Source organism: Miniopterus natalensis, chromosome 10 (genome assembly GCF_054644295.1).
Source record: "Miniopterus natalensis isolate mMinNat1 chromosome 10, mMinNat1.hap1, whole genome shotgun sequence".
Classification (NCBI taxonomy): Eukaryota; Metazoa; Chordata; class Mammalia; order Chiroptera; family Miniopteridae; genus Miniopterus; species Miniopterus natalensis.
The window spans coordinates 84,404,367-84,524,937 of NC_142090.1; the positions used below are offsets into that span (position 1 = coordinate 84,404,367).

General features: G+C 55.7%; 5 protein-coding genes and 1 long non-coding RNA gene across 8 annotated transcripts; 4 read left to right on the forward strand and 2 right to left on the reverse strand.

Annotated features, from left to right (window-relative positions):
* Positions 1-7,849: 7,849 nt before the first annotated feature.
* Positions 7,850-41,758, reverse strand: OGDH (oxoglutarate dehydrogenase). Of its 3 annotated transcripts, none has more exons than XM_087821286.1 (23): positions 41,694-41,758; positions 33,627-33,872; positions 27,961-28,152; positions 26,352-26,454; positions 16,814-16,929; positions 16,147-16,301; positions 15,905-16,051; positions 15,494-15,584; positions 15,015-15,194; positions 14,480-14,608; positions 14,171-14,350; positions 13,687-13,839; positions 12,927-13,029; positions 12,649-12,777; positions 12,189-12,339; positions 11,873-12,000; positions 11,603-11,781; positions 11,395-11,466; positions 10,923-11,051; positions 10,317-10,389; positions 9,180-9,343; positions 8,903-9,057; positions 7,850-8,819 (listed from the first exon to the last, which is right to left on the reverse strand). In XM_087821286.1, exons 2-23 carry the CDS (start codon positions 33,846-33,848, stop codon positions 8,699-8,701), a joined length of 3,072 nt encoding a protein of 1,023 aa, XP_087677412.1. In that variant the 5' UTR covers positions 33,849-33,872; positions 41,694-41,758; the 3' UTR covers positions 7,850-8,698. The 3 variants fall into 3 exon arrangements, with proteins under 3 accessions (XP_087677412.1, XP_087677413.1, XP_016074751.2); XM_087821287.1 differs by lacking the exon at positions 26,352-26,454 and adding an exon at positions 26,577-26,667; XM_016219265.2 differs by lacking the exon at positions 41,694-41,758 and adding an exon at positions 40,622-41,151.
* A 5,733-nt stretch (positions 41,759-47,491) lies between these two features.
* On the forward strand, positions 47,492-50,643 carry TMED4 (transmembrane p24 trafficking protein 4). Its single transcript, XM_016219284.2, has 5 exons — positions 47,492-47,666; positions 47,784-47,884; positions 48,014-48,139; positions 48,383-48,529; positions 49,640-50,643. The coding sequence occupies exons 1-5, from the start codon at positions 47,507-47,509 to the stop codon at positions 49,787-49,789; spliced, it is 684 nt and encodes a 227-aa protein (XP_016074770.1). The 5' UTR covers positions 47,492-47,506; the 3' UTR covers positions 49,790-50,643.
* On the reverse strand, positions 49,232-50,093 carry LOC148092319 (uncharacterized). Its single transcript, XR_015715202.1, has 3 exons — positions 49,604-50,093; positions 49,433-49,520; positions 49,232-49,283 (listed from the first exon to the last, which is right to left on the reverse strand). It is a non-coding gene; the product is annotated as an uncharacterized LOC148092319 (long non-coding RNA).
* Positions 50,644-53,217: 2,574 nt separating the features above from the next.
* Positions 53,218-59,657, forward strand: DDX56 (DEAD-box helicase 56). Its single transcript, XM_016219262.2, has 14 exons — positions 53,218-53,292; positions 53,459-53,620; positions 54,160-54,320; positions 54,478-54,648; positions 54,772-54,862; positions 55,357-55,601; positions 55,910-56,029; positions 56,552-56,665; positions 56,758-56,852; positions 57,515-57,588; positions 57,673-57,762; positions 58,247-58,352; positions 59,031-59,101; positions 59,488-59,657. Exons 1-14 carry the CDS (start codon positions 53,233-53,235, stop codon positions 59,563-59,565), a joined length of 1,638 nt encoding a protein of 545 aa, XP_016074748.2. The 5' UTR covers positions 53,218-53,232; the 3' UTR covers positions 59,566-59,657.
* Positions 59,658-69,474: 9,817 nt separating this feature from the next.
* Positions 69,475-88,585, forward strand: NPC1L1 (NPC1 like intracellular cholesterol transporter 1). Its single transcript, XM_087820886.1, has 19 exons — positions 69,475-69,528; positions 70,376-71,898; positions 73,240-73,340; positions 73,627-73,799; positions 73,972-74,100; positions 74,351-74,533; positions 75,016-75,130; positions 75,261-75,388; positions 75,759-75,896; positions 76,149-76,238; positions 84,700-84,890; positions 85,083-85,207; positions 85,704-85,830; positions 85,952-86,007; positions 86,413-86,563; positions 86,696-86,927; positions 87,054-87,167; positions 87,244-87,406; positions 87,528-88,585. Exons 1-19 carry the CDS (start codon positions 69,475-69,477, stop codon positions 87,722-87,724), a joined length of 3,990 nt encoding a protein of 1,329 aa, XP_087677012.1. The 3' UTR covers positions 87,725-88,585.
* A 3,193-nt stretch (positions 88,586-91,778) lies between these two features.
* On the forward strand, positions 91,779-119,570 carry NUDCD3 (NudC domain containing 3). The gene is made up of 6 exons (XM_087821288.1): positions 91,779-92,024; positions 96,420-96,724; positions 105,942-106,074; positions 111,261-111,404; positions 115,801-115,989; positions 118,064-119,570. The coding sequence occupies exons 1-6, from the start codon at positions 91,833-91,835 to the stop codon at positions 118,172-118,174; spliced, it is 1,074 nt and encodes a 357-aa protein (XP_087677414.1). The 5' UTR covers positions 91,779-91,832; the 3' UTR covers positions 118,175-119,570.
* Positions 119,571-120,571: the final 1,001 nt, after the last annotated feature.

A 120,571-nucleotide genomic window follows, 5' to 3' on the forward strand; every position in this document is an offset into this window, starting at 1 on the left:
ATACGCAGGAGAAAATCTTTGCACTAAAGAGCACCAAGGAAAAGCATTCTTAAATGTGACACCAAAAGCATGATCCATAAAAGGAAAAACTGAAAACTTCTGCTCTGTGAAAGAGGCGGCTCAGAGGACGGGACAGCAAGCTACAGGCTGGGAGACGTCTGCAAACCACACATCCAACAAGACTGGTATGTGGAATACACACTAAAAACAAGTCCAATTAGAAAAAGGGCAAAAGAGCCTGGTTGGTGTGGCTCGGGGCTTGAGCGTTGACCTATGAACCAGGAGGTCATAGTTTAATTCTGGGTCAGGGCACAGGCCGGGGTTGCTAGCTCGATCCCCAGTAGGGGGTGTGAGGGAGGCAGCTGATCAGCGACTCTTTCATCATTGAGGCTTCTCTCTCTCTCTCCCTTCCTCTCTCTGAAATAATAAAAACATATTAAAAATAAACTGAAAAACAAACAAAAACAATGGGCAAAAGACATGAGACATGTCACCCACGAGGATGTACAGATGGCAAATGAGCTCAGCATCACCGGCCATTGGGAAATGCAAATTAAAACCACACTGAGATGTCACCGCACCCCTACCAGGCTGACCGGAGTAAAAACAGTGACACGGGATCTCTCCCACACTGCTGGTGAGTGTGGGACATGCACCCCCTCTGGAAAACAGCCGGTGCTTTCTTATAAAACTAAGCCTGCAGCTACCACCTGACCCAGCAACTCACTCCTGATCGTTTATCTCAGAGAAACATAAACGGATGTTCACATAAAAATCTGTACGTGAATGTTTATAGCGGCTTCACTCCTAATCCCCAAAGAATGGAAACCCAGACGTCCTCCAGGGGTGAAGATTAACCAAGGGCTGAGCATCCACAGCCCGAGGCATAAAAAGGGCCAGTGGATCCAGGAGCCAGCCTGCAGGAATCTCAGGGATTCTGCTGCGTGGAAAAAGCCAGTCCCCAAAGGTTACACACTGTACGATTCCCTTTATATAACCTTCCTGAAATGACGAAATTACAGAAATGGAGAACAGCAGAGTGGTTGCCAGGCGTTAACCGTGAGGAGGAGGGCTGCAGGAAAGCAGGGACGGAAATATCTGTATCTTGAGTGTATCCGCGTAGTTTCCTGCTGGGGGAAGCCAGGTAAAGGATACACCGGCTGCATTATTTCTTACAACTGCATATGAATCTAGAAATCTCACAAAATAAAAGCTTAGTTAAATAACCACCAGCAGCCCTCTCACAGGAGAGGCCCATGGCAATCCTTCCGCACCTCTAAGCCGGTGGGGTTGGCTAGGCCTGCTCTGCTGTCCCAGAAGCAAGAGGTGGAGGAGGCCAAGTCCCAAGGCAGGACAGACGAGGTGTCCCATTCAGAGCTGCCTACACCAGGACAACTGGGAGGGCCGAGGAGGGGGACGGGGCGGGTGCAGGGCAGCCTCCCACACCACGTGGGTCTGGGGAATTCCACCCCCCAGGCTTCTCTGCTGTGGACAGACCACAGGCCTTTCCAGTTCCCGCAGAGCTTGCTTCGCGGGGGCGGTGACTTCCTGCCTGCCCAGCTCCTGAGCTAAGTGTGCTCTCCTCTCCAGACACCTCTGCAGGTACCCGGCCGCTCCGCTCGGCTCCTCCGAGGAGAGGTGTGCTGAGTGCAGACCCTCCTCCCTCCTCCTGGCCTGGAGAGCGGAGCTGGGAAGGAGCCCGGAGTGTGCAGGGCCGGTGCCCGCCTGTATACCAATTCCAGCTGGAAGCCAGGACCCCTTGGCAGAACTGCCCTGGTACGAGGTCAGTCTAGAAGGCCACACAGCTTTCTGAGGATCAGATCACATCTTCCTCCAGAAAAAGAGCTACAGACAACTCACTACCCAGACCCCTCTTCCCCGGAACCTCACAGTAGCTGCACCCCAGTCTCCTGAGTACGAACCAAAGGCAGAGGCTAACGTTGGCCAACCCTCTACCGCCTCCCACTCATCTCTCTGCCTGGTCACCCCGGAGCAGCCCGACCTGATCCCAGCCCGGAGCCCCTCCCTGTCGCGGGGCAGGTGCTCTGCCCCCTGCGGCTCCAGGCTGCTCCCGAGGGGCTCTGAGGTCAAACAGGCTGAGAGCCAGTGGGGCAGGAGGGCAGCAAGGTGCGGGCGCTCACATGCTCAGGTGGCTGGAAGTCCTGCCCTCTCTACCTGCCAGGCCACACCACCACTAGAGTCCATCCAGAATGCCCAGGAACGGGGGTTTACCAACGGCTGGAGTGTGGGGTATTTCAAAGACCGGGCCGCAGGGTTTACTGCTTTGAGCCTCAGTTTATGTGTAAAATGGGTATGTGGCGGCCAGCCTAGGACTGAGGAGAGGACAGGACACGTGACCACATGTGTGTCCTCAGCCCTGGCTCCTGTCCTGGACACAGGTGCGAGTGGACACTCCATGGGAGGTCTGGCTGCCTCTGCAATCAAGCCAGCGATGAGTCGTCCTCCCCGGCACCTGCCCCGATTCCTACGCCGGCCCGTGGCCATTCCCCGGGTGTGACAAGTCCCCAGGACCCACTGGCTGAGGTCGATGCCCTCGCTTCTTCCAGGGAGGCCCTCTGGTCTGCAAGGCCGGAGCTGGGCGAGGGAGCCTGTGTTCACCCCACCTGGCCCACCCGGGCTTCTGTGTCGCGTCGGGCGCGCTGTGTGTCCCTGTAAAACCTAAGACAGCAGCCGACTTGCAGGCATCACACGGAGGTTGGGCAACTCTCAGGACAGGGCACGGGCAGCAGGTGGGGGCAGGACCGTGGGCAGAGGCCAGGGGGGCAGCAGGTCAGCTGGGAGGGGGCCCGGGGAGGGAAGGGGAGCAGGTGGGGGGCAGCAGGTCGGACGGGGAGGAAGTCAGGGGTGGAAAGGGGAGCGCGACGGGCAGAGCAAGGCCCAGGGGCAGGTCGCAGGGGGCAGGCGCCTCCCGTCTGCGCCGCCATGCGTCCCGTTCGGAGAGCGGTGAACCCACGGGCCCCGGCTGCGGCTGAAAGGTCAGGGTCGCCGGGCCGGGGGCGCGCACCGCCCGAGGGGAGCCCGCAGCCCCCAGCGGAGCGGGGCTGCGAGCGGGCGGCCTCCCGCACACCCCGCGGGCGCCGGGCCGGCTTCCGGCCCCGCAACAAAGGCCCCGGGGAGGGTCGCGGGCGCGCACCGGGCGGCCGCCGGGACCTCGACGCAGGGCCGCAGGCCGGCTCCGACCCGGGCCCCGCGGCCGCGCACCTGCCGCACCTGCCGCCCGCCGCCCGCGCCTGCTCGCGGCCCGCTCACCTCCGCGCGGGGCCCGGCCCCTCGCCGCCGCCCCCGGCCCGCGCCGCTCCATGCGCTCAGCCCGCCCTGCGCGCCGCCCGCCGCCCCGGGACCGGGGCCGCCCGCGCCATCGCGCCGCCGCCGCTCCCAGGGCACAATGGAGCCGCGGCGCCGCTCATGCATATGCATGACGTCGGCCCCGCCCCCAGGCCAGAGCAGCGGAGCCCCGAGCCCGCGCGACGGCGGCGCGGCGCGGGCCCGGGCGGCGGGCGGACGGGGGACGGCCCGCGACCCCGCCCCTGCGCACCTTTCCCAGCGCGGCGTCGGCGGAGCCTCCGCGCTTCCCGCTCGCTCTCCGCCGGGGCGGGGGAGGGGAGCGGGGCGGGGCCAGGCGAGGGGGCGGGGCCTGCCGGGCGGCGGGGCCGGGGAGGGGCGGGGCCTGCGCGGAGGAGGCGGGGCGGGGCGGCGGGGCGGGGCGGCGGGGCGGGCGGCCGCGGGCCCCTCCCGGCCGCGGGCTGGTTTAGGAGGAAACCCGCGCCCCGCGGCCTCCGGGCTCGCGCTCGCCTCTCCCCGGAGCCGCCCCGTCCGAGGCCCCGAGGCCCAGCCGCCGCCGCCGCCGGCCCCTCGCACGCGCTCCTCCCGCCCGCCCCTCTGCGCCCCTGCCCTCGGCGGGGAGACCGCACCGTCGCGATTTCCCGCAACTTTTTATTGTGCTCACGGACACACCACAAAATTTACCGCCGGGACCGCTTCGGGGCTGCGGTGTCCCCACGTCCGTGCACGGAGCCCGTCCCCGCGACGCTGAAGTGTCCCCACCACTCGCTCCCCCCCCCCCCCGCGCCACCGTCTGCGCTGCCCCGACGACCCGAGGACTCCAGGGACCCCCTGTAGGGGCACCGCTCAGGATTCGCCCCGTGTGACCGCTCGCGTCCTCGCGGCGCATCCATGTGGTAGCAGGTTCAGATTCCCTTCCTCTTGAGGGCTGACTAATACTCCATCGTGCCTACACCGCATTCATCCACTCATGGGGCCGTCCTCGCTTTCCCGGACCGAACCTGGCGGGTCCGCTCCTCGTTCTGACACCAGTCAATGTCCACGTGTCCAGAATGTGCTCTGGCCCCTTGCCTCCGCCGGCAGCGATGGCAGCCCCTGCAGATTCTCACACTGGGTCCTGCCATGCTGGGCACAGCCCTGCGGCTCACTCTTTTTGCTCTTAATAACATTTTTTTTTCTTTTAAATATATCTTTATTGATTTCAGAGACAGGAAGGGAGAGGGAGAGAGAGACAGAAACATCAATGATGAGAAAGTCGCATTCCTCACAATTCACCCATATAAAAAGTGTCCAATTCAATGGTGTGTTTACTCAGAGCTGTGTAGCCACCAGCACAATCAACTTGAGAACATTTCATTACCCCCAAGAGAAACCTCATACCTGTTAGCAGTCACCCCCTCCCCAACCCTCCCCCAGCCCCTGGCAACTTTCTGTCCCTATGGATTTGCCTACTCTGGGCATTTCATACATATGAAATCACTATGTTGTAGCATGTATCAGTACTTCCTTTTTTATGGCTGAAAATATTCCATTATATGGGTAGACCACTTGTTTTTAAATAGTAGAGAATGGAAAGCTCTTTTTTAAAATAATTGATTTACTTATTAATCTTAAAGGAATGGAGAGACATCAATTTGTTGTTCCACTTATTCATGCATCATTGGTTAATTCTTGTATGTGCCCTGAGGATAGAACCCACAACCTTGGTGTATCGGGATGATGCTCTAACCAGCTGAGCTTACCCTGCCAGGGCTAGACCACATTTTTTAAATCATTTATCAGTTGATGGACATTTGAGTTGTTTCCACTTTTGGGCTGTTATGATGTTTCTGTGAACCTTCATGTACAAATTTCTGTGCGAGCCCAGCCAGCATGGCTCAGTAGTTGAGCATCCACCTAGGATCCAGGAGATCACAGTTTGATTCCCGGTCAGGGCACATGCCCGGGTTGCAGGCTCCATCCCCAGGGGGGAATGCAGGAGGCAGCTGATCAATGACTCTCATCATTGATGTTTTTCTCTTTCCCTCTCCCTTCCTCTCTCTGAAATCAATAAAGACATATTAAAAAATTTTTTTGTGTAAACATGTTTTCCTTTTTCTGGGTATACACCTAAAAGTGGAATAGCTGGATCATAACTCTACATTAAACCTTTGAGGAGCCTCCACCCTGTTTTCCACAGCAGCTGCACCATGTTACAGCCCCAACAGTGCCCCAGAGTTCGTCTCCCCACACCCTTTTTTACTATAGTCATGCTAGTGAGTGTGGAGTGGTGTCTCATTGTGGTTTTGACTTGCATTTTCTTCCCTGATGCTAATGATGTTGAGCATCTTTTCATGAGCCTGCTAGTCACATGTAACTTTCCTCACTGAATTGATTGGGGGGACATTGGTTAATAAAAGTATACATACGTAATTTTTCAGCCATATGTAATTTTTAACTGAGTTGCCTTTTTATTACTGAGTTGTAGAAATTCTTTATATATTCTAGATACAAGTCCCTTATCAGATAGATATCTGATTTGTAAATATTTTCTGTGGGCTGTCTTTTCACTCCCTTGATGGTGTCTTTTGACTTACAATTTTAACCCTCACAAAGTCCAATTTGTCTATATTTCCATTTGTTACTTATGCATTTGGTGGCATATAGAAGAAACTTGCCTAATCCAGGGTCCCAAGGGTTTATGCCTGTTTTCTAAGTTCTGTGAATTTACCTTTTATGGTTATGTCTTTCATCCAACGTATCTTCAGTGTGAGCTCTGGGCCCAGGTTTAACCCTTTACATGATATTCAGTTGTCCCAAGACCATTTGTTGAAAAGACTGCTTTCCCCTATTGAATGGTTTAATGCCCTTGTTTAAAATCACTTACTTATACAGTGAAGGTGATCTCTGGACTCAGTTTTACTCCCCTGATCTATAGCCTGTCCTTGTGCCAGTGACTCACCCAGTTGACTCCTGTCACCTTGCAGTAAGCTCTGAAGCCTGTAAGGTGAGACCTCTTCCTTAATTCTCCTTGTTCAGGGTTGTTTTGGGTAGTTGGGGTTCCTTGAATTTCCATGTGAATTTCCTTGTCAATTTCTACAAAAAATCAAAGATTTTGATGGGGATTGTGCTGAAACTGTGGATGGATTTGGACAGTGATGCCACCTCACTGATACGAGTCTTCTGATCCATGAACATGGGACACCTTCCCATTTACTTGAGTGTTCTCTAGCTTTTCTCAGCACCTGGAAGTTTTCAGCATGTAAGTTTTACACTTTTTTGTTAACCCGATTCCTATTTTTTAGAGCCAAACACTCAAATTATTAAAAATTATTAAAAGCCAGTTAAGATCTTCATAAATGCTATTCTGAAACGTTTTTTAAAATGTTACTAGCAATGTACACATTCTTATGCTGCTCCTCTCCCTCCCTCCCTCCCTCTTAAATTTGAACACCCAGTGTAGCTGACACTTTAGGGAGACCCCGAAGTCAACCCCTTGGAAAGGTGAGGAGGGGAGCAGAGGCTGGTCCTATCCAAGGGGCTGTTGATGCAGCTTTGGTGGCATTAAATCCCCTAGGAAGGCATCAGGTGTCGGGACTCTTGCTTATGAACGTCTGGAACTGTGCCATCAGGCGTCAGCAGGGCAAGAGGAAACCCAAGCCCTCACAGGCCGGTGCTCTGGCCCAGCCACCTCCCTCCCTTGGCTTCCTAGTCCCCAGCCTGCTCACTGCCCCAGCCAGACACCAGCCTCTCCAGCTCCTTGTCCTTGCACTTCCTGTGTCTCTTCCTGATTCTCCTTTTCCCTTGTTTCCTTTGGGTTAATGGTTCCCATAGTTTCTGGGCTCAGCACAAGTTTGTATTCTTAGAAATTACTGAGGAGACTTCTGCTTCCAGGAGGGGGAGGTGTACTTTCCCAGTCCCTAACTCAGGCAGGGTGCAGGTCCTGGCAGCTGCCCAGGACACACAGGGAGAGTGCTGGTCCTGGGCACACAGGAGGTCCCACCTGCATGTGGCCACCCTCACACCAGGACTGCAGGACTGTCGGGCGAGCTGCAGGGAGCACGGGGGACGAAACAAAGATTCTGAAGAGGCTTCAAGGACAAGGGACCCCGAGCGACGAGCAGGGGGCCTGCCACTGGAGGGCACCAACGTCCACACCCCGGCCCTTCCCTGAGCTCTCCCTCAGTGCTGCCCTCACCCCCAGGAGGCTCAGGCTGGCCAGCTGTGGGTTTAAGATGGGACTCTTGTCAAGAGGGGACAGTGGAGCCCCTGCCCGTGTGACCCCCTCCAAAGAACTGCTTGGGCTTCTGGGCGGGGGTTGCTAACCAACTGCAGGTGACCTGGGGGACCCCCTAGGCTTACCTGGTCAAGCACAGACCCAAGAGTACTTTTTTGGTGGAATGGGAGGGGGACCCGGGAGAGGGGAGGCTCAGAACGGGGCACCTGACCTGATGTGCAAGGACTACAAGGAGGATTCTGGGCCTGCGGGATGTGGGCTCAGACACAGGCAGCCATGCACTTAAGGGGTAGGGTGGAGGTCTCTGCCTCAGGGGAGAAAACAGGCAGAAAGAATGGCTCACAGACAAGTCCACCGATAACTTAGTTTATGAGTCAAGCCAAATGCAATGCAAAGTTGTTGTTGTTTTTTTTAAACCAAAATAAATAAATCAGATCTGTCCTTGTGACAGATGAGGGAGGTTCCCACCCTGCCCCCTGCCCCTCCTGACTGGCTTTGGCACAGCAGGGAGAGAACACTCCAGGGTCTCCAGTGTGAGAGGGACACAGGAGAGAAGTCTGGGATGTGTAAGGGGCAAAGGTGGAGGTGATCAGGGGGCAGGACCCAGACCAGTAGATGCGCCCTGGCTGTGGGGCCGAGTGGAGCTTTTTGACTACCCACCCTCTGGCCTCATGCACGCCCAGGACCCTCTGAGAGGTGGAGTGGACACCATGGAGAGTGGACCCGCTCTCTTGCCAGGTCAGGTCCAGGCCATCCTGTCAGCTGCCCTGCCTACTCCACAGGGCCTCTGATGACAAAGGCTCCTGCCAGGTGTCTGGGGCTCCACCCAGGAAGAGGAATCCACCTCCAGCGGATGCAGGACCCCTTGCTGGGTGGTAAGCCCCACGAGGCAGTCCTTGGGGTGAAGCTGGGGATGGGGATGACCAATCCTCCCAGGACACCTGCAGGGCTCCCTCTCCTCCAGTTCCCACAGCCTCTGGGAAGGCTGCTCAGCAGACAGAAGTCATGGAGCCTGGGGAGCACCTGCCTTGCGAGGGGCAACCTAGTTGCTAAGTGCGCGAGAGGAGTGTGGGGTCACGGGCGGAGGCGTGGGCAGCACTGAGGCACTATGTATTCTTTAGTTGAAAAGCAAGGGCAGTGGTGGACGTGGAGGCCAGCGGCCCAGTGGCTGGGCAGCATCTATGAGAAATTCTTGAAGGCGTCCAGGTCAAAGGCTGTGTCCAGCAGGCGCTGCAGCTCCGTGAGGTGCGTCTTCTTGTTGCCGGTGGCGGGAGCTGCCGCTGGGTCGCGGCCAGCATACCTGGGGGTGGGGGACAGAACAGTGAGGGCAAGGCCACCAGGGCCTGGCCTCCTTCCCTTGGCCCTGTGCGGGCTGTGCCCTACCACACGGGTTTGGCGCGGTTGATGGTGGTCCGCAGCCGGGGCTTCACGTAGTCGTAGTAGCCCTGGTTCTTGTGCTCCTCCTGGCACCAGGCCAGCTCGGCCCCGGGGTACTTCTGCACCTCCTGTAGCAGCAGGTCGAAGGGGAACGGCGACAGCTAGGAGAGAGGGGCTCCCGTCAGAAGAGGACGCTTGGAGCAGCGGGCAAGCTGGGGCCAGAGGGACGGTACCCCGGGGAGCTCCGGAGCCCCGGCACCCAAGGACAGCTGCCTGCCCTCACCTGCTCAATCCTTGTGATGGCCACCTGCTCCACCATGTCCCGCGCTTTGCGCTCTCGGGTGAGGTCATAGTACACTTTGCCGGTGCAGAACAGAAGTCTCTTGACGTTTTCTGGGTTCTGGGCTGCAGGGCCATCTTCTGGGATCACCCGCTGGAAATGAGTCCCTAGGAGCGAATCAACAATAGCTTTGCTATCGATCGGTTTACTTTTTTTCAATAAAGGTGGACAAACAAACCAACAAACACACAAGGATAAAGGATAAACACATGTGGCCCATCCACACGTGAACTGTCAGCCTTAAAAAGGAAGGAGATTCTGACATTAGCTACAACGTGGCTGGACCTTGACGACATGATGCTGAGTGAAATAAGCCAGGTTGAGAAAGACAGACACTGTGATCCCACTTATAGGAGGTCCTCAGAGGAGTCAGGTTCAGAGACAGAGAGTAGACAATGGTGCAGGGGCTGGGGGAGGGGAGGGTGTTAGTATTTGATGGGGACAGACTGTCAGTTTGGAAGATGGGAAGTTCTGGACATGATGATGGTGTCAGCTGCACAACAATAGGACTGCATTTAATACCACTGAGCTATACACTTAACAGCAGCTAGATGGTAGATTAATACTATGTATATTTCGCCATAATAAAAAATTGAACACCCAACCACAAGCAAGAGGTTCACCTTGACTGGAGCCTAAAGGGGGCCCCACGGCTGGGAGGAGGTGGGTTTCCCTGGCCCCATGAGCCGAGGATGTGAGGGGCCTCACCCCACACCAGTGAGCTGGCAAGTTCCTCGGCAGGCCCTACCCACTTGGTGCCTCTCCTATCCCTGGGGGGGTGACCTGAGCCAGCCTCCAGGAACAGAGCCCAGGCGGTGGAGTGAGCTCTAAGCTCATACTCATTTCACTGCCTCTAAGGGGTCCTGGGGATGCTCCAGGCAAAGGCCATAGACCTGGGCAGCAGTGAGATATGCCTTCTGACCAACTCGTGTGCAAGCTCTGAGGTTGAAGCTGTCGTGTCCAGTAGACTTTACCCAATGACCAAGAATGTAGCAAGGGCCACAGTGCAGACACAGTATGAGCCCCAAAACCCCATAGAGCAGTGGCCAAGAACCCTGAAATGCTGGTCCCTGTACCCACCTGGAAGCATCTCGTCGAAGCTGGTCCTGGCCTCGGGATGCCGCAGCAGGGACTTGGGGGTGAAGATGATTAACTGAAACATAGAACCACAGGCTCATGATGGACCAGGTTCTAAAAGTTCCAGGAGGGGCAACAGCAAGGGGCTGCCCTCCCAGTGCTGTGATCAGGATGAGCCACAGGTCAGAGGCATGAAGAGGAGGAAATGGACAATACTGTTTCCCCCTGTCCAGCTCTCCTCTACTCTGAGAGGCTGAGCCCTGGTTGGCCAGGCATCCATTCCTCCAGGGATCCCAGCATGCTCTGAGTCCTAGACGCCTCCTACCCTACACCCAGGAAAAGAGCCCCCTCCTCTCTTGGCACCCCTGCCTGTGGCCAGGGTTGTCCCGTGTTGTGGGCCTGATTGGCCTTGCACTCCAACCTGAAGCAGCAGAGGGTGCTCTCTCCCTGGACCATCCACACACACTCCTACTCATCCTTCAATACCGCACCCAGGTGGCCCCTGCAGGGGTTCACCTGTCTTCCAAGCTCAGTGCACCACTACGACCACCTGTTGACTTGTCCTTCCTCCCACCAGCCAGGTCTTTGAGCAGGGGGAGCCCAACTGACCGGCTTCCGGAAGGGCAGGAGGATCTGGCGGCGCAGCACATGGAAGAAGTTGCCGGGTGTGGAGCAGTTGACAACCACCCAGTTGCAGTCGTACAGCTGACTTATGTCAAAGTTGGCTTCCTGGAGGTCCTGCAGCAAGAAGCGGGGAGCTCGAGGACACATAGGAGCTGCTGCCTGGGCTTCCGCTCTCAGTCCTCCCTCCTCGCTGACTGCCCCAGGATGACCCAGGTTCTACCTGCACCAACCCTCTTCTTGACAGACTGACTCCCAGCCATTAAAGTCATTATGATCACCAATCTTTCTCTTCTAAAACATCAGACAATGTTGCTCCCATGTGTGGCTGCACTTTCCTCTGTGCCCTCAGGGCGACTGGTGTTGAGGGCCCAGTCCGTACCCACCCCTGGCAACTGTCACAGGGGAAGAGCAATGGTGCCCTCAGACATCGCAGACACCCAGGTGGCACCCAACTCACTGGTAGGACGTCAGGGTCATCGTTGCACATCTGTAGGAACCGCTCGGGCCTGGCAGAGGAATGTTCTGGGCCCTGGAAACAGACAGTGGCTACAGCTCACTCACTTCTCTAAAAATGCTGCATGGGCTGCTCTCCTACTGGCAGGCAGTCCAGCCCCTCGCCCCAGCATAAGGCATGTCCACCCTAGGAGGGGGCCGTGGGGGCTCACCATGCCCTCCATGCCATGGGGCAGCAGGAGCACGATGCCATTCTGCCGCACCCACTTGGCCTGCCCAGGGCAGATGAACTGGTCGATGATGCATTGGGCTGTGTTGTGGAAGTCGCCAAACTGGGCCTCCCAGAGCACCAGGGCATTGGGACTGGCCATGGCAAAGCCCAGCTCAAAGCCTGCAGACAGGAAGGATGTCAGGAGGGAAGGGGTGTCAGGGAGGGAGGGCTGGAGGGGAGAAAAGGGGGAGGGGAAGGGGGCCTCGCTCACCCAGGACCCCGTACTCAGACAGCGAGCTGTTGCACACAGTGTAGGGGGCCTGGTTGGGCCACAGGTGGTTCATGGGGATGCAGGTCTTCTTGTCCACGTTCTGGTCGTGGAGCACATGGTGGCGGTGGCTGTGGCAGGACACACAGGTAAGCAGGCAGGACCCCTGCCCCTGCTCAACCAGCAGATCCCACACATCCTACTCCTAACAGAACCTCTGGGCCTAGGATGGTGAACCGAACAACTGTGCCCAGGGTTTCCTTCAGGATAAGAGGCACCCAACCCCCTCTGCCCCTCTGCTTCGAGGGCCCAGCCTCACCTAAAAGTGCCCCGCTCCACATCCTGGCCACTCAGCCGGATGTGGATGCCTTCCTTCAGCAGGGAGCCGAAAGCCATGTACTCCGCCAGGGCCCAGTCCACCGTCCTGTTCTTTACCAGCTCCCCGCGCGTCTTCAAGATCCGGCTCAGCCCTGCGACACAGAGTGCTCACCAGCCACCCCCAGCCTCCCTGGACATGAGCAAGCCTTGCAGGGAGAGTGGGGAAAGGAGCACGTGGAGACCAGGCCAGGGAGAGACTGTGATGGCCCAGCCTTTCCTCCACAGCTGCTAGTGAGGACCACGCTGGGTAGGGGTCAGGAAAGGAGAGGGCTTCCCACATTTAAGAGCCCTCTGCCCTGGACGAGGTAGGGACCACGGTGGATGGGAACAGAGTCCTAAGCTGGTGAGAGCCCATCCCTGGACTTGGGCCAACGCTCCCAAAAGCCAGCTCAGGCCCTCACCCCCATGGATGGTGAAGTTCTCCACGGGCACGGAGCTGGCCACATTCCCGATATGCGTCAGGATGTCCTCCGTCAGGCCCGTGGAGGGGCAGGTCATGCTTCTGGGCTGCCCATCCAGTGTGAAGAAGCCTAGAATAGAGTGACAAGCTGTTGCTGGCCGCACTGTGGCCCCAGGAGATGCCGTGGAGAAGCCTGGGCCGTGCACCTGTGAGAGGGAAGTTGGGGTCTGACCCTAGGGCCTGTGGGTGCTGGGGGTCCATCACTGACGCCTTGCTCACCAGGCCAGGGGGAGTCCAGCCAGTGCTTGATGTGCAGAATTTTCTCATCCTTGGACCGGGCGAAGGCCTCCTCACAGATCTTGTCGTACTTAGAGATCTCCTCCTGGAGGCAGGCACGGCACAGTGGTCAGGGGGGCTCTGCACAGCGCTCGGCACAGGGCCCTGGCCTCCGAGCTGTCCTCATGTGCACAGCCTCAGATCCGTGTTGCCCCCATGGTTCCTTCTCCACACTTAGGGGAAATGCTGCTCAGGGCAAAGCCCCAGCCTGGCCCATTTTCTTAGCCTGGTCCAGCTCTCAGGGCTCCTGCAGCTCCCACAGAACTGAGCCCTGCAGCCCCCTCGTCCTCTCCAGCATTCACTGTTCCCACACCTGCCATGAAGCTGCTCTGTGCCAGCCCCCCTCACCTCTCCCTCTGAGCACCCTGCACAGGCTACCCACGACTGCCAGCCAGGTCCCACCACGCACACAGTGCCACCGCCCTCCCCAAGCTGGACCTGCATCTGTCGTCTCTCATCCCGACATGCACGTCGCCAGCTAGAAAGCGTAGGCTGCCACCCAGCCGAAGTGCTGAGGTCCCACCTCCCCCTGGGAAGTCCTCAGGTGACCAACCCCCACCCCGGAGAGGCCACACAGTGAGATGCAGTAGCTGTCAGTCTTTCATGTGCCCTCACTTGGACTAGTCACTTGGCCAGCAAGCACTGATCCTGGGCTGGCCTCCTCGCTCCTCCTACCCCGTCCCCTTGGTCCCCAGGGACACACCTCGTACTCGGGCTGGTTGACCACGCCCTGCGACACCAGCAGCTCCGCGTACTTCTGCAGCACCGGCTTCTGCTTGCGGATCTGCTTGTACATCAGCGGCTGCGTGAACATGGGCTCATCCATCTCGTTATGGCCATTGCGCCGGTAACACACCTAGGGACAGCGGGGACAGCCCAGTAGCCACTGTCAGGGACCACGTGGAGAGCTTGGGGGACCTGTGAGGACCAGCCCTCCCCCAATATGATGCCTCCACCCAACTCCTCTAGAATTAGGGTCTTGTCTAGCTTCCCCTTACACGCTACAGTTGCTTTGACTGTCACATGACATAAAAGGAGAGAAACCCGAGAACATCCCAGGATGACCCCAACTCCCTTCCTCCTCAGGTGACTCATCCAGAGGGACACTCAGAGGCTCTCCAGTGGGGCAGCAGGTGACCCGCGCCCCGGGGCTGGGTCAGGACAGGGCCAGGGCTAGGGCCACTCACCAGGTCCACCACCACGTCCTTATGGAAAGTGTTCCTCCACTCAGCAGCCACCTTGCACACATACATGACGGCCTCTGGGTCATCAGAGTTTACATGGAAAATGGGGGCATTCACGACTCGGGCCACGTCAGTGGGGTAGGGCGAGGAGCGGGCCATGCGGGGATCTGTGGTGAAGCCGATCTGCAAAGAACACAGGCTGCTGGGAGGGACTGGGGGCCAGAGGGTGGGGCAAGACCAAGGGAGGGGCCAAGGGCAGAGGGCATGGCTAAGTGGATCAGAAACCAGACCCTTGACCTTCCCTGGGGTTACCTGGTTGTTGACCACCACATGGACGGTGCCGTGGGTCGTGTAGGATGGCAGATCGCTCAGGTGGAAGGTCTCGTACACAATGCCCTGGCCGGCAAACGCGGCATCCCCGTGCAGAAGGATGGCCATGACCTACAGGCATGTGAGACCACAAACCCAGCTCGACCCTAACCACCAGGCCCACAAGGCACACTGGAGGCTCAGCCACAATCCGCTTTTCAAAACACATTTTCTGAGATCACTTTAAAGTTAGAAAGAAAGAGGCAGGAGGGCAGAGACCCCCAGGCCTCCCCCAGTCCCTGCCTGCGAGCAGCCGAAGCCTAGGTCTGAACACCTCACAGGACCCTGCACCAGGAGGGCACTGCTGGCCCAGACATGGAGGCCATGCAAGCAGACCAGCCCCGCCAAGTGCAGGCGGAAAGGTACAATGGCCACCCCCCCTGCCCCCCCCGAGGTCCGCTCACAGGACTTCTCAGAGTTCCAGACAGAAGGTAACGTGCACAGAAGGTAATGAGCCCCCCCGGCCCTGCGGCCTCACCTTCTTCCCCTCGGTGTCCCCACAGTAAAACTGTTCGGCTTTGGTCTTGCCCATCACCACCGGGTCGGCGGCCTCAAGGTGGGAGGGGTTGGCCACCAGTGACAAGGTGATGTTCCTGTCTGTCACGCGGTTGATCCTCCGGTGGTACATGCCCAGGTGGTACTTCACATCCCCAGAGCCCTGTGGACAAACAGTGAGGCTCGGTCCTAGGCAGCACAGGACAGCCCTGCCCTGTCACTTCTGCTCCCAGAACCCCACTCCTGGAAGCGTGGGCAGGCTCCTCCCAAGACAACTCCTGCCCAGGGCACAGGGTGGGTGTGGGGGCTGCCAGACCACTGCCAGGTGCCCACCCTCTATTCTCCCAGAGGTCGGCCTGGCCGCCTGCTTCATGATCAGTACGGAAGGTCCCAGTTCCTGGCAAGTCTCTCCTGACAAACAGTAGAGCCAGGGCTGCTCCCGACAGGAAACCAGCATCTCACCTCGTCTGCGGCCTCCAGCTTTGAGTCAAACTGACAGAAGATCTGCTCCAGCTCCTTCCTGATGACGTTTGCCAGCACGTTCAGTCGCCCCCTGGGACACATAGGGTCAGCAGGGTCAAGTGCACCCAGGTACCCCTTCCTCTCCCAAGGGACAGGCAGCACTTTGGTTTGCTGCCTGAGGTGCTGAGACCAGAGCTGGGGGGGACCCAGATTCCGCCCGCCAGCACCTGAGGCCACCATGAGGGGGAAGAAGGTGTAACATCTCAGCTGTGGGCAGTGGGCAGCCACCCTCTTTTGCTGTGACCCGCACTGAATCCATCAGTGGCCTCAGGTGTGAGAGTGATCACAGAGTGAGGGGCGACGCTACACTGCAGCAGGGGTGCTGGGGAGGGCGAGGGCTGGGGAGGGTACCTGTGCGGCATCCCCATAATCACTTGGTCCACGCCATTCTCACTGGACTTGTCGATGATGGTCTTGAGGGCCGGGATCAGCACCTCACAGCCCTCCAGGCCAAAGCGCTTCTCAGATGACCACTTCCTCTGTAGGAACTCCTCGAACCTGGTGGGAACCAGCCCTGTGAGCAGTTGCAGGGCCGCCTACTCCCCAGGGGGTGGGACCCTGCCCAGTCGACACCTGCCAGAGCGCAGCCCCACCTGGTGGACCGCACCAGCCGGGCCAGCAGTGTGCGCTTCTCCTCATTGGTGAACTGCATGACCCCGGGTGTCTCGAACTTCTGCCGGATCCACTGGCACTGCTCCAGGTCATTGATGAACATGAACTCTACCCCGATGTGCTGGCAGTAGGCCATCTGTCCACACAGTCAGTTCACACAGAGGGTCAGTGCCCACTCAGCCACATGCAGGAGGGACAGGGCCTCCCTTCCAAAAGCACCAGAGCTGCTGTGCCGGCAAAGGTCCACCGTTCGTGTGTACGCGTATGTGTGCACACGCGTGGGTGCGGAGGGTGCCCTGCAGGATCGGTACCCACCAAGGCCACAGAGGAGGAGGGAAAATGTAACTGGGAGGATGAGCGAGCAGACAGCTGAGTCTGGACAGTGCACTGCTGGGCAGTCTGGGCTTGCCCACAGGCACGGGGACCTTTCACATCTGAAATAAACTCCCACTGGGACTGGAACCCACAGACATTTTTTCTCCTTTCTGTGGCTGATTATAAAAATAAAAACAATAGATTTTTATCTACAAAATAGATAAAAAATTCCATTTCTATTATATTTAAAAAAAATACAGGACCAAGAAAAACCCAAGTAGTTGGGAGGCCTCCGGCCATCACAGGCTTTTCCGGAAAGTGGGTGGCCCTCACCTCTAGCCGCCGGATGATCTCCCGCAGAGGCAGCGCCGACTCCTGCCCCCCAATGAACGTGGTGGTCGGCAGGTGGAAGACCTTGTCCAGGTCAGACTCGTCCAGGCCATAGAACCCTGCGGGGTGAGGAGAGACGGGCACAGCCACACGGGGACCACAGTTTATGGAATGGGGAGGGGACTCCCCCGGGGAGAGAAGAGAGAAGAGAAAAACCGTAAGAACCTCTGATACGTTAAAGTAAATAACATTATATAGTTAGAAACACACATTTAGTAACAAATGGAAGCCGAGAATATTACTGGGTGTCATAGGCAAGTGAGAATAAAATTCATAGATGCATGTATTAGTCCAGTGCACCAATTAGTCATAATTTAGAGGAAAATGTATTTAAAGGTCCCAAAGATACTAATGAATTCTGGTTTGGAAAGGCACTGGAGAGTCATCAGAAAGCAAATGGGAACAGTCAGGGAGGGGCTTCAGGCGGAGAATGAGCTGGCACAGGAGAGGCCTGTGTCTCATGAGGGGTAACATTCGGATGCTGAGTGACAGGAAGCTGGGGGGCTGAGGAGTGAGGGACAGTCACCGGGAAGCCGAGTGGTCTGCGGGAGAGCAGTGGACAGCACAGCAAGGGTAACACAGCTGTCCCTTCTCCTGGGAGTGCCCAGCCTGCACATCCTGGACCTGCCCCTGTCCAGCACAGGCAGCTCAGAGCCAACAGTCCCTAAGTGCTCACTCACTGACTGGTCACCGCTGCTTCCTGAGCACCTGCTCCCTGCAGGGCCCCTACTCTGGCTGACAGACGTGAGGGGAAGGCTTTTTCTTGGGCACCGCGTGTAATTTCCAGGGGGCAGAGGCTTGGAGAACCATCTGGGGCCACAGACCCTGACAGGGCCTGTTTCCTGGCCTGGCTGCCAGCGGTCACTTGTAAACACAGCTGTACCTGAACCCCCAGGAGACAGATAAAAATACACCTTTCCAGGCTCCAACTCCAAACTGGCTCACTGGTCACGGTCACTGGGAATCTCCCCAGTGCCCCCTCAAGCTGCAGCCCCATTTTTCTAATGCTGAAAAGCAAAGCCTACAGCTCCCACACCCTAGTTGTTGGCTCCTTTTCTGCAGTGGTTGGGAAGGTGGTCCAGTGCACTGAGCGGCTGCTCTGTCATAGTGAGGACAGCCCACCATAGGCGCCTGGTGGCCCACAGGGCTCTGGTCACTCACAGCTCCACTCATGGTGTCCACAGAGAACTGGAGTCATCTGGGGTGTTTCTGCTTGCTGAGTGCTTTCACAGAACGCTCAGCAGGGCAGCGTACTGTGCACTCTGTGGGGACACTGGCTGAGTGACCGTCAGCACGAGGACTCGTGGCCTCGCCCTGCCTGTGGCTCTGCACTTCCACCCCGAGCTGATCGTTCTGTGAACCTCAAAACTGCTGGCCCCACTCCTGAGTTCTTGAGTCTTTTGAGAAATCAAATCAACAGGGTTGGCTCCGGGAAGGTGGCAAATACTTTCCCCTCCCTACTGCCCACCAAGTGCAACTGAAACCTCAGACGTCAAATGTCAGACAACGCTGGAAAGTGGGGAAAGAGGCTGACCAGCTGGGGGTCCTGGGTTTCCTCTTGGGTTCCCATGTCCTTGACTTGGAGCCAAGGACCTGCAGCCTGGAACTCCTTCAGGTGCAGCAAGCCACCAGTCCCCCAAAAGCTGCTCTCACTAAGGGGCCAGGAGAGGAAAACCTCGCTGCACAGACACCATAACACGTTGCAGCCCAGCATGGCAATGCACTTTGACCTGCGACCTCTGAGGTTTCAGAGGAGACCCAATTTTCATCCCCTCTGGTAGGTAATGTGCCTCCCACTTCCCCACCTGGGAATAATGCCCCCCCCACACACACACACAGCGGTGTTCAGAGGAGGCCACTGTAGCAGAGAAGTAAGAGTCCAAGTCTCCTAATCCCCAGATGTCCTGGTTTTAAAAAACACTCACTCAACCAAGAGCCAGGAATATCTCAGGTTGAACAGGATGATCAGCAGACACCAGAGGGACCCAGATGCTAGACTACCCCACTGGAGTCTCAAGGAGCCATGGTCCCGTGGCTGCAGTGGCAATTAGAACATGACAGACAAGTGAGAAAGAGATCGAGACTCAGCAAAAAGCAGACAGTCTGCAAAAGGCTAAAGACACAAAGAAGGACCAAGAGGGAAATTCTGAAATGTCAAAACACAACCCAACGTAAGCTCAGTGGGCAGGCCCTGGCTGAGCGGCTCAGCCGGTCGCAGCACCATCCCTGCACCAAAAGGCTGTGGGTTCAGTTCCCGGTCAGGGCACATGCCCAGGTTGATGGTTCGATCCCTGATCAAGGTGCGTACAGGGAGCAACTGATCAACATTCCTCTCTTACATCGATGTTTCTCTCCCTCTCTCTATACAAAAGCAAAAACAAAACAAAACACATCCTCAGGCGAGGAGTAAAAACAAAACAAAAGGCCCTCGGTGGATAGGCTCAGGCAGAACCAGGGATAGGATCGGTGACAGCGAAGACAGAACAGAGAAATGAACCATCCAAAGAGGAGGGAGAATGGCCGGGAAGCGGTGAAGGAAGTGGGGACAGGTGACACCCTCACAGGAGAGCCCACCTGCTGTGACAAATCCCACAAGCCTGAGAGCAGGAGGGCAGCTTGGAAAACGATACCGAGGACTTCCCACACACGGCAAACCTAACAAGCATGGCCCTGTACGCTGAGAACTACCAGAGATGTAAGTGGAGACGCACAATGGTTGTGGTCTGGAAGGCAACACGCGAACACGCCATTTCTTCCTAAACTGGCCAATAGGCTCAACGCACTTCCTACCAAAATGTCAGCAAGGATTTCCATAAACACACCAAGTATGTTCTAAAATTTATTGGGGAAGACAAAGGCCCTAAAAACCCCCAGGCAATTCCGCGGAAGGGGACGGCGTGCAGCAGTAACAGCATCAACACCAGGTGGCGCTGGTGGGGCACAGACCAGAGAACAGAACAGAACCCCCCCCCACCCGCCAACAAGCCCAGCTGATTTCTGACAAAGTACAGAAGCGACTCAAGGAAGGAGAGATACCCTCCAACCAATGGTGCTGGAGCCATCAGACACCTGCAGGCAAACCTCCTCCCCCAATAAACAAGCAAAACCCTTCACCTACCTTCCTGTCTTATGCAGAAATTAACTCAAAACGGACCATAGATTTAACTGTAAAATGCAAAACTATAAAACCTTTGGAAAAATACACAGGAGAGCAGCTTTGGAATCAAGCCCTAAGGGAAGTGTGCTTAGACGAGACACCAAAGGCACAATCCCCCAAAGGAAAATCTGACAAACTGGATTATTCAGGATTTAAAACTCCAGGTCTGCAAAGACCCCGTCAGTCCAAGGAAGAAGTAACCCAAGGTCTATCAACAAGTGGCTGTGGCCACTCGGGCCAGGAAGGCTACCCGGCAATCCAAGGAGCAGTGTCAGAAACAGACAAGGTGAAACCAGACAATCAGGCTGATGGGAAACCGTCAACCCCAAATATTACATATAGTGACTCCATTAGCACAACCTTCTGGAAATGACATTACAGAAACAGGAGGACAGACAGTGGTTGCCAGGGCTACACACGGGTGGGGGGGAAATGGTGTCATCAGAGGGCAGCAGGAGGGACCCCGTGGGGCAGACAAGCAGCGGCAGCACCTGGCTGGGACGTGCTGTGGTCAACAGGGTGTGATCCCTGGGGAGCTAACTGGCTGGGAGGCACAAGCTCTCTTATTTCTAACAAGTGCCTATTGAATCTCAAAATAAGTTTAATCAAAACTAGTCTCACGCCCTAACTGGTGTGACTCAGTGGTTAGAGCACTGGCCCGTAGACTGAAGGGTCTCGAGTTTGATTCCAGTCAAGGGCATGTACCTCGTTTGCAGGTTTAATCCCTGGCCCTGGTCTGGGCCTTTGCAGGAGGCAATCAATCGATGTATCTCTCTCACATCAATGTTTCTCTCTCTCTCCTCTCTCTCTCTCTCTCCCCCCCCCTTCCACTCTCTCTGAAAGGCAATAGAAAAATATCCTCAAGTGAGGATTAAAAAACACACCAAAAAAAAGCAACCAGATTCTGACAAATACGATGAGCAAATGGAGGAAGAGAGAACTGAGAGGCACCTGGTATGGAAGGAAGACTGGCCGTGGGAAAGTGGCAACAGGCAGAGGACCCCAGCACCCACTCTGGAGTCCTCGAAGGTGCTGGGCCAAGAGCCTGGGGTCATTAGGGTTCCTCACTCCATGACGTTTTTATCAATACACTAAACGGGAAATCTTGTTACAAATGCCCAGGACAGAATCGGAGAGAATGCAGAGTCTGGCTAGGGCCTAGAGTGAGGGAGGGGAGGGGGTGCACATGCAAGCCACAACGTGGCCTGGGCCCGTGGGTGCCAGCGGGAGCCCCTGAGCACGAGGGACCAGCGCAGCGAGGGTGCCACACGGGGGGTGGGGGGGTGGGGGGGTGGAGATGTCCCAGGACACAGCTGGATGGAACAGAAATGACGTGAGAAGCAGCTCTACCTGCTGGGTCACAACTGAGTGACGGGAAAACACATTTCCAATAAGTAACAACCTCCAGAAGAGGGACAGCATGTCAACTTCCCCCAAGGGCATGCTGGGAGAAGTCGCACGTTGTCCCAGGCAGCCCAGCTCCCAGAAGAAGGCTGGTTTCCATACCTCCCACTGTTAGCACTCGGAGTCGCTCCTGGAAAACGGCAAGGTCTGAGAGCGGGGAGCGTGGGGAGCGCAGGAGGAAAAAGACAGGTGAGAGTTAGTTCAGAACCCCCACCCGCCACAGCAGACGGACGCACAGACACCATCACAGACACAGACACTGAAGGACGGCAGGGTGGGGGACAAGGGCGGGGGACAAGGGCGGGACTTCTGGGGTCAACAGCTGGCCTGAGGGGAGGCGTCTGGCCCCCTCCCTTCCCCTCCTACAGACATGGCCGACACACGGCTCCTGGGAAGGAGTCCACCCAATATGGACACTTTGGGAAAAGCAAAGAAAAAGATGAAAGGTTCTCATTCCTCAGACAGGAGACTAGATCTGAACCCTCAAGATTCGGGGGGGTTCTAGACGGGGAGGTGGGTCTGTCGCCCCTCAGGCAGTACTAGAACCAAGGTGCTCAGCCTGGAGAACACAACCCACAGCCACGTGCTCAGCAGGCAGCTCTCCTGGTCACAGTGAAAATCAACAAATACCTTTTCCTGACCTGGTCACTTGGGTGCGTGGGCCTGGGGGTCGGGGAGGCTCCTGATAACAGGATCGCAAGGCTGACGGCTGAGTGGTCAGAGCATGGTCACCATCCCTGCCACCACCCCCTGCCCTGGGAGTTAGGGCACGAGAAAGCCAGCAACACTCCCTGAGATGTGGATGGCGAGACCTGACTCAGAGGGTACGTGGGGACTCTGCTCAGGTGGAAACAACAGCACCCAGCACAGACCTGGGAGCCTGGCTCAAAGACACACACGCAGGCTCTGCAGAGGAAGCTCAGCTCCCTTTTCCTCCTCAGTCCTCACAGTCCAGACACAGGGCGGTGCTGGGGGCACCTGCACACGCACCGTCTGATACGATGTCACACGTGCTCACTCTGGGCAGGGCAGGGAGTGCATTTATTTTCGCCTGTAGAGCAGCCCCCCATTTGTGGGTTAGTTATCCTTGGTCAACCACACCCAGAAACATTAAATGGAAAATTCCAGAGATAAACAATTCACAAGTTTCCAAGTGCACGCTGTTTTCAGCAGCGTGACGGAATCTTGAGCCGTCCCGCTCTGTCCTGCCTGGGATGTGAATCTGGGATGGGAATCATTCCTTTATCCAGCAGTTCACTGGTCGCTCAGCAGCCGCCTGTTATCAGAGGGAGAGGGACCACCTTGTCGTGACCTCTGTTACAGCATGTTGTTAATTATCTCATCGGTAGCCACTGAGGTTACTTTCTTACTGTGCCTAATTTATAAGGTATACCCGTCACAGGTGTGTGTCGGAGAAAACAGTACAGAACCCCCGCAGAGAGGGGACTGAAGAGTAAGTGACATTCTGGTTGTCCTTGACGAGCGCACACAGGGTCCCAGCACCTGAGCACCTGAACACGCTGGAGGGAGTTACTTCTTGCCGATTATGGGAGGCTCTGTGGAGACACAGGCTGGGGCTGGACCACTGTGCTCCCAGCTGGCAGGCAAGAGGGGGGACCAACACCAGGCCCGGGTGTCCAGGAGGGAGGACAGCCTGCAGGGACATCCCACATGGGCCTTAGCTCAGCCGCCCTCCTGAGTCACTCAGGGAGCCTGACCCCAGCTCACAGAGCCAGTAAACCTCCAACAAACTGCTCTCCACTCTTTCATGCTATGAAAGCAAATTAAAAGTCAACTGTGCTTAGCGCATTCTCCCAGCCATCAAGAGAAGGAAGGTCTGGGGGTGAGCAAACTCAGTGAAGCAGCTAAAACGTTTCAATTTTGGACTTTTAAGTTGGGTTTTTAAGTGTTTAACTCAAATTCACTGCCCAAGACAGCAACATGCAGACCCTGGCGCTTCCTCTCGCTGATACAATGTTTCCAGTTCTGCTTTACCGGAGCCTCACTTTGAAGTCTCCATCACCCTCTCACTGTGAGCACGCAGACTGCGGCACTTACACAGAAACCACCCGGCGGCCTTTTAAACCTGGAATCTAATGCCAGCATTGCACCTGAAAGAGGAGGAGCGCAGGAATTGAAGGGAACTTCCTCCAGGTCCCCAGACCCGTTAAGGACAGATTGGTTCGGCCAGAAGCCCGACAGTCTACACCAAGCCTGGGGGGCCACAGTGACCGACTGACCCCTCTGCAATCGGTTTCCAGCTAGAAGGCAACAGGGTGAGGCACACAGGGGGCTCACTTTTGAGCTCCCAACCCTCCTCTGGGAGGTGGGTGGATGGACAGCCTGGCACCTAGGACCTGCCCCAAACACACATCCTGAGGAAAGGCGCCCATTCTTACCCATCAGCTGCACAATGAAAACACAGCCCCCACCTCAGGGAGAAGCTGTGTGGACACCAATTACATTCCAATTAGAACTACCAGCAAGCCCACCACCTCCACACTATGCTGCGTCCTGATGTCCCTCCTAGGAGCACCCAAGACAGGCCGCCGCCCAGCCAGTTAGGGACCCACCTCTCTACCTGACTTGGGCCGGGAGGGTTTCTGGGCCAGCATCTCCCAGCCTTCTCAAGATTGGTCAGAAAAGGTCAAGGACTCCACAGGAAGAATTTACACGTTCCACCTGAAGAGTCTTCGTGGACTCTTGCCCTGCTCGCACAGTACACGGCTTGCTGTCCTCGCCTACCGCGTGCTTCTCCAATTGCAGACTGTGTTCTGGAACGTGTGGGTGTGCACGCTGCCCAAGCCTCAGTTTCCCCACAGAGAAGAAGCTCTGAGGAGGCATGGCAGCGAAGGGGACACCAGCAGCAACTGCTCAGCCTGGATCTACTCATGAACCACATCCCTGCATGGAGCAACACTGCGTCCCTGCCACTCGGGCAAGCCAGGGCCTGACCCCGCCCTACGGGACCTGGGCCCCATTGCTAAGCTTCTGAATCCGTCTCCATCTCACCAGCAGCTCCTGCCTAGACTGTGCCAACTCCAGGCCTTGTGAGCTGAGGGCCCCAGGCTCCGTTCTGAGCTCAGTGAACTTTGAAACCTGATGGAGAAGGAGACAGGTACTGGCAGAGCCAGGCCTGAGGTTCAGGTATCACAGGGCACAAAGCGCCTGAGGAGCTGTCTAGGCCACAGACGGAGTGGTCGTGCTCGACCACTGTTTTCTTGATCTGAACACATCAAGGGTGAGACAACTCAAGACTGATTTCCCTACAGACTCAAATAAATATGGGGTGCACACTATTTCCTACTTTTGTACCTAAAGAAAAAACTTATCACAACTTCTATGTCCAATTATTTCAAATTTTCAGGAGAAAAATACACTTTTCTTCTGCAAAGGGGGGGTGGCTCCCCAACTTAGTCCAAGTGGTTCTGGGGGCTCCTGGCATCTCTTCCTCCAATGAGCTAAGGACACTGAAGCCTGCGGTATCCTGGCTTATGACAGTCACCATGAGATACACCATCAGGGGCGCCATTCCAGGGTGGATGGAAGGCAAGGCCGCAGCCTCACAAGAGGAATGGCCCTGCCTTGGCCTCAACTCAGGTTGTGGGCAGAGGAGCAGGGTCCAAGGCCTGGCTCCTCACCTGTGCCAGCAACTGTGACTCTCTGTTATCTGCCCAGTGACTAGTGGGACAAAGAGCCCAGGCCCCCAGGCAGTTCTAATGAGCTGAGAACCACTGAAAAAGGCCCATTTTGATGCCAAGAAACTGGCACCCAAGGAAGCCCTAGGAGAGGAGAGCCCACCTCCCACGTGCCCTTCCTGATCTGCTGGAGGCTCTGCCGCAGGACACTCAGGCCCTCTCCTGGGAAGACTCGCGGGGCGAGGAGGTGTGAGGTCTGGGTGCTGCAGGGCTACATGCTGAAGGGGAGGAGGGAGACTCTGTGTCCTGGGGACACCCAGAGAGAGCTCACTTCTGGGAGCACAAAGTTGTCACCACCGAAAAAAGGAGCAGACTCCACACGTGCTGTCTAAGCCCTGAACTGACCCTGTCCCGTCACATTCAGGAGGCTTCCCCCTCTTTCCGGAGCACAGGTACAGTACAGAGGGAACCCTGTTACCTGGACGGTTCTGAAACGAAGCCTCTGACACCAAGGCCAGAGCCCCCATGGTCTGCGTCCAGCCTTACCTGACCAGTGCCTGACCTCCCAGGGAGCACTGGCCACCCTGCCTCAGAGGAGGCGTTAGTCCCCTCGTGGGAGCAAGTTAGGCAGAGAGGTAATCATCAGTCTCGTTAGCATGCACAGTGTTCCCAGGAGACCCGCCCGGGTCAGAATTAGTCTCGCCTTCATTTCTTTAGTGTGGTTAGCAGCTCGGTGCCTTAGAGCAGATTGATTAACTCAAGGAAGCGGCTGCAAGTGTGAGCCCAGCCACGCCCTGCACAGCAGTGAGGGTGAGGGGTGAGCCTCCCTGCACACCAGGCGCCTTCCCAAGTTTCCTCAGTGTGATCACTGGCAGGTGAGAATCGAGACCCCTGGCTGCACCCCCTGCTCTGGAACTCGCCCTGTCGGAGGTGGCCGTGCCGTGCTGAGGGCACCGCGTGGGGCAGTGCGATGCAGGGCTGAGGGGGCCTCACCCTCACGGGCCCCTGCACCAGGGTCTGGGCCCAAAGCCAGAGGACTGAGTCTCTGATCACCTGATCCACCTGCACCAATTTCACTTCCCAATTCGAGACTCAACAATTGAGCCCATACAATCTGCCCGAGGAGCTGGGATAAAACACACTGAGGCTGCATGACTGACAAATTTCAAGTGATCAGAACGAAGGAAACTTAAGAGTCTCCCCTCCGTCAGGGGCGCCTGGCTGTCACAGGCTGGGACGCAGGAGCTAAGCAGCGCAGCGCTGGCCGCTCTCAGACCCTCACCAAGTTTGTCTGTGGATGAGATAATGTCAGCGGGCACGGAGGAGTCCAGATCGGCATCCAAAATTCCCAGGGGGTCCAGCTGTGCTACATGATGCCCTCGTATCTACGGAAGGGCCAGCGATGGGGAGGGCGGGACACACACAAAAGGACAGAAGAAAAAAAAGAGGGAAGGGGTAAAAAAAAGTAAAATTACATTAAAATTAGCATTTACAGATTAATCCTCACCCACGTTTGAAGAAACAGTTACTGGAGCATCATCAAAATTTACACAACTAATTCCGAGAGGATCAAGTTTTGCAATGTGGTGACCCCTGACCTGGAAGCAATAACACAAGCAGTGGTTAAGCAGGTCCCGGGCTGTGGGGTGAAAGTCACACGTGGTCACACCTTTCCCACGAGCCGTGAGCCCAGGGAGCGGGATTAACTTTAAGGCCTTAGGACGCTGGCTTTCCTGCTCTCCTGTGCACAACGCACCTTCACAGCAAGGTGAACTCCCAGGTTGCAAGGAATCCGGGGGCCTAAAGGGACCTACTTACTCCCTGGGACCCTTCCTTTCCCTGGATGAGTAGAAATGGGCTCTGTTGGGGCAGTTACCCCAGTGGACACTGACTGGGCTTAGAGCAGGAAAAGGTCCCGCAGAAAGGAGGGAGGTCAGCGGTGGGCAGAGGCAGTGTGAGCTCGGCCCTGGGGTCCCACACGTCCCTGCTGGGGATCGGCAAGGGGTCAGACACAGGACGGCTATGACAGGGACTTCCGCCTCTGACCTGAACTGACTAAAACAGGAGAGAAAGAGAATGCCTCCAGTCCTGTTCCCTGAAGCACGGGGAATGTTCCCAGGCTCCTGGGCTGGCTCTGGCAGGACCGATGACATCCCCTGGGCAGCAGCAGTTGCTGGGGTTGAGTGCATGGCTGCCCTTCCACAGAAACGTCCACAGGGAGCAGACCTGTAGGGCACGGCCTGTGGCCCACAGGTCACTGCTGCTTTCACTTCCTTGGGGAGAGAAAACCTACTCGCCACCTTCCCCTGTGCACCTGTCCTGACACCTGAGTGAGGTGCCACAGGTGTCAGGACAGGTGCACAGGGGGAGAACCCCCAACGCCCCTGCTGCGTTGCAGTGACGAGAGAGGCAGCAGGGGAGCCTGGGTCCCAGGGGTTCCCCAAGATTTCTGCTCCCCAGGACTGCTCCCAGCCTGGTACCAGTTCTCCAGTGGGCTGACCGAGAACTGCAGTGCCCTCACCTGCCTGCCCCTGCTCCTGTGGGCGTGTTCTGTCCCCAACCCCTACAGGTTCATTTCCTCCTCTCCCACTTGGGTACTAGCAGCTGACACAGCTCAGTCCTCCTGGTCACTGGCACTTCCTGCTGCCTGACACTGTTTCCCTGCCCACAAATCTTTCTTGCCAACCTATGGAAACAAACAAGGAACTATTTCCAGGGCAGGCGCTAAAGGTGGTAGAGGATCTGCTCCAAGGGTGAGATGGTCCTGGCTCCTTTTCTCATCTTTTTCATTTTTTGCGTCCCTAGACCCCAGGGCAGGGAAACAGCCCCCAGTGTTTGCAGGAGTGGAGGGCAATGACACAGCCTCAGGAGGCCAGCTGGTGCCACCTTACCTGGTAGGCCCTGATGAGAGACTGCACCGCCAGGTGGTCCTCCACCAGCTTGTCCACGTTGGGCTGTGCAGCCACCAGGGGCTGTGCTCGGGCCACAGCTGACAGGGTGCCCAGGCTCAGGGGGAGTGGACTCTGGTAGGCAGTGCCTGGGGGCGCCCCGGCATTGGTGTTGCGGAAAAAAATGTCCCATGACTAAAGAGAGAAGGAACACACGTGTCACTCGCTGGGGGCCTTGCCCTCATTTCCAGCCAAAAAAAGAACTGATCTTGGCAGGCGGGTCTTGTCCTGGGAGGGAGGAGTCCTCTTGCTCTGGTCAGCTGCTTCCACCCCCAGGGGCAGGTGTCGGAGGCTGGGCCAGCCCCCCTCAACCCTCAGGACACCCATTATCAATGATGCAGGTGCCTTCTGGCTGCCCTTCCATTGCCATCCCAAAGGCCAAGGCAGCCCAGAGGCAGGACAGACCCCTTCCTGCCTGTCTGTCCCCTGACCTCCTGCACCCTCATCACAGCCTCTGGGGCCCAGGCCTTGCTTGTGCCCTTACCCCCAAGACAAAGCGGGCCCTTGTGTGAGAGGCAGCCCAGGGCTGGGGAAGGCCACTTAGGAGCTGGGGCTGAGGGAATGTGGTCAGAGGGAGAACTCAACCTGAGCCCTGAAATCTCGAGGAGGCACCTAACGTCTGGGCTGTTTTCTCAGCTGTAGGAGGAAGAGAAAAATCTGTGGTTGTCACAGGTCTGTGGTCAAGACCGAATCGTGTGGAACAGCAGTGAGCACAGTCCGTAGGCAGTAAGAGCCCAGCGTGTTCCTGTCAGTCTCAGTTTCCTTTGTGCTCAGAGAACTGGCTCGTTCCTTCTTCCCTGCTCTCAGCTATTTCAGTTGAATGATTGTCCTCCTAATCCACTTGGACACTATGAATTCTAAGTTTATTCACCTCATGCAAAGGTAGGAGTTTAAAAAAAATATTTCAGAGGTCAGAGAGATGAAGATTTAATAAACTTCCACTGCAAAAAAAAAGCCCCAACTATTAAACACCGGAGAGGCTGGAAACATGAAAACACTGTCTTCCTTCTCGGCCATTCATGCTCCAGTGTCGAAGGCTCTCCCGTCAATAAGCTATGGTCAGACTTCCTAAAGAACCTGCAGAATCGTCACTGGGTCTGTGTTCACCTCCCTAGGGAGCGCCGCCAGGTGTCAGCCAGGTATGGAGTGGTCTCCTGTCTTTCACAGGCAGGCTTCCCCGTGCTGTCCAGGGCAGATAATAGCTGACCCCACGGTCCCCAACGACCACTGCCTGCTGCCACCAATCACAACCAACCTGCTGGGGCAGGTGGAGGCCTGGGACATCCTCCTCGCACAGGGCAGCCCGCCGCCTGCCAAACTGTTTCCAGGGGAGCTTTGTAGAATGTCCAAATCTTCTGTAGTAAGAACATATCCCTCTTGTATTCAGAAGTTATTAAAAATCAAACTTCTGGGTGATGACCATACAACATGGTGAATATACTAAAAAACAGCTTTTATCTTCATGAAAACTGTAAGTAATACCTTCTTAAAATTAAAAAAATATATGTCTTTATTGATTTCAGAGAGAGGAAGGGAGAGGGGGAGAGAAACATCAATGATGAGTCATTGATCGCCTGCCTCCTGCAGGTGCCCGACTGTGGATCGAGCCCACAACCCAGGCATGTGCCCTGACCGGGAATCACCGAGATCTCCTGGGTCAGAGGTCGATGCTCAACCGCTGAGCCACGCCTGCTGGGCGTGAATTATATCTTAATGATAATTTTAAAGTGTTTTAACAAATCTCACTCTTCAAGGCCTTCCTGCTTTTCCTGTGCTGTCTGACTCTTTGCTGCTTGACTGGAACTGTTGGCTGACGGGTAGGACAGCTCTGAGGTTATCGTCCAGCATCAGTCACTAGGCACCTGCACCATGTACCTGACCCGGCCTCCCTCTGCCTCCTGGGTGGGACTCGGAACCCCAGGACACCCTTCCAACTTGCCCATCAGGCTACTCCCACCAACACTCACTGACCCTGCTCTACTGCGGTGAGAGGCCCTGTGTCCACCAGAGACAGAAACCCACTTACTTCTGGGAGAAAGGAGAGGCCACCTCCGTGTCCTCTCCCCAGTGCAAGGGAAAGCCCTGCTTGGCCCCTGCCTGGTTCATTTCAGGGAAATACAAAGCTGACACACCAACACCCAAACATTTCCAACTTCCTGGAGCTTTGACGGCAGGCTCAAGCCAGCTCCTAGCATCCTGGGAGGGGCTCTGGCCCAGGGCTCCCCCTGGCCTCCATCCAAGACTCCGTCACTGAGGGCCTGGCCTACAAAGAGCCCCTCCAACATGGAGATAATGGGGCAGGAGCTGCCCAGCCTCCCATGGCAAGAACCAATAGCAAGCTGCACCTGCTGCAGAAAACCTAATCAACTATCTCCTTTACCCCAAACCTGCTCCCACGCTGGCATCCCCACTCCTCTGTGTCCACAAAAAGTCCTGCTCTGGCCCTGGCCAGTGTGGTCAGTGGATCAGTGCATCGTCCCGTGCACTGAAAGGTTGCGAGTTTGATTCATATCTAGGTTGCAGGTTCAATCCCCGGTGGGGGTGCGTATGAGAGCAACCCTGTGTTTCTCTCTTACATCAATGCTTCTTCCCTCTCCCTTTCTCTCTCAAATCAGGAAGACGTATCCTAGCTGAGGATAAAAGAAAGTCCTGCTCTGGACGCCCTGGGGGCTGCAAGAAAGCTGGGTGCGGTGTCAGCTGGATGAACCTGAACTGTACAGAGTCCAGAGGCTCCACCCCACCTCAGAGAGGTGCTGACCTCGGCAGGCAAGGGATTGCTACCAGGGAATGCAGGTGTGAGCGGCTCAGTGAGACAACGGACTTTGCCTCTTTACTGTCAGCAGATCGCAAGCATCTCAGCACCAAGCTCCCAGCAGTGAGTTCACACCAGAGACCATTCACAGAGGCTTCAGGGTTGGAGGGACAGCAAGCGCTCCCATGGTGTCCCTCACTGTCTCAAAGGCCCCACTGTGTGTTGAACACATCAGCTGGCAAAAGTGCACGACTTAACGGGGCCTGCGCATGAAGGAACCCACCATGATGGGCCTGCCTGCCACAGCTCTGAGTCTGGGAGTCCCTGTTCCCTCCCACAGGCTGGGAGAAGCCGGGGAGGGGAGGTCGCCTGGGCTCTGGGCCTGGTTCCTCACCTATGAAAGCAGGAGCCCAGGCTGCATAGGGGGACACCCCATGCCTGCACAGCTCCTTATACTTCAAATAGCACCTACAGGGACAAGAGGTTGATCAGAACTTAATCCTGGGTTACTAATGCTTATTCCAGCTGCCAAACTCTAGGACTCTGGGTTCTGGGCTGACTAAGCCACTTCCCCTTGTCCAACGCCACTTCTGTGTTAGTCCTGCTGTCTCTATCTTAGATGGGAGTCCACCCTACCCACCCGCAAACACTCCCCAATCACCTGATGGCCACCCCAGGATGGACCAAGCCCCAGGTTCAAAGGCCATCATAGTGATAAATCAGGGACTGCCGATCCACCCCAGACGCCAGCACCATGCCAACCATGTTAAGTTCTGATGCTACCAAAACCTTTTAACTACAAACAGGAAACCAAGGGCCACAGTCACCAAGGAAAACATGCATGGCATCTTAAAACAAGGGTTTCGCTAGTTCAGTTGGACAAACGGACAGTGACTCCTCAAGCAAGGACGGTCACCAGTGACCTGCTGGCCACCAGGTGCCTGTCTTCCCACCACCTCTCACAGGGGCTCTTTCAGGTTAGAAAGTATGGCAAATTCTGCCCAATGTCCCAGCACCAGCTCCTGTGCACATGGTCACTCATGTCACTACTGCAGGAAAAGGCTGTGCTGGGCAGTCTCTACAACCTCCCAACATGCCTCTCCTCTCTAAGCCAACCACAGGGCCCATGCCCTTGCTGAAAAGATGGTGTGTGACTGCCATCTGTCTGTACAGGACGCCCAGGTGCAGAGGCTGGTGGCAGACTGCCCACCCCACAGACCCTGCACAAAAGTTTCCTGCTTTGGGGCTCAGTGTCTTGAAGGACAGCACTGGCCTTCAGACCCCATCCACCGCAGGGCCTTGCTCAGACCATACCCAGCTGAGGACAGAAGGAGCTAAAATTGGGGGTTCTACTAGGGTATTCCTCAGTTACGGAAACCAAGTGGATTTATGCTTGAGTAGAGCAATGCCGTTGCTTTTAAACCACAGGTAGCTCAGGGAGAGCATCTCCAAACTACTTCACTCTCTTCTCTTCATGGTGTGCAAGCAAAGCACCACAAACTCCAAGGTCAGCAAAGGAAAAGCTGCCTCAGCTCTGCCCTATCGACCTGAGAGTGCACAACACACCCTGGTCTCTGCCCGAGACTAAAGGCAGGGCCCCATCAGGCTGTCAGAGAAAGGACTGGCAGGCTGTTCAGCAGCCAGGTGTCCCCCATGCCCCTCCAACACCCCTGGGTAACAGGTGAGCCTCATGCACATTCAGGTGCTATTCTCTAAATCCAACTATAATTTAAGAAGTCCTTGTAAGAGGTCATACTTGGGAAAAGGAGGGCAAGGGGCAGGCCTGAGCACGAGAGGACAGTCTGGTTACGTAACCCCTGGGCTAAGTTTACTCTAGAGATAAGTTTGCAGCAACTGTCCTCGGAGACCTCTGGCTCCCCACACCCCAGCAAGGTCATACTCACAGCACTTCCTTCCAGGTGCCCACTGTCTACAGCCTGGGGAAGGCTCTAGAGCACCTCAGGGGAAGCCAGGCCCCACCGGGCTCAGGCGGCCATGGAAACGGGAAGGACCCAGCTAATGCCATGAGGTTCAGATAGAAAGGTGGCATTTCTGGTGAGACAGAGCCGGTGGCTCCCATAGTCATACGAATGCACCCAATCTTAAATGTCACTAACATGGCCCTTGTTCTCAGGGCCAGTGGAAGCTGGCTGTCCTCCGATGATGAGACCCAGATTCACAAGGAAGGAGACAACCGAGTGATGACATCAGCCTGAGCAACTTGGGGCCCTGCCTCCAGCTCCCGCACTGAGCTACTGCCTGACTTGAAAACCAAGAAATGATCAGTGAAACCCACAAATTTCCACTGGTCAAATGCTGTTAAGAAATTCTGCCACTAGGTGTACCTTGTACCAAGCAAATCAAGAGGAGAGACGCTAAGAAGGACATGCCTTACAGGTGACTCAGAGGAATCAGAAGAAAGCCTTCACAGAATTTACTTCCAGATACTGGAGAAATCCATGAGCATGGTGATCTAAATGTGAAGGACAGCGACGTCACATGAGTTGGCTTTAAGGGTTCTCAGGACACTAGGACAAAGGAGAGTCCGCAGCTCGTCCAGCTGCCAGCTTCTTTTCTCTAGCAGCCTCGCCAGGAGCCTGGAGGTGGTCCACTTGTGTCTTCAGGTCCTTGCCGGTTGACCACTATCTGTTCCAGAGAGCGAGGCACGCAGGGAGTGGGGCACCTCTCCAGAGGAGGTGGTTCCTGTTGGGCCTGGGTGGCCGCAGAGCACCTGGGTCACCGGGGCTCCCAGCCTCGGCCTGCCTGCCTGCCTGCAGGCTCCTCAGGACACTTACCTGGATGTCTGGCCAAGGTCAGCCACTCCAAATACACAAGGACCCGCTCCTGCGAGCCTTACCTTGTGAACACTCTTGGGGTTCTCCAGCCAGGCATAGTACATCTCCTCCACATAGTTGGAGCTAGTCCCGCTCAGGAAGGGCTCCGCAGCCACGGGGGCAGTATAGCACCGGATCTGCCCAAACGTCCTGGAGGCTGCTGGTCTGTTTTGGGAAAATGTCTTAACAGTCTGTGAGGCCGTCAACGGCCTCAACTTAGTAGCACAAGTCCTTAAGTGAAACATCCTTGTCCTGTTTCTCACAGCCGCCTGCACGAAAAAAGAAAGAAATGTCAGAAAGAGCATCTCAGCAGATAAAGCTGTGGGGGCAATTCGCAGGCTCTGGCTGAGGACAATGTGTGGAAGTGCAGGCGGCAGGGCCTCTGCTCCAGTTCAGGGGGCACTTGGAGGAGCAGGAGAGTCAACTCACACCCTCCTGGCATCTCTAAGTGTCCCAGGTTTACAGCCTAGAAAAGGCGTTGAGAACTGATGATTACAGGTTAGATCTGGATTAACTGCAGAATGAGAAAGATGTTTCCTTCCTATGGGGAAACTACGGAGCACCTGCTGGACTCACTATATTCCGTAGAACAGAGAGATCTCAGGAAAAATACTTCTCAGATAATTTATATTTGAGCAGAAGAAAAAAATATTTAAAAAACATCACTGAGAAAGCACTGAGTGCCTGAGAGGCACAGAAGATGCCACCTCCACGAAGGACGCCTCCGTCCAGACGGGACTGTGGTTTTCAGGCACCGGACATGGAAAAGTCGGGAGGAGGGAAGGCAGAGTGGGAAAGCTGAGGACACAGGGCGAGCAGGAGCCTCTGGTGCGGTGTGGGAACCAGGACCCAGAGGGTCAGAGGAAAGCGCTTATACAAAGGTCTATGCCCTGCACACCCTGGTCGGCAATCTGACATGTCAGGACTCCTCACAATCCCCACAAACTTCCCTTCCGTTTACAGATCAGCTTTCTGAGTTTCAGTTTCCCCAAGGTCACGGGGCCATTACAAGCAGAGCCAGGCTCCAAGCCCACTGCAAAGTCCCTGCTCTGCCTGACCCCTCCGTGATAATATGAACCTGGGCTTGAGGGAGGGAGATGGGATGGATATATTTATTTGCTTCTGACCCAAATGGACCTTGCACTTGATGGTCATATACCTACTAAATCTAGTTTATAACTCATCAAAAGTAGCCATTTTATAAAAGCTGATTGCCCACCAGACCCTGACAGTTTAGACTATTCCCAGAGGGCCTTGAACCACTTCCAAAAGCCCAGCATACCTCCAGGTGGGGACTGTCAGGAAGGCACAAGGATACTTCCAGGGAGCAGAAGGGGCCCTGGGAGGGGAGGGACACCTGGGGCAGGGCTCGGGCTCTTCAAAGCTCCTGCTTGGGATTAGTGCCCATGGCTTAGGCGAGGTGCTCAGGAATTTGCCTCAAAGCAAGCACCTGGCTGTGAAGGTGGAATCGTTCCACCTCCACACCTACCTGATCAGAATACAAGTAAGGGACACTGACAAGCGTCTTGCTGCTTAGAAAAGACCAGTCAGCAAAAGGGAAAGAGCACGATAGGTACTTTAAAAACAAACCAGCAACAAACAAAAACCTGCTCCTTAAACATTAAAGATGAGCAAGCAGCATGTTTTGAATACCGCTACAGAACGCAACCTTAAGTAACCCGTGTTTGTTTTTTAAACTGAAAAGTTAGAAGTTTTAAGTCACTTCAGTAGTCCTCCCTATACCCCACTCGCTCCAATGTCTCCCACAAATAAGTTTAAGGCAGACAAAGGACCATTACAGACATCAAAGGCAACAATAAATACCACTACTGCTGCCATCAATGCTATTTTTTATTTTTATTACTTGGGTCCAGGGGAAGATATCAGTGTGCTCCCTCCAGTGTCCTTCCCATCTGGGCAACTTGAAGCACGGCTGAGTTTTCCTCTACAACACAGCAGCTCACCTCTGCGGTTACCCAGCTGCTGTGACGACCCCATGAGCAGGTGCTATGCCGACCACCACCAACATGCTCTTTCCAGAGGGGTCCCTCCAGTGAGGCTGCAGGTTAATCATGTTTTCAGCTGTTCATAGCCTGAGTCTGACAAGCAGCTTGGTGCTGCCCAGCACAGCTACCAGAGAGCTGACAAGTTTCAAACTACCTTTAGGATGACTCCGTGGTCGGGAGCAGCTGCTCTCTGTCCAGACCTGAGGGACGACGGAGCAGACTCTAGGCTTACATTCTGGATTTCAGTTGATCAGATGCTGTCCTTCCAATCCCAGAGTCAGTGTCAGGAACAGCTAGCTCATCACTTGGTGGAGACACTCACCCGTTCAAACATGCTCATGAAACCTCTGGGTTGTCCAAAAAGTCTACGCATTCTGATCTGGTTTAGAGAAATATTCCTATTGGACAAGGGTGCCAAGAAGATTCCATGGGGGGAACATGGTCTTTTTAGCAGATGACGCTGGGACCACTGAATATTCACCTGCAAAGGGTGAAGCTGGACAGCACCTACCAAGTTAACTAAAAATGGCTCTAAGACCCAAATGTACAAGCTGAAACTGGGTGACTCTTAGAAGTCCCATATCTTCGAAGTTAAAATGCAGTAATTCTTGTGGCTTTCAATGGCATCTTAGGAAACCAAAATACAACGAAACAAAAAGATAAACTGGACTTCATCCAAATAAAAACTTCAGTGCCTCAAACGATACCACCAGGAAAGAGAAGACACAGAATAGGGGACAATACCTGCAAGTTATGTAACTGAGGAACTATTTACAGGACACATGAAGAACAAAGCCCGTAGCTCAACAGGAAGAAAAACACCCCAATTGAAAAACAGGCAAAGGAGCTAAACATTTTCCCCAAGAAAGATACACAAATGGCCAATGAGCACATTAACATAGTCCCAATGTCATTAGGAAAATGCTAATTGAAACAATATGATACCACTTCACACAGACTAGACCCAATCAGAAGCAAAATGCCAAGCGTGGGTGAGGACATGGACAAACCGGGAGCGCAGGCACTGCTGGTTGGAGTGCAAGCTGGTGTGGCCGCTGAGGAAAACAGCCTGGCAGTTACTCAAAAAGTTAAACATAGAGTTACCCTAACACTCAGCAACTCTGCTCCCAGGAACATGACCAAGAGAAATGAAAACATACGTCCAATAGAAACTTGTACACAAATATTCACAGCAACATTATTCATACCGGCCAAAAACTGGAAAACCCCCAAAAATGTCCTTCAACTGAGGAATGGGTGTACAGAATGTGGGCCAGCCACACCATGGAATAGTACAGTGGGCAACACAGATGAACCCTGAAAATGCCACGTAAGGTAGAATAAGTCACAAAAAATGCATGATTTCATTTATAGGAAATGTTCAGAATACACAAATCTATACAAAGCCCACTGATGGCTGGTTGCCTAGGGCTGGGGACAGGAGTGGGAGAGGGATGAGATGTAATCACAAATGGGTAAGGGTTTTTTTTAAGGGCCACAAAAATGCTCTAAAACTAGATTATGGTGATGGCTGCACAACCTTCTAATATACTGGAAAACAGTCAACTGCACCATTTAAATGGCTGAATCGTATGGCATGTAAATTATACCTCAATAAAGTTGTTTATGTTCAGGAAAAACGCAAGCGAACCTATCAGTGCCAATAAAGTACAAAAAAAGACACTCTTTGTAACCCATTAGTCTTAAGATGCAAGTATAAGTCTATCCATTGGACAAAAATAAGGTTTAAAAAGTAAAAACCAAAGCAAAAATTTGTTTTTAAGGGTTTGGAGCCCTGCCCATAGGAAACTATATGCTGAACTAAAGGAGAGCTTTACCTGTGCCTGTACCTCCCCCAGCCAGGCAGCACACACCCTGGTCACCTCCCCCCGCACAGAATGGGGACACACAGGGACTCCTGATGCCTGTCGGCGTCACACTGCCCAGGCAGAGGGTGATTAAAGAGCCAACGTCAGCAGGAACAGCCTGTGTACAGCGTCTCAGGAAATGAATCTTGGAGGGGAAAGAGCACACGCATCACTAGGTGACTGTTACCCGTGTGTTGCCTGACAACCATTTTAAAAGAACAGCTCATCTTGAAAATATTTTTTCTTTTTTTTTGGTTTTGGACTTATTAAGACAATGCTTGCTACATACCAACGGCTGTTACTCCATGCCCACAATTATTTTAGTTCTAGTGGAGATGCAAAAAACACATGCATGGAGAGAGCACAGTATCAACCCTCCTCTGAACTAAGAACCTCACATTCAGTGTCTTTCCCTTGTAGCTCCGTCAAACATGAACTAGAGACAAGGAGGTGGACGATCACTTTTTAAATGGTGGAGGCCCTTACTAGCGGGAAAGGATTGAGCCCCGGGGCGGGGGGGTAAGGGGGGACAAACAGGCAGTGACTCTAACTTGCTCCGGGTCCTTAATCGCCTCCTTCATCTGTCTTCAGTTTCCTTCGCTTTCCTGCCCCTCCATGTTTTCCTGTAATTATCATGTAAACATGACAGAACACTCTAAAAGTGTTTCTATGACTGGAGTTATAACTTACCAAGAAAAAAGACCAACCAAAGACACCTCTTAAAAGGCTGAAGTTCCCAAGATAAACCTAAATGCAAGTTAATCTGAGTGGGTAGCCGGTCAGATCTCTGGGAGGGATAACATGTCCACAGTCAGAATCCCAAACAAGCAAGCTTCAGACTGGGGGGCCTGCAGACTGACCTGTCCTCGCCCAGACTGTACCCTTGATGAGAGGTGTCCTGACTGCAGTGCTCCAGGGTGCAGGTAAACAGGCACTTTCAACGGTGTCATTTACTGTACAAATAATTAAATCTTTATGGAAAGCAAGGCCATTTATCCATACTTATTAAAACATTTAAAAACATAAACAGGACTTCCATTTCCCACTAAATGCAGCTAAAGACATGAAATATTACATTTAAAACAAAACAAGACTCTGAAAGGTGGACAGGAGATAGACTGGGAAGGGTCTTTGGGGTCCAAAGAAAGATGCAGCATTGAGTTCTTGGTTTTCTTTTTGCTTTATATATCCCAGATCAGATGCTGGAAAAGCAGGCAACTAACGAAGACAAAAAACCCACAACAAAAGCCAACTTCCACTGTCAGAAGACAAGAAATAGGACAGCTTAACAGGACATAACATTTTTAGACAATAACAGCCCTACTGTAGTCACGCCCACAGAAAACACTGTAGCCCAGCCCCACCTTACCTGGTAATGTCAGAGGAGATTAGGGAAGTCCATCCCCATTAGGTGACAATGAGCCCCCATCAACTGTGTCAGTGGAGGCCAGGAAGGAAACCTGGATTCTACCCCCACCCAGCAGGAACAGGGCAGCACCCCTCCCTTCCCAGGCAGGGTGAAATCACAAAGGCCTAATAGGGAACTTACACCCACACAGCAGATACCAAGGAAGCTGGGTGGGGAACCTGGGTTGCACCCCTGCCCAACAGTGATGAGGCAGCACTGCCCCCTATCCCCCCATGAGCGTCAGAGGAAGCTTGTTCTACTCAGAGATTTAAATAAGATCCTGTCTCATACCATAACACCCAAATGTCCAGGCTGCAATCAAAGATCACTTACCACATTGAAAACAAAGACGATCTCAACTAAAAAAGAAAAAGACAACCCACAGAAACCAACACCAAGATGCCAAAGATGCCAGAATCTTCTGACAGATTTAAGGAGTAAGCATCAAAATGCCTCCATGAGCAACTACTAACAGGCTTGAAACAAAAGAAAACTAAAAGAAACCACTCAATCTGAACAACAGAGCAAACAGACTGAAAAAATGAACAGGGCCTCAAGGACACGTGGGACTACAACATGAGACCTTGTGATGACATGAATGTGTCATCTGAATCCCAGGAGGTGCTGCAGAAGTATTAAGAGAAATAATGGCTGAAAACTTTCCAAATTGGGCAAAAGGCATAAACCTACAGATCTAAGAAGCTGAGTAAACCCCAAATAGAATAAACCCCAAGAAGGCCACTCCAAGACACAAGATAAACAAACTTCTGAAAACTATAGACCGACAACTTGAATAGCGTATTTATCAGAAACCATGGAGGCCAGGAGAAAGTGGCACTTTTCAAGTGCTGAAAGAAAATAACTGTCAACTCAGAATCCTCTATCCAGCGAAAATAACCTTCAGAAGTGAAATAAGAAACATTCTCAGACCTACCCTCAATGAACGGCCAAAGAAATTTCTCTAAACAGAAAGGAAATGAAAAAGGAAGGAATCCTGCAACACCACGAAGAACAAATATTGAGTAAATATAATTTCCTTTTCCTCTTGAGTCTTCTAAACTATGTGTAATGTTAAAGCAAAAATTACATGTCTGATGTGGTTCTGAATGCAGAGAAAACAGTTAAGACAATTTTTAACGAGAAAGGTAAAGGGACATAAATGGAGGTTGGGTTTCTACACTTCACCCAAACTGATAAAATCTTGACAGGCGTGGACTATGATAAGTTGTGTACGTATAATCTAATACCCAGACAACCACTAAAAAGCTTTACCAAGAGATAATCTAAAAAAATATGTAGTGTTCAGAGAGAGGAAAGTTCAAATAACCTACAAGAAGTCGGGTAGAGAAGAAAGCAGGGAAACAGAAACTAGCCCTTGCGGAAGTGTCTCAGCTGCTGGAGCATCTTCCACACACCGAAAGGGCCCAGGTCCGGGTCAGGGCACATGCCCAGGTTCTGGGTTTGACCCTGATGGGGTGGGTGTGGGTGTGGGTGTGGGTGTGTGTGTGTGTGTGTGTGTGTGTGTGTGTGTGTGTGTGTCAGGGCACATGCCCAGGTTCTGGGTTTGACCCTGATGGGGTGGGTGTGGGTGTGGGTGTGGGTGTGTGTGTGTGTGTGTGTGTGTGTGTGTGTCAGGACACATGCCCAGGTTCCGGGTTTGACCCTGATGGTGGGTGTGTGCGCGCGGGTCAGGGCACATGAGTGTGGGCAGTGTCTCAAAAAGACAGTTGGCATACTCGAGATCTTTCCCCAGCCTCCCGAGTCAGTCCTCAGCTACTCTGCGAGCACGGGTCCTACTGCAGTTTTCGCCCTGGGGGGGGGTTCTGCACGAGAATCCTCGCGTGTCTGCTGCAAACCCCTTCGCCTGGGGCACGTCCTCAGGCTGCGGGGCGCGAGGTGCTCGCAGCGGTGGCGTCCGGTCCCGCGGCAAAGTGCGGGGCCGCCAAAAGGGCACCTCGGCCCCGGGGTCATGGCTCCTCTGTTCCGGGCCAAGGCGGACGGCGGGTGCCCGTCCGCTCAGCCGCCAGTTTCACGCCGTCAGTCCCGACGTACACAAGCCCGGGGGCCCCGGAGAGGGCCGGCCCGCGACAGGCTCTTCCTCCGGTCGGCCGTCGGACCTCGCGGAGGGCGAGGACGTGGGGGCTGCGGGGTGACCGCTCGGCAAGGGCGTCGCCCCGAGGAGCTCAGAAGAGGGACGGGTGCCGTGGGGTACCGAGCACGGGGCGGTGAGCGCGGAGGGGCTCCGCGCACGTGGGGCGCTGCAGAGTGAGGAGCGCAGGGGCGACCCGGGCGGGAACCGACCCCGCACCGCGCCCGGGGAGGCGGGGCTCTGGGCCCACGGCCCACGGCCCGCAGCCGCTTCAAGGACGCGCGGTCCCTCGGTCCCTCAGTCCCTCCGGGCGCGCAGAGGACGCGGCGGGGCGGTTCCGCGTGACGCCTCCCAGACCTTGGAGGTCACCCCGGAGGCTGGGCCGTTCCCTCACATCCGCCGCGCGGCCCGCCCCCCGCCCGCCTCAGCCAATGGGGCGCCGCTCCGCGCCCCGCGCGACCCCCGCGCGCGCCCGCTCCCGCCAATCTTCGCTCGCCAGGGGGCGCCCGCAACGCCATTGGCTGCCGCGTCCGCCCGTCAGACCCCCGTCCCGCCCCGCCGCCCCCGTCAGCCCCGCTCCATCCAGCTTCACTCGCTGTCACCGCGGCGCCGGCGACAACAAGGGCGCGGCGGCCTCGTCTTCCACCGAGACTCCCGCGCCCTGCCCGACGGGCGCAGAGCCTCCGCCCCGGCCGGGCCCGGCGGCGGCGCGCACTCACCTCTCTCCAGCCCAGCTCCACCCGACTGAGGCGCCGACACCCCACTCCGGGGCACCAAACTCTCGACCCCGCCCAGGCGTGTGGCGTCAGCACGCAACCCCGCCTCCGGAGCAGCCCCCCGCCGCGGGGCGGGGCAGTGACGTCACAGAGCCGCGCCGCCGCCTCCCGCGGCGCGCCCTTTGGGCGGTAGGGCGGCGCGGAGGCTGCGGCGGGGGGCGGCCCTGGGTGCGCGGGGCCGCCCTGCGAGCCGCGTCTAGAAAGGGGTCCGCGCGGGACGGGCCGCGGGTGTCGGAGGCCTGCGAGGGGAGCCGAGGAGGGCGGGCGGCGAGGAGCCTGGGCCCGCGGGGGTGGGAGGGGGCCGGAGGCCCGGGCGCACCGGCGCGTCGTGGACACGGGGGTCCCCCGAATGGGCCGCGGTGGGCGCCGGTGCACCCCGTGCAAGCGGGCGTCGGCTTCGAGACGTTGCTTCCTGGCCGCTGAGAGAGAAGCGGCGCTGCCGCCGGACACCGCGCTGACCGGCTGACCGCGAGGTGCGGCCCCACTTCAGGCTCAGCGAGAAAAGCGGTGTTCGCCTCGAAGTACGGGGAGTGGCGGGCCGGCCTTCGGAGGCGGCGAGGCCCTCGCTGCGCGGAGGAAACCGCGCCCGCTTTATCTCGTTAATCCTCACCGGGGCATCTCCCACTGGCTCTTAGCAGTGGGGCAGCGCCCGCCCGCTGACCGCCGCTCGCCGCGCCCGCCCCGCGGACGGGGAGCCCGCGGACCCACGGCTCAGGGCGGCGGGCGGCAGGAGGGAGCTGGAGCTTAGAGCGCTTTGTCTCCCCGAGTTGTGAGTTTATCTTCGGCGTTTGCGGCGGGCGATGCTGGGTTTCCTCCTCCCAGGGAGGACAGTCGTCTTTGTAATAAACGGCCCCATTGAAAGACTGTGTTAAGTAGGTGGCAGCGTCGGAAGGCGGCATCCAAGTGGCCGGCGTCGGGGAAGCCGCGTGCTCGCTGCAACCTCGAGACCAGGCCGCGCCCGGCGCTGCAGCAGCGGCCCCGGGGCGACGGGGGCAGGGATGTGACCCGAGACCTGCCCGGGCAGCTGCGTAGAGGGCACACGGCTGAGTCGGCCCGAATCCAGGCTGGGGACCGTGTCACTCACTCGGGCTGCGATTCGGACTGAGCAGTTTCTAAACGGGAAGGGCAAAGCGGGGGGGGGGGGGGGGGGGGGGGTTCTGTCTTGCCCTTAAGAAGGGAGCGCTGTATAAATGCTTGAAAGAACCACGTTGGGCCGATGGGCGGGATAAGGACCTGGAGACTGGGAGAAAGCAAAGGAACCAAGGGACAACCTCAGTGTGTTTTCTTTCCCTTTTTTAAAAATTGTGGTAAAGTATATAAATGAATATACTTGCCATTTAAAGTGTACAACTTAGTGGCATAATTACATTCACAATGTTGTACAGCCGTCACCATTATTTCCAGAACTTTTCACCACTCCAAACAGAAACTCTTAACCATTATGTAGTAACTTCCCATCCAGTCCCCTCTCCCTTCTCCCCTATGCTTTCTATCTCTATAAATTGACAACTCTGAGTACCTCATGTAAGTGAATGCATACAGTACTTGTCCTGTGTCACTTATTTTTACTTAACATGTTGCAGGGTTCATCCATGTTGTAGCATGTGTCAGAAATTTTTATGGCTGAATATATTCCGTTGTATGAACATGCTGCACCTTTGTCTACCTATCAGTTGATGGACATTGATTATCCCAGTACCGTCTGCTGAAGAGATGATTCTTTCCCCATTGAATGGACTTGGCATCCTTTTTGAAAATCAATGGGCTCTCTATATATTGGATTTATTTCTGCACTCTAAATTCTGTTCCATTAGTCTATATGCTATCTTTATACCAGCATCATACTGTTTTGATTATCATAGCTTGGTAGTCAGTTTTGAAATCCAGAAGTGAGTTCTCCAACTTCTTTTTTAAGATTGTTTTGGTCATGTGGCTCCCCTTGCAAATTCATATGAATTTATTTTTTCAAACGCTGCATTAAATTTATTGGGGTGACAGTGGTCAATATGAACATACAGGTTTCAGGTGTGGGCTTCGATGCTACAAGATCTATACATTGCTCTGTGTGCCCACCACCCAAAGTCACACCCTGTCCCATCACTGTACATCAAGAACCCCTTCACCCTCTCACCCCCTTTCCTCTGGCAGCCATCACACTGCTGTTTGTGTCCACGAGTTCCACTTTTATATCCCACATCATATACATTTAATGTTTGTCTTTTCACCTGCAAAAAAGGTTGTAGAAATTTTGATACGGATTGTGTTGAGTCTGTAGACTGCTTTGGGTAGTATTTACATCTTAACAATATTAAGTCTTCCAGACTATGAACATGGGATGACTTTTCCACTTATTTGTGTCGTCTTTAATTTCTTTCTGCATTGTATTGTAGTTTTTGGTGTACAAGTCTTTTACCTTTGTTAAATTATTCCTAGGTATTTTACATTTTTGGATGCATTTGTAGTGGAATTGCTCTCAACTTTCTTTTCCATTTACTAGTGTATTGATTGTTGTGCATTGACTTGTGTCCTGCAACTTGACTGAATTTATTAGCTCTAGTAGTTTTCCTTTGGATTCTTTGGGATTTTCCATATATGAGATTATGTCATCTATGAATAAAGGTAGCTTTTCTTCCTTCCCAGTTTGGATATCCTCTGTTTCATTTTCTTGCCAAATTGCTCTGGCTAGAACTTCTAGTACTTTGTTGAGTAGAAACAGTGAGTGAGGGTAAGCACTCTTGCCTTGTTCAGTCTTTCACCGTTAGGGTTACTGTGGGATTTTCGTAGATACCCTTTATCATGTTGAAGTTTTCTATTCCTAGTTTTTGGAGTGGTTTTGAGATGAAAGGGTGTGGGATGTGAAGTGCCTTTTCTCGATCAATTGAGGTAATCATGTGTTTTTCCCCCCTTTCATTCTATCATTGTGGTGTATTACATTGATTGATTTTCTTATGTTGGATTGTCCTTGCATTCATGGGGCAGATCCCACTTGGTCATGACATATAATTGTCTAAATAGGCTGTTGGATTTGGATTACTAATATTTTGTTGAGGTTGTTTGTTTGTTTTTAGTTTTGTTGTTGAGTGTTGCATCTATATTTATAATGGATTTCGTCTAATTTTCTTGTGATGTTTTTGGCCTTAGTATTAGTGTAGTGCTGGCCTTACCCAGTGAGTTAGGAAGTGTTCCCTCCTCTTCAATTTGTCGGTAGAGCTTAGGTAGGATTGGTGTTAATTCTTTCAGTGTTTAATAGACTTCCCCAGGGAGGCCATCAGTTCCCTACCAGTTCCTGTTGCTGTTATGCTACTTCAGGTAATGTGTGTGTGCAATTGTTCATAATATTCTCTCAGCCTTTTTATTTCTCTAAGATCAGTAGTAATGTCTCTCATTTCTTTCCTGATTTATGTCTTTTTTTTGTCAGTGTAGCTAAAAGTTTGTCAGGTTTGTTGGTCTTTTCAGAGAACCAACTTTTACTTTCATTGACTTTTTTTTTTTTAATCGTCACCAGAGGTTATTTTTTCCTTTGCTTTTCAGAGAGAGTGGATGGGGGAGACATCAATGTGAGAGGGACACATTGGTTGGTTGCCTCCATGGGCACCCACACGGGCGCCCCGGAATTGAGCCTGCAACCAAGCCTGGCACCCTTCCGTGTGCGGGCTGACACTCTAGCCACTGAGCCAAGCCGGCCAGAGCTCATCGACTTTTTAAATTTTTTTATTTATCTCTAATTTTTTAAATAATTTTTTTAAATCCTCACTTGAGGCTTTTTTTGTTTTTGGTTTTTTGTTTTTTAGACAGAGAACATCAATGTGAGAGAGAAACATCGATCAGTTGCCTTCCACGTGTGCCCTGGCAGGGATTTGCAGGCACCACCTTTTGGTGTGGGGGATGATGCTCTAGTCAACGGAGCCACGCCGGCCAGGCTACTTACCTGTGATTTTTATTTGTTCCTTTCTTCTACCTTTGGGTTTAGCTTGCCTTTTTTTTTTCGTGTTTTTTTTCCTTCAAAATGTAAAGTTAGGTTACAGGTTTAATACCTTTTTTAAGTGTAGACATTTATGGCTATAAATTCTCCTCTGAACACTGCCTTCACTGCTTCCCATGGCTTTTGCTCAATATGCTTCTTCATCAAACTGTACATTCTTCGTTCATTGAATAAATATTTATTTATACCAGCCTGGTTCTCGGTGCTGGGGATACCGAGGTGAATGCGCCAGGCAGGCAGCATCTATATTGTGATGGGGCTGCCATTTAGGGTGAACCAACAAGACAGTAACGGATGGTTTCAAACCCATGACACCGGGCACTGCTTTAACTTTTAAATTTCATTTTAAGTAGGTAACATATACACATGGATCAAAAAGAGATTCAAAGGCCCTGGCTGTAGGCTCGGCTGGAGCACCAGCGGTGCCCGGGAGGGGCCTTCAGCTCCTGGCAGGGCGAGGGCCCGAGTCCGGGTTCCATCCCTAGTCGGGGTGGGTGCTGGAAGCAGCAGGTGGATGTCCCTCCCTCCCTCCCTCCCTCTCTCAAAAAAAAAAGCAACCTGTTGAATGGAAAAAATATTTTTTAAGAAGGTCTAATTTGCAAACTCTGTCGCCTCTGGCTCCCTTTCCTCGTCGTCTGTTCGCGGCGTTGGGGGCGCCCTCGCCCCTTCCCGGGCGCCTCGTGGCGCGGGGTGGTTTGGGGGTTGGCCTCTCCCCGGACGGCCCAACAGGGCTTCGTTCCAGCGACGGGCGGCTCGGGAGGTGGGGTGTCAGCTGGGGTCCAAGTGGAAATGGGGGCGCGAAGGCCCGGGCCTCGGCCCCGCGCGGCGGGTCCCTCGGCGGGAGGAGCGCGGCAGCGGGAGGGCGGCGCTGCTGCACCGCGCCGGGGTCGCGGCTTCCCGGGACCGCGCGCCTTCCCCTCGCCGTGCGCGTGGCCCCCCGCGAGTTCCGCAGGGCCGGCCGGCGGTCACGTCCTGGGTGTGCCGCGTTAGCTCGAGCTCCCGTGCCCTGCGAGGGGAGCCCCCCGGGCTAGAAGCGCCGGCCGCCTTCGCCAGGGCGGCCATTACGTAGATAAACACGTTTATGTTGACTCCCGGGAGGAAGAGAGGCGTCCGCGGGGAGGGTCCGGGACGGGCCGCCTCCTGCGCGCCCCCTGCCGGGGATGGGCCCAGGCCCCCACCTGGAGCTGACCCTGGTTCCCCCGTCGGTGCCCAGCCAGAGCCGCACCGGGGCAGGACGGCCACCTTTAAAATCTAAGACCGGGTCGTTCCTCAAACAAAACCCCCTAAGGGGCCCTCACTTGCCAAAGCCCGTAAGAGGCCCACCGGGCTACGAGCCCCGCCCGCCCGGCCGGGACGGCTCTCCTCCCGCGGCCCCGCCCGCCGTCCCGGCTCCCTCCCAGCTCTCGCGGGATGACAGGCGCACGCCCACCGCGCGGGCCGACCCGACGCTGGGCCGGGGCCAGAGGGGAGTTTCGGCGCAGGCGCGCTCCCCACGCCGTCCCGTTACGTGTACTCGAGCGGGGCGCAGGCGCACGCACGCGCGCTGGGCTGAAGGCGAGCCTCGCCGGTACTGGACACGTCACTAGGGGGCGCCAGAGCCCCTCTCCCAGCCCCGGGGTCCCGCGCATGCGCACTCTCCGCTCGCCTGTGCTCCAGTTGGGAAGACGCAGGGCGAGCGTCAGTGCGCGCGCGCGCTCTGCGCCGGCCGAGCTGAGCTGCGTCGCCGGGAAGCGGGGCGCAGGCGTGCGCAGGCGCGTTGGCCGAAGGGCGCGCGATGACAGGTGTCGCGTCCCTACGGCGACCTGCGATGGGGCGGCCGGCCTTGCTGCTGCTCGCGCTGTGCGCGGTGGGCGTCCGGGGGCTCTACTTCCACATCGGCGAGACCGAGAAGCGCTGCTTCATCGAGGAAATCCCCGACGAGACCATGGTCATCGGTTAGGCCGGGCGGGGGTGGACAGGGCCCCGCGCGGCCCCAGACGCGGACGCGGCCCCCTTCCGAGCGTGGGAGCCGGGTAGACGGGCCGCGTTGTGACAGCTCTGTCGCTCCGCAGGGAACTACCGCACCCAGATGTGGGATAAGCAGAAGGAGGTCTTCCTGCCCTCCACCCCCGGCCTGGGCATGCACGTGGAGGTGAAGGACCCCGAAGGCAAGGTAGGCCCTCGCGGGCTGCATCAGGCCGGCCTCCTCTGGAGCCCTCTGGGGTGCGCGGAGTCTGGAGAACATCAGCTGCCCCTGGAGAGGTCAGTGCGGGTGGGGCTTTCACTGACTGTCGTGTTGCAGGTGGTGCTGTCCCGGCAGTACGGCTCCGAGGGACGCTTCACCTTCACTTCCCACACCCCTGGTGACCATCAGATCTGCCTGCACTCCAACTCCACCAAGATGGTGCTCTTCGCTGGCGGCAGGCTGGTAAGAGAATGTTCTTTGGCTACAGCTTGGAACCTCTCACTTGGTTCCAAAGTTCTGATTTATTGCCATTATAATTTATGACACTGTGGCATAGTCACAGCTGGGGAAACAGATGTTGACTTTCTGTCCCACAGTCAAGTGTAAGAGTGGGTTGCATAGTCTGGAACAGGCCATCTGAGGCTCCCCCACTCCTGTTTCTTACTCTGTGGCTTTGGGGCTCTGACCGACCCTGTGTCCTTGTAGCGTGTGCATCTAGACATCCAGGTCGGGGAGCATGCCAACAACTACCCTGAGATTGCGGCCAAGGACAAACTGACAGAGCTGCAGCTCCGAGCCCGCCAGCTGCTTGATCAGGTGGAACAGATCCAGAAGGAGCAGGACTACCAAAGGGTAAGGGCATGTCGCTGTACTGGGACCTGGCAGTTGACCTTTATAACCACCACACCCACTGAAGTTTCTGCTTGGGGCCTGCCCCATGCACTGTTCAGAGTGTGGAATGGAGGGTATCAGAGCAGTGATTTTCAACCTTTTTCATCTCATGGCACACATGAACTAATTACTAAAACTGCAGCACACCAAAAACATATTTTTTGCTGATGTGAAAAAAAAAAGGTATAGTTTTTTTGTTTGTGAATCCTCACCTGAGGACGTTTTTTCCATTGATTCTTGGAGAGAGTGGAAGAGAAACATCGATGTGAGAGAGACACATTTATTGGTTGCCTCCCAACTGGGGCCGGGAATCGAACCTGCAACCTAGGTACGTGGTCTTGACTGGAAATTGAGCCTGAGAACCATAGGACCCTTCTGTTTGCAGGTCGACACTCTAACGACCCAGCTGCATAAGCCAGGGCTAGGTATAATTTCAATTCATTCACACTGGACGGCTATTGTTGTGCTGGCCATTGTCATTTAAATATATATATATGTCTATTGATTTCAGAGACAGGAAGGGAGAGAGAGAGATAGAAACATCCTTGATGAGAGAGTCATTGATTGGCTGCCTCCTGCACGCCCCCTGCTGGGGATTGAGCCCACAACAGGGGCATATGTCCCAACTGGGAATCGAACCACGATCTCCTGGATCATAGGCTGATGCTCAACCGCTGAGCCATGCTGGCTGGGCCTCATTTCTTTATTTGACAATCTAAGGGAAAAGAGGTCAGTGCCCCTGCCTAGTCAGTCAGGAATTACATGTTTTAAAAATTGTTGCGGCACAACGGTTGAAAATCACTGGTTTAGAGGGCTCTTTAAGTTCTGAAGAATAAAGTGAAAATCTAGGCATCGCCTGTTTACCTTGGGATCTTGCTTGAAGTGGTAGGAGTATGATGTCTCAGCAGAGATGCTTGTGGAGAGGCCACAGATCAGTTCTGTGGGGCACTCCCTGTGGAGTAAGGCAGTACAGAAGGTGTTTACACAGTTGAGTGGTCCTATACGGGGGAAGGGGGGAGGGTGGGGTAGTTTTACCTGCACATTTAATCCTGGGTCCGTTGTCCCACACAGTATCGTGAAGAGCGCTTTCGTCTGACCAGTGAGAGCACCAACCAGAGGGTCCTGTGGTGGTCCATCACTCAGACTGTCATTCTCATCCTCACTGGCATCTGGCAGATGCGTCACCTCAAGAGCTTCTTTGAGGCCAAGAAGCTAGTGTAGTGTCCTCTCTGTATGAAATTCCCTCTCACCTCAGTTATTTGGTACTTTCCCCACAGAATACCTTATCCACCTAGCTTGTGAGGGGAAAAAAAATGAAAAAAAGAGTATAAACCACATTGGTTCCCTGGCAATAGAGCATCCCGATCAGCCACTTGTAAACACTGGTTCTCAAGGACACAGGACATTGGTCCAAGCTTTCAAAGATGTCTTGGGGTTTGTGCAGTCAGAACTGACCCAGGACTAAGTCTTGCTTCTTTCACCTCCAGTGAGTCCCCTCCATCCTCTCACAAAATGAGCAAATGACGTCTTTCCTGTAACTTCTGTCTACTGGTGCCGTAGGAGAAGGAAATGCCCTGCCAAGGAGGTCCCGCCTCCCTGCTCCCATCAGTCCTGGGTTCACTCAGTGGCTTCGTGAATGTAAATAAGGGACGGAGGCCCTAGGGGATTGAAATGTTTTTCTATATATTAGAACTATTTTTTGATAAATTATATATTTTCTTTGCTAGTTGAAGTGTTAACTGCCTGTGTGTGACTAGCTGACAATGCCAATGCAGCCCTCTATGCATTCTGTTTACCCACACATTTTTGATAACTACTGTGGCAGCTCTCAGGTTTTCAGCCGTCTGTGGGCCAGAAAGCAGATGTCCCAGCTGCTATCGAGGCTGTATCAATAGAGGGCCAAGCAGAGAGTCCTCTGGGACACTTGAGATTTCATCAAACAACTCCCCAAGGCAGGATACTCTTCCCCTCCCTCTTCCCCTGATCTTTATTTAAGCTATAGTAAATGTTTTCATGGACCAGGTTTGGTTCTTTATACAGATTTTTTCCAGTGAAATAAAATGTGTTGTACTAGCTGTGTTTGAAATGAAATCAGAGGTTGTGGGGAGTCGAGGCACATGGACATGAAGGAAAGACGACCTCTGCAGCTGACCTGCAGTATGTGGGCTTATGGTGCTAGGGTGTGGCCTGACCACAGTCTTAGGATGTGGGTGACGAGTAGTTGCTCAGCCATTCAGAGGTCAACCAAGTAGACGCATCAGCAAGGGATCATGGGAGGGGGCTAAGGCCCCGGATCATAAGTTTAAGCAGATCTCACTACACTTCCCTCATGCTGTCTGCTGTAGGAAACAGTGCCATTAGTTGCCCTTTCTTGACATTTTACTTCATGGTTTTATCTGATCTACAGAACTAAATTCTCCCCTTCATATTTCTCTCTTTATGTCTGATACTATTCCATATATGTAGCTATTTTTACTTGTAAAAATATATGCAATTTAGATTTATGGGCATTGTCATTTAATATTTTTGTAATTATTTTTGAAATTCTACATATTCCTCATATTTTTAATTCTGGATGGCCGTGTTAGCCCAGTGAGGGGAAATGCCATAATTGATATATCCAAAATTCTTTGGAAATTTAGAATAGTTGTCTTCATGTTAATGTTAACAGAAAATCAGATGGAACTAGCTGGCTATGTGGGCCACTGGCCTGAGGCTCTGGGGGAGTATGAGACATGTCAGGAAGGAACATGTGTCTGCCCTGTGGCTGCTACTAGGAATCCAGCCAGTAAAAGAGACGAGTCTGGGCTGTGGGAGGACAGGGAACTACAGGTGAGAGCTGAGGCTGGCTTCAAAAGTCTGCCAGTGGTAGACACCATTGCATCTTAATTATGTCGATAGGTCAGTAAGTCCTGGATTTCTCCTGTCAGTTTTTGACAGGAAGGGGAGCAGAGTAAGGACAGATGTGGGACTGCATTACACTACCCTGATGGGGCAGGTGGGAGAAAAATTTCCATACCGCTATGTGGTATTCACATATATTACAGCCTAAAATTTTTTTAAAAGTTTGGCTACATCCACAGAATCCTGGTGACACCCTCACCCCCATCGTACCCTGATTTCCTTTCTGAAATTCTTAGAGCATATTAACGTCATTACCAAACAGCCTTCCACCTCCTTACCTCAAAAAAGGAAGAAAGAGGGTTGAGGGAGCCATTCTATTCATGCCGTCTGCCATCCTGGCTTGGTCCCTAGCTCTAACGGACTGGCAGGCCCCATCTCCATCTTCTGGTCCCAGCCTCACTTGACCTGTGGTGCATGAACTGCTCTGTTCTCACCCTCACCTCTGGCAATCATGCTGGGCCAAAGTCAGAGCAGATGCAAAGGGCCACCAGGGAAACTCATCAACACAGATTCCTGATAACACCCAGAAAGATGGCCCTCCAATGATGTTCGTGTCCTAATCCCTGGAACCTGTGAATATGTTACCTAACATGGCAAAGGGAAATTAAGGGTGCTAACAGCTGATTTTAAAAGGGAGATTGTCCTGGGTTACCTGGGTTCCAGTGTGATCACAAGTTTCCTTAAAAGTGGAGGAGGGAGGCAAAGGAAGGTCACACCAAAGCTGAGAAGGCAAGACAGGAATTGTCCCTCTAGTCTCCAGAAGGGAATGCAGCCCTGCCAACAGCTTGATTTCAGTCCCAGGACCTTTTCAGACTTCTGACCTACGGAACCATAAGTAATAAATTCGAGCTGTTTTAAGCCACTAAGCTTATGGTAACTGTTATAGCAGCAATACCAAACTAATACAGGTAGGAACCAAGAAGCTGCCCCATTTTTTCCCCAAACTATAAAATAAGTTTATTTGGAAAGTCACAGAGGTAGAAGTGAGCCATAGGGGAAATGGGCTCAGGAAACAAGTTACAGAGGCAAAAGAAGGGCCTTGGAGCTTAGGAAAAACGAGCAAGGAAAACGTGCCTGGGGGCAAGAATCTTTTTTTTTAAAAATGTTTTTGTTGACTCCAGAGAGGGGAGAGAGATCAATGATGTGTCATTGGTCAGCTGCCTCCTGCTCGCCCCCTGCCGGGGATCAAGCCCTCAACCCGGGCACGTGCCCTGACCGACTCCCGCCATCTCCTGGTTCACCGGTCCACGCTCAAGCCCCGACAGCCAGGTTTGGGGACCCCAGACAGGCCTCCCTTCCTCCGTGTCCCCGGCTACCCATTCCAACCCTCGTCCGGGCACAGTCCAATGGCTGCGGCCGGGAACCTCAGCCGGCCTCTGGCCTCTACCACACGCCTGCACCCGCTGTCACCCGCGTTTACTCAGAAAGCTGTAGTCCCCGCTCCCGTTCCCGCGTCCCCACCACTGCCACGGGCGGCCCGGGCCTGGCCCCCGCAGGGGCCCACGTCCTGAGCGCAGCAGGCGGGCAGCCGGGCTCTCACGGGCCCCGCGGCGACCCCGGCCCACGTTCGCCAGCCGCCTCTGCCCCGAGACCCGGGCCCCACGCGCCGCCGCAGCCGTAGGGCTCCGCCGGAACACCGGAAGCCTAGCCTCGAGCACTTCCGGAAGTGATGGCTCCTCCGACGCTGATTGGTTTTGCTTTGACCCGCCCACGGGAAGCACTCCTGCCGCGCGTGCGCGCTGTCGCTGCAGAGCCCCAGGATGGCGGACGCCGAGGCTTTGGGATTCGAACACATGGGCTTGGACCCCCGGCTCTTGCAGGTACCCGGAGGGCGAGGGAGCCGGGCCGGCCTGGCGGGGGGCGGGGGACGGGGCGCTGAGAAGCCGGGTCGGCCTGGCGGGGGGCGGGGGACGGGGATTCGGGCCGGCCTGGCGGGGGGTGGCGACAGGACTGCCCGCCGCCTGAGCTGCTCCTCGTCTCTCCTAGGCCGTCACCGACCTGGGCTGGTCGCGGCCCACGCTGATCCAGGAAAAGGCCATCCCGCTGGCCCTGGAGGGGAAGGACCTCCTGGCTCGGGCCCGCACTGGCTCGGGGAAGACGGCCGCCTATGCCATTCCTCTGCTGCAGCTGCTGCTCCACAGGAAGGCGGTGGGTCGCAGGGAGGAGCCCCAAGGCGGGGGTGGGAGATGCAGGCGCTGAGTGTCCGTCATGCTCTTTTGGAAAGTCGTGTCGTTGTCCTGAGTCTTTTTTAAGAACCAGCCTTTCTTTTGGCTCTTTACCTGTGAGGGATGGCCCCAGAGAACCTAGTGCTGTGGTGGCAAACGTTCGGGGCTGGAATTCAGGTCACCTGGGTCCTGCTCCAGGCCCTTCTTGAGTAAATCATTTTATTTTCTTTCTGCTGTAAAAACTGGGCGTGTTTCCTTTTTCTACTTATAGGCTTTTGTGAAACTCCAGCCCCCTGGTTGGTGCATTTTAAGCAACTTGATAACCATAAAGTAATTTACCCTTTTTGAGGATCAGCACCTAGGAAAAGAGCCGTCTGTTTCACTCTGAGGTGGGGAGAAGTAAGCACTGCATTGTGTTCAAGTCACAGCAGTTGGGTCAGGTTGCTGGAAGGGTTAGAGAACACCAGACGGCCACGATGACATGAACTAATTGCCCGAAGTCTTTAATTCGTGCTCTTGCAGACCGGCCCCGCCATGGAGCAGGCTGTGCGCGGTCTTGTCCTTGTGCCCACCAAGGAATTGGCTCGGCAGGCCCAGTCCATGATTCAGCAGCTGGCTGCCTACTGTGCCCGAGACATCCGGGTGGCCAATGTCTCAGCTGCTGAGGACTCAGCCTCTCAGAGGTGGGTGAAAAGCCCCTGGGCTATAAGGGAATGAAGCTGCACTGAGATGTGGTGTTGGGTTTGTGTGCAGCAAGAAAGGGAGCTGGTCCCGGGTGAGCTCCCAGCTGTGGTCCCAGCTGTACCTTTTCTCTGACACTGAGGCGTTGCGCACCTGCAGAGCTGTGCTGATGGAGAAGCCAGACGTAGTGGTGGGAACCCCATCTCGCATATTAAACCACTTGCAGCAAGACAGCCTGAAGCTTCGGGAGTCCCTGGAGCTGCTGGTGATGGATGAGGCTGATCTTCTGTTCTCTTTTGGCTTCGAGGAAGAGCTCAAGAGTCTTCTGTGGTAAGGAAGAGGTGTGTGGGGGCTGCGAGTGGAGGCCTGGGCCTGGGGCAGGTGGTCAGAAGTCCAGCCGCCACAATAGAAGCCCTTAGAGCTCGAGTCTGATGGGGCTCTGTTTTATTTTAGTCACTTGCCCCGGATCTATCAGGCTTTTCTGATGTCAGCTACTTTTAATGAGGATGTGCAAACACTCAAGGAGCTGGTACTGCATAACCCGGTGAGTGCCCTGGGCAAGTGTCTAGAGTCACTGGCATGTGACGTTCTAAGGACTTGACCCTCCCTGCTCAAAGGAGCCTTTTGATGTTTAGGGAGGACAGTTTTGGTATAGTTCCAGGTGTCCCCTAGGGGTTCAAACAATACTTCGCCTAGAGCCCTGATCAGGGACCCCCAAAGGGCAAAAAGGATGCCTTTAGCAGCAGGGCCAAAGTTCTCTACTTATGTGACCTCTGCACTTCAGAAAGGTTGTGGCTGTAGGGCGTCTGGTCTTACTGCAGTCATTTGTCTTCATTTCTCTTTGTAGTGTGCCCCGAACACTTTGCATGTAGTTTTATGTCTTTTGTACCGCACAGTAGTTAGGGCCTTTTGGATCTTTATACCAGCTGGAGGGGACCCTTGGTGCCCTGCATTAACACGTTTGCACTGTGGTTGGCAAGCTGGTGGCTTGTGGTAGTGTTTCTGTCTTCTTTCCTGACCACAGGCCTGTCCCCCCAGGTTACCCTCAAGTTGCAAGAGTCCCAGCTGCCAGGACCAGAGCAACTACAGCAATTTCAGGTGGTCTGCAACACGGAGGAGGACAAGTTTCTGTTGCTGTATGCCCTGCTCAAGCTGTCGTTGATTCGGGGCAAGTCCCTGCTCTTTGTCAACACTCTAGAGCGCAGCTACCGTCTGCGCCTGTTCCTGGAGCAGTTCAGCATCCCTGCTTGCGTGCTCAACGGGGAGCTCCCCCTGCGCTCCAGGTGTGCCGCAGCTGATATCTCGGTTGAAATACTTTGAAGATGGGATTGGAAAGGGGAGACTCAGTTGATATTCCTGTTTTTTAAGTGCTTAAAGGCCAGACTCTGGCTTTGACTTATATTCAGTTATTGTGTCACAAACTCTGAGATGCCCGCTGTTCCTCTACAGCCGAGGGGGATGAGTCACAGATAAAGTAGGGGGGAGTTTCAGAAGAGGGAAAAGTCAGAAGGATGATGGTCATAGCAGTGCTGGGGCTGATGAGCTGCCTCCAGCTTGCTTTTGGGGCTGACCCTCCCCTCTTGGTCCACAGGTGCCACATCATCTCACAGTTCAACCAAGGCTTCTATGACTGTGTCATAGCTACTGATGCCGAAGTCCTTGGGGCCCCAGTCAAAGGCAAGCGTCGGGGCAAAGGGCTCAAGGGGGACAAGTGAGTATGTTTCTGTCCTTCCAGCCATCCCCAGGGAAATTGAAACCAGAGTGCCAGAGTGGGGAGCCAGGCCTGGCTGCTAGCATAGCCCACAGAGCCCAGGCTTGGCTGCTGGGCCTGGAGAAAGGGAGTGAAGGGTTCACATGGTCCCTGGCAGCACGAGGGGCCAGGCTGCTGGGTTGGCACACTAGCAAGGGAGACATCCCGGCCTGCATTGGGTGCAGCTGTGACATGGAGAGGGTAGTTCTGAGGGGGAAGGGATCCTGCAGTCTGCCTGCCTGATGGTGTTCTTGGATCACCCTGTCGGGCAGTGAATTCCCTTGTTGCCCTAGACCTTGAGGTCAGCCAAGGGTGTCGCTACCCCCTCTGCCTAGCTCCTGGAACAGTTCTGAACTTAGAGACTTACACTGCTAGGGTCCTGGGGCTCCACACAGCTTTGTTTGGAGATTCTGCTGATTAAATAAGCTTGAGAACACTAGCTGGGAGAGCAGGGGTGAATCTGCTATGGGGTGTTTCCTGCAGGGCCTCTGATCCAGAGGCAGGTGTGGCCCGTGGCATAGACTTCCACCACGTGTGTGCCGTGCTCAACTTTGACCTCCCCCCCAACCCCGAGGCCTACATCCATCGAGCCGGCAGGTAGGAGAGCTGATCATGGCAGGCCGGGCACCTGGACTGTGGGCAGTCCCAGGACTCAGGCCAAAGACATGGGCTGGGCCATCTCTTTGCAGGACGGCGCGCGCCAACAACCCAGGCGTAGTCTTGACCTTTGTGCTGCCCACAGAGCAGTCCCACCTGGGCAAGATCGAGGAGCTTCTCAGTGGAGGTGAGAGCCAGGGCCAGGCTTCTCCCAGGATGCCTTAGACCCAGTGATGGTGACAGAGCAAGGACAGGAGTGTAGCTAGCCACCACCTACCTGCTTGGCCCTGCTTGCCCCACGTCCCTCGCTCCACCCTCTCCCTGCCCCTGGTGCAGGCACTGCCCCTTCACAGATGAGTGAGCCCAGAATCACATTTGCTGCCTGCCCAAGGGGCAGAAGGGCCAAGGGTGCAGAAGGGGGTTTTGGGAAATGGGGAAGAGGCTGTTCGTGTCTCAGGAGGCGGCCGTAGGAGAGAGCACTGTCGTGGAGCAGCCATGTGGTTTTCTAGGCTGTGAGAAGAGAATGGTGGAGGAGGGGTAGGCGGGCTGCCGACCACCAGGACATTAAGGGCACAGGGTCCAAAGTGGCCTTGGGGGAGGAGAGGGTGGCTGGGCTGGTCCTGAGGATGAGGGATGTGACCAGCACTCAGGACACGTGGACGTTGAGCTGCCAGGCTGTAGCGTCCTGGAGAACTGTTGTGCCTGTGGGCAAGACCCAGGTTTCTTGCCGTGTATGCACATCACCTCTTGGGGAATGAGCCGCGGGGTGCCAGCTGCCTCACCCTAGGGAGGGGTGCAGGAGGCTGTGGGTCTGCAGCCTGGGGGCCACTCACTGCTGCTGCTCCACAGAGAACGGGGCCCCCACCCTGCTTCCCTACCAGTTCCGCATGGAGGAGATTGAGGGCTTCCGCTACCGCTGCAGGGTGAGTGGGCCAGGGCAGAGCGGTGGGTTCCTGTGGGAGGGGGACCGGGCAGCCCCAGTGCTCTGACCCTCCGCGTCCACCCAGGACGCCATGCGCTCAGTGACGAAGCAGGCCATCCGAGAGGCGAGGCTGAAGGAGATCAAGGAGGAGCTCCTGCACTCGGAGAAGCTGAGGGTGAGGAGGCGCCGGGCAGGGGTCACTGAGCTCAGTGCTGAGGCCTCAGCAGGTGGGGGCTTTTCAGCTGGGTGGTGACTGGAGGACGGTTGCCCTGTCAGTGACGACGTCTGTGGATGTGCATGGTTAAACATGTGTCCAAGGTCGTCACAGCGTTGTGAGTTCAGAGGTGGGACATCTGAGCATCTCTGGCAGGGACGTGCTGAACAAAGCGGGAAGCACTGCAGACGGGGAGTGCTGTTTATTGTTGGTGTGGGAACAGTCCTGGATGGCGCCAAGTGACAAGAGTGCGCTGTGCTACTGGGCAGTGTCTCTCAGGAACGGGACCGAGTGTGATGGGGGAAGGGAGATCCTATTGGCCACCGCCTCTGGGAGAGGATGGGGTGACTAGGACAGGTGGATCCTAAACACAAGCGATCCATTCAGAATCCCCACACAGTCACACACAGAGACACCCTGCAACTCACTCTCTCTCCCTTGACAGACTTACTTTGAAGACAACCCCAGGGACCTCCAGCTACTGCGCCATGACCTGCCCTTGCACCCCGCTGTGGTGAAGCCTCACCTGGGCCACGTCCCTGACTACCTGGGTGAGCACGGCCTGGGCAGGGCCTGGGCAGACCCTGAGCTGGTGTGGGGTGCAGTCAGTCCTTGGTGCTGTGGGCTGGGCTGACAGGACTATGGAGACTGGGCACACCTGCAGACACACATGGTCCCCAGTACATGCTGCTCTCTGCTGTGGAGACAGTTGGCACAGAGGAGCAAGGAGGGAGCCCCATCCTTGTCACATAGAAGCAGAGTCTTTTGCCAGCAGTGTGTGGCTGGCTGGCTAGGGCATCAGGGTATTGCTCAGAGGTCTTCTGATTGTGTGTCCTGGCTGGATGGGGCAGGTAGAGATGAGGGCAGAGGCCAAGGGTCCTGCAGTAGGTTGAGGGAAGCGATGTGCCTGACAGGTGATGGAAGGATGAATGGTAAAGGCTACCAGTTTGGGATGAATTTGTAGTAATAGGGCCACATGTGGAAGAGTCACGCATAGGTGTTTTTTTTCCTATTTTAGCAGCGTTCTCTTCAAGAATGTATCTTTATTTTTTTTCTTACACAATTATTGCAGCAGACTCTATGATGGCAATAGCTGTGTGGTCGCAGGCACTTTAACGTGGGACTGGAGTGGGGCCCTGGTCAGAATGGGGGAGAGCCTGCTGGAGAGCCCAGATGGTATGTGGGTGAGGAGGGGTCGGGTGGCAACTGCCAAGTCCTATTTCTTCCAGTTCCTCCTGCTCTTCGTGGCCTGGTTCACCCTCACAAGAAACGAAAGAAGCCATTCCCTAAGAAAGTCAAGGTATGTCCCTCAGGCCTGGATGACAGCTGTGGTCTCTCCCCCACCTTGTTCATTGTCACCAGGGTGTGCACACACCTTGGAGGAGACTGGCCCTAACAACTGGTCAAGACTCCTGGCAACCAGGTCAAAGCCATGGGGGCTGGGACTCCCTCAGCCACCCATATGTGCCTTCAAGAGCAAAGGAGTACCAGCTCTTCTGTCCCCACTGCCCTCCCTGTCCCCAGGCTGCAGGAGGAAGGTGGGGCTTGGCTGCCATCTACAGTGACCACAGCAGCTTCTGTCCTGGGCTCCTGGGCTGTAGGCCCTGTAGGGGCAATACCACCCACTTCCCAGAGTCTGTTTCAGTTTGGGCATTTTCCAGCTGACCTGTGACCTTGCCCTCACAGAAGGTGAAGGCCCAGAACCCACTGCGCAGCTTCAAGCACAGAAGAGAGAGGTGCAGACCCACGGCGGTGCCCTCCTGAGGTTGTCCATGCAGCCTCAGCTGTCTTCCTGGCCTCCTGAGCTGAGCACAGCGGGGAAGCAGGCTTCCCCCTCATGGACAGACGGACTGGATTTCCCTCCCTGGACAGACTGAATTCCACCTTGGACTGATGCACTAGGTTCCGGGGCAGGCAGACTGTGGCCTCCACATCTGTGGTGCTTCCAGGCTGGCATTTTGTGCCTTAAAGACAGAATAAAGGGTCTGGCTGCCTCGTTTTGGGCCTCCTGCAGGTAGTAAGTAACCACCCCCTGACACTGTTTCTGGGAGGCAGTGCCTGGCTCCCTGCCTGCTGCATGCAGGCCTCTATGGGATCAACAGTGTAGCATTGCAGCCTGGGAGACTCCTGCCTGTCCAGGTCTCTTTCTACCCCACACCTGCTCCTGTGGCCTCCTGTTTGGGTTCACACTGACCAGCCTCATGCTGACCAGCCTCTGTCCCCTGAAGCTTGGGAACGACAGTTCACCCACAGGGGAGATGAGCCTCCCTCACCTGGAGCCTGCTGCCTCACCCTCCAGTGGTGCCTAGGTAGATCCAGCCTTCTTTCCTTTGGCTGCTGGGGACACAGTGTCCTGAGCTCCTGGCACTGCTCTGCGCCTATTAGCACTGTTCTGCTGTTTCCAAGCACATGGGTTGGGATGTGATGGGCTCATGTTCGTTCTTTCAGCTGTCTACCCCAAACACCGTTCACACGCTCCACCAGGGGGCCAGGGCCATCCCAGGCCCTTTGGGAGCTGGGCGGCACCTAGTTACCTGATTTGAGCTAGAGTGGGCCCTGCCACTTGGTGGGGTTTAAATTAGCCAGGGCTGTGGAGAGAGTCCCTGTGCCCTGAGTGTGCAGAGGGAGGGTGTCCAGGGGCTCAGGCATCTCATTCAGGCCCCACACAGGCCTGTTTACACATGAGACTGAGGCCCTCAGAGGACTTGTGTATCTGATGCTGAAGCCTCTGTCCATAAGGAGCACATGAAGGGTCCCTGTGCCTGGAAAGCAAGGGGTGGGGCCAGCCTCCAGTTACTCAGCCAGCTGAGCAGTAGATAAGCTTGGTGGTTTCTAGGCCAACGAACTGGGACTGACGGCAGGGAGGTAAGAGGAGCTCTATGAGCATCTCCACCCGACTGGTAGTCATGCCCACACCTGAATGGACTCTGTATGCCAGGTGGGTGGGCACAGCCCTTGCATGCAAGCAGTTTTTTGGGAATCAAGAATCAGGCCATTGATGAGTCCCATCTCCTGGAGTCCACAAAGCATCCATCTGTCCTACAACACCTATTGGGGTCGTCCAGGTGCAGGCACTGGGCTGAGGACCAGAGGGAGTGTGGGCAGTGCTAGATGGCCACCACTGTCTGGGATGTCAGGGTACCAACAGGGTTATACAGGGCGCCACCCAGCTGGAGGAGCCAGGGGAAGCAGGCTGTCCAAGCAAGTGAGCCTGGGAAGGTGGGTGGGAACAGCAGACCTGACAGGGTACAGCATGTGGAAATACTGTGGGTGGGAGGGAGCCCCCCACATCTGAGCATGAAAAGAAAAAGTGGTCACAAAAATGAGCGAAGGCTGAGAAACTAACTTGACTTGCTTTTGAAAAGATAACAGTACATGTTCAAAGATACACATAGGTGCAGGTGGTATTTAAGCAGAGGAGTTCCCTGACCAGGTGGCCTGGGGCTGTGATGATAGATGCATGACAGAGTTCCTAGAAACCTCTGGACCCAGAGCATGAGCAGGCTCAGGTGCATTTCCCAGTCAAGCTGATCTCCATCTGCAGAGGATGTGACTCAAGATCAGTGACTCAGCTTTCCGGCTGTGGTTGGTTTGGGACTTTGGTCCCCAGGGGCATTTCCTCCCAAGGAGGACATGCAGAGGGCTCAAATTTTGAGGGAAGTGCCTCTGCCAAACGTCACCCTCTTTTTTTTCCAGAAAGGTGTTTGGACGTCCTGCCTCCTGGCAGGGGCGCTGTGAGTCACCTGTCCTGTGCTGGTCACAGCCATGGTGGTTTTTGTTGTTGTTCTTTTAAATATATCTTTATTGATTTCAGAGAGAGGAAAGGAGAGGGAGAGAGAAATAAAAACATTAATGATGAGTCATTGATTGAGCCCACAACCCAGGCATGTACCCCGACCAGGAACTGAACCCCGATTGCCTAGATCCTAGGTCGACGCTCAACTGCTGAGTCACGCCCGGCTGGGCTACAGCTTTGTTTACATGAAGAGAAAAGTCATTCACTGGCAGGGGAAAATGCCCAGGCCCAGCTTCCTTCCCGCCATGCTGGGCAGACTCACTCCTCCCAGGACATTCCCAGAGCTTGGTGTTGATTCACCTACAAGCCCACTAGGAAGCAGTGAGTGTGTGGTCACGCTGAGCTAGAGAGCAGGCACATTGAGGGCCTTCAATACCTTTGAATCACAGTGGCTTCTCAATGATGTGTCACCCAGCAGGGCCTGGCAGGACCTGAGAGTCTGCACTCCTAACAGCCTCCTCCCCAGGCTGATGCATCTGGATCCCATAACACATTGCAAGATGAGCTTTAACATACATACGCCCACCCCATTTTACAGGTGGAGAAATAGGCTCAGAGAGAGAAAGTTGCCAGCCTCACGAACCCAGCTAAGGGGCAGAGTGAAAGGGTGTTCAGGTCTGTGGGCCCTGACCTGGGACCTGAAATGAGAGCTGGGTTCAGCCCTGTCCTGTACCTTCTCAGCCTGTTTTGTCCCTGAGGTGCTGTGATGAGGTGCATACATTTTTAGCATAAGTGTATCCCAATCAATATTTGTGATATACTATAAAGTTACCTGTTGTTTATCTGAAGCAAATCAAGTTGGTGTCTTCTTTGCTAAATTTGGCAAACCTGGAGTATAGAACCTTTCTTGCCCAGTCACTGCTTCCTCCAGGAAGCCTTCCTGACCCTGAGCCTGGGCGTGGTGCCCTTTTCTCCAGGTGTAAATTGGGGTTGATTTGGTCAATTTCAGGTCTTAGCACAGTAGCACCTGCCTATCTTTCATGCCCAGCCAAGTGGCACACAGCTGTGCACATGACCCTGGAGCAGCTGGCATACAGCTTGTGGAAGCTGGTTTGGGGGTACAAGACCCCATTCTCCAAATATGAATCTGTGCTGTCACGACCAATAGCTGCTTCTGATCACAGAGGTGCAGTCATAGGTGGAGGTAGGGCCACCATTGTTGCAAGATCCTTGCACTTTGGCTCAGGTGACTTCCAGGGCATTTAAAGGGCCAGTGACCTTTTATTCCCTTTTTCATTTTTCACTTTTTGCCTCTTTCAGGAGCCACTGCACAGCCTTGGCTCAGTTGGGTGTCATCCCATGTACCAAAAGGTTACCAGTTGGAGTCCCAGTAAGGGCACGTGCCCGGGATGTGGGCTCGATCCCTGGTGGGAGGTGTGTAGGAGGCAACTGATTGATGTGCTATCACACTGATGTTTCCCTTTCTCTTCCTCTCTAAAAATCAATATAAAATCTTTAAAAACAAACAACCACAGCCAGCCTCGCCGGGTGTGGCTCAACGGTTGAGCATCGACCTAGGATCCGGGAGACCAAGGTTTGATTCCTGGTCAGGGCACATGCCCAGGTTGCAGGCTCAATCCCCAGTTGAGGGTGTGCAGGAGACAGCTGATCAGTGACAACTCTCTCATCATTGACGTTTCAACTCACTCCCTCTCTCTTCCTCTCTCTGAAATCAATAGAGATATAAAACCCCACAAACCATCATTTAAAAAAAACCCACAGCTGAACATACAGGGAAAGTTACAAAGTGACTGCGTGCCCAAGGAACTGCTCAGAAAATACTTGAGAAGACATTAAATTTACACTAGAGGCTGATCCTTTGCACAGAGACAGCCTACAGCAATAAAAAATAAAAGCAATAACAAACCCTGGGGAAGGGTAAGAATTGGATTCCCAGATTTATGTTACTAAATTCAAACGTCCAGTATTTATCAACAAAATCACAAAGTCTACAAAGAAAGGAAAGTATGACCCACTCAAAGGAAAAAAAATAAGCAGAAACTGCCTCTGAAAAAGACCTTAATGGCCCAAGCAAGTATGGCTCGGTTGGAGCATTGTCCCATAAACCAAAAGGTCTCAGATTCAATTCCCCTGATTGGGGCACATGCCTAGCTTGCGGGTTCCATCCCTGGTCAGAGTCCATATGCGAGGCAAGGGGTTGATGTATCTCTCTCACCTTTCCCTCAAATCAAGCATATCCTCGCCCAGCTGGTGTGGCTCAGTGGTTGAGCATTGACCTATGATCCAAGAGATTGTGGTTTGATTCCTGGATGGGACACATGCCCAGGTTGTGGGCTTGATTCCCAGTCAGGGCATGCAGGAGGTGGCCAATCAATGACTCATTATTGATGTTTTTCTCCCTCTCCCTTCCTCTCTCTGGAATCAATGAAAACATTTTAAAAAGCAACAACATATTCTCAAGTGAGGATTTTTAAAAAAGACCTAATGGCAGACATACTAGGCAAAAACTAAAACAGCCATTTTAACGATGCTCGAAGACCTGGAGAGTGGTGTGGACAAGTTCAAGAAAATGTTGTGTGGACATTCTGAATGGGAAAAAATATTGAATGGAAATTTCAATAAGAAATAGGAAACCTAAAAATGAACCAAAAAGGAATTGGGGAGCCAGAAAGTATGATAACTGAAATGAAAAGTTCACTAGAGGGATTCGAAGGCAGATCTGATCGGCACAAGAAAGAATCAGTGAACTTGAAGACAGTACAATGGAAATGACTGAGTCTGAGAAATAAGAAAAGATGGAAGAAAAAGAAAACTGGAACCTAAAGGACCCATGGAACACTTTAAAATGTACCAACATACACATGGGAATCCCAGAAGGAGAACAGGGAAGAGGGCTGAGAATATTTGAAGAATGGCTGGAAACTTCCCATAGTTGATGAACAACAGTCAAGAAACCCAATGAATTCCAAGTAAGATGAACTCAGACCCATACCAAGATACATTATAATCAAAGTTACGAAAGACTAACAGAATCTTGAAAGCAGCAAGAGAGAAGCAAGTCATCACAAGGGATCTTTAAAAAAAAAGATCAGCAAATTTCTCATCAGAAACCTTGGAGAGCAGAATACAGTGGGCTGATATATATAAAGAGCTTAAATTAAAACAACAACAACAAAAACCCACAAGAATCCTATATCTGGCAAAACTTTCCTTCAAAAGTGAGGAACGCCCAGCCAGCATGCCTCAGTGTTTGAGGATCACCTACGTTCCAGGTGATCGCAGTTCGATTCCCAATCAGGGCACACGCCAGGGTTGCCGGCTCGATCCCTAGTAGGGGGTGTGCAGGAGGCAGCCGATCAATGACTCTCATCATTGATGTCCCTCCCTCCCTCCCTCTCCCTCCCTCTCCCTCCCTCTCTCTCTCTCTCCCCTCCCTTCCCTCCCTCTCTCTGAAATCCATAAAGACATATTTTTTAAAACATGAGGAAGAAATTAAGACATTCCCAGATAAACAAAAACCGAGGGAGTTCGTAACCAGATCTGCCCTGCAAGAAATGTTCATAGGAGTCCTGTGCGTCCCTAATGAGGACAGTGGACAGTAACTTGGACAGTCACTGAAAGCCAATTAGAGAAATAAAGATCTCAGTAGATATAAGCACACGAGCAGTTCTATTTATCTATTTTCCTCACCCAGTGATATTTTTTCCCATTGCTTTTCAGAGAGAGAGAGAAACCAATGTGAGAGAGACACATCGACTGGTTGCCTCTGGCATGCGTCCCTACCAGGGCTGGGGTTCAAGCCTGCAACCAACGTATGTGTCCTTGGCCAGAATCAAACCCGTGACCCTCCAGTCCTCAGACCAATGCCCTAACCACTGAGCAACACCGGCCTGGGCCACATGGGAAATTTTGAAAGTATTGTAACAGTGGCTTGTAACTGCATTTTTAGTTTTCTACATGGTTTAAGAAATGAGTAAATTTAAAGAAAAAATTACTAGTGTAAAAGCTAGTATTACTGTATCTTGGTTTATAACTCCAAGTCTTCTATGTAATTTAGGAGATGAATGCATTTGAAATAACTGTTAGTCTATGTTTTGTGACACACAATATATAAAGATGTAATTCTGAGACACTGATAACTGATAGGGTAGAGACAGAGCTGTAGTGGAGCAGAGTTTTTGTGTTATTGGAGTTAAGCTGCTATAAATTCAAATTAGAGTGCTAGGATGTTAAATGTAATGCCCATGGTAACCACAAAGTAAACAGCCATAGGATACACACCAAAGGGCCCTGGCCGGTGTCGCTCAGTGGTTAGAGACTCGGCCCACACACAGAAGGGTCCCTGGTTTGATTCTGGCCAAGGGCATGTACCTCAGTTGCAGGCTCGATCCCCAGCCCCTGTCAGGGCGCATGTGAGAGGCAACCAATTGACGTGTCTCTCTCACATCGACGTTTCTCTCTCGCCCCCTTCTACTCGCTCTGAGAAGCAATGGACACGATATCCTCCGTCGAGGACGGGATAAGAAAAGGCAGGAAGGGGACTGTGCTGGCCCTTGAGAACACTGTGCTGAGTGAAGTGGACACATCACCAGAGGGCAAACACTGTGTGGTTTCACTTACATGGGATTCCTAGAGGGATCAAAATCGCAGGGACAGAAGTCTAATGTGGGTGCCGGGGGCCGGGGGAGGGAGAGTGGGGAGCTGGGGTTTAACAGGCACAGAATTTATTGACGGGATGAGCGAAGTTATGTTGTGGATGGTGCTGATGGGCGCACAACAGTGTGAATATTTAACACCACTGAACTGAACACTCAGAAATGGTTAAGATGATAGATATTTTATATTTGGGGTATTTTGCCACAGATGCAAATATGTGCACAAAACCCAGGTTTGTCGGGTTTGGGGAGAGGAAGGGAGGACCAGATGCAGCAGAGGGAATGTGGGGGAAGAGAAACTACTCTCCGTGATATTATCATGGTGGACACACGTCATTCCACGTTTGTCAAATCCAGAAAAACGTACCACACGGGGAGTGAGTGAGCTGTAACGTAAACTATTAACTCTCGTCAGTAATGTGTCAATATTGGCCCATCCGCTGTAAGAGATGTGCCAAGATGTTTCAACAGGGAGACGGGAGAGACGGCGGATGGGACTCTTACTTCCTGATCAGTTTTTCTGTAAACATAAGAGCATTAAGACTGTTAAAATTAAATCTAAAAAAAAAAGCTTCACATTGGCCAGAACCAGATGACAGGCCACCGAGAGCTGTGACAGAGGCTGGCGCCCACGAAGCGGCATCTCTCCTGGATTGTGGGCACAGCCCTTCACTCATAGAGTCCGGTCCGGGTTCCATGAGCCAGGGGCAGGAAGGCCCCCTAAGCTGACCAGACCCCACACCTCAGCCTGCAGGCTGCTCACCCCCGCGAGCCGGGAGCTACAATGGGCTGCGCCCACCCTGCTGGGCAGAGCATCGCACACAACCCGGGGCCAGTGGCTGGCCGAGCAACACTCCTCGCCCTGACCTCAGCCTGGACCGCACAGCCTGAGGTCCCTGGGAGCCACACAGCCAGCCCGGGAGCTCCTGTGTCTGCTGACCGCCAGAGGCTCCCGTGCCGGTGGCTGGCCCCTGCCCACCACCTCCTGCTCCAGGTGACTGGGCTCAGGACCAGTGCCCTCGCTGGGCCTCTCAGTGAGCAGCGTTTTCCAGTTGCTAAATTTGTCAAGTCTGACAGCAGATACTGTGCAGGTGAGGCTGGCGGCCGGCACCTTTGCGCATTGACGGTGGCAGTGGAAGGAACGCCAGCCCCCGAGGAGTGAGCGTGCAGGTTCTGGTAAGTAATTCCCCAGGGTCCTGGACTGACCGACGAGGACCTGCTGAGCTCTGCACTTAGGGCCATAAATGTGCCTCTCGGACACCTAATCTCATCTCTAGGATCTCTGTTGGAGGAAACAAATGCAAAATGAGGAACCGTAGTCAGGCGCACAGACGTCAACCAGAAACTCATAACGATGAGATATGAAAACCAGCCGGAAGAGCAGGTTATCAGCCCGTGGGACATAACCCAGCGATACGCGTGCTGATAAGAGCTCGAAGGGACCATTGAGTATTTGAGGAAAAATCAGGAGAAAGTGAGGCACGAGAGTGGACGCATCCTGTGCTCGCAGCCTGCCGGGCGCCCCATGCAAAGGGAGCCACGGTGGGAGATGGTGGGTGTTCCAGGGGGGACTCTGAATCCCATGCTGGGCTCCTCTTCAAGGGACTTCCCCGGGGCCACCCTTGGATCGATGGGGTGGGCGGGGGCCCCTACAACTCCAAAAGTTCCACGGGAGCCACGGGAACCAATGCCCTCAACCAGTGCCCCCATCCTGCTCCCTGGAGGGGACCCCTGGACGTGCCCCGACTGCCTCCCAAGGTCCCGGTGAGCCCACTCTTTTTTTCTCTTACCCTCACTCGAGGGTATTTTTTCCCATTGCTTTTCAGAGAGAGTGGAAGGGGGAGAGAGAGAAACATCGATTGGCTGCCTCCTGCGTGAGGCTGGGGATCAAACCTGCAACCCAGGTTCTTCCCGTTGGTTGGAATCGAACCCAGGACCCTTTAGTTCACAGGCCAACGCTTTAACCACTGAGCCAAACCAGGTAGGGCTGAGCCCGCTCCTTAGTGCACCCTGTTTGGCTTCCTGTGGCCCCCCTGGAATCCCTGCCTCAGGTCTGCTGCTGAGGGAGACACCCAGGAGGAGCACAGGGACCCGGAATGAAGGGGGCCAGCCTGGGCCTGCGGATGGAGGCCGCTGCCCACAGGTGGAAGCTCCGCTCCAGACTCAGGGCTGAAGGGTGGCCGGCGCCTGCCCAGCCACCCCCTCGCGGTCTGGTCCCCCACCCCTGCCTCTGTCTCCTCAGACATGTGCTTGAACTTGGTGACTCCCTGCAGGTCAGACCAGGGTCCACGAAACAGACTGGGGAGGTGGGAGGTTCCTCCCTGCACTACCTCCAGCAGGTGGCTGCAGGGGAGGTGTTCCCCAGGGTGCCCTGATAAGTTCAGCCTTGGCATGGGGGCCAAGGTCTGGCCCATCCTGGTGATAGGGAGATCCCTATCGGGAGGGCGCACAAGGTGAGTGCTGAGCACCTGTGCCCAGGTGGGGTGGGGCCGCTGCCTGGGGTTCCCAGCAACACGCTGGCCCTCCAGGGTTGGGGGCAACTGGAGTCGAGGGGAACAGAGGGGCCCTGGCTCTCACATCTGGTCCCTCTGCACTGTTTGACCTCAGCAAACTTTTCCGCCTCCGCCCAGAGGAGACTGAAGTCACTGCATCACGCCACCCCTAATTTGTTTCCTGGGCTGTTAATATTAATTGACAACAGTTGCTAAGGGTGACAGTGCAAGGGTGTGTCACAGCCAGAGCTGGCCCGGTCCCAAGAGGGGGCTGGGACAGTGAGGGTCCGAGGGCCGGGCGGGGTGGAGGGGGGCGAGTGGAATGGGGGGGTGAGTAGAATAGGGGGAGTGGGGGTTGACAAGTGAGGGGGGCAAGCAGAGGGGTGACGGGGTGCCCAGGGCCGTGCTGAGCCCCCCATGTCTCCCCAGCCGGCACCTCCTGGAACAGAGGCCCAGTCGGGGCGGTGGCAGGTCCCCAGCTGCCTCATCCGCACTCAGCTTAGGTGTCTTTGGAAGTGGGTGAAGGGGAGACCCTGTACCTCCACTGTCATCTCGGCTCGTCTGAGAGCGGGGCCAAAGCGGGAGGGGCGAGCAGGTGATCATTAACCGCTGGGAGGTGCAGGGCTTAGCCCTATTGGTCCCCAACCCAGTCAGGCCAGGCTGTCCCTGGCAGGGAGGCTGCCCTGCTGTGTGCCCCCTGGACCCAGCCCTTCCCTGTGCTTGGCTGTCCGGCCGCCTGCCTCTCTCTCTAACCCTTCCTGGTGCCGGGATGGCAGAGGCCTGCCTGAGGCGCTGGCTGCTCTGGGTCCTGCTCCTGCAGTCGGTGAGTCTGGGGCCTGTGTCTACCCTCCATGCCTCCCATCGGAGGTCCTGGGCAGGGGGTTTCTTGGTGACAGTAAGGGAAGGCCTAGGTCTAGGGGGCTGGTCTTTGGACAGACAGGGGACCCCAGGCACCCCAGAGGAGGGCTGTGGGTGGGTGGGGGGTCCTGGGCTACCCAAGCCTCCGAGTCATGGGGTTAGATGGACACAGGGTTGGGGAGGGGGCAGGTGGACTCGGTGTGACCAAGTGCCTCCCATCCTTGGTCTGCTGTGGACGCTGTGGCCTGAGGTGGCTGGTGGGTGGCTCAGAGAATCTCCCAACCTGGATTTAGCATCTGGTGCTGGAAGGTGGTCTGAGCTCCTGCCTCCCATGTTTCTTGCTCACTTGCAGGTCTGGGAGGCTGGGTGAAGGCTCTGGGCCCCAGGCAGGGGAGGGCAGGGGAAGCCATGAACAGAAGCTCCTCTGGGGGTGGCCTGCAGCTTGGGCACCATGGCAGCCAATGGCAATGGTGATGGAGCCCGTGTGCACAGCGCCTGGTACCCACTCGACCCCTTGGAATCGGTCCCCTACCTGTGACCTTGCTAAATGCAGGTCTGTTGGGTCACCTCCCTCTCTTCAGTGACCTGGTCACTCAGGATGAAAGCCTGGCTGGGCCTGTGCCCCATCACCCCAGACATGCCCCGGAGGCCCCGAGTGCTGCCCCAACATCCCCCCAGGGTTCCCCTGTTCCCAGGGATGTGTAGCTGCCCTGCCCCCCGCCCACCCCGCCCTGTGTTCATCCTAACCGCATGCCCCCGGGCGCCCGGGCTGACCGGTGCTGGGCCCTGGGTGAGTCCGCCTTGCTCCGCAGGCCGAGGCCGAGCTGTACACACCCATCCACCAGCCTGGCTACTGCACCTTCTACGACGAGTGTGGGAAGAACCCCGAGCTGTCCGGAGGCCTGGGTTCGTTGTCCAAAGTGTCCTGCCTGTCCAACACGCCTGCTCGCCACATCACGGGCAGCCACCTGGCCCTCCTGCAGCGCGTCTGCCCCCGCCTCTACGCAGGCCCCAACACCACCTACGCCTGCTGCTCCCAGAAGCAGCTGGTGGCTCTGCAGTCCAGCCTGTTGGTCACCAAAGCCCTGCTGACCCGCTGCCCAGCCTGCTCAGACAACTTCGTGAGCCTGCACTGCCACAACACCTGCAGCCCAGACCAGAGCCTCTTCATCAACGTGACCCGTGTGGCCGTGCAAGAGGGGAGCAAGCTCCGGGCCGTGGTGGCCTACGAGGCCTTCTACCTGCGCAGCTTCGCTGAGCAGACCTATGACTCCTGCAGCCAGGTGCGCATCCCCGCGGCCGGCTCGCTGGCTGTGGGCGCCATGTGTGGAGTCTATGGCTCCACCTCCTGCAACGCCCAGCGCTGGCTTGATTACCAAGGGGACACGGGGAACGGCCTGGCACCACTGGACATCACCTTCCACCTGTGGGACCCCAGTCAGGCCGAAGGGAGTGTAATACAGCCTCTGGACGGGGAGCTCACTCCCTGCAACCAGTCCCAGGGCAATGCAGCCCCCTGCTCCTGCCAGGACTGTGCCGCATCTTGTCCGGCCATTGCCCGGCCCGAGGCCCTGGACTCCACCTTCCGCCTGGGCCACATGGCAGGTGGGCTGGCCCTGGTCATCATCCTGTGCTCCGTCCTTGCTGTGCTCACCGCCTTCCTTGTGGGGACCCGCCTGATCTCCTGGAAGCAAGGCAGGACTCGGAACCCCAAGGCCAGCCCCAGCATCTCCAACACGCTCAGCCTTTCCACGCACACCTTCCTCAGTCATTGTTTTGAGGTCTGGGGCATGTGGGTGGCCTCGTGTCCGCTGACAGTCCTGCTGGTGTCCGTTGCCATAGTGGTGGCCTTGGCTGGGGGACTGGCCTTTACGAAACTGACCACGGACCCCGTGGAGCTGTGGTCAGCCCCCAACAGCCAGGCCCGGAAGGAAAAGGAATTCCACGACCAGCACTTTGGCCCCTTCTTCCGAACCAACCAGGTGATCCTGACTGCTCCCAACCGGTCCAGCTACAGCTACAACTCGCTGCTGCTGGGACCCAAGACGTTTGGCGGGGTGCTGGACACCGACCTGCTGCTGGAGCTGCTGGAGCTGCAGGAGAGGCTGCGACACCTGCAGGTGTGGTCGCCCGAGGAGCAGCGCAACGTCTCCCTGCGGGACATCTGCTACGCCCCCCTCAACCCCCACAACGCCAGCCTCTCCGACTGCTGCATCAACAGCCTCCTGCAGTATTTCCAGAGCAACCGCACGAGCCTGCTGCTCACGGCCAACCAGACCCTCACGGGGCAGGCCTCCCAGGTGGACTGGAGGGACCACTTCCTCTACTGTGCCAAGTGAGTCCTGGATGCCCGCTCCAGGCAGGTGCTGGGGCGGTGTGGCCTCCTGGAGCCCAGGCCACGCGCAGCCACGGAGGGACTTCTTGTGGCTCCGCATCTGGGTCTCGGGGCTGCAGTGCCCTGCGGTGGGGCTCCTGCTCGCTGGGGCAGATTTGCCCGTGGCCATCGCAGCTGTTCTGCAGGGCTCCTGACAGTGAGAGCGTCCTTGGTTTGCATGTCTGGTGCTGAGTCCCAGCTTCGGGTTCTGTGTGTGGAGGGTGCCTGGCCTCATGCTGTAGCCGGAAGAGGGAGGAGAGCTGTGTGGCCTTTCTGGATAATTGTGCATTTTCAGCATGTGGTCCTCCCCTCCCTCCCTCCCTCCCTCCCTCCCTCCCTCCCTCCCTCCCTCCCTCCCTCCCTCCCTCCCTCCCTCCTTCCTTCCTTCCTTCCTTCCTTCTTCTTCACCCGATGTATTTTTTCCACTGATTTTTAGAGAATGGAAGGGAGAGAGGGAGGGGGAGAGAGAGAGATAGAGAAACATAGGTGTCAGAGAGAGACATCTATTGGTTGCCTCCCGCAAGTGTCCCACCTGGGGCTGGGGATGGAACCTGCAATCCAGGTACGTGCCCTTGACCGGCAGTCGAGCCCGCGATCCTTTGGTCTGAGGGTCAACACTCTAACCACTGAGCCACACCAGCCAGGGCACTCTGGCTTTATTTTGATTCTGGATGCTCACAACCACTCCTGGGTGGTCTGAATGTCCCCATTTCAGGGACAGGAAGACTGAGGCTCAGAGAGGTGTGGTGAGCTTCTCAAGGTCACAAGGCACCTGTATTCCCAGGACAGCTGGTGACCAGCGGTCTCACTCACCCAGAGCCCTTGGTTCAGGGCCCCGTGGTACCCTTGCCTGCAGGGCTCAGTGGAAGGCCGAGAGACTGGCCTGAGGTCTCAGGGTCGGCAAACTGGAAAGAAAGAGAGACACTCGGCGGCCTGGAGGGAGGCGGAGGCTGAGGGCAGTGAGGCCTGTGCGTCTCTGTGGGTGGTCGGGACTGGGAACTGTCAGGGCCCACCGCAGGGGACCCTGTATGAGGCTCCCGGACCTGCCTCGCCTGGGATCGGGTGGTGATGGGGCTCTGGGATCGGGTGGTGATGGGGCTCTGGGATCGGGTGGTGATGGGGCCTGGAGGGCCTGGCTGGCGGGAGGTGCTGTGAGCATGGACAGCCCTGGCCGGGAGCTCCGGTCCACACTGCACTGGGCTGCGTGAGGTTTTATTGAGAGTCAGGTGACGGTGCTGGGGCCTGCGGGGGTGCGCAGGGTGACGGGAGTGGGGTCTGGAAGGGTCCTCCCTCTCCCTGCAGTGCCCCGCTCACCTTCAAGGACAGCACGGCCCTGGCCCTGAGCTGCATGGCTGACTATGGGGCTCCTGTCTTCCCTTTCCTTGCCGTGGGAGGCTACAAAGGTAAGCTGGTCACCCTGGGGAGGCCACGAGGGCCAACATGAGGCAGGAGGTGGGGAGCAGAGACGGGCTTCTCTCGCCCCGGGGTAGCCGTGCTGGCGGGGCTGGGTGGGTGCTGCAGACCTGCCATCCTCAGCACCTCCTCCCAGCGCTGCTCTGCTCCGTAGTCCCTGGTTTTGTGCCTGTGGCTGAGACTGGAAAGTGGGTGTAGGGTGTGAGACAATGACTCAGATAAAGAAGGTGGGGGGGCAGGGGAGGCCAGAGGGTGGCTGAGCATGTCTCCTCCCAGGGAATAGCTACTCTGAGGCGGATGCTCTGATCCTGACCTTCTCCCTCAACAACTACCCTCCTGGGGACCCACGGCTGGCCCAGGCCAAGCTCTGGGAGGGGGCCTTCCTGGAAGAGATGCGAGCCTTTCAGCAGCGAATGGCCGGCACGTTCCAAGTCACCTTCATGGCTGAGGTAGGGGCTGTGGGGTCCACGGCTTGGTGACAACCCAGGTGGCTTGGGGTGGGTTCCTATGGCCCCATCCCAGCCCCCTCCTGAGTGACCCTGGACCAGGACAGGTGGTGGGAATGCTGCCTGCGGGGCCCACAGCGTCAAGGGTCAGCGGGCCGGTGGGGTGTATCCACAGCGCTCCTTGGAGGACGAGATCAGCCGGACCACAGCCCAGGACCTGCCCATCTTTGCCATCAGCTACCTGGTCATCTTCCTGTACATCTCCCTGGCCCTGGGCAGCTACACCAGCTGGCGCCGCCTGCTGGTGAGGAGGGGAGGAGCATGGGGAGGGCGTCTGGAACTGTACCAACCAGAGTGCCCGGAAGCAAAGGGAGACACCACCGGGGCTCCCCAGGGGTGACCCCTCTCAGGAAGTATTTTTCTGCTCCCTGCCCGTCTCCACCGCGAGATGCAAACCTACTGTGTAAAGTGTCTTGTAAGACGCAGCCCCCCCAGTCCCCACGTGGGGCCCCTCACCGGCTCTGCCTCAGAAGGCTGACCCCGTCCCCTTGCAGGTGGACGCCAAAGTCACGCTGGGCCTGGGCGGGGTGGCCGTGGTGCTGGGAGCCGTCATGGCCTCCATGGGCTTCTTCTCCTACCTGGGAGTCCCTTCCTCCCTGGTGGTCCTTCAAGTGGTGCCGTTCCTGGTGCTGGCTGTGGGGGCAGACAACATCTTCATCTTTGTGCTCGAGTACCAGGTGAGTGGGTGGGTGCCCTGCCCTGAGGCCCCACCCCAGGCGCACCTGCGTGGGTTTCCTGGGCTTCTCTGCCCTGACGCTGCTGCGTGGCATTCCAGGCAAGGACGGGTCAGGGTCCATTTAGCCTCCACTGTTGGTGAATATTGAGGGTCCCAGTGGTCATTGGGGCAAGGTTGCCACAGACACCCCAAAACACACCCAGCACCCCCCTGGGTCAGACTCTGAGCAGGGGAAGCTGGGGTGGCACTGTCAGCAGGGGCCCTCAGGCTTGGCCGGGTCTCTGGGCACTGGCCAGGCATGGGAGTGAAGCATGTGCCAGCTCCATCGACTGGGCACTGGGCACTGGCCAGGCATGGGAGTGAAGCATGTGCCAGCTCCATCGACTGGGCACTGGGCACTGGGCACTGGCCAGGCATGGGAGTGAAGCATGTGCCAGCTCCATCGACTTGCCCGGACCTGGTCCTTGCTGTCCCCCCACCCAGAGGCTGCCGCGGAGGTCTGGGGAGCGGCGGGAGGCCCACATCGGCCGGGTGCTGGGCAGCGTGGGGCCCAGCATGCTGCTGTGCAGTCTCTCTGAGGCCATCTGCTTCTTCCTGGGTGAGCCTGGAAGCCCCTGCCCCCAACCCCTGGTGTTAAGAGGCCCTGGAGACCGGGTGGGGGCAGCCCCCTTCCCTCAGTGCCTGTGTGAGCAGACACCATGCCCTGAGAGTCACCTCTGTTCCCCCAGGGGCCTTGACCCCCATGCCCGCCGTGAGGACTTTTGCGTTGACCTCTGGTCTCGCGGTGGTCCTGGACTTCCTGCTGCAGATGTCGGCGTTTGTGGCCCTGGTGTCCCTCGACAGCAGGAGGCAAGAGGTAGGGGACCCGCTGGCCCCTTTTTGGCTGGGACGAGTGGCCTCACTTTGTAGAGAAGGCACAGAGTGGGACTTGGGGCAGGGACACAGTGCAGAAACATTTGGGCCATGTAGTCCCCACTGTCCCACAAAAAGGTAATTTTGTTTTGGTCATCTTGGGAAATATGATCAAACTTCCTCAAGTACATGAGGTCTCCAGATAAACTATGAATCAGAGGTTGACAGGCAGCTACTGTTTCTGTGACAGCACAGAATTCAAAGGGATGTTGTCAAGGTAGAAAACTGCACACTGGCATGTTCCCGGAGCCCCGGGAGAGAGGGTGGCAGTCCTGGGTCTGCTTTGGGGCCACTGAGGGGCCTGCCTCCCACAGGCCTCCCGCTGGGACGTCTGCTGCTGCATCAGTGTCCAGGAGCTGCCCCCGCCTGGCCAACGCGAGGGGTTCCTGCTCCGATTCTTCCGCAAGGTCTATGCTCCGTTCCTGCTGCACCGTATCACCCGTGTGGTCGTGGTGAGTGGGCTGGGAGGGCGGCTGGGTCCTCACACCCCTAGGGCAGGGCAGGGGCTGCTCAGCCTGACCCTCACTCGCAGTCTTTGGCCAGTCCAGAGCTCCCCCAGGTCCTGGCACTGAAGCACGGGGTGGGGGTGGCAGGGGGACTCAGGTGCAGCTCCAGAATGTGCCAGAACAGCCACCTAGACCCAGGTTGGCAGAGCCGGGGGCCCCCATGTGGCTGGCTGACTCTCATGGTGGTTCCCTCCTCAGGTGCTGCTGTTCCTGGCCCTGTTTGGGGTGGGTCTCTATTTCATGTGCCACATCAGTGTGGGGCTGGACCAGGAGCTGGCGCTGCCCAAGGTGAGCTGTGCAAGGTGGCCTCGGTCCTCCGGGAGGCGGGAGGGGCTGCAGCAGACAGGGTGGGACAGCCTGGGCCAGGGGCTAGTAGGGGTACAGGACTTCTCCTGCATGGACCTGGGGAGAGGCCTCGTCCAGCAAAACCGACACTCTGTCCTCATTAAACACTGACTCCCCACTCTCTCCTCCCCCAGCCCATGGCACCACCATTCCATGTTCTGTCTCTAATTTCGACTCCTCTAGGGACCTCATAGAAGTGGAATCATACGTTTGTCCTTTTGTGACTGGTTTATTTCACTCAGCATGATGTCCTCACGGCTCATCCATGTTGTAGCAGGTGTCAGAATTTTCTTTCTCTTTAAAGCTGAATAATATTCATATATATATACCACATTTTGTGGGATTTTGTGGAATGCCTCTTCTATGTCAATCGAGATGAGCATCTGATTTTATTTCCATTCTATTAATGTGATGTATCACACCAGGTGTTGTTCACACATTGAACCATCCTTGCATTCGGGGAGCATATCCCCCTTGGTCACGGTGTATGATGCATCCTTTTAATATATAGACGGTCCCCAATTTATGATCGTTCAACTTATGATTTTTCAACTTTACAACAGTGCGAAGGTGACGTACTTTCAGTAGAAACCTTATTTCAAATTTTGAATTTTGATCTTTTCCTGGGCCAGTGCTGTGCTCCCAGCCAGGCATGTGATCCGGAGGGCAAACAGCCAGCACCCACTGCGCACCGTCGCCGGCATGTTTTGGATCTTGTGTGTGAGCACGTTTAAGGGAGTAGGCAAAGCCACTCGTTCAGCAGGTTAGGTGTATTAAATGCATTTCCAACATACAATATTTTCAACCTACTTTGGGTTTATTAGGACATAGCCCCGTCGTAAGCTGAGGAGCATCTGTGCTGTTGAATTCAATTTGCTAGTAATTTGTCGAGGGTTTTTGCATCAATGTTCACAGGAGATATCTGTCTGTAGGTTTTTTCCCTTGTAGTTAGTGTCTTTGTCTGGCTTTGATATCAGGGCAATGCTGACCTGAAAGAATAAGTTAAGCCCGGCCGGGCGTGGCTCAGCGGTTGAGCATTGACCTAGGATCCAAGAGATCGAGGTTCGATTCCCGGTCAAGGCACATGCCCAGGCTGTGGGCTTAATTCCCAATGACTCATCATTGATGTTTCTGTCTGTCTCTCTCTCCCTCTCCTTTCCTCTCTCTGAAATAAAGATATATTAAAAAATAAATAAATAAATAAGTTAAGGGTGTTGTCTTCAAATTTTTTTAGAAGACTTTAAGGAGCATTTGGTGCTAATTGTTATTTAAATGTTTGGTAGAATTCACCAGGGGAGCCATCCAGTTGTGGTCAGAGGATATACATCAGATGCTCTCTATGTTTTTATTTATTTATTTTATTTATTTATTAAATTAAGTTAATTGGGGTGACATTGGTTAATAGAATCACACAGGTTTCAGGCGTAGATTTCTGTAAGATCTGATATCTATGTTTTTAAATGTTGAGACTTAATTATGGCCTAACTCATAGTTTATCATGGAGAATGTCCTGCAGGTATTTGAGATTTGAGGAAAATGTGTATTTTGCAGTTGTTGGGTGGCACGTTCTGCCTTTGTCTGCGAGTTCAAGTCCTCTGTGTCCTTACCGACTTATGCCTGGCTGTTCTACCCATTACTGGGAGTGGGCGTCAACTCTCCTAGTATTATTGTAGAACTTTCTATTTCTCCCTTTAGTTCTGTCCATTTTTGCTTCATAGATTTTACTGGTCTGTCAGTGGGTGCGTAAATGTTCATACACACTTATTTTCCCCACGCTGAACCTTTTATTAATATATAACGCCCTCCTTTGTCTCTTGTAAGCATTTTGATTCAAAGTCTTTTGTCTGCTGTTAGTGGAGCCCCCCCCATACACACTCTTTTGGTTACATTTGCGTAGAATACCTTTTCCATCCTTTCACTTCCCACCTGTGGGCTCTCTGGCTCTCAGTGAGTCTTGTAGACACTATGCAGCTGGATTGCGTTTTCACTCATTCTGCTGATCTCTTTCTTTTGATTGGAGAGATGAGGTAATAAAGGAATTACTGGGAGGAATTCCTATTTGTTTTCTACATGCCTTAGAGCTGTTTTGTCTCTCATTTTCTGTATTAGTCTTCTTTTGTGTTTAGTTGATTTCTTCAATTTATTGATTTTTAAAGAGAGGGGGAGAGAGAGAAATATCAATCTGTTGCTCTGATTATTTATGCATCATTGGTTGATTCTCGTATGTGCACTGACCAGACACTGAGCCTGTATCCTTGGCAGACACTGAGCCCGTGTCCTTGGCGTATTGGAATGATGTTCTAACCAGCTGAGCTACTGGCCAGGGCCTGGGTTTAGTTGGTCTTTATTGAGAGAACTTTGAAATTCCCTTCTCATTTCTTTCAGTGTGTATCCTATGGCTGTTTTCTTTGTGGTTACCATGGGCATTACATTTAACATCCTAACACTCTGTTTTGAATTTATAGCAGCTTAACTCCAATAACATACGAAAACTGCCGCTTCACAGCACTGTCTCCACCCTGTCAGTATTGATGTCTCAAAATTACATCTTTATATACTATGTGCCCCAAAACATAGACTATTAATTTTATGTATTAGTCTCTTAAGTCACGTATGAATCAAACAATATAGTTACAAATCAAAGCTACGAGAATACTAGAATTTATAATTGCTTGTGTACAGTTGACTCTTGAACAACATGGGTTTGAACTGCATGGGTCCCCTTATATGAACATTTTTAATTTTTATTTTATTTTAAATATCTTCATTAATTTCAGAGAGAGAAAGGAAGAGGGAGAGAGAGAGAGAGAGAGAGAAACATCAATGATGAGAGTGTCACAGCTGCCTCCTGCAGGGCCCCCACTGGGGATCGAGCCCACAACCCGGGCATGTGCCCTGACCGGGAATTGAACCAAGATCTCCCAGATCCTAGGTCGATGCTCAGCCGCTGAGCCACGCCAGCTGGGCATATGCAATTTTTTTCAGTAAATATATCAAAAAACTTTCTGGAGATTTGCAACAATTTGAAAAAACTTGCAGATGAACTGTGTAGCCTAAAAATACTGAAAAAATATAAGAAAAAGTTGGGTATGTCATGAACGCATAGCATATATGTAGATAGGAGTCAATTTTATCATTTACTACCGTAAAATATACTCAAGTCTTACAAGAAGCCAAAATTTATCAAACCTCACACACACGAACACATCCAGACTGTAGGTGGCGCCGTTTGCAGTGGAGCGAAAAGTAAACAACCGCAAAGATGCTGCTTGAGATCCTAAGCCCTAAAGCCGGCTGTGCTGCGGTGGCCCTGAGCCCAAGTGTTTTGAGTGTCCACTCAGCGCGTGTGATGCCGCCGTCTCCGCGGGAGAAGTTCGTCTCCAGGAAGTTGTGCGTCGCAGTAGAAAGCAAGGTCTCCCGGTCCTCCTGCACCTCTCATCGCGCTCAGTGTGGCACCTGTGACCCTGGATGGCGCCAGGGGATCCACAGCAAGAAGCAGAGAAGAGCCCCAGCATCAGGCGAAACGCCGACGGGCTCGATGTGCGCCGTCGATGGACGACAGGGCCCGTTTCTGGATGGTTCCCCCGAAGCTTTGTCCCTGGCGTCTGCAGTGGTGGTGGCCCCCCCACGTCAATATACGAACCCGTCCAGCGTAAGGACCACTGTGAGGAAAGAAGAGGAAATCCGCGGAGCCGGTGCTGCTGCTACACCAGCAGGCGCGGAAACCTCGCGCCTTTTGTGAAATACCTTTTCATCCACACTGAAAATGTGGCTTTTACGTGGGTGCAGGGTCGCTGTAAGGCAAACGTACCTATAAACAAGGACAGGCTCTAGAGTGAGTCATCCTACGACAAAGCAGCAGGAAGGCGAAGGGTCTGAAGCTGGAGAATTTTGTCTGTTTGTTTAACTCTCCCCTGAGGATATTTTTTCCATTGCTTTTCAGAGACAGTAGAAGGGAGGGAGGGGGAGAGAGAGGAACATCGATGTGAGAGAGACACATCGACTGGACTGGGTGCCTGCCCATGGTCTCAACCCGGGTACGTGCCCTTGACCAGAAATCAAACCCGCCACCCTTCAGTGCGCCGGCCGACGCTTTAACCACTGAGCCCCAGCAGCCAGGGCTAAAGCTGGAGAATTTGATGCCAGCAAAGGATCATTTTAGAAAGAGGTCTGGTCTAAAAAAAGGTCACCATAGCAGGAGAAGCAGTTTCTGCCCCGGACAGTTCCCAGGCGCTGTAAGGGAATCACTGAGGAGACAGGATGTCTCTCTGAGCAGGTTTGCAATGCAGATGAAGGTGCCTAATTCTGGGGAAAAAAATGCCACAAAGGACCTTTATCAGGAAGGAAGATAAAGCACCCGGATTTAAGGAGGAAGGGCTGGGCTGACTGTGCAAACACGGTTGGTTTTCGGTCAGAGCTGCCCTTATCTGTAAAGCCGCTGATCCTGAGCCGCGCAGGGAAGATAAATGCCAGCTGTCAGCCTCTGGTGGCTCCGCAGAGGCCTGGTCGAGGACCCATTTCCGGATTGGTCCTGTGGAAGCTTTGTCCCCGAGGTGAGGAAGCGCCTGGCCGGTAAGCGAAGGCTGCCTCTGAGGTTCTTTTGATGTTGGACCATGGGCCTGGCCACCCAGCACCCCGTGAGTTCAGCAAACATTGAAGTGGTCTACTCGCCCCAAACACCACGTCTCCGACTCAGCCTCTGGATCGGGGGCCCTAGGACCCTCAGGGCTCATCACACATGGTCTCTGTGGAAAGGATGGTCAGTGCCGTGGGAGAGAACAGAGAACCCCGACAGAGGACGTCATGGCGCGTGGAAGGATCACCCCACCGAAGATGCGTCCTTGTTATGGAGAAGGCCATGAAAGCCACCAAGCCAGAAACAACGAATCCCTCCTGGAGGGACCACCCAGGTGTTAGAAACTGCGAATTCCTGCTGGAGAGACCATCCAGATGTTGTGCACGACTTCACAGCCCTGATCAAGAAAACCGTGACAGAGACTGTGGACGTGGCAAAAAAAAAAAAAGGTGAGGGTGGGGGTGAAAGCCTTCAAGACGTGGATCTTGGAGAAATTGGAGAGCTAACAGAAGATGACTTGTTGGAGGTGAGCGCCAGACGCTGAGGCAGATGACGTGGGGGCAGCAGGCCCAGGAAACTGACTGACGTCTACGATCTGGCAGAAGGGGTCGGATGGCTCAGGGCTGCCTGGCTTCCTTCACGACAGGGACCCTTCGCCGACACAGGCACCAGAACGAAAGCAGACGGGGGAAGAGGGAGCGGAACTGCATGGAAACAGCTTTAGAGAAAGGAAGGCATGAAAAGACCAGGCAGAAATTTCGGTGTATTTCCATGAAGTTCCCCCGAGGGCCCGTCCTCTGCCTCCCCCACCCGTCAGCACGAAGAACGAGGCCCGTCTTGCGCTGAACGAGCAGCATGTGACCAGCGCCGCAGTTAATTAGTTGTGCAGGTGTGTGAGGGTCTCCGTGGGAAACCCTAAAAGCTATGGCCCTGTGGCCGCGCCGCATGAGTTACTGTCATCAAGTCATCATCGCCATCGCCTCAGCGCTCATCACGTAGAACGTCGTGTGCAGACCCGTTTGGAAGGGGGTAGGCCATCCATCCACAGGCATAAGGGGAGTGATGTTAGTATAAATTAATAGTGTGTCCATTTTCTTTCTTTCTTTTTTTTTTTTAGTATATCTTTATTAATTTCAGAGAGAGGACAGGAGAGGGAGAGAGATAGAAACATCAATGATGAGAGAGTCATTGATTGAGGCCACAACCCGGGCATGTGCCCTGACCGGGAATCGAACCCTGATCGCCTGGATCCCAGGTCGATGCTCAACCGCTGAGCCACGCCCGGCCGGGCAATGTGTCCATTTTCTTACTGTTTTATAACTTGGCTTTCAAAGACTTACATTACCGTACAGAATGCCCCTCTCTCTCGTAATTGGAGAAACTGACTACCAGCCTATTATCCCAGGTAAGTGCTTTTTAAAAAATGTAACAGTGTTTCCAATATGTTGTTATGAGTATGACTGTAATACGTATGCCATAAAAATTTTGTAACAATTCATTGATTAGTGCAAAGGCCAGGCTACCATGAGGCAACCCTAACAATTATACTCAGCTGCCATAAAGTATCCTATGGCTGCTTCTGTTACCAATGCACAAATCGTTACACCGGTAAATAAATATGATCTCTTTTTCGGGTCACTTTTTCATTTTTGATGTCTTGTGTTAGTAATACTACAGCATCTACAATGTTTTGCATCATATAAGAGAATATTGATGTAGGTACTGATATATAATTCACCTTGTAAACACACCCTGTAAACTTACAGTGGCAATAAATACAGCACAGGACTGTAAATGTATTTTGCTTATGATTTTTATATAACACTTTCCTTCCTCTAGCTTGCTTTATTGTAAAAATACAGTATATAATACATACCGCATACAAGATATGTGTTAATTCACTATTTTTGATAAGGCTTCCGGTCAACAGTAGGCTATTAGTAGTTCAGTTTTGAGGGAGTCAAAAGTTATAATGGGACCTTGAACTGCCTGGGGAGGGAGGTCGGCACCCCTAACCCCTGCGTGTTCAAGCATCAACTGTATTTACCTTTACCAGGGATTTTTATTTCTGTATATGGCTTTGAGTTATGCTCTAGCACCCTTTCCACTTAACCTGAGGGACTGACTCCCTTTAGCATTCTTGCAGGCTGGTCTTCTGGTAACAAGCTCCTTCAGCTTTTGTTTATCTGGGAATGTCTTCATTTCTCTCTTATTCTTGAAGAACAGTGTTGCCAGAAGTAGGATTCTTTTTTGGGGGGATACTTTTTTTTTTTTTTGATATCTTTTTATTGATTTTTTAGAGAGGGAGGAATGGAGAGGGGTCGAGAGAGAGAAACATCTGTTGGCTGCCTCCTGCACGCCCCCTACTGGGGACCGAGCCCACAGCCAGGCCTGTGCTCTGACAGGGAAGCGAACAGGCGACCTCTTGGTTCATGGGTCCACCCTCAACCCCTGAGCCACGCCGGCCGAGTCAGAAATAGGATTCTTGATTGACAGTTCTTTTTCCTTCAACACTTTGAATATACAAACCTGCTGCCTTCTGGCCTCCAAGATTTCTGATGAGAAATATGTTTATAATCTTATTGAGGATCTTTGTATGTGACAAGTCTCTTCTATCTTGTTGCTTTCAAAATTCTCTGTTTTTGCTTTTCAACAGCTGAATTGTAATGTGCCTTGGTGTGGGTCTCTTGGAGTTCGATTTTAATTATTTTAATTATTTTAATTTTTTAGAGAGAGGAAGCAGGGGAGAGAGAGAGAAACATCGATGTGAGAAACATCGATTGGTTGCCTCTCACGTGCCCCAACTGGGGACCAAACCCACAACCTGGGTTTGTGCCCTGACCCGGAATAGAAGTCACCACCTTTGGCGTATGGGACGGCACTTCAGCCAACTAGGCCACACCGGCCAGGGCTCTTGGAGTTTGTTAAGCTTCTTGGATGTTTATAGTCATATCTTTCATCAAATTTGGGAAATTTTGGCCATTATTTCCGCACATATCTTCCTGCCTCTCTCTCTCTCTCGCTTCCTCCTGAGACGCCCAAGGTGTGTGTACTGGTGACGAGAAGGGTAAAATTACATGTATCTGCACGTGTGTGTGAGTCAGAGTGTCCACGTGGGGCAGCACCTGGACTCTGCTTGTACCTCGTGAGTGTACTCTGGGCACGTACCTGTGATTACACCTGGATGTGTGCACCTCTGTGGGTGCACCTCCAACCATGCAGCTCTGTGCTGGAACTGTGCATGTGCCTCCTTGAGCATTAGCCTCTGTGAACATGTATGTCTATGCACATGCCTCTGTGAGTGAGCCTCTGTGAGTGAGCCTCTGCGGCTGTACCTTTCCGGCTGTACCTCTGTGGCTGTACCTCTGTGGCTGTACCTTTCCAGCTGTACCTCTGCGGCTGTACCTCCATGTGTGTACCTCTGTGGCTGTACCTTTCCAGCTGTACCTCTGCGGCTGTACCTTTCCAGCTGTACCTCTGCGGCTGTACCTTTCCAGCTGTACCTCTGCGGCTGTACCTTTCCAGCTGTACCTCTGCGGCTGTACCTTTCCAGCTGTACCTCTGCGGCTGTACCTTTCCAGCTGTACCTCTGCGGCTGTACCTTTCCAGCTGTACCTCTGCGGCTGTACCTCCATGTGTGTACCTCTGCGGCGGTACCTCTGCGGCGGCACCTTTTCCGGCTGTACCTCTGCGGCTGTACCTCTGTGGCTGTACTTCCATGTGTGTACCTCTGCGGCTGTACCTTTGCAGCTGTACCCTGTGACTGTGAGCTGGCGCGGGCCCCTGGGATGCATCTGGTCTGGCCTCACCGACTGTCCTCTGTTCCAGGACTCATACCTGCTCGACTATTTCCTCTTTCTGAACCGCTACTTTGAGGTGGGGGCCCCGGTCTACTTTGTCACCACCGGGGGCTACAACTTCTCCACTAAGGAGGGAATGAACAACATCTGCTCCAGTGCTGGCTGCAAAAGCTTCTCCTTAACCCAGAAGATCCAGTATGCCACTCAGTTCCCTGAGCAGTGAGTGTCCCCACCCGTGCCCGTCTGTGTCCCCCACTCCCTCCAGTGCCCCTTCCTGCCTTTCTGTCCCCACCCTGCTGCCTGCCTGCCGCCTGGTGCCTGGGGAGGCCCAGCGTGGGGGTCAAGCCACAGGAAGGACCCCCAACCTGCCCGCCTCGTCCTGCCCCCTGACCTCCTGCCCCTGAACCTCAGGTCTTACCTGGCCATCCCTGCCTCCTCTTGGGTGGACGACTTCATCGACTGGCTCACGCCGTCCTCCTGCTGCCGCATTTACACCTTTGGCCCCAATAAGGATCAGTTCTGCCCCTCAACCGTCAGTGAGTGAGACGCCTCTGGGGGCTCGTGTTCCCCACAGCCTGGAGAAACTGCAGCGAGAGAAAGGAGAACTGGCGAGGCCCCCTGAGCCCCTCAAACCCTCCTACGGGCTCAGAACACGTGTGTGGGCTGCCAAGCCCAAACAGACCACCGGGACTCACACACTCGTGTCTCTCCTGAGTTGTGCCCATGCTCCAGGGGCAGGCTGGCTGTCACATGGCAGGCATGAGCCAAGGTGGCACGTGGCCCTGCCCCTGGAGCAGCTGCATTTGTAGGTGGAACGGGGAGGCTCTGTAGGCCGTGGGCTGTTTCTCTGCCCCAAGCTTTCCTTCCTCATCTGTTTGCAGCGGTCAGGGGTCGGCAGTTTCCATGATGGAGAGACCCCCTCACAGTTAGAGAGATGTGCCTGGGTGTGAGGGGCACAGAGGGTGGGAGGCGGCGCAGAGCAGGGCCTCTGGGCCTCGGTGCCGCCACCCTCAGCGCCTGCTCGCTCTGCAGACTCGCTGGCTTGCTTGAAGAACTGTGTGAGCTTCACCTTCGGCCCCGTGCGTCCCTCCGTGGAGCAGTTCCACAAGTACCTTCCCTGGTTCCTCAGTGACCCGCCCAACATCATGTGCCCCAAAGGGTAGGCCTAGGTGGGGCATCTGGGGGAGGACGAGAGTGGGGAGCACAGAGAGGCGGGAGGCTGGTGGAGGGGCCTGGGGGGGCCTGGTGCCCGACCAAGCCTCTACTCTGCCCACCCCCAGGGGCCTCGCAGCATACAGCACCTCCGTGAAGTTGGGCGAAGATGGCCAGGTTTTAGGTAAGGGTGGCCTGCCGTGGTGGGGAAGATGTGAGTCAGTGGCTCCAGGCCCAGGAGCCCTAGGGGACGGCCTCAATCTGGCATCTTCTCTCCTTCCTGGTGGCTTCTAGCCACCCCCTGGGACACGGGCCTCAGCTACTCAGCCCTTTGTCCTCAGACTTTACCTCTGTCTGCCCTGCGTCCCTCCCACCCCAAACCTACAGAGCAGCATTTGGGTGCATGGGAGACCCTCATGGCTCCATCCATCAGAGGCAGGGCCGGTCCAAACCAAACTGCAGGCCCTTTGCCCGAAGTTTATTATGAATCCCAACATGGTGGCAGCAGAGCCCTGAGCCCGTGTCCCGGGGTCCCGAGGGCGTCTGAAGCTGGCTCTGACCTTTGCCTTTTGCTCCGGGCCGGTGCCAGCCTCACGCTTCATGGCCTACCACAAGCCCCTGAGGAACTCGCAGGATTACACGGAGGCTCTGCGGGCAGCTCGGGCCCTGGCGGCCAACATCACCACTGGCCTGCGGAAGGTGCCGGGCACCGACCCAGCCTTCGAGGTTTTCCCCTACACGTGAGGCCAGGGCAGTGGGCTGCAGGGAGGGACCTGGGGAGGGCCTTTGCCCCGCCCCCTCCCTGAGCTGCACCCTCCTCCTGAGATGGGTGCAGGAGGCCCAGCCCCCAAATGATGTCACTGCACCCGCAGGATCACCAATGTGTTCTATGAGCAGTACCTGACGGTGGTGCCCGAGGGGCTCTTCATGCTCAGCCTCTGCCTCGTGCCCACCTTTGCCGTCTGCTGCATCCTGCTGGGCATGGACCTCCGCTCTGGCCTCCTCAACCTCTTTTCCATCATCATGATCCTGGTGGACACCGTGGGCTTCATGGCCCTGTGGGGCATCAGCTACAACGCTGTGTCCCTCATCAACCTGGTCACGGTAACTGCCAGCCATGGGGCCTCGTGGGGCGTGCCCCGTTCTCTCTAGGGTCTAAATTCTGCCCGCTGGCCTGGGCGAAGACCCCATCCCCAACCCTCTCGAGGCTGACGCCCCCTCTGCCCACAGACGGTGGGCATCTCTGTGGAGTTCGTGTCCCACATCACCCGCTCCTTTGCAGTCAGCACCAAGCCCACCCGGCTGGAGAGGGCCAAGGAGGCCACCGTCTCCATGGGCAGTGCGGTGAGTGGGTGGGAGGCTGCAAGAAACCCTCAGCCGGCTGCTTCGTGCCCGGCCTGACACCTGCCTGCGACCCTAGGTATTCGCCGGAGTGGCCATGACCAACTTGCCCGGCATCCTAGTCTTGGGCTTGGCGAAGGCCCAGCTCATCCAGATCTTCTTCTTCCGTCTCAATCTCCTCATCACTGTGCTGGGCCTGCTGCACGGCCTGGTCTTCCTGCCTGTCATCCTCAGCTACCTGGGTGAGCGCCCAGGCCCTGCCCCGGGTCCTTCCCCACCCGGGGGGCCACAGACACAGCGTGGGCAGCACTCCTGTCCTTGGCGAGGTGCAGTGACTGTGCTCCTCTGTCTGTCCCCCTGCAGGGCCTGATGTCAACAGAGCTCTGGTGCTGGAGCAGAGGCGGGCGGAGGCGGAGGCGGAGGCAGCTGCTGCGGCCAGGACAGCCTCCTGCTCGAAGCACTCCTCCCCAGCGTGCCAGGCCAGCAGCATCTATGTCAACTACGGTTTCGAGCATCCTGATAAGAGTGTGGACGACCCCAGCAGCCCTCCGCCCCAGTGAGCAGAGCTCTGTCCAGGCTCCAGGGGCCTTGAGGCTCCCGTGGGAACTTTGACCCGCCTTCCCCTCAGGACCCAGGAGGGGCTGTCCCTGTGGAAGTGCCCACATTGGGGCTCACTCTGGCCACCAGGTGCCCTTGGGCCCTCCACCGCAGCAGCAGGTCCCTGGTTTCCATTTCATTCAGGCCTTGGTCAGCACACACGTGACTCACTCTTCCAGGACCTGGGCCTTGGGGCCCACAAGCAGATGTGCTGCGTTAGTTCCGGACTCACAACTCCGCCCGTTTCCATCACCTCCCCCTTTAGTGCAAAAATGTCCCACTCTGGTGTCAGCGCGTCTTCAACACTCTTCAGTATCCCTGAGAAAGGGGACCAGGACCCCAATCCCACAGAAGGCCAGGGAGGGGCTTCCTGCTGGTGCGGGAGGGCAGAATGTTCTGGAAGACACTCTGGTCATGGATTGACCCCACTGGAAAATGCCGTTCAGTTTGGCCTCCAGCTCCAATGATTATTAAGGCGATTGTTGCTGCCAGTCAAGGCTGCCCATGTGTCTGCAAGGCTGTGATCTCCTGGGCACAGGCCAGCCCTTCCCCTTCTGTCCCAGGCCTGGAGCACTGGCTGGGGCCTCAAACCAGCCCACCTGAGCCTCCGTGGAAAGCATAAGCCGAGGGATACAACTACTCTGTGCCATGAGGGCTCCCATGGGAACCTTGACCCGCCTTCCCCTCAGGACCCAGGAGGGGCTGTCCCTGTGGGAAGGCCCACATTGGGACTCGCTCTGGCCACCAGGTGCCCCATGGGCCCTCCACCCCGGCAGCACACGAGGAACTTAATAAATACCTGTGCACGCAGGGGACTTAATAAATCTCTGCACATGAGGAACTTAATAAATGTCTATTAAGCACAAATGGGGTTTTATGTCTCATGTCCTATTCTGGCTGCCTCTGGGTTTTGCTTTTTTAAAATATATTTTTATTGATTTCAGAGAGAGGAAGGGAGAGGGAGAGAAACATCAATGAGAGTCATGGATCAGCTGCCTCCTGCACGCCCCCTGCTGGGGATGGAGGAGCCTGCAACCGGGCATGTGCCCTGACCAGGAATCGAACCTCAGTCTCCTGGATCCTAGGTTGATGCTCAATGACTGAGCCACGCCGGCCAAACTGCCTCTAGATTTAAGATAATTTTTGTAAATTACACAAATAATGTGTGGGATCCTCCCTCCTTTCAAGAAAGTAGTTATGTCATTGTCTGCCCTTCCTTAGGAGTGACTTTCAGGAGTGGGGTGCAACTTCTCCAAAACCAGGAGGCGCAGAGGCCCTGGATCAGGTGGTATTGGCCAGTACAGGTGTTACCAGGGAGATGATGAGGAGACCTCGGTTCTTGTCTTCTTGAGGGGAAGATTTCAACCAAGAGACAGTGTCGAAAAGAAAGCAAGAATTTATTGGCCACAGCAAAAATATACGTAGGAAGGGCCTAGAAGGCGGCACTGGAGAGCCTGGGCTGGGCTGCTTGCGCTCCCTGGGAAGTCAGAGAGAGAAAAGGGGCAGGTTCCGGGACCTTGGAAACAGGTTCAGGGGGTAAGCCTGGGACGGCTGCTGCTGCCCATTGCTTCCCTGGTTGCAAGTCTCATGGGGCCCCTTGGAGGGGAGAGGGAAATGGCTCTGGCAGCTCCCATGGGGGGGTGGAGAGCACCGTGGAGCATTCATTTTCAGGGGTTTTTAAAGGCGGGGCACTTAGGGGAGGACAACAGAGTATTCATCAGTTTTATGCTGTTGCACCGATGAGATGTATTCTCTTAATGTCATTCGTCTGTGGGTGTGGTTGGCAAATGACAGTAAATGGATTTCTGTTATCTGTCGTCCTGAGTGGGGTGATTTAAGCCACCTGCCCTCTGCCTGGGGAGGAGAAATGCAAACCCTTTACCCTTCAGTGTCCTTGGTTTAGGGACGACCTGACTTACTAGGTGGCTACAAACTGCTGTTTAACAATCTGTCTGCTTCCCTGCTCCTCTTGCCCTGGGATTTTCCTGGGTTCCCTGGGCTGTAACAGGGCCCACTGCCGCTGCTCTCTGGGAGCAGCCTGTGCGGGAGGCAGCTCCCTGGGGACCCAGGAGGAGCGGGTGCATCTGGGGGGGGCACCGGGAGGAGCGGGGTGCATCTGGGGGGGCACCCGGGAGAAGCGGGGTGCATGGGGGGGCACCCGGGAGGAGCGGGTGCATCTGGGGGGGCACCGGGGAGGAGCGGGTGCATCTGGGGGGGCACCGGGGAGGAGCGGGGTGCATGGGGGGGCACCCGGGAGGAGCGAGGTGCATGGGGGGGCACTCGGGAGGAGCGGGCGCATCTGGGGAGGGGCCCCGGGAGGAGCGGGCGCATCTGGGGAGGGGCCCCGGGAGGAGCGGGCGCATCTGGGGAGGGGCCCCGGGAGGAGCGGGTGCATCTGGGGGGGCCCTGTGCAGGACCAGCTCCAGGAGGCCCTGGGCCCGGCCCCGCCCTTCCGCCGTCGGGTGGGTCTGAGGGGCGGCCGCGGCCTCGTGCGACCGGAGGACCCGGGAACGGACCCGGCCACGGAGGCGCACAGGCTGCGCGGCGCGAATGAACAGCGTGTCACACACGGTCAGGTCATCCACAGCCCTGCTCGCGGGCGGGCGGCTCCCAGTCACTCTTTCTATCTTTAAACCTCACCAAAGGCTGTGTCTCCACTGATCTGAGAGGGAAAAAAAGGATGCGAGAGAACTGTCGGCCGGCTGCCGCCCACGCACGCCCCGAGGGTCACCCCGACGGTCACCCCGACGGGGCTGGGGGTCGCCTGCAACTGAGGCGCGTGCCCTTGGCCGAACTCGGACCCGGGACCTTTCCGTCTTCGGGGCTGACGCTCCAACCACTGAGCCAAACTGGACGGGGCCTAAGTGAGCTTTAAAAACATGTCCGCCTGTAGAGTGTGTCTGGGTGGTACCCGCGCTGCCCGCGACGCTGCCGCGCCAGGCGCCCCTCCCGGCACCACGGCCCCGAGCTCCGCCCGCGGGGCCGGCCGCCCGCCTCCATGGCCCCGCGGGGCTGGCGCTGCGGGGCGTTTCCGGGGGCGGGTCCGCGGGGGCGTTTCCGGGGGCGGTGCCGCAGGGCGTTTCCGGGGGCGGTGCCCGGCGGCCTTCCCCGCGGCTCCTCTTAGCGCCCGGCACTGGAAGCCAGCGTGGACCCAGACGGCCACGCGCCCGCCGCCTACTCCCCTTGAGCCCGTTAAGCAGAGAGGGTTGAATCCTACGTGAGGGCTTCTTCCAACACCGCCGGCCCGTGGGCGCACAGCAAGGGCCTCCCGAAACCTGCTCTCCCGCCCCGTCAGCCGGCGGCTTTGTGGGACACGGCGCGGGTGGCGGGGCAGCGGGAGCCGTCGCCGGGCCGCGGGCCGGGCGCCTCGGGCTCGCCTCGGGCGCGCCCTTCCCCAGCCAGGCGGTTGATCGTTCCCGACGAGGGCCGTTCTCAGGAAAGGAGAGTGGCCCGCAGCCCCGGCCGCGTTAGAAAGTGCTTTTCTTAGCTGGAACAACCGCAGTAACAACATGGCTAATGCTTCTCATAACTGCAGCTAACAACCGAGGTCAACAAGCGTGGCCGACGTCGCTGCCCCGACAAGCGCCGTCGCGTCGCTCCTGCAGCTCGTCCCCTCTGAGTTTGCTCGGGCTGCTCTTGGAACGGGTGTGCGCATGCGCGTGCAGGGGCGCTCCGCCTGACCGCAGGGCGACCTCTGACCCTCCAGCCCCGCCCCCCCGGGGCCTTGGACACAGACCGCGTGACAACCCGGTCATCGGAAGCCACCGCCCGCACTCTTCCGCCCGGTTCCAACATGGCCGCTAGGCGCCCTCCGTCGCGCAGCCCCGGGCCCTCTGGCGTCTAGGAGCCACTCCCGGTCCCAAGTCCACTCCCCAGCGAGGCCGCCCCCGGAAGCCGGCGGCGGGGCGGGGCGGGACCACAAGCGCCGACCGGCAGGGGCACAGAGCGAGCGGGGACCGAAGTTTCGCGGGCCGGCGGGCGGCGGAGCCGTTAGCGCGGCGCGCCGGAAGTGGCGGGCCGACGTCCGGGCGGCGCCTGCAGTGAGCGAGCTCCTCTGCGGTCGGCGACGCCATGGAGCCCGGGGCGGCCGAGCTGTACGACCAGGCCCTGCTGGGCATCCTGCAGCACGTGGGCAACGTCCAGGACTTCCTGCGCGTGCTGTTCGGCTTCCTCTACCGCAAGACCGACTTCTACCGCCTGCTGCGCCACCCGTCCGACCGCATGGGCTTCCCGCCCGGGGCCGCGCAGGCGCTGGTGCTGCAGGTGACGCGCGGCCGCCGGGGTGTGGGCGGGCGGCGGGAGCCTGGCCCCCGGAGCCCCGACCCCCGGGGCCCCAGACCCGCGCGACCTCCGCGCCCGCCCCGCCTGCGCGCCCGCCTCAGTTTCCCCGCGGGGCGCGCGCCCGGGACCCGCCTCCTGGGGCCGAGGCCGCGAGTAAGCGGAGACGCCGGTCGCTTCTCGGGTTCCCCTCGCGGGGAGCGGGCCTGGCTCGCGGCCGCCTGGGCGGCCCCGGGGCACTTGGGTGTCGGAAGCAGCTCCGCGGCTGCAGCGCAGGAGCCGTGGAGGTGCCGGGGCCGCCGCCGGGACGGAGCCGCGCACTGGGGGCGGCCGGAGACCGATGGGCGTGGTCCCCGTGTTGAGACGCGACCCCCGAGGCCAGAGGCGGCCCGGGGAGCTGCTGTCTGTCCATCAGAGGTTAACCGCGCCGTGGGTTCGAGGCCCTCTGGGCGATGCTCGCTCGCGGAGGGTGACGGGCACCTGGGCAGTGACAGGTGTCCGCTGTCCCTGGGCATTCACGTCGCGGCCTCCTTGTGGCGCTTGTTACAGTCAGGAGATAAAACATCCCAACGGAGAACCGCGCAGGCCGGTTGCCCGCCCGCCCACTGGAAGGAGGGGAGTCGGCCTGGAAGTGAGGGGTTTTCCGGGGAGGTGGGACTCCCCTGGGATTGAGAGTGGGTGTGTAGGACCCGGGGCCCGGGAATGCTGGTGGGACCTCCAGGGCCCTGGCGCCTCGCAGTTCGTCCCGCGGGGGACAGCGGGCGGCGTTTGCGCGGCTGACGGGGGTGGGGCCTGGCGGGGAGCTCGGGCTGCCCCTCGGCGTCCGCGGGCTCCTGGCAGGTCCCGGCGGCGCTAAGACCGGCACGGACGTCCCCGTGAAACAGATACGGTTAGTTTTATGTGGTCAATTCAGCCAGGTTAGGCGATTACCCCAGACTTTATTTTTGTGGTTCCGCCTGCTTCTGTCCTGTTACGTTTCCTTTGTGTATAGGGTGGCATCGCCGTTGTCTAGGGTGGCGGTAGCTTGCAGAATAGAGGAGAAAGGAGCAGCTTCTGAGCACCTGGCATGTGCTAGTTCTCACGGGAGGGGTCTGCGTTGCAGGACGTCATCTGACTTAATTCTAAAAGGCTGGTGTTTGCCCTTGTTTTACAGACGAACTGACAGGTAATTCATTTGTCTGACATCAGTGCATAAAGCACCTACTATGTTCCACGCACCCTTCCAGGGCAGAGGGTGGGTGGAATCGGATGGTGAATCGATTCACCCGCGGCGGGTGAATCGGATGACCTGAGGTTCCAGACGTGGGCTACTGGAATAACGACAGTGCATTAACTGTAGTACTGTCATTTGAGTTTTAGACCAGTTGGACTTGAGATTGCGTACGGAAGCCCCTGCCCACAGGCTGTTGGGGTCATGGGACTGCATCTTGCAGGAGACAAAGGAACTGGGGTGGTTTGAGGGAGAGAAGAGCTGAAGGTGGAGGGCAGCCTTCGGGGCCGGTCAGGGAACGGAGAGGAGGAGCAGAGGCTGTAGCGTGGGGGGAGTGGGCAGTGCTGTGATTCTCACCGAGACCAGGGGCAGGTTCCAGCAGATAGTTAAGAGGGGGCGGTGTTTTCTGGAAGTGATTTCTTGTGTCAGCTTTGCCCAGGAGCCTGAACAGAGCCGCCACTTCCCAGGAATATTGTCTGGGAAGGTCAGGGTGAATCCTGGATGCTGTCCTTTACACAGAGGCGTTTGCCAAGTTTAGCATTGGGCAGGAGTTTTGTTGTGGGGTCATGGAGATCCTGAGTCAGCACAGACTTCCAGTTATAGAACAGGTAATTCATGGGTGGGATGAGCAGATAGGGAATTAGTCACTGATGTCATAGTAACTTTATACGGTGATGGAGGTCACCACCCCAAAGCCGTGGCGATCACGTTGTGAGGTGATCACCGTGTTGTGCACCTGAAATTAATATAATATTGTCTGTCAACTGCACTTTATAACAAACAGAAGGTGCTGAGTCAGATTGAGTGACTTGATGCTGCACAGTGTCACCTCTCAGTGGCTTTAGGTGGCCTCCTGACCCCACTCGGCTCATCTGCCCCCGACTGGATGGCAGAAGACCTCTTCCTGTGGATACTGCACCCAAGGTGGGGTGGTTGGGGTCTCTTTAGGACACAGGCAGAGGGTTTGGGTGGGAGGCTGGAACTTGAAAGCTTTCCCTTGTGTTTTGGGAGCTGGTGTAAAACTTCTCAGACATGCCTCCTAAGTCCGAGGACCTGCACTGCCTGCAGCACAGCTCGAAGGCCCCTCGTTGGGAGAGACGAGTTCCACTCCACGATGGCTTAGTGTGTTCTAAGAAAAACTAGTTTAGTGTGACGTCCCATTGACTTCAGTTGGTACTCTGTGTTTGCCCTTGAGTCTGACCAGCCTGCATTGAAGCCAGCTACGGAGAGTCGGGGGAGCCCGCCCTGACTGCCCCCATTGAGCTCCTGGGAGGTTGTGGTGAGCAGCTGCTCTGCCAGTGAGAAGGCCGGTTGGAGGTCACAGATAGACCTTCCAGCTGCACAGTCCTGCGGTTCTAGAATGAGCCAGCGGCCATGGGTGCTGTGAGAGGTCCCAGATGTCAGGACTCACTGCATTGCTGTTTTTGTGTTATTAAGATGAAGATGTGGAGTGTCAGGAGGATGAGCAGCTCTGGGAACAAAGGGTTGGGGTCACCAATGTGGATGTCAGAGCCTGAGTCAGGGGCCAGGTTCTCTGAAGGAAAAATTAATCTAGTGTTGCCAGGTTTTAGGATTTTGTTTTCCTCTGCCGGCGTCTTTCAGTGTTTGGTGCTGCCTGAATAGTTTTGCTTCTTTTTAAATCTTCACCTGAGGATATTTTTTCTATTGTTTTTCAGAGAGACTGGAAGGGAGAGAGAGACAGAGACAGATGTTGATGTAAGAGAGACACATCGATTGGCTGCCTCCCGCACAAGGTGGGGATTGAGCCTGCAAGCTGGGTATGTGCCTTTGGCCAGAATTGAACCTGAGATCCTTCAGTTCACAGGCAAGCGCTCTAACCACTGAGAAAACTGGCTACTTAATGTGCATTTAATTTAAGATTCCTCCATGTTTTATCTTTTTTTTTTTTTTTTAATCTTTACCCAAGGATATTTTTTCCTTTGCTTTTCAGAGAGAGTGGAAGGGGGGAGGGAGAGAGAGAGAGAGAGAAAAACATTGATGTAAGAGAGACACATTGATTGGTTGCCTCCTGCTCACGTGCCAACTGGGTCAGGGATTGAGCGTGCAACCAAGGTTCATGCCCTTGGCTGGAATCGTACCTGGATCCTTCAGTCCAGGGGTCGATGCTCTAACCAGTAAGCCAAACTGGGCAGAGCTCCTCCGTGCCTTTTCATGACATGATAGCTCATTTATTAGTGTTGAATAGTAATATTCCATTTTGTGGATGGACCTCAGTTTTTTATCCATCACCTACTGAAAGACATCTGGTTGGTCCAGGTTTTGACATGTTTGAATAAAGCTGCCATAAACATCGTGTGCAGGTTTCTGTGTGGACGTGAGTTTCTAGCTTCTCTGGGTAAATACTAGGGAGCCAACTGCTGGGTTGAATCATGAGGCTGCTCCCACCCTCATTCTAGGGTGAGGGTGGGTGTTCCAGCCTCCCTGCCTCCAGCAACTGCAGGAGCTGTGATTGGTGACCATGTCCTGGAAATGTGGTTCCTGAGGAAGATATGCCTTTCATTGAAGGTCTGATTCAGGTCCCCCTTCCAGGAAAAGTCTTCAGATTTCTCTCAGCAGAAATGCCCATCTGCACCCTCACTGATGGCCCAGCAGGTGTGCCCCACAGCCTGTCACATGGGTTTATCCTGGATGTACTTCGTAGGAGTGACTGTTCAGAGAAGACTGAGGGCTGACTCGCCCCCAGTGTCAAGTTCTGAGGGGGAGCTGTCTGTGGACATCACAGGCAGGGCTGGGGGTTCATTGAGTGAGTTCCCAGGCTTTCCCGAGCCCCTGCCATGGGCCGGCTGCTGTTCTTGGAGCGAAGGTCAGCTCGACCCCACCTTCCCTCTGCAGTGGGGGGTTGTTGGTGCCTCCCCCTGGCGCAATCCCTGGGCAGCGTGCTGTGTGCACCGTCGGTAGCAGGGGTGAGAGTGATGCCAGGCAGACCGTGAGCTGTGCCTCCTGAGACTGGGCTGGGCACATGCAGGCCTTGGCCTGTCAAGCTGCATGTCTGTGGATGTTGGACCTCCCCCTGGAGGGTGCTTTTGTAGCAGCTCGGGGGAGTCTAGGTGTGTGTCCATCTGCCAGCGAGGATGTTGCCCTGGGTGCTGCTTTTCTCTCTCACTGGATGTTGCTGCATTTCTGCGCTCACAACTCACCTTTGGTTCCAGGTGTTCCAGACCTTTGACCACATGGCTCGTCAGGACGACGAGAGGAGGAGGAAAGAGCTAGAGGAGAAGTTGAGGAAGGAGGCAGAGGCTGCTGCTGCAGATCAGGAGCCCGTCCCTGCCCCAGTTCTGGAGGTGGAGGTCAACTCCACCACGGACCCCGCCTCGGCCTCCAGTGGGCCTGCAGAGCCTCAAGGCCAGCCCAGCACCAGGCTAGAGGTGGCCCCCAGCTCCCGGGAGGAGGCAGAGCCACCAGGCTCCGATGCAGGTGCTGCCGAGGCCCCCAGGGAACCTCCAGCTCCCCCCAAGTAAGACCCTCTTCTTTCTCACTGGACTCTGGTGGGCGGGTTTGTGTGGAAGTGGTCCTCACTTGGTGACAGCAACCTGTCAGCATTCATTTAGCTCCTTGTGTTTTCAGGCCGCGTGACAGTACTTTGCTTACACAGATAGGAGGGCAGTGGCTTCGGTCTTCCTCCCTCTGTCCCTCATGAGGTCAGGCAGGGTGCACCCGGCACACAGCCTGTGAAGACCTAGTGTCTGTGGGGCTCCGCGATACATGCGCCTACAGTCCTCGGCCTCATGGCACCTGAAGGGGCCGTCAGGACAGGGGCCGTGGACCCAGAGTCCCCTTGGAGACAGCCACTTAGTGAATGATTTACCCTGGGCCAGCAGTGTCCCCTTCTGTGTCTCCTTAGTGGCGTGGAGGTGACCACAGCCCCTCCCTCATGGGCCGTGTGTGTCAGTGAGTGATGAGTGCTCGCCCCCTGCTGCCCTCGGCTGCTCTTCATGGCTGAGTCCTGATCTGTGAGCTAGTCACGTGTCCTCCTGCCCCTGGGGGTGAGGGGAGCTGACACCTGCTCGTGTCCTAGTGTGGCAGCATCTGAAATGGCACGGTGCTTCTAGTGCTCCGTGTTTGGGAAGTCCATCTCTTCCCTCTGACAGTTCTGTCCCTGCCCTGTCCTAGTGAGGGGAGCCCCTGGTCCGTCTCTGCTCAGCGACCCTTCTGTTTTCCCCACTGCTCGCATTTCCCCTTGGGCATGTCCTGGCATCCCTCAGTGTAGTTCCTAGTGAGGAAGCCCCAAGAACACTCGGGTGACGTGAAGTGCAGGGTGGGGGAGACACTGTCAGGGTGGACGGGGCCACTCTGCCAGGCCGTGGAGGCTCGGACAGCAGCTGTCGGGTGGGCGAGTGCAGGTCGTGCATATGGGCTCCAGTAGAAAAGGGAGCAAAATAGGGCCTGGGGTCTGGAGGGGGGCTGGGCACATGGCAGAGATCCGATGGGTTCCTCAGCCGGAAGAAGCTTGTCCAGCAACTCCAGGTGCAGGCTGCTGGGGAAGAGCCTCCCAGCTTGTGTTTGTCCCAAAGCTGCTTTATTGGGGCCTCATTGCTGAGCATATTTTTGCCGACCATTGAATGGAGCCTTTGATAAAAGTCTGTCTTCCCAGACCTGGCTCACGTGACCCGGTTGGCCGTTGACCTGTGCACCGAGAGGTATCTTGTTCCCCATCAGGGCACATACCCAGGTCGTAGGTTTATCCCCGGTCATTGTGTGTGCAGGAGGCAGCTGATCGATGTTTGTCTCTCCCTTCCTCTCTCTCTAAAATCAATAAAAACATTAAAAAAATTTAAAAAGTGGCATTCCATTGTGTTGGTGCTCTCTAGGTTCTGAGGGTGAGTGAGGGCTGTTGTTCCCATATGGGGCTCCGTGCCCCCCACCTCCCAGCTCTGACGGTTCTCTCCACCATTAGTTGTGCATTTGAGCTCCCTGTGCTCGGTGGGGTTCCCCTGTGTGTGCTGCTGGAGGATTTCTGAGCCTCTGAATCTCAAGCCTTTTTCCTTCTCTCTCCTCCATGGTCCTGTCTTCAGACCTATTCCCTCCTGCTGTAGCATCTGATCTCTGGTTAAAGTGTCAGCATGTTGTTTACTGCAGGGACCTGTTCTCTGCAAATTCTCTTGGGTTTTTTTTTAGGGCTTTGATTTATACCCTCATGGTTTTTCTCTAAATCATTTAACGTGTTTGTAACAGCTGTTTATAGTCTCCATCACCTCCGTCATTTCCTGGTTGTTTCTGTTGGCTGAACCATCTCCTGATTTTGGGTCATGTTTTCCTGCTTTCATACATCTGGTAGCTGTGTTGGATGCTGGACATTGTGAATGTCCTGTTGTTGTGTCGGGATTTCAGTTTTCCCTGTAAGGACTTTTAAGTTTTGTTCTTGCAGTCAGTTAACATACTTGTGCTTTTAGAAGCCGCTTGTTAAGCCTTGCTGGTGTGTGTCTGGAACCCCTTCTATTCTGCGCTGGTTTTCCCTGCTTCCAAGACATGGCCTCGGTGGGCTCTCCCAAACCTTCAGGTGTGCAGCGTGGTCCCTGCCATCTGGCTGGTTAAAATGACGCGGCCCGCCCTCGGTGGGTCCCGGGGACTGTGCAGGCTCCCCTTTTCCTGGAGCCTTTCCCTGAGATAATTAGACAGGAGAGTGAAGATTGAGTATAGTTACTTACTTCCATTTTGTCTGTTACAGTGTTACTTGTATCAGCAAAACGCTGGAAGAGCTTCTATTAAGGGGACGGCTGAGTCCTCATGGCTCTTGTCTGCCCCCTTGCTGGTGGACGCACACGTGCTGGTGTAATTAGAATAGACCCCAGAGGCACTGGGGAAATGCAGTGAGGTGATAGAAACGTATGTGTCTGTATTTTACACGTGTGTTCATTGTGAGCGATGTATTCATTGCGCACAGTTTACATAAGCAGGACTCTGTTGGCATGTTCCTGACTGACGAGTACCGTCTCCTGAGGCCATCAGTTGGTCACACAGGAGGCTCCGCTGGGCCGGCCTCTGGTGTCTGCCTGCCTGCGCCCTCTAGGCCCTCTGCTTCCTCGCTCGTCTGTTTTCTGCCTTGAAGTGTTTGCAGTGTGAGTGTTCATTTATAATAATAATGCACAGATTTTACACATAAACCATGTGTATAGCATTTTGGGGGTGACTTAGGAGATATTTGAGGGAAATTTTCATTTGAGCTACGCCTTCCCTGCCAAGGCTTAAAGTCCCCAGTTTTATTTCTTAGAGGAGAGTCTGGGCACACAGGTCCCTGTGCACAGGAGAGGGCATCTGGGAGAGTGCTCGTGCTCTGCACGGGCTCCCAGCCGGCAGTGTCCATGCTGAGGACTGTGACCGGCGATGCCAAGTCTCAGGGCTGCCAATGTGGGCCTCCCCTTGGGGTTCACTGTGGGGTGCGGTCCCGCGGCTGCCCCAGGTCCTGCAGTTCGCCTCTGCACCGGCAGGTGTCGCTGTAGCCGGTGCGGGGACGCGGCTGGGTCCCGGGGCTCTGCCTCCGTGAGCGAGAAACGGCCCCTCGGGAAAGCGGGCGGAGGGGAGCCCGCGGGGGAGACGGCCCCGGCGGTGGCCGGCGGGAGGGCGCTGCGCGGGCGGAGGGCGCGCCCCAGGGGCCCCGCTGCCGGCCTGGGGAGCGGGCCACGAGTCCTGCAGGGACCACGGGGGGGACAGCGCGGGGACCACGGGGGGACAGCGCGGGGACCACGGGGCAGGACAGCGCGGGGACCACGGGGCGGACAGCGCGGGGACCACGGGGCGGACAGCGCGGGGACCACGGGCGGGACAGCGCGGGGACCACGGGGGGACAGCGCGGGGACCACGGGGCGGGACAGCGCGGGGACCACGGGGCGGGACAGCGCGGGGACCACGGGGCGGACAGCGCGGGGACCACGGGCGGGACAGCGCGGGGACCACGGGGCGGACAGCGCGGGGACCACGGGGGGGACAGCGCGGGGACCACGCGGCCGCGGCACCCTGGCCCCTCCGCCCCAGCGCTGCAGTTTTCTCAGGGCCCTGATGAAATAAGCGCCGAGGGCTTGCGGGTCTGCGGGCGGCTGCCTCCTCTTCACTCCCCTGAACTTGGTCCTTGAAGGGAGCCGGTGTCCCGGGAGCCCCGGTGCTGACCTGCGTGTGGCCCGGCTGGGACGCAGGCGATCGTTTCTGGAAGTTGCAAGAATGCTGAGGGAAGTGCGTTCTCCCTAAAGGCAACCGTGGGCTGTATTTTCTTTTGTAAAACTTTTGTGTTTTATAAAATGTTTCATGTTTGTACGTGTCTTTCCTGTCACACGTGGTTGCTGTGTGGACTCTGTGGCGGACGTGGGGGCGAGCGGCCTGCAAGGACCTGTCTTCTGTTGCCAGCGTGTGGCTGGGGTGGCTGTTGCTGCCCTCAAGCTCTGTGCCCCTGCCCCTGCCACTGTGGAGCCGCTCAGCCATCCCTGGGGCTGGGAGATGCTGGCTCCTGGGCCTCCCCCCAGGGGCCCGATTGACTGGCCTGGGAGTGGCTCAGGGCGGGTTTCAGGCGACTGAGGCAGCCAGGAGCTCTCCACGACCTCAGAGCCTCCACCTGTGGCCACTGTGCGGCCTCCTGAGTCTCATGGGGAGTGTAATTAGGTTGTTCCGGGTCTGGTGCCAGCACCGTGATGTTCTGTGAACATGCTGCGCGTGCTTCTTGGAACAGGCGTGTGGGTGTCTGCTGGACCAGTTCCCAGACAGGGTTCCTGTGTCACAGGGCCGGCCACGCCGTTTGGTGGGTGAAAGCCAGGCAGTGATGGTGGGTGCCTGGCCCTTTTCTTGGCTACTGGGAACCTTCACCTCAGTGGCTTTATCAGAAACGCCACCTATTGTGTACATGTTGGGTTCTGACCGGGTGTGGGGATGTTTCTGTATTTTTCTTTTCCTTCTGTCTTTCCGTACTTGTCTCTTTGTTGGCCATTCTTTACTGAGATGCATTTAACACTCGAGCACTAGGCCTGCGTCTCCCTTCCCCTAGGCTTTGCTTGAAAATTAACTTTTCTGTGTGAAAATGGTTGAAATTTTCTTTGGGAATACATTAAATTCATGGTTCAAATTAGAATTGCTATCTTTACGTTGAGCCTTTCTGTCTAGGAGCAGATGTGTCTTACTCATTCACATCTGTGTGTCACTGTGTGGAATTTTGGTGTTTATTGGGGAGGTCCTGGTCACCAGCATGATGTCTCTTATGGTTTCCAATAGTTCCTCAGCCGATTTCCGATTTTCGTAGATTTTCTAAGCATATGGGCTACTTAGTATTTATTGTAGTATTTTAGTAACGGGTATTTAGAAATAAACTATGTACATTTGTAACATTCAGAGTCTTAACTATAACTGCATGTTTTTTTCCGTCCTGTGGGTCTGAGAACCCAGAGCTGTGTGGTGGAGCCCCAGAGGGAGGTGGTGCCCAGAGTTCTCAAGGTCTGTTTATTTTGTGGTCTTTAAAAAAACTTTCCATTTTTGGATAATCCAGGTCTGCAAAAAAAAGTTGCAAAAATCATACAAAGACTTGCCATATGCCCCACCCCCAGCATCCCCAGGCATAACCAGAGGCTGCTGTCAGCCCATCTGAGGACCTCATTCCAGTAGTGTCCTTTCTCCTGGGCCAGGTGTGGCCCATGTCACCGTGTTAGGGTCTCTCATAATATTATTATTATTATTATTTATTTTAAATATATCTTTATTGATTTCAGAGAGAGGAAGAGAGAAGGAGAGGGAGATAGAAACATCAATGAGAGAGAAACATCAATCGGTTGCCTCCAGCATGCCCCCTACTAGAGATCAAGCCCGCAACCCCGGCATTTTCCCCCAACCGGAATCAAACTGTGATCTCCTGGTTCATAGGTCAACGCTCCACCACTGAGCTACACAGGCCAGGTTGGTCTCATGATCTTGATACTTACAGAGAACTGACTTTTTCAAGGCAGACTGTCATGTGGTTTTCTGTGATGTTTCCTGCCACTGAACAGTTACTGTTTCTCCTTTGTAACTACTAAGTGTAGTGGGGAGATACTTTGAGAGTTTGTAAACATTTTATTTCTCCTCTTGCTTTTGCCCACTGATCTTAGCCACTGGTGGTGGCTCTTGTGGGAACAGGCACTGCTGTGGATGTTTCTGTCCTTGTCTCTGGATTGTGCTTTAATGAAGGGCTTGCTCACTTATCCTCCACATAATGTGTGTCTGTGGTCCTTGTGGACATTTGCTCCAGTTACGACTCCACTGTCCTTGTTTTGTTGCTAAGGGTGCCCTTTCAAGGGGACCTGTCCTGTGAAATGTTTGCCGTGTGTGTGCATCCGGGGACGCAGGGTAACCTGTGTCAGGGCCTCTTCCTGTCAGAAGTCAGGGCGTAGCTTAGAGGTTTCTTGTTGGGACTCCACCTGGAAGCACGAGTACTGGGGGTGTAGGAATCAGTTGAGTGTGTCCATCTGTTCTTGGTAACTGCAGAGGGACATGCTGATGACACGGGGCCAACCCTGCATTTATTCAGTCTCTGTGACTAGAGTCCTGGAGATTAGGCTTTTTGTGTAAAATCCCACAGCAATCCATGAAGTGTGTGTAAGCAAAGTGTGTCTGTGTCTCTGACCAAGTTACCTGAGTGGTCCTCAAGAACATGCCGATTTCCCTCGGTGCCTCTCTCCATCTCTCCACGTGCACGTGTGATCTGGGAGGTTCCTGACTCTGATACTATTATGGAAAGCCCCCTGGAACCCACCTGCGTAGCCTCCTACGGCTCCATGGTCACTGTTCGCCACACGAGTGTGTCTGGGTTTGGGCGGCTGCAGAGCAGGGTGGCCGTGGCTCCCAGGCTTCGCTCCTCCTCAGGGTCCTCCGTCGCAGCCACACCGCACTGAGGGCAGGGGGTGGTGCCTTGTCCCTGTGGCCAGCGGCATCACGGGCCCCTTGGTCAGTGTTCGCACTCCCCAGGGTCTCGGCCCAGGGAGGGCCCAGGTGGCCGACATCAAGACTGTGAGCAGCAGTGAGCCTCACCTTTCCGCATTCCCTCACAACTCACGGTGGTCCCGGCAGCGTTTGCTGTTGTCCTGTCGTCACCCCTCCCCCCGAAACCGCCGCAGCAGTGTCGCTCCCTTGCGGGACCGCGTCCCCCACCGCTGGCAGCCTCTCAGAAGGGCCCTGAGGCCAGAGTTTGTGAGCAGAAGTTTGATGTAAGGGGGGGTTCAGAGTGGCGAGGGTGGGGCCCGACAGGACGGGGTGGGTCTGTCGGGATTGGTAGAAACTCCTCGGGGCTGCGACTCTGAGGTTCACTCGGAGTCCAGGTGTAGACTGGGATGAGTCACATCTGTGGGTGTGTCGAGCCCTGGGGATGAGAGCCAGGCCGTGGCCTGGTCTCCGGTCTGCGTCTGGTGAGGAATGGTGCTCGGTCCTCAGCAAGGACCGTTGGTTTCTGTGTCATCGTGACTGGCCCTGCCCAGCGAGGCAGTCCCTGGGCTTAGCTTCCGACAGGCCAGGTGCTGGACATCCCCTCTGAGCCATTTATACTGGAGTTTGGAGCAGGGTTTTCTCTGGTTTCATTATTGCCCAATTCAGAAGTCTTCTGGGAATTGAGATGGTTTTCCAGTTTAGGATGAAGAGTAGAAAATTGAATTAAGAGACTAAGGGTTCAGCATTCTTCAGCAGTTATATTTATGGAACAGGTGACCTACTTTTTGTTTTAAAATGTATATCTCACATTCATATACTTGTAAAAAATTGGAATGCCTCTTTCACTTGTTAAAATAATTAACATGACTTAAGAAAAAGTCTCACTCTAACAAAGTTCCATTTTTAGTGAATTAGAAGAGTTTATAGTAAATACCATTGTGTTTATGTTGGCTGATCCAGATTGTGGAAGGTAGCCCCAAAGTTTGCATCAACACCAGCAAGCACTCAGGCGTGTTGTGAGGGATTCCAGGTACCTTTTCTTGTTTATTTTAGGTATAGAATTATCTAGCATTTTTAACTGTGCTACAACTTAATTTTAAAATGTTAAAAGGAAGTTTCACAGTGTAGTTGTCCTAAGAATCTTGTGTTAACTGAGCCTTCCCAATAGTGGGGTGGAGTCCCCTGGTGGAGCTGGGCCGGCACAGCCGTGACACAGCTAGCCCTCCACTGGACTTCCTCTCTGTATATGGACAAGCTCCAGGTACGACCGTCAGAAGAGACTGTACAGGAAACCGAGGTTGACTGCAAAGGGCATAGTAACTCCAAAAAGTAGAGATTAAAGAATTAGGAGGTCTAGATGATGACTGTTCTCAGACCTCGTGGAGGGAGGAGCTGTGAGGACCAGAGACAGTTGACTGTAGTGATAAACCTAACATCTTGAAGGAAGTATGAAGACAATTTATAATCCAGGAGAAGGCATTTGTAAACTGTAAAACCAACGAAGAGTCCTTACTAGCAATGCAGAGAAGCTCTACAAACGGGAATGTGAGCAGAGGTGACGGCAGGGATTACATAGAGACATGGTGCCATGCCAGTCAGCGCTGCTGTGTAGGGACTGTGGACAGGGCTACCCAGGGACTGTGGACAGGGCGAAGCTGGGACTGTGGGTAGGATCACACTAGGGTGCTGTTCTGTGGGTGCTCAATTGGCAAATTTAGAAAGTCTGATGGTGCTGAGCATGACCCACTGCTGCTGGGTGGGAGTGGGTTTCACACCGCTGTTCCAGCAGGTGTGGACGCCACGTTTGGCTGCTGGGTCTTCTAAGGCTCTTTAGAACGGGGGTGGGGAATGGCCGGCCCTGCCGAGGCCTCACCAAGGAGAAGCAGTTCCAGCCATCCCATTAGGGGTGAGTTCATTAAATGTTTGACCAAATATAGCAGGCTGATTTTGAAGTTGACAGTTCTGTATGGCCTGTGAATGATGTAAATCTCCAAATGGCCCTGGGCAGGAAAAAGGTTCTCACCCCTGTAGAACAAGATCTCTTCCCTCTTTTATTATGGGCCATTTATTTGTAAAGAAACCTGGAGGTTCATTTGGAGTTCCCCAAAGTCTGCACTTGGCTGGTGGCGTGTCAGTGGTTTTGGGGAGCATGGGCTCTGCCCTTCTGCCCCTGCGGATGGTGGGTAGATGGGTGGGGCAGGTGTGCGGCCCCTTGGGTGGCATCTGTCCAGACTTGGGCTCCATGGGGCCGATGTCCTCAACCCCCCCCCCACCCTGTGGCTCTTCCTTGTTACCTGGAATCCGAAGGGAGGGGCTTGGCTCCCGGAGACTCCGGTTCCTATAGAACAGTTTTGTTAGCTCTCAGGTTGGGCTGTACTCTGCTCACTGGAGATGACCCTGGGTTTTGTGTTAGGACCCTGGGTCTGTAGACACGCCCCTGCTTCCACCCAGGGTACAGCGCCCTGTTCCCCTTGGTGCTCCTATCGTCCCGTCCTGGCCAGTGGGAGCCTGTGGGACTTGAGTGTCACGCTCCCGGGACCCCTCATCTGAACGGCTCTGGGATCAGGACGGCTCTGGCTGCTGGGCCTGGTTCTTGTCAATAAGGCGTCTCGCCCTGTGGAGGACCAGTGGTGATCCTGAACCATGGTGCCAGGTATAGGTAAAATGACTGATGCTGGGTTTTTAAAAAGAAACTCCAAGGTAAAGTGAGCCTCTACCAGGAGGCTCAAGCAGCACCTGGTGAGGTAACACAAGGTGCGCGGGGCCGTGGCCAGGCTGGCATCTGACTTTTGGTTCTTCCTCAGGAGACAGGAGCAGTTCCAGAGAAACCCCGACAGCTACAACGGAGCCGTGCGTGAGAACTACACCTGGTCACAGGACTATACCGACCTGGAGCTCAAGGTGCCGGTGCCCAAGCATGTGGTGAAGGGCAGGCAGGTAACCAGGGGCACTTCCAGAAACTCCCTTGGCGGCTGTCCTTGGGCACAGGTGTTGGGCTGGGCTGTTCCTTCAGCCCCCCCCCCCCCCCGCACCCCCTGCTCAACCAGGTCAGGTCAAGTGTGAGACCCACCTCTGCCCCGCTAGCCTTCCTGGCTGGTGGAAGCACCTGAGCTTCGTTTGTAAGTTGCAGTAGTCTCACATCACTTAGTTTCCACAGGAGACACAAGGTGGGCAAGGTTGCTTCACAGGTGGGAGGGCAGGGTCCCAGGAGCAGAGCACCCTGAGGTCTAGAGTGACAGGCGGGCCCAGTGCTGCTTGGCAGAGCTCGCCCGAGCAGGGGCCATGTCTGGTGGGGACTCACAGCAGCCTGAACTGAGGTCTCTAGTTCACTGAGCTTGACTGAGAAGTAATCTGCTAGTAGGAGACGGCCGAGTGCTTGGGCTCCAGCTCAGAGTGATGGATTGCAGGTCGTTGTGAGTAGAAAAAGCCCCTCGTGGAGTGTGGGAAACAACTATCCTCATCTCACCCCTCGTGAGCCTGCAGCCTGCACAGTAAACCATACCCTTCGTGTTCCAGAGACAGACCTGGAGGCCCAGTTGTCCAGGCTGACGTGGACGAGTTTTGTACGGCTCACTGTCCTGTACAGTGCGCCCCGAGTGAGGTTGGGGGGATGCTGGCCAAGTGGTCAAGCCCTGGTTTCCCTGGGGAGGGTCTCCTTCCAAGGTGCACAGTGTCCCCGGCCCCCTCCTCCCTCTGCAGCCAGGGCCTGGCTTCCATTGGACACAAGGCCCAGAGCACCTGTGCAAATCTGGCCAGGGGGTCACTGCCCTCCGACCCCATCTTGGTGCCCTGACTGCAGGTCCCTTGGTGGCCCTGGGCTCCATCTAGGCAGTCCTTGGTGCACAGGTGTTTCAGTGAGGCTGCGGGCCCTAGGGTCCCAACAGTGTCCGGTGAACCTACTATTTCTGTAGCACCAAAGATTGGAGCCCAGAGCCTCATGGCTGGGTGTGGACGTAGGGCCAGCACTGGCTGGAGCAGCCCCACACACTTTCCTCCCTTCATCCCACTTCCCACCCCATCCCCAGGCTCATCCCTGTGACTCTGTCTCCTGTGACCTCCTCCCCCTGCCCTGGTAGGTCAGGGCTGGTTTGCCCAGCATCTTTTTGGGTTACTGTGGACAAGTGTTGATTTCCACTGTTTTTTTGGTCCAGTTGCTTTGTGTGTTAGGTGAATAAATTATGGAAAGTGTTGGTTACCACTTCATCACTTGGCTAAACAGTCTAGCTCCTGGTCTGGGGCCTGTGCCCTGACTCTCATGGACTTGGGAGCTCTCTCTGCAGCCTGACAGCTCTGTACCCGCCATGGCCATGGGAAGTGTCCCCTTGAATACAGTGTCCCGCGCACACGCTCCTGATTAGCTGTCAGTGTCAGGGTCCTGCTCTGCCACCAGCAGTATGTCCTGAGGGTCCTGCCTTCAGTTCCGTGGCACTCAGGGACAGACTGCCACACACTTTTCTCAAGTGCACTGTGACCTGGGTGATGTGGCCACTTCCCTCCAGGGGGCCTGGGTCCTGTTCTCTCCCGTGTCAGGCCCTGGCTGCGTTCGGCCAGATACTGCTCTGGAGTCGTCTCCCTGGACCTCAGGCAGTGATGTCGCAGGTGCCTTGTGGGCACGAGGGCGGAGGTTTGCTCGGCCAGGGCTGCTCGGGCCCCTTGTCCCCACAGCATGGAGGCTGCTGTGGCGGGCTTTGTGTCCAGGCAGCCGGTACTCCTGCCCCCGAGATGTGTGGAGCAGCCTGCGTGTGTGACACTGGGATTTGTGCAGTGTTGGCGTTTTTGTGACACCCACTGACCTGATTGATATTGTCTTGCTTCCTCTTTGCGGTTGGATTTTCTTTTCTCTGTCGGTGGTGTTTTTCCATGGCATTCTCGTTACACTATAATCTTTTAAAAATTCATGTCTCCACTTCTTTGTGACCCGTTAGTCGTGCCTCACTGAGGACTCTGGTGCGTTTATTGCAGCTCTTGGCTTTTGCTGATCTCAGGGCTTCTCTGAGCTGCCATCGTCCCTGGACTGGCTCCCTTGCAGCTGTCCCCTGAGGAGCCTGTCACAGCGACCTGTCAGCGCTGTTTATTTTGGTCTTTGTCCCTGGCACCTACCAGGTGCCGTCTCGAAGGCGGCCGTGCCTGCAGCAGCTCGGGGGTGGGTGCAGGTAGCTTTGTGCGGGGTAGACATGGGGGCACCGAGTGTGGGGTCCTGGCCTCCTCCAGCTGCATCCCGAGCCACAGGCATCAGAGCCTTGCCTCTCTCATCCCTTCTGGCTTCTGCAGAGGTGGACCTGCCTCAGGTGCAGTGGGACAGTGAAGGCGAGTGCAGGCATCTGCGGGCAGGTGTTCTTGTTTACAGGGGCCTTTCTGTCACCATTTTGCTGGTGAATCTAAAGGAAACTTCTCAAGACGAAGCTTTAGAGGCACAGACAGTTCTTTGCTTCGCCCTTGGCTTGCTTTCCTCAGTGTAGCCATGGCGATCGTGACGTCAGCCGGGCTGGTTACAAACCTGGCATTTCTCAGATCCTAGGGTTTTAGTGCTGGAAAACTGAGGACTTTAGTCTGATGTCTCATTTGCAGATGAGAAAACTCCCAGAGGTGCAGACTGCTGAGGCCTGGCCACACCATGTCACACTGGATGACATGAATGGCAGCGGATCCATCTCCTCCTCAGTGTCCTCCTTCCTCTGGAGATGCGGGGGGTCCTGCTGACCGATGAGGCCCTGTAGAACCTCCGTGCCCATGGGAACCCACAGGAACCTCCCTGAATAGCACCCGGGCCTCTGGGCGTGTCCTGCAGCATGGTGATGCTCGGCCCTGAGCTCGATGCAGCTGCTGGAACTTGGGGTGGTTTCCTCGTCATGTGATGGTTCCCTTTCTTGGATGCATTTAGAAACCGCAGAAGACTCTGTGACAGGAAAGTTCAGGATGGAAAAGGTTGCCAGGCTACACTTTTCTGTGTAGAAAAAATTTTAATATGTAAGATAACCTGTTCAGGGTATAAAAAGTTTACAACAAAACTGCTCTCTATCCTTCTGTCTGGACTAGCCCCACCCGACCTTGGGCATCATGGACACGTTCTGGGATGTTCTGGCAAGTGTTTTCATGCGTCTGCCATCAGCTGTGAATCTGTCTTCACGTCCCTACCTTTGGCACAGATGCCATGTTACCAGGCCCTGCGGGGGAAAAGGCCTTTCAGGGTCTGGTCAGAAACAGACGACCTGCAAGTGGGGTCCCCGGGCTGTGTGGGATGAAGCTTTGAAGGAATCTCCCTGGTGGCCACCAGGCTGCACCTGAAACACAGGGGCTGGAGGGCAAGGACGGTCTAGGCCGACTGGATGTCACAGAGCTGGCTGTTCTGGCCAAAGTTTCCTGCCTAGATGCTGCCTGGGTTTCTGCTGACCTTTGGTGAGTTACCAGAGTTCAGAAACGACCGATAACTGACTGTGTTGCAGTGGTCTTGCTGATTTTCTGGAGTCCTCACTCCGCCGCGGCACTGACATCCCTTTGGATCAAGAATTTCTCGTATAGCTTTTTGTTTTCCTGGAGTCTTTTGCTGCCGTTCCTTTTCTCTTGTCAAAAATGGTGCACTTTCATTGTAACCTCAGAGTTACTAGACCCCCAGATACTGTGTTGTCTCGCAGTCGCTTTCTTCCGGAAGGTCCTTGGAAGCTGCCCGCAGACGAGCCTCCTCTCTGCCCCTCTTGGTTCAGGCTCCTGGATCTCCGGTTTCCCCAGGGTACTGGCTGGAACTGACGTGCAACATTGTAGTTCAGGTGTGAGCCACTGGCTATCTGATTGCCACAGTGCTTAGTTACAGTGTTTCCTACGATGGGAACTTGTCAGATCTCAGCAGCTTTGGAGCACACCAGTGTTGTTAGCTTGCTGGACGCCACAGCCCCAGGGCCCGCTCATCTCGTGCCTGGAGGTTTGTACTTGTCCCTTCCACCTGGGAGCCTCCTGGTGCAGTGTTCGTCCTCAGACCTTTCTCACAACGATACGTGGTAAATACAGGGTTCTGAGTGTCCCAGCCTGTGGATGTTGTGACCTTCTGCGTGTTCCGTGGTCTGGGTACGTGCAGAGAGTCTAACTTTAAAACGATCGTCCCCAGAAGGGGAGCTTTGCTCTTGTCCTCTTACACGCGGGGTCCCGTTCCAGAAACTCGTCTGTCCAGTTTGGGTAAACTTTATTTTCTCCTCTTTGGGGCTTTTAGGACTTTTTAAACATCAGCATTAGGAAACTTCATTCTGTCAGCCCCCAGTGGGTCCTTCCGTCTGAGGCACGTCTTTTCTTAAGCTCTGGAACGGCTTCGTACCCGCCATAGCGTTTGCAGTGCAGCTTCACGCCTGGGCTGCCCTCGTCTCTACCTTTGTTTCTCCGACGTTATCTTCTGGTCTTTCTGCTGAAAGTTTATTTTAGCCTCTGAGTTTTAATTCTGGGTTCTTTTTTGTCTAATTCTATTTTCATACTTTATCCTGGTTCTGTAGATGCAGCATCTTTTCAGGTCTCACTGAAGATATAAATAGGAAACATCTTAGAAAATCCTTTTTCATAATTAGCTCTGCAGTTTTTGTTCTGTTTTCTGTACCTAAGTCTGTCTTCATGTTGCTGGTTTCCACAGAGGATTCAATCCTCTGTTCCCTACTGGATTTTTTTGGTTAAAAAGTGTATTTCCTCCACTCCTGCATGCAGGCCGGTGTAGACAGTTGTCTCCACGCTGAGTTGGGGTCTGCTTGAGAGCTGTGGGACTGTTTCCCTCACGTCCCACGTGGGGCCCTCTGACAGCTGCTCAGTCTCTCATTGCTGTGGCCGCTGGTGGGTGCCTGTCCCTTCCCCTGGCACAGCTATGCCTCCACCCTCCTCGCCTGCTGACGGCCAGCGGGAGCCGCCTGCTGGCAGGGGCTGTGGAGGGAAAGCAGTCCTTCCTGTGTCTCCCCCCACCCCCTCACCCACAGGTCTGGCTCTTCTTGGAGGTGCTCACTGTCCCTGCTTGAGCATTAGTCGGGTGCTGTGATTGTCTCGTGCAGGACACCTGGTCACCCCAGCGTGTCTTGTGGCCTGTTCTGTCGTCCCCTCCCATCCTGCGTGCTGACCCGACTTTCACACAGGAAACTACTCTGCTCTGCTCCCTGCAGGTCTCAGTGGCCCTCAGCAGCAGCTCCATCCGCGTGGCCGTGCTGGAGGAGAGTGGGGAGCGGGTCCTCATGGAGGGGACGTTCACCCACAGGGTCAACACCGAGAGCTCTCTGTGGAGCCTGGAGCCTGGGAAGTGCGTTCTGGTGAGTGCGGTGCTCTGCCCCCAGGGAGGCCACGCCCTCGGACCTAGCAGGTTGTGGAGATGCTGCTGGGGGGGGGGGTGCTAAAGGTTCTGTGTGTTCTCAGTTTAGTTACCTACTTACTGTGACCTTTGGTATCAGTATCTGCAGTGACCTGAGGCTCAGGGGGCACAGTGCTTTGATGGGCAAAGACTGCCCAGCGTGGGTCACCACTGTAGGCGCGGGACCTTGGTCTTTGTCCTTAGTCGGTTGGTCCCCAGACATCTTACTCGGTACCAGTCCTGTGCTAGGCCCCAGGTGATAAAGGGTGGAAAAGGGCCCCCATGTGTCCTCGCCAGCCCTGGGGCCTGTGGGAGACTTTGTTGGGAGCAGGATGTTTGCAGGCGTGGTGGGGTCCTGAGACGGAGAAGTGGTCCTGGTTGTCCGTGACAGTGTCCTGAGAAGAGGAGGAGGAGATTTGAGACAGCAGAACAGACAGGCACAGGAGCGAAGTGACGTCGGGGCAGGGACTGGGGACATGCGGCCACATACCCGCCCCTACAACCTCTAGCCCGTGCGTTACACAGTGACCTCGGATGTGCGGCCTCCAGGCTGAGGGAAGAAACGTCATGAGGACCCACGTGCAGAGCTTTGTAACGGCTGCTCCAGGACAGACAGATCTCACGAGGGATGGGGGAGGTGACTCCATGGAGCCACTGCCCTCCCAGCATCCGGTGCCACTCGCTTCCCAGCCACCCCCCTCTGGAGCTGAGGGACCCACGTCAGCCCCACCAGGCAGGGGTGGCAGCTAAAACCGGGTGACAGTTCTCGCCTCCCTCCCTCCCACACACGGGAATGCTAACGAGGCTTCTTGATTCCCCAGCTCCTCCTTGGTTACAAGCCTCCCCCTTGCCGCACTCACCCAGAGCTCTGTGTTGGCGTCCTGTCCCTCCACGCAGGGCTGCAGCCTCCCTGCCCACAGGGCCGCGAGAGCTAGGCTGGTCCACACTGACAAGAGGCCTTGCATGTCACCTACACTCGGCAGTTGCATTGTGTTCGCTGACCTGGTCCCTGCGTCTCACCTGGCCATGGGGGGCGGTCTGTCTTGACCTGCGACTGTTTTGCACAGGCCATGCCCTCACCCTTCAGGGGATTACTCATACCCTTCCCGTCACATCTCTCAAAAGTGGGTGACAGGCTGGCTCCCCCCACTCCAAGGTGTCACATTTCTGTGATATCAGCAGGTCCCTGTACCCGCCAGCGCTGCCTGGCCTTTCTCCTGTCATCACTGACTTGCTTGCACTGCTCCACGCCCGTCGGCTTTCTTGTGAGGATGTGCATTTCTGTCTGAGCTTCACTGCCTCCCTCCTCCCTGGTGGCCCTGGGGGGCGAGGACCCAATTGCTTGTCACCGTCCTCACAAGTACGGGGTGGGTATGTTAGCGTGCTGGTGAGACCGAAGCCTGGGGTGGAAGTTAGTCCTGGAACAGGCTTTGGGCCCCTGGTCCTGGGCGCTCAGACCTCGGGACCCGCACGCTACTCAGGTGGCCTGGTCCGTGGCATTGTCCCCAGGCCCCAGGTCCCAGCAGGGAGGGAGAGTGGAAGTTTGGAGTTAGGAGGACAGTGCAGCCTGAGGCAGCACATCCCACAGTGTAGTGGAGAAGCTGCCAGGAGACAGGAATGTGCCGGGTGACACCGGTGGGTGGGCAGCACTTGCAGTGGATGGGGCGTCTCCTCCTGTCTGCCTCCCAGCCACAGCCCGGTTCTGCTCCATGGTGGTTTCAAACACCGGGGCACCGCCTGCAACGTGCCTCATACAAGCCCCAACAGGCCAGCAGCTGGACTCGGTGCGTGTCCTCCCACAGAAGTGGTCTGAGCTGATCTTGCCCTGTCATCTGTCCTCCCCCCCACACACACGTCTCCTTGGCCCAAACTTCACCCCAGGGACAACTGTGGGGAGCCGTTTTTCATGTCCCGTGTGCCCCCCCCACACACACACACTTCTCCCTGAATAGCAGTGAATGTGTGACTGTGACTGAGGAGGGCGAGGAGGTGGACGTTGGTGAGTCACCGGCACAGGTCGGGGAGCTGCCATGAGCCTCTCCACGTCAGGTCGGAGTGTCCGTGAGGACATTCTGGGAAAGCTTTTCAGCGAGCAGCTTCGGGGTTTCCCCGAGAAACCAGTTCCAGGTCTGGGGCCAGGTGATACGAGGAACCTGGAGGGAGGCCAAGGAAAGGAGGGGCACCATCAGGGCACAGCCACCGCCCCTGACAGGCCAAGATGGGGCACTGAGCACCTCATAATTAGGGACGTGTGGGAGTGCGAGCCCCTGACACTAGGCATTGGAAGTTGGTGCCGAGGATTCCCTGGCTCTATCCCAGAGACGGGGGCCCTCGCTGGGCAGCATCCCGCCTGCTGGGGCAGGAGGCAGCATTTCCTGCCATGGCTGTTGTGGGGCAGATGGGGTCCGGCAGGAACCACCTGTGGACATGGCCACGTGCGCCTGTGCCTGCAGGTGGGATACTGGGAGGGGTGATGCATCACCTGTGCAGGGTCTTGCTGGGGCCACTTCCTGACTTTAATCAGGAGGAAGCACCAGAGAAATACGAGTGAGGAGTAGTCTCTAAAGCTGAACAACTAAGGACAAAGGCTGTGGAACGTTCCAGAGGACGGAACAGGACCACAAAGGCAAGGCGGGCCTTGGACTGGATCCCGTCGGAGGTCAAGCCCCTCATTAAACACTTCACATCTTCAGGGTGCAGGGAGGGAGGGGCCCTCGTGGAAATGTTAGGATAAAGACCAGGGTAGTTCAGGAGACACACCTGACGTGCGGTGTCCTGTGCATCTCAGACACAGTGAGCGCATGTGCAGACGCCCGTTAACGGGTGAACCTAGGAAAGGGTGAATTTGTACTTGAACGAGCCTAGCAACGTGTAAGGTTGAAACGATCCCAAACGACACGTTTTTAAGAGTGAGGTTGCAAACAGTGCGCAGGGACGGTCGTCGGCGTCAGTCGCCTAAGAGAATGTGACTTAAAACCGAGTGACCTCATGCCCACTGGTCAGCTGCTGGGAGTGACGGGACAGCACCCAGTGCCTGAGATGTTCAGCTGGACCCCCTGGGCACAGTGGGACTCATCAGGTTAGACATGCTGGGCGCCGCCCATGGACGAAGGAGGCTGGGCAGTCACACAAAGTGGCACAATCTTGGTGGTCACCACCCTGTGGCCACCCACAGGACCAGCTACAGCCAGTGTCCAAGCGGGTCCTGGGGCACATGCATCGAAGCAGAGCGACACACCACGCTTGGCCGTGTGATCCCGCGAGTGATGGACATTCAGGACATGACCTCCGAGACGACAGGCCAGCATCGGCTGAGGGGGCCGCCTGTGAGGGGCGGGGCGGCTGGGCTGCCGTGGCGGCTGCAGGTCTGTGAGGACTCGGGACGTGCCTCAGAGGAGTGACTTTACTAAGCGCAAACCTGCTGCCAGGAACCTGACTAAGAAGTAACAACGTATAATAAAACCGAAACCCAACGTTAAACCACCAGAGGACTGGATCTCAGAGGCCGTGGTTAGATCCAGGTCCTTCGAGCTTCATTGCAGAATGTCTCACCCGTGTCCTCCTGGTGCCACATCCTTGCCTTTCAGCTGGACACGAGGTCCTCATGGTGTCACCTGTGTCCCAATGCCCTGGTCCAGCAGCCCTTTCCTGAGTGAGAGCCACCTCCCTGCCCCCAGGCCCAGTGGGTCTCATCCCCTCAGAGTGGATAGTGTGGGGGATGGTGTGCAGTCCACCTGCTTGTGCTTGACCCTCTGCCAAGAGTTTCCCAGGCAGCCTGGTGCTGATCACTGACCACATGGGTGCAGCCCCTCCCCCCATATGGTCCTGAGACGAGTACCCTTGGCGCCAACTTCATGCAAAGCCTTGAGGTTCTGCCCCAGCCCTGAGTCTCGTGTCCTCAGTTGTCCCTGAGCTGTGCTGGGGAGGTGCTTTCCCTGACCGGGACGTGAGTTGTGCAGTGGTCACGGGCTGGAGGGCTGGGTCAGGGTGCTGGGCGTCTGCTGGAGGGAGCTCACGTGGGCTCAGTGCTTGGCTCCAGGCCCCAGGTCCCAGGCCCCAGCCAGCAGGATACTGAGCTGGGCTTGGAACCAGGAAAGGGCATCAGAGGGTGGGGGGGGCGGTAGGGACTGATGAAGTCCGTTGGAAAAGCTCAGGTTTGGGGTTGAGCCTCTGTGACGGCTCAGGGAGGCTGCGATCGGCGGGGACCAGGTGTGAGTGGTGGGCAGCTCGGGACTCCTGGGAAGGTCCCTTTCGGTGAGGCCAGTGGGTGTGGGCGCTGACACAGGCAGGTCCCCTGTGAGGACCAGGGGACAAGGACCCCAGATGCCCCCACGCTGACGGTCCCCGTCCTGTCCCAGGTGAGCCTGAACAAGGCGGGCGAGTACTGGTGGAGCGCAGTCCTGGAGGGCGAGGAGCACATCGACATCGACCAGATCAACAAGGAGCGCTCCATGGCCACGGTCGACGAGGAGGAGCACGCCGTGCTGGACAGGCTCACCTTTGACTACCGCCAGAAGCTGCAGGGGAGGCCCCAGAGCCACGAGCTGGTACGCTGCGCCCCCTGGGCTCCGTGTGTGTGTGTGGGTGGCAAGACCCCGTGAGGTTGTGGGTGTGGACGGGGCGGGTGCCGGGCAAGGCTACCCCTGGTCCTGACTGGAGCTCCAGCCTGGTTAGCTGGTTACAGCCCAGACGGCACAAGCTTCACACCTGGACAGGGGCTCAGTGGCAGGCGAGACGCGCCCATCCACACAGACCTGGTCCTGTGGCGCATGTTCCCAGCTCTGCGGGAGCCCGAGGAGGGGGGGCCAGGCCTAGCCCGGCCGCAGGGCCAGTGGCAGGAAGTCCTTTTGGCTCTCGTGCAGTCCCCAGAGGCCAGATAAGTCTGTGTGGCCTGATGCTGTTGGAAGGCAGGAGGGAGTTAGTGATGGGAGGGTCACGCTGAGCCGCACAGGGAAGGGTGGGTTAGGTGAGTACACTCGTCCCTTACCCACGGGACACGTCCCAGGACCTCCCCTGGATGCCTGAAACCACAGACGGTGCCAAGCCCTGCCCTGCTGTTTTCTCCCACACGGGTCACCTTTCCACTTAAGGGCACACTTTCTGGCTCCTTGCTGGTGCATCCGAATGCCAGCATCATTGCTCTCGCACTGGGGCATCATGGAGTAAAATCAGGGCGACTTGGACACAAGCGCTGTGATACCAGGAGGGGTCGATCTGATGCCTGAGATGGCTACTGAAGGACTAACATGCAGAGCGCCCACAGCGTATTAACGCTGGGTAGAGAGACAGTCCCATCCCAGGCGATGGAGTGGGACGGCGAGGGACTTCATCACGCTCCTCAGAACAGCGCACAGTTCCAAACTTATGGATTGTTTATCTCTGGACTTTTCCACTTAGCATTTTTAGACCACGGTTGACCATGTGTCACAAACCACGGAACGTGACATCACAGATAAGGGAGGACAGGACGTCTGTACCTCCCTCCTTTGGCTTTAGTAATCCTAGGAGTGGGTTTAGGAAGGAGGGTTGCTTTTCTCAAGTTAGTGTTAGCGCCCCGTGCTGGGAGGTGGACTCACTGTGATGTGAATGGGATGGGCTGCTGGACATTGGTTTTGTTCCTGCACAAACATAGGTCCCTCCTCCAACGCCGTTCAGATTTTCAGGGTCCTGTGTGTCTCCTGGGGCTGACCCTGGTTCTGTGAGTGTCCAGGGCCTGCTGGTCTGTCCGTCCATATATCCGCTGTGTCCTCACTACACACATGTGGGGTGGGTTGGCGGGTCAGACTCCACCAGCTCCCTGGAGAAGCGCAAGGGGGCAGGCACCCTGAGCTGGCCTGGCCTCTGGCCTCCCTCCCGTGTCTGAACCTGGCCTGCCTGGGCTGACCGGGCTGGGGGCCTGGTGTGTCTGTGTCTGGTTATGAGTGATGTCACCAATCCCTGAACACACGGCATGTCTGTGACGTGCCGGTCGCCACCATGCAGGCCAGGAGAGTCTTGCAGCCTCTCAGACGGCAAGGACTGTCTCTCTGCTCAGTCTGTCAGCCTGGAAACCAAAGGCCACCCTGGCCTGTGGCCATGACACGTCTTCATTTCTCATGGTCAGAAGGAAGGGGAAGTGGCCCCCAGCCCCCCCGTGTTCTCGGGAGGAGGAAGGGTTTGCAGTGTGGGGAGGCGCCTCCCTTATGGGCACAGCGTCCTGCGGTCCCTTGCCCAGGCCACACTACCTGGCCTGCTGCTGCCCCTGGACACTGGACCTCCTAGACGGTCCAAGTCTCAGCCTGGGTCACGCCAGGGTATCTGAGGGCACAGTCCTTGATGCCACCAGCCTTCTCCCTGGGGAAGGGGAGCAGGGACCCCTCTGCACCACAGCCTGCCCCATGGGCAACAGCCCTCGGGCCCCTTGGGGTTTGGACAGATTCCTGGTGGGGAGGGACAGCAGCACTGTGAGGATTGCCAGCACTTTGCAGGTGACAGACGGGGTGGGGTCTGCGCGTGGGGAGCATGGCCTGTGCAGGGTGCAGTCACCCAGGCGGGTCCCCTGGAGGAGGTGGAGTGGCATCCTTTTGGGGACCTGTGGGCCTGGTGGCCATGGTTAACCTCTCTGTCTGTTTTCTGTTGTAGAAAGTCCATGAGATGCTGAAGAAGGGGTGGGACGCTGAAGGCTCTCCCTTCCGAGGCCAGCGGTTCGACCCGGCCATGTTCAGCATCTCCCCAGGGGCTGTGCAGTTTTAGTGACGAGAGGATGCCCTTGCCGGTGGGGAGGCGGGGCCTGGCCGTGCCCCTCCTGGGAGGGACCTGCTGTCTGATGTCCTCCCTGTCCCTTCTTTCAAGGGCCAGCCGGTCTCCACCCTGCCCTGCATCTCCAGACTGTTCCAGGGCAGGGCGGGGCCACATGGAGGAGGGTGCTGGAGAGTGGGGGCTCCGCACAGTGCAGCCAGGCCCCTGTAGGCAACCCCACCCGCTGCTTGCTGTGTCATGTAGCTCTGCTTGCTGTTCTCTTGCTGAGGGAGGAGGGAAGTGGGGGCGGCCTGCAGGGTGCAGGGTGGGGCAACTCCGCAGTCTGGGGATAGCCTCCCTTGCTGGGCACATGCACCGCAGTCCCGTTTGTCTGTGATGCTCGTCTGTGACGCCCTCTGCTCGGTCCTGGCACCTCATCCTGGTCGCTGGTTCTGGATGTTGGGAGAAAGTCCCATGGCTGCCGGCACAGCAAGACCTTTGACCTGACTTCTGACTTCTGACCGGCTGCCGTGTCCCACCCAATCTTGCAATTTCATGGGACCAGGTTCCTGTCCAAGTGAGCTGAGCCAGGTGCCCTCAGCAGCCCTGGTCCCTCTCAGATGAACCCAGACTGCAGCTCTGCTCCCAACACTCTCCGGACCCAAGCCTGTGCCCCGTCCTGCTTGCCGTGTGCCCATCGCCAGGACCATGGTCTCCATACCCTGGAACCCGGGGGACAAGGAACCTGTCTGGAAGATGGTCCTTCCGGAGACTTCCACCTCAGCTGTGCGTGGGTGGGAGCTGGTTCATCGCTGGCATTTCTGCTCTAAGGGCAGCTTCGCTGGGTCCTTGGGGAGCATTCGGTCCCTGTGATCCATCACCAGAGCTCAGACGTGGCTGGTGGAAGGGGGGCGAGAGCCCTGACTACAGTCGTCAGTGGCTGGTCCTGGACCTGCTGAGACCCCTCCTCAGGCCCCTGTCGTGTTGTCTGTGTGACAACTGTTCTCGACACATTGGGCTCCTCGTCTCTGTCCCACCTCCACCCCCTGAGGGGTCTCCGGGAATGACAGGTGGGGTGTGGCGTCTGCGCCTCAGTGACTTGGGAGATGGACCCAGGACTCTGGTCAGCGTCTTCCTTTGGCCTGATTTTATTTCCCGTGTCGTGTCTCTTTCCACCCCCGCCGACTGAGTCAGTGTCTGGGAGGGGTGCTGGTCACAGGCGGATGAAGGCAGTGCTCTCACGTGGTGAGTGACCTCTGCCCCTCGCTGCCCTGGAGTCGCCGCTCCTGCCTGTTTTCTCTCTGCAGACGAGGCAGCAGCAGATGGGCCACCGAGCTCCCGTGAGGCCCGAGGACAGGAAGCCGCCCGTCCACCACGTGGGTTTGCAATAAATCTGTGTTTAAACATCTGGCCTCTGTGTGACGTTGCTGCCGAGTCGTTCTCCGTGTCCGTCCCCGAGTGCCCGCCGTGGGTCTGTGGCCCAGCCCACCTGCATGGGCTGGTGGGCATTTCTTGGTCAGTGTTTTTTTTAATGAATGAAGATGCTCCCAGGGCAGGACGTAAGGAGGAGAAGAGGCCCCCACAGCATGTGGTGGGAGGTGGGTGGAGCACTGGGAGTATCCTGTGTGGAAATGTGTCCAGGGGCAGCTGCTGCCTCACGAAGACCTGACCTTCGAGACAGCCTGGGACAGACCCACACGCACCTGACTGGACTGCTCGTTTCTGTGAGGGGTTGTGGGACAGAACCTGGCCAGCTCTGCAGCAGAGCCCCAGCCCGATGGTGGAGCACGTGGGACGGGCCATGGTGCTGGGCAGGTGGTCCACAAGCAGCAGGCTGCCGCACTCAGCCACCAACACCCACGCGGACGTCAGTGCTGTCCCTGTCACATCCCCATCACGACTTCAGGGGCAAGGAAGCAAGCCAGCCTGTCACCAGTCTCCAGAGCATGGCTTGTCTTATCCTCAGTCCCTTGGTTTTACTCTTCATGACTGAGGGCTGAGCGCACTGGCCTGCCCTCCCCTCGGGCAGATGGCGCGGTGCCCCCAGTGCCCTGCCTGGCGGGGTCAGCACCTGCTACCTGCTGGGGGTTGGGGGGTTTTGGGAGGCTGGGGCCCTGGGGGAGGCCAGGCTCCTTCTGACTTCGTTTTGCTGGTGCCGAGGGGCTGGGGAGGGGGCCTCGTGCCTCGTGGGATGTGACCTTCCAGGGATTGAGGCACAGGTCACTGTGGGACCAGGCAGTGTCCCCTGGTTGTCTTGGACGCAGGAAGATCACAGAATTGCAGTGAGTTTGGCCCAGGGAGTGGCCCCCCCAGGGGTGGGGGTGGGGTCACAGAGGGTCTGGGCTTCCAGTGGGGAGGTGCCAGCAGCCCTGGGGGGGTCCATTAGGGCCTCTGAGGGAAGAGGCCCTGCCC

Bases quoted from the DNA above. Each gene is read 5' to 3' on its own strand.
- DDX56 (XM_016219262.2), top strand. From the start codon at position 53,233: ATGGCGGACGCCGAGGCTTTGGGATTCGAACACATGGGCTTGGACCCC. The intron at 54,321-54,477 runs GTGGGTGAAAAG...GCGCACCTGCAG, and splicing joins GAGGACTCAGCCTCTCAGAG to AGCTGTGCTGATGGAGAAGC. The intron at 55,602-55,909 runs GTGTGCCGCAGC...CTTGGTCCACAG, and splicing joins GAGCTCCCCCTGCGCTCCAG to GTGCCACATCATCTCACAGT.
- OGDH (XM_087821286.1), bottom strand. From the start codon at position 33,848: ATGTTTCACTTAAGGACTTGTGCTACTAAGTTGAGGCCGTTGACGGCC. The intron at 11,467-11,602 runs GTGAGCCCCCAC...GTCTGTTTCCAG, and splicing joins CCCATGGCATGGAGGGCATG to GGCCCAGAACATTCCTCTGC. The intron at 11,052-11,394 runs GTGAGTTGGGTG...TTCTTGCTGCAG, and splicing joins ATGACCCTGACGTCCTACCA to GACCTCCAGGAAGCCAACTT.
- NUDCD3 (XM_087821288.1), top strand. From the start codon at position 91,833: ATGGAGCCCGGGGCGGCCGAGCTGTACGACCAGGCCCTGCTGGGCATC. The intron at 96,725-105,941 runs GTAAGACCCTCT...GTTCTTCCTCAG, and splicing joins GAACCTCCAGCTCCCCCCAA to GAGACAGGAGCAGTTCCAGA. The intron at 106,075-111,260 runs GTAACCAGGGGC...TGCTCCCTGCAG, and splicing joins ATGTGGTGAAGGGCAGGCAG to GTCTCAGTGGCCCTCAGCAG.
- NPC1L1 (XM_087820886.1), top strand. From the start codon at position 69,475: ATGGCAGAGGCCTGCCTGAGGCGCTGGCTGCTCTGGGTCCTGCTCCTG. The intron at 71,899-73,239 runs GTGAGTCCTGGA...CTCTCCCTGCAG, and splicing joins CACTTCCTCTACTGTGCCAA to TGCCCCGCTCACCTTCAAGG. The intron at 87,407-87,527 runs GTGAGCGCCCAG...GTCCCCCTGCAG, and splicing joins TGTCATCCTCAGCTACCTGG to GGCCTGATGTCAACAGAGCT.
- TMED4 (XM_016219284.2), top strand. From the start codon at position 47,507: ATGACAGGTGTCGCGTCCCTACGGCGACCTGCGATGGGGCGGCCGGCC. The intron at 47,667-47,783 runs GTTAGGCCGGGC...GTCGCTCCGCAG, and splicing joins CGACGAGACCATGGTCATCG to GGAACTACCGCACCCAGATG. The intron at 47,885-48,013 runs GTAGGCCCTCGC...GTCGTGTTGCAG, and splicing joins TGAAGGACCCCGAAGGCAAG to GTGGTGCTGTCCCGGCAGTA.